At 38.9% G+C, this 102,159-nt stretch overlaps 4 protein-coding genes and 1 pseudogene across 4 annotated transcripts; all 5 read right to left on the minus strand.

Annotated features, from left to right (window-relative positions):
• Nucleotides 1–19,589: 19,589 nt before the first annotated feature.
• Nucleotides 19,590–22,937, minus strand: LOC149039134 (uncharacterized). Its single transcript, XM_089185753.1, has 5 exons — nt 22,924–22,937; nt 22,209–22,261; nt 21,537–21,746; nt 20,838–20,971; nt 19,590–20,233 (listed from the first exon to the last, which is right to left on the minus strand). The coding sequence occupies exons 1-5, from the start codon at nt 22,935–22,937 to the stop codon at nt 19,673–19,675; spliced, it is 972 nt and encodes a 323-aa protein (XP_089041879.1). The 3' UTR covers nt 19,590–19,672.
• A 3,014-nt stretch (nt 22,938–25,951) lies between these two features.
• Nucleotides 25,952–29,322, minus strand: LOC149039135 (uncharacterized). Its single transcript, XM_089185939.1, has 2 exons — nt 29,034–29,322; nt 25,952–28,880 (listed from the first exon to the last, which is right to left on the minus strand). The coding sequence occupies exon 2, from the start codon at nt 28,841–28,843 to the stop codon at nt 26,405–26,407; it is 2,439 nt and encodes an 812-aa protein (XP_089042065.1). The 5' UTR covers nt 28,844–28,880; nt 29,034–29,322; the 3' UTR covers nt 25,952–26,404.
• Nucleotides 29,323–30,307: 985 nt separating this feature from the next.
• On the minus strand, nt 30,308–52,387 carry LOC149039136 (enoyl-CoA hydratase, mitochondrial-like; annotated as a pseudogene).
• Nucleotides 52,388–87,501: 35,114 nt separating this feature from the next.
• Nucleotides 87,502–93,938, minus strand: LOC149039137 (enoyl-CoA hydratase, mitochondrial-like). The gene is made up of 7 exons (XM_089185754.1): nt 93,896–93,938; nt 92,267–92,376; nt 90,608–90,707; nt 89,690–89,794; nt 88,686–88,805; nt 88,078–88,136; nt 87,502–87,567 (listed from the first exon to the last, which is right to left on the minus strand). The coding sequence occupies exons 1-7, from the start codon at nt 93,936–93,938 to the stop codon at nt 87,502–87,504; spliced, it is 603 nt and encodes a 200-aa protein (XP_089041880.1).
• Nucleotides 93,939–95,505: 1,567 nt separating this feature from the next.
• LOC149039138 (uncharacterized) lies at nt 95,506–96,431 on the minus strand. The gene has a single exon (XM_089185964.1). It carries the CDS (start codon nt 96,055–96,057, stop codon nt 95,602–95,604), a length of 456 nt encoding a protein of 151 aa, XP_089042090.1. The 5' UTR covers nt 96,058–96,431; the 3' UTR covers nt 95,506–95,601.
• Between the last annotated feature and the right edge of the window lie 5,728 nt (nt 96,432–102,159).

A 102,159-nucleotide genomic window follows, 5' to 3' on the forward strand; every position in this document is an offset into this window, starting at 1 on the left:
ATTACTGTCCCGTTCTGTTCAGTGATGTTGCTTTGTTTCTTATGGCTTTCAGTTCGTCTTTGCACACTGACTTGAGCAGGGACGAGGTTTTCGAGAGAGATAAAGAACACACGTGAATGTTTTATATCTCCCTACATGGTGATTTTCTTTTTGCCGACGGGATGTAAATAATTCAAGTGCCAAGGGCGAAAATTCGGATCGGATGACATAGATTTTGGCTGTGTCATGATAAACTTTACATGACCCCCCCCCCCTCCCCCACATAAGACTCTGTAACAATCTTACGATCCTCCTCATTGGCAATCAATTTTCTATACCTCCCCCTTATACTGTGTTGGCCACAGTATCCAAAGTAAACTGCATGATGATAAAATGAAACACGACTGTGTTGTTATTTTAGGATTTGAGGTAACTGGTCATATCACCGGAGCATTATGCGCTGACTAAATAAGCTGTGGATTGAGATGCTATCAAGATGAGAAATGAAAATCTTATAACAGCCAATCCGATGCTAGTGATACAAAGAGGGAATGTCAACTGAGGAACCAAACCAAAAAATCAAGTCCGGAAAACTTGAGGCGTAACCCCACGTTCTACTTATTATGGAAGAGGTACTGTTAAGTACCTAATGTAACTAGAGTTTTGGACATATTAAAGGGTAACAGGACCGAGTGGAGTGCAATTGGGTCTATAATCATACGAGCGATTTACAGAATCGTACGACCGCAAAGCGGGAGTCCGATTTGTTAATCACTCGTATTACTACAGACAGAATTAGACGACAAGAAGGCCTGTTACCAATTAATCAAAACTATGACAAAAATTGAGAAAGAAACTAAACATCGGTTATAAGTTTTCACATAAACGAAAAACAACAGTTCACCCGGCGAAATGCGAGACAACAGCGCGCACATGACGCGTTCTGTCCACTCACACAGGCATAACGCGTTAGCTGTCCCTTTAACGGTTCTATTACACTGTCCAATTACAAGTATAACGCGTACACTGTCCTATTAGTGCTCAAATCGGCCGGCTGATGATAACCAATCACTTTCGAGAATTCTGCTATAGTTTTTATTCAAAACATAATAAGGATCTTTGTAGAGAACGCACGGATAGCCAAGACCAGAACGTTCCAATAACAACAGCTTCAAGTCAAATATACTCCTGTTGAGGTCTTCGTGTCTCAAAAAAAAATTCATTCTCTTACCACGATATCTTGACATGTCGCAATAGACCTTCAAAGGGTTTCCACTCTTCTCTGGGTCGATCCAATACTCCCCGTCTCCTTTGGAGTGTCCAGAATCCAGAATTTCCTTACAGGAGAAGGCCATATGAGCAGAATCCCAACCTCGTTTACCTGCATAGGAAAAGGGAAGAAGAATCATTTGGAACGAGGAAAGGATCAAACTAAGAAAAAAAAACACGCCACAGAGGTCGTATTCCATATGTAGTTCCTCTCGCGTAATTATTAGATGACTCTCGATTTTATAAATCTTTGTAGGATCCATAGCATCTTTCAATTCAAACTAAGAAAATTGGAAAACCTATCATTATAGGGAAAAGCAAGAGATTTTAAACTTCATATTCTCTCGGGAAAGGTTATACATGGATGTGCACGTGACATGAGAGAGCTCTGAAAAGCGCTAATCAGAAGTAAGAAATAGTCTAATAGTCTTGGGGGGGTATGTCATTGTTTTCAAAGGGAATGGAGAGGGGATCAGTGGTCGCTAACAGAGTTTAAAGGTGGGACTAAAGAAAATTGGCGGCCAATGAGGAAGATCGATAGAATAACTTGGAACGTTATGGAAGGATCAGGAAAACGTTATTGTGACAACCAAACTACTCCGACCCTTCATACCCCCCTTCCCCCCCCCCCCCCCCCCCCACCCACCTCCTCCAACTTTTCCATAATTGATTTTTTGGTTTGATTACTCAGTTGACATTCCTTCTTTGCATCATTAGCATCGGATTTACTGTTGTAAGATTGGCAGTTTTCATCTTGAAGGCATCTCAATTCACAGCTTATTTCGTCAGCATATAATGTCTTGGTGATACGACCAATTAGCTCAAATCCTTGAAAAACAACACAATCGTGTTTCATGTTCTCATCACTCAGTTTGTTTTGGATACTTTAATAATACAGTTTGTGTGTAGTTAATTACCCTGTCTTAAGAGGTCATCTTGACTCTTGATATCGTACAAAGGTGAATATGAAGAAGCCCTGAGAGTTATGAGAGTTGCGCTTAGAAAGTTCCTGTTGTTTTTACCTGATTTTGGGGTGATCTCATATTTTTTTCTAGGGCGAACTGCTGTGGCCAACAGGGTATAAAGGGGGAAGAATGGAAACTTACTACCAATGAGGGTCAACACAACTCCCCAGATCAATTCATTGAATATTTTAATAATGATCGAAAAGCTGGCTTCCACTGGGAAAAGACTTTATTTAATGGGTGACTTTAACCTATGTCTTTTAAAGACGGAATCATCATTATATAGTCAGGATTTCCTACTGGCCCTACAGAGTTTTTATCTCGTTCCAACTATTGACAAACCAACACGCGTACGTAATAACTCAGCCTCTCTTATTGATAATATTTTCGTTAATAATCCTGATCAAGTTCTAATTAGTGGAAACATTATTACCGATGTCTCTGATCATTTTTCTCAATTTTGTATTTTGAAATCTAAGCGAGACAAACCTGTCAAGAAAACAATTAAAAAACGCGACTTCTCTCAATTCTCCTCTGAGGAATTTAATAATGATTTGTCCGCGATCGACTGGGATGCTATTATTGCCTCAAAAACAAATAATATTGATGAACTATTCTCATCTTTCCACAGAAAATTAAATTCAGTCGTGAATAACCATGCGCTTGTTAAAATTTTATCCAAACGTAAAATTAAACAACTTGCAAAACCGTGGATAACAAAAGGAATAAGGACATCAATAAAAATAAAGAACAAGCTATATGTTAATGGAATACACAGCAAATATAAATATTATAGAAATAAAATTAGAAACCTTATTCGTTTGAGTAAAAAACGTTATTACTATGATTTCTTTGAGAAAAATACAAATAATATGAAAAAGACGTGGAAAGTAATAAATGAATTAATAAATAACCAAAGGACAAAAAGCAGAGTGTTAACGAAGCTGAAAGACCCAAGCAATAACAATCAAATAACACAAAATCCTTCCAGATTACCAAATATTCTAAATAAGCATTTTGCAAATGTTGGTAATTTACTAGCAAGTAAATTGCCAAAGAAAGATAACTATATGAGTTATCTTGGTAAATTGAAATCACCTGATTCTTCCTTCTTTTTCAAACCCATTACACCAGAAGAAGTTAAACAGGAAATATTATCCCTCCCAAATAGTAAATCCTGTGGCTTATACTCCTGCCCTACACAACTGCTTAAATCTTCTTGCAATATCATATCTCCAGTTCTTTCTCATATTTTCAATTTATCTGTTATCCTTGGTGTCTATCCTTCAAAACTTAAGATTTCTAAAATAACGCCAATATATAAAAGTGACGACGAGACCGACCCTTCAAACTATCGACAAATATCTCTTTTGTCTAATTTTAATAGGATTTTTGAAAAACTTTTGTACTACCGGATGAAGGAATTTATTGACAAAAACAACCTATTGTACTCCTCACAGTATGGCTTTCGAAAGTCACATTCCACAGAGCATGCTGTACTTGATATTGTCGAAGATATACTACGTAATATGGATAAACGGTACTTCTCATGCGGTGTCTTCATTGACCTGAAAAAGGCATTTGATACGGTCAATCATGAAATATTACTCGATAAATTGAACTTTTACGGTTTCCGTGGATTGATAAATGACTGGTTTCAATCATATTTAAAAAATAGAACACAAACAATTCAGATTGGAGAGCACTTATCAACAAAACTTATCTCCCCCTGTGGTGTCCCCCAGGGATCAGTCCTTGGACCTCTTCTATTTTTACTTTACATAAATGACATTCACCTTTGTTCTGATAAACTAAAATTTTATCTCTTTGCGGATGATACTAATATACTTTATGCTGATAAGAATCTTAAGGCGATCGAGCAAACGGTTAATGTAGAGTTGAATAACGTACATGACTGGTTAACTACAAATAGGTTGACATTGAATACAAAAAAATCAAATTTCTTAATTTTTCGTCCTCGTCAGAAAAAAATGCATTTTTCTCCACAAATAGGTATTTTAGATTGTGAGACAAACCGAAGAGTTAGTTTAGAGCAAAAAAGTTATATCAAATATCTAGGCGTTTTAATTGATCAAAATTTGTCATGGAAAAACCATGTTGACTCTGTTATCGTAAAAATAAGTAAAACAATAGGGATGATTGCAAAGCTGAGGTACTTCGTTCCCTCTACTATCCTTGTAAATATTTACAATTCATTAATTCTACCTTATATAACTTATGGACTCCTTGCCTGGGGCAATGCGTCAAATGCTTATTTAAACAAGATTTTAGTTCTTCAAAAGCGACTTTTGCGCTTAATCTATTTCACCGATCGAAGAGAGCATGCCATCCCTTTATTTGCCAAAGCAAAAATTCTGCCTGTTACGTTCCTATATTATGAAGCCGTAAGTAAACTTATGTTTGACGTGCACAACCAGAGGGCTCCCATTAATATTTTGAAACTATTTACTAAAACATCTCATATTCATACCTACAATACTCGATCATCCAAATCGCAGCTCTTTAGTACAAAGTACTCTAGACTTAACCTACAAAAAAAGGCTTTCTCGCGTGTTGGTGTCAAAATTTGGAATAAGATACCGAAAGAATTCAAAACGTTATCAAAACATTCCTTTAATAAACAAATTAAAAAGTCTTTATTTCAGATACTAGATAATGAAGATTCTTATCTTGATGTTGAAAAGATCTCCTCTAAACTTAAGGACTGCATAATTAAAACAAATTGATCCGATTGCTTTCAGTACTAATTTATTTGCTTCTATACTTTATTGAACAACTATTGATGTATTTGCCAGTTATGCTTCTTTTTATAATTTAACAATATCTAACTATTTAGTTTTTAATTTTCTTTATATATTGTAAATAATGTTTGTTGATGATTGACCCGCCTCGAATAGCAAATTTGCTATCTGCGGGTCAACATAATCTAAATTATTTTGTAAGAAAAAGAAAAATAAAGTGTGTAAAAGTGTGTAAGTGGGATTGTAAGAATGTCACAGAGCCTTATTTGGGCGGGGGGGGGGGGGGGGGGGAAGGGATCATGTAAAGTTTATCGTGACACAGCCAAAATCTGTGTCATCCGATCCGAGTTTTTGCCCATGGCACTTGAAACATTCACATCCCGTCGGAAAAAAAATATCACTGTGTTGGGAGGTATAACACATTCACGTGTTACCTTCAACTCTCTCGAAAACCTCGTCCCTGTTCAAGTCAGTGTGCAAAGACGAACTAAAACCCACAAGAAACAAAGCAACACCACTCAACAGAACGGGACAGAAATGGAAACTAACTAGAAGCCCTCTCATCCTGTAATTTGAGAAAGAAAGAAAAACAGGTTTTGATCGTGAATTTAGGGTTTTGTTAATTACACTTTGTCTGACTCAGCGAGAGAATACGAGCGCTTTTTAAACTACCAAGTCATATAAAGGTATCTTCCCTGCTAAGGATTAATTCTTGTCCGCTGGTTTGCACCAGTTACTCACCCGATAGTAAAAACTCACTCACATCCACCTTCCTTTTCTTACTTTTCCTCGACTTTTCTTCTCACGTTTATGCGGTAGTAAAGGTCTTTTGTAGATATACTTCTCACTCAAACGTATTTATGGAAGCGGCTGACTATTCAAGGTTTATGTTGTTATCAAAGTTAGAGAGCAATCTTCTTGAAACCAGTATATTCTTACCTTCAGATTCCTTCCACTTCTCTCGTATTTTTGTATTAAAAACTCTCGTATCAACTTTTCATCCAATTTTAATGAAACTTGAGACAATGATTAAAAGAAAAAAATAGAAACAGCTTAAGAACCCATACATAAATTATGCATCAGTCAACTTTGCACGAAGTACTGATCACGACTTGGGGTTAAATAAAGCGTGAAGGCATTTAACTAGAAACAAACCTAGATTCCTCGGACTGTTTTTATTATGTTGTTATCGAAGTTAGAAAGCAATCTCCTTATGAAGTTTAAATTAACCAATTTTGTCCAAATTGAATGACTTGGCTACTCCTTGAAACCAGTATATTCTGACCCACAGTTTCTCTTCACTCCTCTCGCATTTTTCTATTGAAAAAATCTTTTATTAACTTTTCATACAATTTAAATGAAACTTGAGACAATAATTAAAAGAAATAAAAGAAACAGCTTGAGAGCCCCTTACGTAAATCAAGCATTAGTCAGCTTTGCACGAAGTACTGATCACGACTAACATTTCTGATTAACATTTCTTTACATTCGAGTAAAGCGTCGGGGCGTTTAACTTTAATAGAAACAAACCTCGATTATTCGGATTTGTCTTTTTTTCCGGACCTCTTTTCTCTTGCACACAGATTTCTTTAAGTATCGATTAGTCGCATTCGGGATCGCTGCCAACTTTTTTCCCACCAAACAAAGCGAAATTCGCTTAATAAAAAAGAGCTGCAGAATGTAATTTCAACAGAGAGAGATGAAAAGTGACAGAATTCCCTCTCACCTTCTATCTCGTACATTTATGAGTCACAATTTGTAGATATATCTGTTGTACCATACATGTATTTCGGTGTTCCTGTTTTTGACTCGTGCACGTTAAAATTGGCAACGGAAGCCAATATGCTAAGAAGCATTTGTTTCTTCTGATGCACTAATTATTTCTCATCTTTTGCCCTCTAACTACCCTACTAATAGTGTTTACTTTCACTTCCAAACAATTATATTGCAGACACCTGGCAAAGTTGGTAAAAAAAATGACTAATGACCGACTTCAAAGGATACAGTGAGTTTGGTTGCCCTGACAGGGCAAGGTAAAGCAATTCTCACTTTAATTTTAATTTTTAAAGTGTTTCTCATACATCCCAACTCGAAAATGACTGCAAAAAATAATTTTTATAGGCAGGCTAGCACACACATTTGCTGCGGTTTCACGGTGAACGACCTTATCAGGTGAGAACCAAAAGTCAAGTCATTGTTTCCCCGGGGGCCAAGTGAATTTTGTTTCTCCTAGAAAGTAAGTGTATTTTGATTCACGACTCGCGACATGTTCAGCCCTCCAATCAAAAGACGTATTTAAGTTGGGAATTGCATAAATGTCACGTTCAGAGCTCTCTACAAGTCAAGAATCATATACCCATACGCTACTTTGCCTTCAAGTTTCAGTCGACTGAAATCCCAATATTAGCAACGTTATGTGCCCCTTAGAAGTAAACGTTGCCGTTGTGGCGGACCGGAGTAGGCTATGTAGGGGCTTTTTTCATACCGTGTGCATGTTTAGGAGGCTAAAATAGTCGTCATTCCATGCGAGGGGATTCTCCTATCACATCGAAGGTTTCTGTATCACAAAGTCCACTGAACTCACACGAGCGAAAATCTCGCTAACAGGTTGAGAGTAGCCATTACTTGTTTGAAGACCAGTGGTATCTATGTTCTCTCAGTGATGAAATGCCGATGCCTCGATCGCAAGCAAATTTGCTCGATTTTTCACGACAAAATATTGTAAACCAATAGTAACTAGAACTCATGTTTGTTCTATGAGTTAATTCTCGAGAGAGGATTGTTCGTTCATTTTTCTCAGTGATTTGAGACGTTGTTGATATCGAGATTTGAGTCGACTGACCCAAAGGAAAAGGAGCTTATGGGTGCTAAAAGCGTCATATAGTTCTTGACTTGTGTGAAGCTCTGAACACGATAAAAAAAAAAAAAAAATTACACATATAATAATAATAATATATATATAATGCCCGCTTATTATGTTAGTATTACGTTTGATATAAACCTCTCAATCATTGAAAATTAAATTTTCTTCGATTGTGATTGGTTACAGTATAAACACTCGTGTCATGTCTAAAAAGTGGAAAAAAACTCTCCCCCTGTCCCCGAGGGGTTGAAGGTCAAAATCTGTATGATTACTTTTTTATTGTCCGGGAGATTTCCCAGCTAGCCTCGACCTTATGTGCTAAGCATGGTTTTTCTCAATGCTTGAAATTGAAAATTGAAATTTTCTTGTGTCATAAGTGAATCTTTTTCGAACTGCAAAGTGTTCTTTCCTCTTCCTCTGGAACATGACAGGACGGATAATGCATGCACTGTAAGTACCTCCCGTTGTTCCATACAAAGCCTTAGAAAAGTTTTCTAAGGCTTTGTATGGGACAACGGGAGGTACTTACAGTCCACGCGTTTTCCGTCCTGTCATGTTTTAGTTTTCACGCGCGACGCTCGCGATCCGATCAACTAGCCAATCATGTTTAGAGTCCCTGAACTTAGCATTGAGGTTGAGGTGGTCACTGGTTCAACCTTTTATTTAGAAGGAAGCAGTTGTGAAAATTTAATCGTTATGTACCTCTCAACTCAAATACGTTTTTTGATTGGATGTTTTAGTATGTCATGCGCCGTGAATCAAAATACACTGACATTCTAGGGTGAACAAAATTCACTAAGCCCTCCCTCCCTCCAACTCTAACTTTCGACTCTCGCGTGATAAGGTTGTTCACCGTGAAACCGCGGCAAATTTGTGTGCCAGCCTGCGTACAAAAAATTATTTTTAGCAGTCATATTCGGTTTGGGACGTATGAGAAAATATTTTCAAATATCAAAATTAAAATGACTGGCCCCACGGGAAACAATGAGGATTGCTTTCCCTTGCCCCGAAATGGAAACAAAGCCAATCTTATAACCTGATGAGTGTAACGGTGCATTTGTCTTTATTTTGCTTTATTCGTTTGTAACTGTTATTCGCACAGTCAAGGGTTGCTTGGTGTACAGATAGACGCAACTAACGAACAAAGACTCTCCAGAAATCGCCGTTTGTGTCAACATTGTGACCGGAACCATCATCACATTCCATTTTGTCGAGGTCACCAACGTTATTCAAGAAGACCCTAAGGTGATACTTTGACTTTCTTAAGACGGGATACCAGTAGAGCCTGTTTTGATCTTCACCATGTCCCCACTTTCCAACATGGTACGTTCTATTTACTAGTCGACCCCAATCTTTGCAAATGCTAGCTAAGTTGGAATTGTCATCCAACGTCACTCTCACAAACGAACCACAGGCGTCCGGTTGCTCATCTATCTGACCGCTGAAGTACCGGACCACAGCTTCGCCTGAGCTGTTGGAAGCTGTGACCACGTGGAATGTGCGTCCCTGTTTCTTGCGGCAGTGGAATCTTAGCTGAGTGAAGGACAAGTGTCTTCTGAGCTCATTCATGGCACTTTTCTGCAGAACCATGTGTGACTTACCTATTCCACGGTGTGATGTCTCAACTGACACCTTAGGAGAGGGACTTCCGAACTCAACATTTGACACCAGAAGCCAACCTCCTAAAATAAAACAAACCTAAATGATCTGGTGACATCCATGTAACTAGAGTTTTGGACATATTAAATAGTAGTAATAGTGGAGTCCAATTGGGTCTGTAATCATACGAGTGATTTATAGAATCGTACGACTGCAAAGCGGGAGTCGGATTTGTTAATCACTCGTATCACTACAGACAGAATTAGACGACAAGAAGGCCTGTTACCAATTAATCAAAACTATGACAAAAATTGAGAAAGAAACTAAACACCGGTTGTACGTTTTCACAAAAACGAAAAACAACAGTTCACCCGGCGAAATGCGAGACAACAGCGCGCACATGACGCGTTCTGTCCACTCATACAGGCATGACGCGTTAACTGTCCCTTTAACGGTCCTATTACACTGTTCAATTACAAATATGACGCGTACACTGTCCTTTTAGTGCTCAAATCGGCCGGCTGATGATAACTAATCAATTTCAAGAATTCTGTAGTAGATTTGATTCAAAACATGAGAAGGATATTTGTAAAGAAAGCAAGAATAGCCAAGACCAAATATACTCCTGTTGAAGTCCTCGTGTCTCAAAAAAAAAAAAATTCATTTTCTTACCACCATATCTTGACATGTCACAATAGACCTTCAAAGGGTTTCCACTCTTCTCAGGGTCGACCCAATACTCCCCGTCTCCTTTGGAGTGTTCAGAGTCCAGAATTTCTTTACAGGAAAAGGCCGGATGGGCAGAATCCCAACCTCGTTTACCTTTGGAGTGTCCAGAGTCCAGAATTTCTTTACAGGTTATGGCCGGATGAGCAGAATCCCAACCTCGTTTACCTGCATAGGAAAAGGGAAGAATAATCATTAAAAACGAGGAGAGGATCAAAATAAGGAACAAAACACGCCACAGAGGTCTTATTCCATAAGTAGTTCCTTTCGCGTAATTGTTAGATAGCTCTTGATTTTATAAATCTTTGTAGGATCCATAGCATCTTTCAATTCAAACTAAGAAAATGGAAAACCTGTCATTATAAGGAAAAGCAAGAGATTTTAAACTTCATATTCTCTCGGGAAAGATTATACATGGATGTACACGTGACATGAGAGAGCTCTGAAAAGCGCTAATCAGAAGTAAGAAATAGGTCACCATTTTTGACTTGGCCATGGAAAGAGGAGGTGGGAGAGGTGGCAGAGTCTTGGGGGATATATCATTTTTTCCAAGGGAATGGAGAGGGGATCAGTTGTCGCTAACAGAGTTTAAAGGTGGGACTAAAGAAAATTGGCGGCCAATGAGGAAGATCGAAAGAATAATTCGGAACGTTATGGAAGGATCAGGAAAACTTTATTGTGACAACCAAAATACTCCGACCCTTCATACCCTCCCACCTCCTCTAGCTTTTCCATAATGTTAAGCACCTTACTCAACAGTACCTCTTCCATAATAAGTAGAACGTGGGTTACACCTCAGGTTTTCCGGACTTGAATTTTTGGTTAGATTACTCAGTTGACATTCCTTCTTTATATCACTAGCATCGGATTTGCTGTTGTAAGATTGGCAGTTTTCATCTCGAAGGCAACTCAATCCACAGCTTATTTCGTCAGCATATAATGTCTTGGTGATGTGACCAATTAGCTCAAATCCTTGAAAAACAACACAATCGTGTTTCATGTTCTCATCACTCAGTTTATCTTGGATACTTTCATTATATAGTTTGTGTGTAGTTAACTACCCTTTCTTAAGAGGTCATCTTGACTCTTGATATCGTACAAAGGTAAATATGAAGAAGCCCTGAGAGTTATGAGAGTTGCACGTAGAAAGTTCCTGTTGTTTTTACCCAATTTTGGGGCGATCTTATATTTTTTTCCAGGGCGAACTGCTGTGGCTAACAGAGTATAAAAGGGGAAAAATGGAAATTTACTACTAATGAGGGGGATTGTAAGAATGTCACCACAGAGCCTTATTTGGGGGCAGGGGGGGGAGGGATCAAAATCTGTGTCATCCGATCCCAGTTTTCGCCCATGGAACTTGAAACACTCACATCCCATCGGAACAAAATATCACTGTGTTGGGAGGTATAACACATTCACGTGTTACCTTCAATTCGCTCGAAAACCTCGTCCCTGCTTAAGTCAGTGTGCAAAGACGAACTGAAAGCCACAAGAAACAAAGCAACACCACTCAACAGAACGGGACAGAAATGGAAACCAACTAGAAGCCCTCTCATCCTGTAATTTGAGGAAGAAAGAAAAACAGATGACAAATGTTGCCCTTCTCCCTTCTTAGATGCAACAAATAGTTTTGATTGTGAATTTAGGATTTTGCTAAATGAATAGGAACAGCTTGAGAACCCATACATAAATTATGCATTGGTCAGTTTTGCACGAAGTACTGATCACGACTCGACTTTTCTTTCACGTTTATGCGGTAGTAAAGGTCTTTTGTATATATACTTCTCACTCAAACGTATTTATCGAAATGGCTGACTATTCAAGATTTATGTTGTTATCAAACTTAGAGAGCAATCTTCTTGAAACCAGTATATTCTTACCTTCAGTTTCCTTCCACTCCTCTCGTATTTTTGTATCGAAAAACTCTTTTTTCAACTTTTTATACAATTTTAATGAACTTTGAGACAATGATTAAAAGAAATAAATAGAAACAGCTTAAGAACCCATACATAAATTATGCATCAGTCAACTTTGCACGAAGTACTGATCACGACTTGGGGTTAGCGTTTCTTTACATTTGAGTAAAGCGTGGGGGCATTTAACTAGAAACAAACCTAGATTACTCGGATTGTTTTTATTATGTTGTTATCAAAGTTGGAAAGCAATCTTCTTCTTAAGTTTAAATTAACCAATTTTTTCCAAATTGAATGACTTGGCTACTCCTTCAAACCAGTATATTCTGACCTTCAGTTTCTTTCCACTCATCTCGTATTTTTCTATTGAAAAAATCTTTTATCAGCTTTTCATACAATTTTAATGAAACATGAGACAATAATTAAAAAAAAAAATAAAAAGAAACAGCTTGAGAACCCCTTTCGTAAATCAAGCAATAGTCAGCTTTGAACGAAGTACTGATCACGACTAACATTTCTGATTGACATTTCTTTACGTTCGAGTAAAGCGTTGGGGCGTTTAACATTAATAGAAAGAACCTCGATCATTCGGATTTTTCTTTTTTTTCCGAACCTCTTCTCTTGCATACGGATTTCTATGAGTATCGATTGGTCGCATTCGGGATCGATGGCAACTTTTTCCCACCGAACAAAGCGAAATTCGCCTAATAAAAAAGAGCTACAGGATATAATTTCAACAGAGAGAGATGAAAAGTGACAGAATTCCCTCTCACCTTCTAACTCGTACATTTATGAGTCACAATTTGTAGATATATCTGCTGTACCATACATGTATTTCTGCGTTCGTATTTTAGAGTCGTGCACGTTAAAATTGGCAACGGAAGCCAATATGCAAAGAAACATTTGTTTCTTCTGATGCACTAATTATTTTCTCATCCTTTGCCCTCTAGCTACCCTACTAATAGTGTTTACTTTCGCTTCCAGACAATTATAATGTAGACACCTGGCAAAGTTGGTAAAGTTAGAGACTAATGACCGACTCCAAGGGATACAGTGAGTTTTGTTGCCCTGGCAGGGCAAGGTAGAGGAATCCTTACTGTTTCCTGTGGTGCTCGTCACTTTAATTTTTTTTTTTTTTTTAAAGTGTTTCTCATACATCCCAATTCGAAAATGACTGAAAAAAATAATTTTTATAGGCAGGCTGGCACACACATTTGCTGCGGTTTCACGGTGAACGACCTTATCATGTGAGAGTCGAAAGTCAAGTCGTTGTTTCCCCGGGGGCCAAGTGACTTTTGTTTATCCTAGAAAGTAAGTGTATTTTGATTCACGACTTGCGACATGTTCAGCCCTCCAATCAAAAGACGTATTTAAGTTGGGCATTGCATCACCTGAGAGTCGAAAGTCAAGTCGTTGTTTCCCCGGGGGCTCAGTGAAGTTTGTTTATCCGAGAAAGTAAGTGTATTTTGATTTACGACTCGCAACATATTCAGCCCTTCAATCAAAAGACGTATTTAAGTTGGGCATTGCATAAATGTCGCGTTCAGAGTTCTCTACAAGTCAAGAATTATATTATGCTTTTAACACCCATAAGCTACTTTTCCTTCAAGTTTCAGTCGACCAAAATCCCGATATTAGCAACGTTATGTGCCCCTTGGAAGAAAACGTTTCCGTTGTGGCGGACCGGAGTAGGCTATGTTGGGGCTCTTTTCATACCGCATGCATGTTTACAATTAGGAGGCTAAAATAGTCGTCATTCCATACGAGGGGGTTCTCCTATCATATCAAAGGTTTCTGTATCAGAAAGTCCATTGAACTCACACGAGCGAAAATCTCGCTAGGAGGTTGGGACTGGCCATTGCTTGTTTGAAGACCAGTGGCATCTATGTTCTCTCAGTGATGCAATGCCGATGCCTCGATCGCCAGCAGATTTGCTCGATTGTTCATGACAAAAAATACTGTAAAACAAGTAGTAACTAGAGGTCATGTTTGTTCTATGAGTTAATTCTCGAGAGAGGATTGTTCGATCATTTTTCTAGATTTAGATTTAATCCTTACAGGCCTTCGGAAACAAAAGAATTCTAAAATCGTCAAATTCTCACCTGTACTGATCTGTAAATAACGTCTTTCTGATTTACAATTTACGTTAACAATTCAGTTGATAAAACCAAATTATTTTGTCATACTTCCCCACTGACACAGCACCACTGTTTCTCTAAAAAACTTGAACGATTTGACTTTGAAATGGATGAAATAACAAATTGTCAGATTTAAAAAAACACCTTGCCCTAATGTTTATTTATATTCACGCGGAAATCAGTATATTTACATATTCCGTGACCAAACAAAAGGGAAAGTCTATCTCTACGAACCTTAATTGTTCTTGGAAATACATAAAGCAACATAAACTACTACATAGAAAACCGTGTTTATCTCATTGACTCCTTTAGGATCCGGTGTATGTAAAACTAGAACTACATGATAAAAACAGTGGAGCACTGTCGGTAAGCCTACCACAAGGAAGAAGCGAGCGTCAGACATGTGACCTAATTAGATATTTGTGCGGGTAACGGTGCATTTCTTGTGTTCGTCTCTGTTTTCAGTCTATTCGTTTGAAGAAGTTGTTCTCATAGTCAAGGGTTGCTTGGTTTACAGACAGCTCTGAGTTAAACGCAGCTAACGAACAAAGACTTTCCAGAAATCGCCGATTGAGTTTACACTCTGAGAGGCGACATCATCACGTTCCATGTCGTTGTCGCTATTCAAGTAGACCCTAAGGTGATACTTAAATTGTCAGAAGGCAGGGAAGCTCTATAACCTCTTTTGATCTCCACCACGTCCCCACTTTCCAACATAGTACTTTCCATTTGCTAGTCCCCAATCTTTGCAAATGCTAGCTAACTTGGAATTGTCATCCAACGTCAATCTCACAAACGAAACACAGGCGTCCGGTTACTCGACCGCTGAAGTACTGGACCACAGCTTCACCTGAGCTGTTGAAAGCTGTGACCACGTGGAATGTGCGTCCCTGTTTCTTACGGCAGTGGAATCTCAGCTGAGTGAAGGACAAGTGTCTTCTGAGCTCTTTCATGGCACTTTTCTGCAGAACCATATGTGACTTACCTATTCCACGGTATGATGTCTTAACTGACACCTTAGGAGAGGGACTTCCGCACTCAACATTTGACACCAGGAGCTAACCTCCTAAAATAAAACAAACCTAAATGATCTAGTGACATCCATGTAAATAGAATTTTGGACATATTAATAATGGTAACAGGACCGAGTGGAGTCCAATTCGGTCTGAAATCATACGAGTGATTAACAAAATGGTACGATCCCAAGGTGGGAGTCCGATTTGTTAATCACGAGTATTATTAGCGACAGAATTGGAAGATAAGAAGTCCTGTCACCAATTAATCAAAACTGTGTTAAAATTTGAGAAAGAAACTAGACATCAGTTTTCATAAAACTAGACATACGTTTTCATAAAAACAAAAAAACATAAGTTAACTCGGCGAATAGCGAGACAATAGCACACACATGACGCTATCTGTCTACTCACGCAGGCATGACGCGTTAACTGTCCCTTTACGGTCCTATTACGCTGTCCGATTACAAGTATGACGCGTACACTCTCCTATTAGTGCTCAAATCGGCTGGCTGATGATAACCAATCACGTTTGTGACTTTTGTTATAGTTTTGATTAAAAACATAATACTATTAGCCAAGACCAGAACGTTCCAATAACAACTGCTCCAAGTCAAATACACTCCGATTATAGTTCTCGTTTCAAAAAAAAAATTCATTTTCTTACCAGCCTATCTTTAAATGTCACAATAGACCTTCAAAGGGTTTCCACTCTTCTCAAGGTCGTTCCAATACTCATGACCTTGTCCGTGCTTTTAAAAGTGCAAGGCTATACTGCCCAGTCCAAGTCCAAAACCTCCACCCAAATGCCGCATCTTTGGCAGAGCTCCGAAAGTTCAGTTTCCTCAATAATGGTGCAACTATTGATGGCCTTGTTAACGAGCTTCCACGTTACCTAGCGGCTGCTGACGGCACAGTTATTGAGGAAGAAGAGGGGAAGGTACAGTGGTGGGCGAGGCATGCACACACCCTTCCCAATTGGTCTGCTGTTGTCCGGAAGCTACTTCTAGTGCAGCCAAGTTCTGCTTCGGCTGAGCGAGTGTTCAGCCTCATGAATCATTTTTTCACCCATCTACAGGAGAATGCACTTGAGGAAACTGTTGAAGCTTCCGTTATGCTGCGCTACAATAACAACCAGAGAAAGAAGATCCAGTGATTCATCATAGTGAACACAAATGCGAATATGACCGTCATCAAATTTGTAGATATTTTCAAATATTGTTTTGTTTGTTAACATCGCTGAATGTTAAACAGCATGATTTTTCTTGAAGGTGAATAGCCTATATTTAAAACAGACTCCCATAAACTGATGTAGAATAAGATACACAGGTGGAGAGACTAAAATATCATCTCTGTAGAAATGTCAGCGAGTAGAAATTAATATATAAATAAGTAAATAATTCGTATAGATGTGCAAAGATTTACATTCATCAGTAGTAGAAACTGATTTTTTTGAGTTGATTAATTACTCTGTCTTAAGAGGTCATCATATGAAGAAGACCTAGGAGTTATGAGAGTTGCGCGTAGAGATTTTTAGGAGGATTTGTTGTGGCCAACAGAGTATAAAAGAAAGACCGGAGGTGTAGAAAATTGACTACCAAAGAGGGGGGTTGTAAGATTGTTACAGAGCCTTACTGAGGGAAGGGGATCATGTAAAGTTTATTGTGACACAGCCAAAACCGTTCGACGTCAGTAAGTTATTATATTGATTTGGCGAGTTTTCGCCCATGGCAATTGACACGTTTATATTCCGTCGGAAAAAAAGTATATCACAGTGTCATAACAGAGGTATAACACATTCACGTGTTACCTTTAACTCTCTCGAAAACCTCGTCCCTGCTCACGTCAGTAAGCAAAGATGAACTGAAAGCCACAAGAAACAAAGCAACTCCACTTAACAGAATGGGACAGAACTGGAAACTAACTAGATGCCCTCTCATCCTATAATTTGAGAAAGAAAGAAAAACAGATGACAAATGTCGCGTTTACCCTTTATTGATGTAACAAATAGTTCTGATTGTGAATTTGGGGTTTTGTTAATTACACTTTGTCTGACTAGGTGAAAGAATACGGAGGGCTTTTTAAACTACGTACACCAGCTCATTTAAAGGAACCTTTCCTGCTAAGGATTAAAACTTGTCCGCTGGCTTGCAAAAGTTACTCAACTCAGCGTAGAAATGACAAACGGTTCAGCTAACTGTACTTTGGTTCAGTGACTTGACACAAACAGTTCAGAGTAGTGTGAAATGGCTAAAGCTATCGGCAAATGGTTGATAGTAGGCCCCAATGGCTTCGTATCGCATCAATCTACTCACCGAAATGTGAAATGGTTAGCGTGACGACAATAGGTTTAGTACAAACCGAAATGGTTTAGTGTTACAGCAGACGGTTTTCGCTGTAACCGCCAAAAATACAAAGGTGAAATGGACAAGTCAAGCTTGAAATGGAACAGTCTATGTAGGGTCTTACGTCACAACCCTGTAGTTTTTCTAGTTTTTAGACGCCTTCTAGCTGTAGTTTCGCTGTCTTAAAAACAATGAATCGCTTTATTACGTTTCCTAGCTATGATTCTGACTGTCTAGACTTTAAATGTGCCGTTGCGCAAAATGATGCATTTTATTTGTATTTTTGTCATTCCTTTTGTTGAGTTTCAGATTCTTATTTTATCTTGAGGGAATACAATGGAGAATTCTTACCACGGTCACACGTAACCATGGTAAGAATTCTCCATTTAAGTACAGCAGTTTTCACTATAAACTATTCGTAACTATGTAGTTTTTAACTAGATAGTTTTTAAAGTTACTACTTTAGTTGTAGTTTCGTCGTCTTTAAACAAGGAATCGCGTTATCACGTTTCCTAACAATAGTTCTGACTGTCTAGACTGTAAGTGCGCTTTCGCGTAAAATGATGCATTTTATCTGTATTTTTGTCACTTATTTTATAGAGGTAGTAAAATTGAGAATTCTTATCATGGCTAGTCGTAAGGCCAGTAAGGATTAAATTAAAAACTAGAAAAATGAACGGACAAATGCTCTCTCGACAATTAGCTAAATACAACAAACATGAGTTATAGCTATTATTCGTTTACAGTATTTTGTCATGAACAATCGAGCAATTCTGCACGCGAGGCATCGGCATTGCATCACTGAGAGAACATAGATACCACTGATCTTCAAACAAGCAATGTCCAGTCTCGACCTCTTAGCGAGATTGTCGCTCGTGTGAGTTTAGTGGACCTTCTGACACAGAGACCTTCGATATGATAGGAGAACCCCCTTTGTATGGAATGACGACTATTCTAGCCTCCTAATTGTAAACTGCACGCGGTATGAAAAGAGCTCTTATATAACCTACTCCGGTCCGCCACAACGGCAAAATTTTCTTCCAAGAGGCACATGACGTTGTTGATATCGAGATTTGAGTCGACTAAAAACCTGAAGGAAAAGTAGCTTATGGGTGCTAAAAGCACAGTATCGTTCTTGACTTGTGTGAAGCTCTGAACACAATAAAAAAAAATTATATATGTATATATATATATAATGCCCGTTTATTGTGTTTGATATAAACCTATCAATCATTGAAAATTGAAATTTTATCGATAGTGATTGGTTACAGTATAAAAACTCGTATCATGTCTAAAAAGTGGAAAAAAACCCTCCCCCAATCCCTGAGGGGTTGAAGGTCAAAATCTGTATGATTACTTTTTATTTTCTTGGAGGTTTCCCATGCAACTAGCTAGCCTCGACTTCTTGTGCTAAGCATGGTTTTTCTCAATAGCTTCCCACCATATAAAACAGGTCGTTGAAATTTTCTCGAGTCAGTCGTGAATTGTTTTCGAACTGCAAAGTGTTCTTTTCTTTTCCTCTGGAATTTTTAGTATTCACGCGCGACGCTCGCGATCCGATCAACTAGCCAATCATGTTTAGAATTCTTGAACTGAACACTGAGGTTGACGTGGTCATTAGTTCAACCTTTATTTAGAAGGAAGCAGTTGTGAAAATTTAATCGTTATGTACCTCTCAACTCAAATAGGTTTTTTGATTGGATGGTTGAATATGTCACGCGCCGTGAATCAAAATACACTAACTTTCTAGGGTGAACAAAATTCACTAAGCCCCCGAAAAAACAACAACTTTAACTTTCGACTCTCGCGTGCTAAGGTCGTTCACCGTGAAACCGCAGCAAATGTGTGTGCCAGCCTATGTACCAAAAGTAATTTTTGGCAGTCATATTCGGTTTGGGATGTATGAGAAAATATTTTCAAACTGGCCCCACGGGAAACAGTGAGGATTGCTTTCCCTTGCCCCGAAATGGAAACAAAAAAAATTCTTATAACCTGATGAAGGTAACGGTGCATTTTCTTTATTTTGCTTTATTCGTATGTTACTGTTATTCGCACAGTCCTGGGTTGCCTGGTATACAGACAGCTCTGAGTTAAACGCAACTAACGAACAAATACTCTCCAGAAATCGCCGATTGTGTTAACGGTCTGAGAGGCAACATCATCGCATTGCATTACGTTGAGGTCACCAACGTTATTCAAGTGGACCCTAAGGTGATACGCATTTACTTTGAATGCGGGATACCAGTATAGCCTGTTTTGATCTTCACCATGTCCCCACTTTCCAACTAAGTACTCTCCACTTACTAGTCCCCAATCTTTGCAAATGTCAGCTAACTTGGAATTGTCATCCCACTTCAATCTCACAAACGAACCACAGGCATCCGGTTGCTCATCTGTCTGACCGCTGAAGTACTGGACCACAGCTTCACCTGAGCTGTTGGAAGCTGTGACCACGTGGAATGTGCGTCCCTGTTTCTTGTGGCAGTGGAATCTCAGCTGAGTGAAGGACAAGTGTCTTCTGAGCTCTTTCATGGCACTTTTCTGCAGAACCATGTGTGACTTACCTACCCCACGGTATGATGTCTCAACTGACACCTTAGAAGAGGGGCTGCCGAACTCAACATTTGACACCAGAAGCCAACCTCCTAAAATAAAAGAAGCCTAAATGATCTGGTGACATCTATGTAAATAGAACTTTGGACATATTAATAGTGGCAACAGAACCGAGCGGAGTCCAATTCGGTCTGAAATCATACGAGTGATTAACAAAATCGTAGGACCGCAAAGCGGGAGACCGAATTGTTAATCACGAGTATCATTAGAGACAGAATTGGACGACCAGAAGTCCTGTTACCAATTAATCAAACTGTGTAAAAATTTGAGAAAGAAACTAGACATCAGTTTTCATAAAACTAGACATTCCTTTTTTATAAAAACAAAAAAACAACAGTTAACTCGGCGAAATGCGAGACAACAGCGCACACATGACGCTATCTGTCTACTCAGCCAGGCATGACGTGTTAACTGTCCTATTACATTGTCCAATTACAAGCATGACACGTACACTTTCCTATTAGTGCTCAAATCGGCCGTCTGGTGATAACAAATCACGTTCGAGAATTTTGCCATTGTTTTGATTAAAAACATAATACGAATAGCCAAGACCAGAACGTTCCAATAACAACTGCACCAAGTCAAACATACTCCGGTTGAAGTCCTCGTGTCTCAAAAAAAAATCCATTCTCTTACCACCATATCTTGACATGTCACAATAGACCTTCAAAGGGTTTCCACTCTTCTCAGGGTCGATCCAATACTCCCCGTCTCCTTTGGAGTATCCAGAGTCCAGAATTTCCTTACAGGAGAAGGCCGGATGAGCAGAATCCCAGCCTCGTTTATCTACATCGGAAGAGGGAAGAATAATCATTTGGAACGATGAGAGGATCAAAGTAAGAAACAAAACACGCCACAGAGGTCTTATTCCATAAGTAATTCCTTTCGCGTAATTATTAGATAGCTCATGATTTTGGAAATCTTTGTAGGATCCATAGCATCTTTCAATTCAAACTAAGAAAATGGAAAACCTATCATTATAAGGAAAAGCAAGAGATTTTAAACTTCATATTCTCTCAGGAAAGGTTATACATGCCATGTTATACATACGCTGACCAGAAGTTAGAAATAGGTCACTACTTTTCGCTTGGAAAGAGGGGGTGGGAGGGGTGGGAAGGGGTATCTCATGGTTTTCAAAGGAAACGGAGGGGGGATCAGTCGTCGCTAACAGAGTTTAAAGGTGGGACTAAAGAAAATTGGCGGCCAATGTGGTAGATCGATAGAATAATTCGGAACGTTATGGAAGGATCAGGAAAACTTTATTGTGACAACCAAAATACTCCGACCCTTCATACCCCCCTCCCACCTCCACTAGCTTTTTCATAATTTTAAGCACTTTACTCAACAGTACCTCTTCCATAATAAGTAGAACGTGGGTTACGCCTCAGGTTTTCCGGACTTGATTTTTCGGTTTGGTTACTCAGTTGACATTCCTTCTTTGCATCATTAGCATCGGATTTGCTGTTGTAAGATTGGCATTTTTCATCTTGAAGGCATGCGAATCCACAGTTTATTTCGTCAGTGTATAATGTCTTGGTGATATGACCAATTAGCTCAAATCCTGGAAAAAAACACAATCGTGTTTTATCTTATCATCACACAGTTTACTTTGGATACTTTCATAAAACAGTTTGTGTTGTAGTTTACCTTATCTTAAGAGGTCATCTTGATTCTTGATAGTGCACAAAGGTAAATATGAAGTAGCCCTAGTAGTTATGAGAGTTGAGCGTAGAAAGTCTCTGCTGTTTTTACCCGATTTTGAGGCAATCTCATATTTTTTTTAATGGGGGGATCTGTTGTTGCAGAGTATAAAAGGGGAAGTGTAGAAAATTGTCTGCCAATGAGGAGGATCGTAAGATTATTCCAGAGCCTTATTGGGGGCGGGGGGAGGGAATGTAAAGTTTATCATGACACAGCCAAAATGTGTCATCCGATCCGACTTTTCGCCCATGACACTTGAAATATTCACATCCCGTCGGAAAAAAATCTCTATGTCGGGAGGTATAAAACATTCACATGTTACCTTCGGTTCTCTCGAAAACCTCGTCCCTGCTCAAGTCAGTTCTAGCAGACGAACTGAAAGCCACAAGATACAAAGCAATACCACTCAACAGAACGCGACAGAAATGGAAACCAACTAGATGCCCTCTCATCCTGTAATTTAAGAAAGAAACAAAAACAGATGACAAATGTCGCCTTTTTCCCTTTTTTGATGCAAGAAATATTTTTGTGACCTTAGGGTTTTGTTAATTACAATTTTTCCGTCTGACTTGGCGATAGAATGCGAGGGCTTTTTAAACTACCAAGTTATATAAAACTATCTTTCCTGCTAAGGACTAAAACTTGTCCGCTGGCTTGCACAAGTTACTCACCCGATAGTAAGTAAATACATCGAGTTTCTCACTCACACTCACCTTCCTTTTCTTACTTTTCCTCGACTTTTCTTTTCACGTTTATGCGGTAGTAAAGGTCTTAAAGTTTAAATTAACCAATTTCTCCAAATTGAATGACTAGGTTACTCCTTGAAACCAGTATATTCTTACCTTCAGTTTCCTTCCACTCCTCTCGTATTTTTGTATTAAAAAACTCTAAGATCAACTTTTCATACAATTTTAATGAAGCTTGAGACAATAATTAAAAGAAATAAATAGAAACAGCTCGAGAACCGATACATAAATTATGCATCAGTCAACTTTGCACGAAGTACTGATCACGACTTGGGGTTAGCGTTTCTTTACATTGAGTAAAGCATGGGGGCATTTAACTTTAATGGAAGCAAACCTAGATTATTCGGATTTTTTGGTTAGCCGGATTTCTTTTCTTCTGTACCCGGTTTTTTATGAGTATCAATTAGTCGCATTCAGGATACAAACAACTTTTTCCCACCAGAAAAGCTAAATTCGCCCAATGAAAAAGAGCTACAGGATGTAATTTCAAGGTTAAAAGTTTTCTTCAGAGATGAAACTGACAAAATTCCTTCTCATGTTCTAACTCGTACATTTATGAGTCACAGTGTGTTGGTATATCTGTTGTACTATACATGTTTTTGTGTGTTCCTGTTTTGCACCCGTGTTAGTTAAATCTAATTACCGAAGCCAATATGCTAAGAAATATATATTTCTTTCGATACTCTAATTATTTCCTCACCTTTTGCACTCTAGCTACCCTACTTATGGTGTTTACTTTCGCTTACAGACAGTTCTAATACAGACACCTGGCAGTGTTGATAAATTAAGCGACTAACTGATTCCAAAGGAAACAATGAGTTTTGTTTCCACTGCGGGTCAAGGTAAAGCAATTCTCACTGTTTCCCGTGGGGCCAGTCACTTTGATTTTAATTTTCAAAAGTGTTTTGTTATACCTCCCAACTGGAAAATGACTAAAAAATTATTTTGTTTTCGCAGGCTGGCACTCACATTTGCTGCAGTTTCACAGTGCACGACCTTATCACGTGAGAGTCGAAAGTTTAAGTTCTTGTTTTCCTCAGGGCTAAGTGAATTTTGTTCACTTAGAAAGTTGGTGTGTTTTGATTCCCGGCCCGCGATATGTTCTCCTCAAATCAGAAAACTTATTTGAGTTGGGAGGTACATAACGATTAAATTTTCACAACTGCTTTCTTCTTAACATAAGGTCGATCTAGTGCTAAGGAAATTGACCACGTCAACCTCAAGATCAAGTTCAAGGATCTAAACATGATTGGCTAGTCGGTCGAATCACGTGCGTCGCGCGTGAATACAAACATTCTAGTGGAAGAAGAAAAGAACGCTTTGCTGTTCGGAAAAAATTCACGAAAAGTCAAAAAAATTTCAACGCAATATTTGATGTGGCGGAAAAATATTAAGAAAAACCATGCCTAGCACGAAAGGTCGAAGCTAGCTGGGAATCGTGGACTAAAAAAAGTAATTATACAGACATTGACCTTTCTGGCTTGTTCTTGTGCCTTACAGCAAATAAATCCTTTTCTTCCAAGAATTTGATTCAAACGAAAGAAAAGTGAACAGTGAGGAAACAAGTCGAAAAACTTCACGCTTGGAAATTTTGACCTCAAATTGGGCCAAACTCTTTCGGCCGCGCAGGGTCTGGGCCCATGTACACAAACAAATCAAAATGGCGTCCCAAAGTGAGCCTGACCAAGAAGAACTTTTTAATGGGATCAAAGGAGCATTAAAGCGGCAGAAATCGAAATTCGAACGCCAGATTTCAAATGTTCACAAGTTGAAAGATCTAGATGAGACATTTAACGCACTAGAGAAACTGGCCGAAGCTGTTGTGAAAGGAAAATATGGTCCCCTTCGCTATCGACACGAGCATGAAATCAGTCATGTATATCCAATGTTGGAACGAACAATGATAAGAGCTAAGAATGGAATTAATACACGCCTTACTCCACGGATGAGTAAAATCCATCCTTGGGTGATCTGTTTCGATGTTCCGATGCCGCAGGAAGTGTTCAGTCTATTAAACAAAGGGATCGTAAATCGCACAAGTTATGGTGTAGATGTTTCGGAGAAACCCGGTTCAGTGACAATAACATTCACAAATATGAGAAGACTGTGTGCTTTGTTCAATAAATTTGAGGACTGCGAAGCATTTACAAAGGAGCTAGGAGCTGGAAAAGGGGTGGTAAAACTTATTGTTGACGACAGGAAGAATGGAATTATGAGATACAAGTTTAAAGAGGAAATTTTACAATTTAATTTCCATTACGGGTACTGGAATGCATTTGGCATCATTCAGCATTGAAACAGGAGCAGTTTGTTTTTCCAGTATTGATTGGATGCAGTGGTACATTCTTAAATTGTAATCGAGTCGAGACAACAACATATATGTAATAGATGTTATATTTATGATTTTATACACTTCTAACACAATTGTGGGTACATTAATTGTCTTATATGTTATTGTTGCAATGCCCTCAGTGGAATTAAAATATAGAAAAGGGGAACAGTCTCTGGCAGACCCCTAACAATAAAAATTATTCTCTTAAGGAAACTATTAAGCAGATTTACTAACAACACTGTACATTTAGAATATTCGTTACATTTAGAATATTTTTGACATTTATTATAGTTATAATTACATTTATATTCTTAATTAATTTAAATTTAAATCTGTATTTGTAATTGTATTGTGTTTAGCTGAAAAACCCTTTCTAGGGAGCATCAATAAAAGTATGTATGTATGTATGTGTGTGTGTGTGTGTGTGTGTGTGTCTGTGTGTCTGTGTGTCTGTCTGTCTGTCTGTCTGTCTGTCTGTGTGTCTGTCTGTCTGTGTGTCTGTCTGTGTGTCTGTTTGTGTGTCTGTCTGTGTGTCTGTCTGTCTGTCTGTCTGTCTGTCTGTCTGTGTGTCTGTCTGTCTGTCTGTCTGTCTGTCTGTCTGTCTGTCTGTCTGTCTGTCTGTCTGTCTGTCTGTCTGTCTGTCTGTCTGTCTGTCTGTCTGTCTGTCTGTCTGTCTGTCTGTCTGTCTGTCTGTCTGTCTGTCTGTCTGTCTGTCTGTCTGTCTGTCTGTCTGTCTGTCTGTCTGTCTGTCTGTATGTCTGTATGTATGTATGTCTGTATGTATGTATGTATGTATGTATGTATGTATGTATGTATGTATGTATGTATGTATGTATGTATGTATGTATGTATGTATGTATGTATGTATGTATGTATGTATGTATGTATGTATGTATGTATGTATGTATGTATGTATGTATGTATGTATGTATGTATGTATGTATGTATGTATGTATGTATGTATGTATGTATGTATGTATGTATGTATGTATGTATGTATGTATGTATGTATGTATGTATGTATGTATTAAAATAAAATTTCTTTCCCGGTTATTAAAATAGGTTCACGCTCTCAGAATTTGTTATTATTATGAAAATAATTGAGGTAGCCGGAGAGTGTCTGACACATGATCCCAATTCTGTTATTTCTTTGGTACAATGTTTTGACTCCGATTTATAGTTAGTCGGAGACACGGTGGCCTAGTGGTTAGCGCGCTGGACTCCAGATCCAGAGGTCCGGGTTCGAGCCCTGGCCAGGTCATTGTGTTGTGTTCTTGGGCAAGACACTTTACTCCATAGTGCTTCTCTCCACCCAGGAGTATAAATGGGTACCAGCAAACTGTCAGGGAAACCTGACAATAGTTGCTTCATGCTACGGAAACTGGGATAAGCTCTGGCAGTCATGGGCCACTAGGCTTGTAAGACTAAGCCACGACCAAGTTAAGACAAGTACTTCAAACACTCTCTAGTAGGCTTTCCCTCTGCAACAGACTTCTTGATCTCATCCATGAATTTATGACCACAAAAGAAACATTTGTCGTCGTGTTCACCTTTGGAAAACCCACAGGAGCAAAAGTGTTGTGCATCTGTGGTAATGCGATTGGGGATGAGGCTGTCTCTTGATTGATGATATGTCAAGAGAGATGGCTGGCGGAGAGGGAGCCAAAGTTTACTGATGTAATCATGCCTGAATACCTGATTCCAGCGGTCTTTATAAAGGCTGTTTCTTGCATAGCTGGCAATTTGAACATGCTTGGCTTCCCTCCCTTGCATGGTGTTCACTCCTAATCCAGTTTCATATTTCTCAAATACCCACTGGGTGTGAACTGGGACCAAATGTCCAATGCTCCAAACTGTCCCTGATACAGTGCCTGTGAAGAGTGTGACTGCTGTGAAGTAATCCCGAGCTAAGACCTTGAGTTCATCAATGGCTGGCTGAGTAATGTGGTACATTGAAAAAATGGAGGCACAATCTCTGAGCTTCATTGCAATGAAAACAATGAACAAAAGTTTCATAAGCAATTTGGGATCATCTGAATCCCCCCTGATGGCATTCACAAGGTACATAAACCCATGCAAAATAAGTCTTGAGTCCTTTCCAGTCAGTCTGTAAGAAAAGTCTTTGTCCTTAGACCTATCTTCCAGCATCCACTTTCCTAGCTGCTTTTTCAAACGTCCAGCTTTTACATCACACTCTAGTGCCTTCATGTACCTTGACATTGCACATGCTGGGGATAGGTCTGATAGGCTGGAGATCTTCTGTGGGAGGTTACTTGAAGAAATTGCTAGGTTTAATAGCATTGTGTGTAAATGCTGTACCCCATTGTTTTTAAGGTGAAGGGGCTCTACAACCTCTTTATCACACAACTTTCCAATCAGTGGCTGAAATTCCTGCCTTGATTTATTACTGGCAATAAATTTGGTGATTTTTGTTCTTTTTGTTGAGGCTGCAAGGCTGGAGGGAAGCTTTGCCTTAAAACTTTCTACCTGTTTGGCAATGTTTAATCTATCTTTGTATGGCCATGGTTTCCACTTGCAATCATTCATTAGCCCAAATTTTCCATTCAGTGTAACACAGTCCTCTTTTGATACATTTGCAAAGCTGGAAAAACAAGTGGCAGCATTGTTAAGTTCCCCATTAAGGAAAGCCAGAAATTTCATGTCTGAGGGAACCAGTTCAAAAGTGAAGGTTACTTGCTTCTCTGACACTGTATATGTTTTCTTCTCAATTGCTTCAATCTTGGAGGTTAATTGCAGAGTAAATTGCTCTACACATGGGTGGTCTTCTTTGCAGTTGGCACCAAATAAAAGAAAATTGTCATTTGGGCTAGCCACTCTTGGCCCAACATTTAAGAAACTCACCAACCAGGACATTGACTCATCCCACTTCCCAAAGGGTGCTCCATCCCCCCCAATTGCCACTTTAAAGGATCCTTCTTTGTGACCAAACCAATTAAGTTTGTCATTGTCCTTTCTAAATTCATTTGTTTCAAAGTAAAATTGACTAAGCATAATTAGCATTGTCTCTAAGTCTCTGTAGACCCCATCAACTCGTTGATCCCTGGGTAAGGTAGTGCACAGTGTTTCTCTCACTGACAAGGTCTCTCCAACATTGATTTCTTCAATTTTGTGCATGAGAGCACTGTAAGCAAGTGGCCTTGGAATGGGAACTCCAAAGCCAAATTTGATTCTCTCCCTTGAAAGATAACCTTTCATGGTTCTTTTCCCAGTATGTCTCATAACCATTGCTGATCTCCCCTGCTGGTATTTTACTTTTCCAATGATCCCCCCTGCATACAGTAGAGATAAGGAACGGATGAAATTTTCATTGCTTTCCTCGTACTCCTTCGCTTGAGCATTTATTTTCATCGCAGCTGCCCTTTTAAGCTTTTTAGAAGAATCGAAATATTTAGAAATATCAGCCATTTTGCCATATTTGAGAACAGTGGAAAACATTCCATCAAGAGCAGGAGTTCTATCTTCCACGGAACCTCCGTTCACCTCTGAAGCAGCAATCAGGGTCTCTAATTGCCTTCTGTGGGCACTTCGTCTCGGTAAATTTAATTTACCCTCTCCAGTGAGTTCAGTTGGGCTTTTTTTCCTACTTGTAGAAGTGTTTTGCAAGATTTCAAATGCTGTCGCACGGCTTTGAGTTGGCGGGGTCACCTCAAGCTCAAGCTGATCCACACATTCTCGTATTTTCTCGCCATTTTTTTGTAGGCGCTCTAACTTTTTTCTCAGAGCAGAGAGCTCTTTACTCTTTGACAGATACTCTTTTCGAAGGGTAGCCCTTTCTCTAGCTAGTTCAGCTACAGGGAATCGTTTCTTCTGCGAAAATGCAAGCGATCTCCGAGGGGTTCTTCTCTTCTTACTTCCCATTGCCCGATCGCCACGGTCATGGGCCACAGGCTATTTCCTTTCAATTAAAATTGAGTATTTTTGTTACAAATTTTTACACATATAAAAGCAAAATTATGACCGCTCAACTCGAAATTATAAACGATCAATATCTCTTCTGTGGTTCTACCGTTTCCTTTTTGAGCAAAACGAGTGCTTTAACATTATTTACCTCCGTTTTTGAAGTCGACTGAAGACTTATATTTGTAACTGCGATCGTTCTTTGGAGCCCTGTGTTCACTACGAATGCAAAAATCAAGAAATATGGACAAAGTCGATGAATCAGATATCAAACTAAAGCTTGAAAGGAATAGATTTTATTTTTTAGCGCCAAACGTTTGTTTTCGTTACAAGTCTCCCGCAAACAGGCAAAATAGATGACTCCCCGGGTCCCTCTGAGTCGCCATGAAAATGGCCGAGCGAAATTTGGCCTTAAAAGGACTGGAATCTAGTGGACATTTCCTTGGCCCAATTTGAGGTCAAAATTTCCAAGCGTGCTTGGTTTGCCTCGGATTAATTTTCCAGAAAGTTTACTGAAGAGCCGTCATTTCAGCGTCACTTAGTATTCCTGGCTCGAGTCTTAATTAACACATCGAACTGGCCAGAACTTAAATCTATACTCGCCCCAGTCCCAATGTATACCCCACGGTATCCATTCAACAGATGAGCGAACGAACGAAAAATGACTATGATTTTACTTTATTTATTTTAATTTGTTCTATCAATTTCGCTAGTTAAGTTTTTTTTTGGTAAAAATTCATGCTAAGTGTTTTCATTGCCCTTGACACAATTTTACATAAGCTTTCACTATTCTGTCACCTGCCTTAACATTCCCACACAACAATCCAAAGTTCTCGCAGACTACAACTTTCCATAAAAAACAGATAATAATTCGGCTTTTCGTTTCCCTAAAAAAGCTGTCATCCCTTCCTTTCGATCGTCCTGCGAAATGAAAGAAAAAGAGAAAATTTTCCTTAGGGAAAGTTTCATCGCAAGTCTTTACAAGTTCACTATACTGTTATTCATCACCATGGTAACAATTGAATAGACGGGGTAAGTTTCTAGAGAAACTGTGGTGCTGCGGCGGGTGGGGTATCACAAATATCATTTTTATCAAAAGCGTTGATAATGCAAAGTGGCCACCATAGAGAATTTCTAAAGCTGACGTTCCTAGCCTTAGCCGTTCGTCAGAGCGAATAGAGGAATTGTGGGTGGTGTGTAGTTTACATGCAGAAAGATGGAGCTGCGCTTTTGGTAAGAACATAGGAACATTTTCACGTTTTAAACTGAACTTACTTCGGTTGCGCAGAAGACGTGAAGAATTCGGTGGATTGCTCTAAATCAGAGAGAGTAGGTGATATGTTTTCGGGAAATGGTTGAGTGGCTTTACCACTTTGTATTGCAATTGCCGTCTTCTTTCAAGTGTAAACGCCGATCAATATTAATTTACTGTTGAAAATGTTGAGTGAAACATTCTTCTCTCAAAATGCAGTCCTTCTCGTAGCCTAATAAATAAAAGAGGAAAAAAAGGATTTCAGACGCCTGAACAAAAAGACATTTGGGAAATTCAACGGTCTAAGGAACTCTCACAATAGTCTCGCAATAGAACAGTCAAATAGAAAAGATAATTGTTTTGAGATTAACTACTAAACCAACGAGAAACGACTAGCGATGGACAAGATTAACGCCGATTGCAGTAGACATAAAATCCTTCGATTCATCAAAATATAAATCATAGCAAGAAACAGCCAATGGGACGGTTACAACTGCCAGGGTAATACCTGTGTTGACAGCTTCTTTGGCGATCTGTACAGCGATCTTCGACAAGGATGATGTTTTAGAAGCTGTCTTGATAGCTTCATTTACGAGCTCTTCTGCGGGGAAGACTTTACTAACCAGGCCTTATAAAAAATAGGAAAATTGTCTAATTCTGTAATTTGAATTTGAATCTGGGTAAAGAAACATCTCAAGAATGAGCGTGCAACAGTTTTATCACCGGAGGCATGCCCCAAGTTCACAGTTTAGTCCTTTAACCTAACTGAACAATTTGAGGTAACGCGGCCTCAACTGCGACTTTTTTAATAAAGTATATAAAGCAAATGTACTTGAATCAAAACGAAGAGAAAGGTTGGCGCAAATAACTTTTGCCGAGAGCTTTTAATAAGAGAGGAGAGTACTGAAGACATGCAAGTTCACGTAAACTCTAAAAAACGTCTTAGGAAATTTGCGGACATCTTCGGAAGTGAACGGTTCCTTCGCGGAAATGCTAACAGATAGAAGGGAAAAATCTACGCCTTTAACTCAAATTTTGCAGGCTTACACAAGTGTTTAGCATAAAACAGTGTGTCTCTGTTGCAGTCCTTGATAATGTGGAAGTACTGTACACATTTCTCAATAATTTGTGTGAGAATTTCCTCGTGCCACCGGGAAGACTTACGATGCTAAGTACCTCCCTCCTTGACCCTTTAACCCCCAAGATCTGATTGTTAATTCTCCCCTCTAGCTGCTACACATTTCCTTTTTTTGTTGTTAGATCAATAACAACTTTGAACTGATAAGTTTTAATATTCTCGCTATCCGTTTGCTGGTTGATGTATGAATATTACAAGGAGAAGTTGCATGTTGATTAATTTTGTAAGGTAAAGAGGTAATGATGAACAACTGGTCAAAATTAGGAGCTAAGTTGAAAGGAACATGGACCTGATTTCTGTGCATCTTCTGCTGAAATAGGATCTCCTGTTAGTATCATTTCCATAGCCAGGGACTTCCCAACAGCTCTTGGAAGTCGCTGTGTACGACCGGCACCTAAAAAAATGAAAGAAATCTTCGGGTTAGTTGCAGCTTTAAGCTCAAACTTAAGCTTGACACAGTTAACCCTTTAACTCCCAGATCGTTTGTAATTCTACTTATTGTCAACCATACAATTCTTATAATTTTAGTTTAAAGAATTTAATATTGGATCAACTAATTATCCCCAAATTGAAATTTGTCTTTATTCTCACCACTTATCTGGTTAATATTGTATTGACAGTGTAAAGAGAAATTCTGTCTTGGTCACTCATGGGAGTTAAAGGGTTAAAGAAAATAAAAGCAGAGCACAATTAAAAAAATTTAGGAGAAGTAAGGAATAAGTCACCATTCTTCGCTTGGAAAAAGGGAGTGGGAGGGGTAGGAGGGTCTTACGGGGGGGGGGGGGGTGGGGGGTATCCTGGTTTTCAAAGGGAACGGAGATGGGATCGGTCGTCGCTGACAGACTTTTAAGGTGGATCCTAAATTGAAAATTGATTTGAAAATTGGCTGACTCGATTAATTGTGACAACCGAAATGCTGTGACCTTTCCTTTCCCCTTTTCTCCCCTTCTACCCAAGTGGTAAAAATATGACTTGTTCCTAAGGTTAAGCACCTTACTCAACAGTACTTCTTCCATAATAATTATAACGTGGGTTACGCCTCAGATTTTCCGGGACTTAATTTTTTAGTTCGGTTACTCAGCTGACATTACTACTTTGCATCACTAACATCGGATTTGCTGTTGTAAGATTGGCATTTTTATCTTGAAGGCATCTCAATCCACAGCTTATTTTATCAGTGTATAATGTCTTGGCGATATGACTAATTAGCTCAAATCCCAGAAAAACAACACAATCGTGTTTCATTTTATTATTATACAGTTTACTCATAATACAGTTTGTGTGTAGTTGTTCACCCTGTCTTAAGAGGTTATCTTGATTCTTTATATCGTGCACAGGTGAATATGAAGAAGCCCTAAGAGTTATGAGAGTTGCGCGTAGAAAGTTTCCGTTGTTTTTACCCGATTTTGGGACAATCCCATGTTTTTGTTTAGGAGGATTTGTTGTGGCCAACAGAGTATAAAAAGAGACCGGAAGTGTAGAAAATTGACTGCCAAAGAGGGGGATCGTAAGATTGTTACAGTCCCTTATGAAATACAGCAACACCACTCAACAGAATGGGTCAGAACTGGACACCAACTAGATGCCCTCTCATCCTGTAATTTGAGAAAGAAAGAAAAACTGATGACAAATTTCGCGCTTTCCCTTTTTTGATGCAACAAATAGTTTTGATTGCGAATTAAGGGTTTTGTTAATTACACTTTGTCTCGGCGAAAGAATACGGAGGGCTTTTTAAATTAGCAGTTCATATAAAAGAATCTTACCTGCTAAGGATTAAAACTTGTCCGCTGGCTTGCAAAAATTACTCAACTCAGTGTAGAAATGAGAAACGGTTCAGCTAGCTGTAATTTGGTTCAGTGACTTGACACAAACGGTTCAGAGTAGTGTGAAATGGCCAAAGCTATCAGCAAATGGTTAATAGTAGGCCGCAATGGCTTAGTAATGCATCAATCTACTCACCGGAAAGTGAAATGGTTTAGCGTGACGACAAAATGTTTAGTACAAACCAAATTGGTTTAGTATTACAGCAGTTGGTTTACGCCGTAACCGCCAAAATACAAAAGTGAAATGAACAAGTCAAGCTTGAAATGGAACAGTCTATGTGGGGTCTTACGTCACAACCCTATAGTTTTTATTGTTTTTAGGCGCCCTTTAGTTGTAGTTTTGCCGTCTTAAAACAATGAATCGCTTTATTACCTTTTCTAGCTATGATTCTGACTGTCTAGACTTTAAATTTGCTGTTGCGTAAAATGATGCATTTTATCTGTGTTTTTGTCATTCTTTTTGTTTCATATTCTTATTTTATCTTGAGGGAGTACAATGGAGAATTCTTACCATGGTCACACATAGCCATGGTAAGAATTCTCCATTTAAAGTAGAGCAGTTTTCACTGTAAACTATTTATAAACATGTAGTTTTAAACTATAAAATTTTTTTGAAGTTTTTAAGCGCCCTTTAGTTGTAGTTTGGCCGTCTTAAAGCAATGAATCACTTTATCACGTTTCCTAGCAATAGTTCTGACTGTCTAGACTGTAAGTATACTGTCGCGTAAAATGATGCATTTTATCTGTATTTTTGTCATTCCTTTTATTTCAGATTCTTATTTTATTTTGAGGTAGTAAAATAGAGAATTCTTACCATGGTTAGGCTTAAGGCCGGTAAGAATCAAATTAAAAACTAGAAAAATGAACGGAAAATCCTCTCTCGACAATTGGCTAAATAAAGCAAACATGAATTATAGCTACTATTCGTTTACAGTATTTTGTCACGAACAATCGAGCAAATCTGTACGCGTGGCATCGGCATTGTATTACTGAGAGAACATACTAGATACCACTGGTCTTTAAATATGCAATGTCCAGTCTCACCTCTTCGCGAGATTGTTGCTCGTATAAGTTCAGTGGACCTCCCGACACAGAGACCTTCGATATGGTAGGACAACCCCCTCTGAATGGAGTGACGACTAATTTAGCCTTCTAATTGTAAACTGCATGCGGTTTGAAAAGAGCCCTTAAACAACCTACTTTGGTCCGCCACAACGGCAACGTTTTCTTCCAAGGAGCACATGACGTTGCTGCTATCGAGATTTGAGTCGACCGAAAACCCGAAGGAAATGGTATTTCTGACGAATGAGTCTACGAATAAGGCAGAATTAAATATTTTGTCGGCACGAGATACGACAAGGCCTGAGGCCTTAGGCCCGAGGCCTTAGGCCCGAGCATCATGGGCAATGATGTAGTGGTATATAAGGGGAAGTATAGCACGTGGTGTCCATCTAGGCCTCAGGACCAACCGTTCACCTCTGGCTGATGACAAATTTATTTTAGTATGAAAACATATTTTCTTTAACTGTAATGCCTCGTAGGATGGGCTGCCAACTGCTCTGAGTCTGGGCCATGGTTCCTACCCAGATTTCCTGTCATGTTTTTTCCCCAAAGGGGTTTTTTTCTGGCAGGTTTTTTCTGGCCTCTGTCTAACCGTAGTTATGTCGTTGTAAGCGGTTGCCCATCTCTGTTAATCCAGACTTGGTGAAGTTTGCATGTTAGTAATGTATACCTACTTTTTAATGTGTAAGGAATTGACTGTATATCAGGATTGTATATGGTATATCAGTTGCGAATATATGTATTTATGCATGCCTCGGGCTATATATGCCTCGGGTTGGTTCTCGGCAAGCTTCCCTAAATAAACTTATTCGATGTACACCACTGTGTTATTTGTTATGTACTGGAGACAAAATAAGGAACTTATGGGTGCTAAAAGCATAATATGGTTCTTGACTTGTGTGAAGCTCTGAACACAATAAAAAAAAAAAATTATATATATATATATATATATATATATATATATATATATATATATCATGCCCAGTTATTATGTTTGATATAAACCTCTCAATCATTGAAAATTAAAATTTCTTCGATTGTGATTGGTTATAGTATAAAATCTCGTGTCATGTCTAAAAAGTGGGAAAAAAACCCTCCCCCAATCCCTGAAGGGTTGAAGGTCAAAATCTGCATGTTTACTTTTTTATTGTCCAGGAGATTTCCCAGTTAGCCTCGGCCTCTTGTGCTAAGCATTGTTTTTCTCAGTGGCTTCCCGCTATATCAAACAGGTCGTTGAAATTTTCTTGTGTCAGTAGTAAGTTTTTTTCGAACTGCAAAGTGTTCTTTCCTCTTCCTCCGGAATTTTTAGTATTCACGCGCGACGCTCGTGATCCGATCAACTAGCCAATCATGTTTAGAGTCCTTCAACTTAACGTTGAGGTTGACGTGGTCACTAGTTCAACCTTTTATTTAGAAGGAAGCAGTTGTGAAAATTTAATTGTTATGTACCTCTCAAGAGAGAGAACGCACGAATAGCCAAGACCAGAACGTTCCGATAACAACTGCTCCAAGTCAAATATACTCCTGTCTCAAAAAAAAATTCATTCTCTTACCACCATATCTTGACATGTCACAATAGACCTTCAAAGGGTTTCCATTCTTCTCTGGGTCGATCCAATACTCCCCGTCTCCTTTGGAGTGTCCAGAGTCCAGAATTTCTTTACAGAAGAAGGCCGGATGAGCAGAATCCTAACCCCGTTTCTCAGTATAGGAAAAGGGAAGAATAATCAATTGTAACGAGGAGAGGATCAAACTAAGAAACAAAACACGCCACAGAAGTCATATTCCATATGTAGTTCCTCTGGCGTAATTGTGAGATAGCTCTCGATTTTATAAATCTTTGTAGGATCCATAGCATCTTTTAATTCAAACTAAGAAAATGGAAAACCAATCATTATAAGGAAAAACAAGAGATTTTAAACTTCATATTCTCTCGGGAAAGATTATACATGGATGCACACGTGACATGAGAGAGCTCTGAAAAGCGATAATCAGAAGTAAGAAAAAGGTCACCATTTTTGACTTGTAAAGAGGGGGTGGGAGGGGTGGCAGAGTCTTGGGGGGATATTATTGTTTTCAAAGGGAATGGAGAGGGGATCAGTGGTCGCTAACAGAGTTTAAAGGCGGGACTAAAGAAAATTGGCGGCCAATGAGGAAGATCGATAGAATAATTCGGAACGTTATGGAAGGATCAGGAAAACTTTATTGTGACAACCAAAATACTCCGACCCTTAAAACCCCCCCTCCCACCTCCACTAACTTTTCCATAATGTTAAGCACCTCTTCCATAATAAGTAGAACGTGTGTTACGCCTCAGGTTTTCCGGACTTGATTTTTTGGTTCGGTTACTCAGTTGACATTTCTTCTTTGCATCACCAACATCGGATTTGCTGTTGTAAGATTGGCAGTTTTCATCTTGAAGGCATCTCAATCCACAGCTTATTTCGTCAGCGTATAATGTCTTGGTGATGTGACCAATTAGCTCAAATCCTTGAAAAGCAACACAATCGTGTTTCATGTTCTCATCAGACAGTTTATTTTGGATACTTTAATAATACAGTTTGTGTGTAGTTAATAACCCTGTCTTAAGAGGTCACCTTGATTCTTGATATCGTTCAAAGGTGAATATGAAGAAGCCCTGAGAGTTATGAGAGTTGCGTGCAGAAAGTTCCTGTTGTTTTTACCCGATTTTGGGGCGATCTCATATTTTTTTTGAGGGCGAACTGCTATGGCAACAGAGTGTAAAGGGGGAAGAATGGAAATTTACTACCAATGAGGGGGATTGTAAGAATGTCACAGAGCCTTATTTGTGGGGTGTGGGGGGGGGGGGGGGGGGAGGGATCATGTAAAGTTTATCGTGACACAGCCAAAATCTGTGTCATCCGATCCCAGTTTTCGCCCATGGCACTTGAAACACTCACATCCCATCGGAACAAAATATCACTGTGTTGGGAGGTATAACACATTCACCTGTTACCTTCAATTCGCTCGGAAACCTCGACCCTACTCAAGTCAGTGTGCAAAGACGAACTGAAAGCCACAAGAAACAAAGCAACACCACTCAACAGAATGGGACAGAAATGGAAACCAATTAGAAGCCCACTCATCCTGTAATATGAGAAAGAAAGAAAAACAGATGACAAATGTTGCCCTTCTCCCTTCTTAGATACAACAAATAGTTTTGACTGTGAATTTAGGGTTTTTTTTAAATACACTTTATATGACTCAGCGAAAGAATACGAGCGCTTTTTAAACTACTAAGTCATATAAAGGAATTTTCCCTGCTAAGGATTAATTCTTGTCCGCTGGCTTGCACAAGTTACTCACCCGATAGTAAGTAAAAACATCGAGTTTCTCACTCACACTCACCTTCCTTTTCTTACTTTTCCTCGACTTTCCTTCTCACGTTTATGCAGTAGTAAAGGTCTTTTGTATATATACTTCTCACTCAAACGTATTTATCGAAGCAGCTGACCATTCAAGATTTATGTTGTTATCAAAGTTAGAGCGCAATCTTCTTCTGAAGTTTAAATTAATCAATTTTCTCCAAATTGAATGACTTCCTTACTCCTTGAAACCAGTATATTCTGACCTTCAGTTTCTTTCCACTCCTCTCGTGTGAAAAATCAACTTTTCATACAATTTTAATGAAACTTGAGACAATAATTAAAAAAAAATAAGTAGGAACAGCTTGAGAACCCCTTTCGTAAATCAAACATTTGCACGAAGTACTGATCACGACTAACATTTCTGATTAACATTTCTTTACATTCGAGTAAAGCGTGGGGGCGTTTAACTTTAATAGAAACAAACCTCGATCATTCGGATTTTTCTTTCTTTTCCGGACCTCTTTTCTCATCGCGTAAAAGGCCTATTGTTCTCGGGACATTTACTTGCAGTAGCAAAAAAAATTATAGATCCGTAATGTTAGCGGCGAAAGATATTCTGGAGAGCTTTGATTGGTCAAAGTCATTTTCAAAAGCTCAGGAATAGTCCTTACATGATCTCAATCTTCCCCTTTTTAAGCTTAAATTAAGGATTGACCCTTCTACTTCAAAAACCCGCTCTTGGGTTTCTCAATTTTTGCCTCTGGAAATTGAAAAACCGAGTTTTATGAACACTGCTGAGCTAGTTTCGGCCCTTTCTTCTCTAATTATGGGCTTTTCAAGGCGCGAGTGCATTCAAATCTCCCGCTTCAGTGCTGATGAATAATTAATGATGTCCAGGCATTCTACGCGATGCTTGCACAAGGATTTCTATGAGTATCGATTAGTCGCATTCGGGATCGATGACAACTTTTTCCCACCAAACAAAGTGAAATTCGCCTAATAAAAAAGAGCTGCAGGATGTAATTTCAACAGAGAGAGATGAAAAGTGACAGAATTCCCTCTCACCTTCTAACTCGTACATTTATGAGTCACAATTTGTAGATATATCTGCTGTACCATACATGTATTTCTGTGTTCCTATTTTGGACTCGTGCACGTTAAAATTGGCAAGGGAAGCCAATATGCTAAGAAACATTTGTTTCTTCTGATGCCCTAATTATTTCTCATCTTTTGCCCTCTAGCTACCCTACTAATAGTGCTTACTTTCGCTTCCAGGCAATTATAATGTAGACACCTGCCAAAGTTGGTAAAATAAGAGACTAATGACCGACTCCAAAGGATACAGTGAGTTTTGTTGCCCTGACAGGGCAAGGTAAAGCAATCTTCACTGTTTGCCGTGGGGCCAGTCACTTTAATTTTCATTTTTTAAAGTGTTTCTCATACATCCCAACTCGAAAATGACTGCAAAAAATAATTTTTATTGGCAGGCTGGCACACACATTTGCTGCGGTTTCACGGTGAACGACTTTATCAGTGAGAGTCGAATTTTGAATTTTGTTTCCCCTAGAAAGTAAGTGTATTTTGATTCACGACTCGCGACATGTTCAGCCCTACGATCAAAAGACGTATTTAGGTTGGGAATTGCACAAATTTCACGTTCAGAGCTCTCTACAAGTCAAGAATTATATTATGCTTTTAGCATCCATAAGCTACTTTTCCTTCAAGTTTCAGTCAACTGAAATCTTAATATTAGCAACGTTATGTACCCCTTAGAAGTAAACGTTGCCGTTGTGGCGGACCGGAGTAGGCTAGGTAGGGCTCCTTTCATACCGCGTGCATGTTTACAATTAGTAGGCTACAATAGTCTTCATTCCATACGTGGGGTTCTCCTATCACATCGAAGGTTTCTGTATCACAAAGTCCACTAAAACTCACACGAGCGACAACCTCGCTAAGAGGTTGAGAGTAGCCATTACTTGTTTGAAGACCAGTGGTATCTATGTTCTCTCAGTGATGCAATGCCGATGCCTCGATCGCAAGCAGATTTGCTCGATTTTTCATGACAAAATACTGTAAACCAATAGTAAATAGAACTCATGTTTGTACTATGAGTTAATTCTCGAGAGAGGATTGTTCGTTCATTTTTCTCAGCGATTTGAGACGTTGCTGATATCGAGATTTGAGTCGACTGAAAACCCAAAGGAAAAGGAGCTTATGGGTGCTAAAAGCGTAATATAGTTCTTGACTTGTGTGAAGCTCTGAACACGATAAAAAAAATTGTACATATAATAATATATTTATATAAAATGCCCGGTTATTATGTTATTATTACGTTTGACATAAACCTCTCAATCATTGAAAATTAAAATTTCTTCGATTGTGATTGGTTACAGTATAAAAACTCGTGTCATGTCTAAAAAGTGGAAAAAAACCCTCCCCCAATCCCTCAGGGGTTGAAGGTCAAAATCTGTATGATTAATTTTTTATTGTTCGGGAGATTTCCCAGATAGCCTCGACCTCTTGTGCTAAGCATGTTTTTTCTCAATGGCTTGAGATTGAACATTGAAATTTTCTTGTGTCAGAAGTGAATCTTTTTCGAACTGCAAAGTGTTCTTTCCTCTTCCTCTGGAATTTTTAATATTCACGCGCGACGCTCGCGATCCGATCAACTAGCCAATCACGTTTAGAGTCCTTCAACTTAACATTGAGGTTGACGTGGTCACTGGTTCAACCTTTTATTTTGAAGGAAGCAGTTGTGAAAATTTAATCGTTATGCACCTCTCAACTCAAATACGTTTTTTGATTGGATGGTTTAGTATGTCACGCGCCGTGAATCAAAATACACTGACATTCTAGGGTGAACAAAATTCACTAAGCCCCCGAGGAGACAACAACTTTAACTTTCGACTCTCTTGTGATAAGGTTGTTCACCGCGAAACCGCGGTAAATGTGTGTGCCAGCCTGCGTACAAAAAGTGATTTTTGACAGTCAAATTCGGTTTGGGACGTATGAGAAAATATTTTCAAACTGGCCCCACGGGAAACAAGGAGGATTGCTTTCCCTTGCCCCGAACGGAAACAAAAACAATCTTATAACCTGATGAGTGTAACGGTGCATTTGTCTTTATTTGTCTTTATTTGTTTGTTACTGTTATTCGCACAGTCAAGGGTTGCTTGGTCTACAGATAGACGCAACTAACGAACAAAGACTCTCCAGAAATCGCCGTTTGTGTCATCATTGGGACCGGAGCCATCATCACATTCCATTTTTTTGAGGTCGTCAACGTTATGCAGTTGGACCCTAAGGTGATACTTATTTTTTTTCAAGACGGGATACTTGTATAGTCTCTCTTGACCTTCACCATGTCCCCACTTTCCAACAAAGTACTCTTCGCTTACTAGTCGACCCCAATCTTTGCAAATGCCAGCTAACTCGGAATTGTCATCACACGTCACTCTCACAAACGAACCACAGGCGTCCGGTTGCTCATCTGTCTGACCGCTGAAGTACCGGACCACATCTTCACCTGAGCTGTTAAAAGCTGTGACCACGTGGAATGTGCGTCCGTGTTTCTTGCGGCAGTGGAATCTCAGCTGAGTGAAGGACAAGTGTCTTCTGAGCTCTTTCATGGCACTCTTCTGCAGAACCATGTGTGACTTACCTATTCCACGGTATGATATCTCAACTGACACCTTAGGAGAGGGACTTCCGAGCTCAACATTTGACACCAGAAGCCAACCTCCTAAAATAAAACAAACCTAAATCATCTGGTGACATCCATGAACCTAGAATTTTGGACATATTAAATGGTAACAGGACCGAGTGGAGTCCAATTCGGTTTGTAATTATACGAGGGCTTTACAGAATCGTACGACCGCAAAGCGGGAGTCCGATTTGTTAATCACTCGTATCATTTCAGACAGAATTAGACGACAAGAACGCCTGTTACCAATTATTCAAAACTATGACAAAAATTGAGAAAGAAACTGGACATCGGTTATATGTTTTCATAAAAACGAAAAACAACAGTTTACTCGGTGAAATGCAAGACAACAGCGCGCACATGACGCGTTCTGTCCACTCACACAGGCATGACGCGTTAACTGTCCCTTTAACGGTCCTATTACACTGTCCAATTCCAAATATGACGCGTACACTGTCCTATTATTGCACAAAGCAGCCGGCTGATGATAACCAATCATTTTTGAGAATTCTGCTATACTTTTGATTCAAAACATAAGAAGGATCTTTGTTGAGAAAGCACGAATAGCCAAGACCAGAACGTTCCAATAGAAAATGCTCCAAGTCAAATATACTCCTGTTGAAGTCCTCGTGTCTCAAAAAAAAAAAATTCATTCTCTTACCACCAGATCTTGACATGTCACAATAGACCTTCAAAGGGTTTCCACTCTTCTCTGGGTCGATCCAATACTCCCCGTCTCCTTTGGAGTGTCCAGAGTCCATAATTTCCTTACAGGAGAGGGCCGGATGAGCAGAATCCCAACCTCGTTTATCTGCATAGCAAAAGGGAGGAATGATCATTTAAAACGAGAAGAGAATCAAACTAAGAAACAAAACACGCCACAGAGGTCTTATTCCATAAGAAGTTCCTTTCGCGTAATTATTAGGTAGCTCTTGATTTTGGAAATTTAAATTTAAATTAAGAAAACGGACAACCTATCATTATATGGAAAAGCAAGAGATTTTTAACTTCATATTCTCTCGGGAAAGGTTATACATGGATGTACACGTGACATGACAGAGCTCTGAAAAGCGCTTATTAGAAGTAAGAAATAGGTCACCATTTTTGACTTGGAAAGAGGGGGTGGGAGGGGTGGCAGGGTCTTAGGAGGGAATATCATTGTTTTCAAAGGGAATGGAGAGGGGATCAGTCGTCTCTAACAGAGTTTAAAGGTGGGACTAAAGAAAATTGACTGCCAATGAGGAAGATCGATAGAATAGTTCGGAACGTTATGGAAGGATCAGGAAAACTTTATTGTGACAACCGAACTACTCCGACCTTTCATACTCCCCCCCCCCCCCCCCCTCCCACCTCCACTAACTTTTCCATAATGTTAAGCACTTTACTCAACAGAACCTCTTCTATGATAATAAGTAAGTAGAACGTGGGTTACGCCTCAGGTTTTCCGGACTTGATTTTTTGGTGTGATTACTCAGTTGACATTCCTTCTTTGCATCATTAACGTGGGATTTGCTGTTGTAAGATTGGCAGTTTTTATCTTGAAGGCATCTCAATCCACAGCTTATTTCGTCAGCATATAATTTCTTGGTGATGTGACCAATTAGCTCAAATCCTTGAAAAACAACACAATGGTGTTTCATGTTCTCATCACTTAGTTTATTTTGGATACTTTAATAATACAGTTTGTGTGTAGTTAATTACCCTGTCTTAAGAAGTCATCTTGATTCTTGATATCGTACAAAGGTAAAATTGTAGAAGCCCTGAGAGATATGAGAGTTGCGCGTTGAAAGTTCCCGTTGTTTTTACCCGATTTTGGGGCGATCTTATATTTTTTTTCTAGGGCGAACTGCTGTGGCCAACAAAGTATAAAGGGGGAAGAATGGAAATTTACTACAGGATTGTAAGAATGTCACAGAGCCTTATTTAGGGGGGGGGGAGGGGAGGGATCATGTAAAGTTTATATTGACACAGCCAAAATCTGTGTCATCCGATCCCAGTTTTCGCCCATGGCAGTTGAAACATTCACATCCCGTCGGAAAAAAATATTCCTGTGTTGGGAGGTATAACACACTCACGTGTTACCTTCAACTCTCTCGAAAACCTCGTCCCTGCTCAAGTCAGTGTGTAAAGACGAACTGAAAGTCACAAGAAACAAAGCAACACCACTCAACAGAACGGGACAGAACTGGAAACCAACTAGAAGCCCTCTCATCCTGTAATTTGAGAAAGAAAGAAAAACAGATGACAAATGTTGCTCTTCTCCCTTCTTAGATGCAACAAATAGTTTTGATTGTGAATTTAGGGTTTTGTCAATTACACTTTGTATGACTCAGGGAAAGAATACGAGCGCTTTTTAAACTACCAAATCATACAAAGGAATCTCCCCTGCTAAGGATTAATTCTTGTCCGCTGGCTTGCACGAGTTACTCACCCGATAGTAAGTAAATACATCGAGTTTCTCACTCACACTCACTTTCCTTTTCTTACTTTTCCTCGACTTTTCTTCTCAGGTTTATGCGGTAGTAAAGGTCTTTTGTATATATACTTCTCACTCAAACATATTTATCGAAGCGGCTGACTATTCAAGATTTATGTTGTTGTCAAAGTTAGAGAGCAATCTTCTTCTGAAGTTTAAATTAACCAATTTTCTCCAAATTGAATGACTTGGTTACTCCTTGAAACCAATATATTCTTACGTTCAGTTTCTTTCCACTCCTCTCGTATTTTTGCATTGAAAAACTCTTTTATAAACTTTTCATACAATTTTAATGAACCTTGGGTAACAATGAAATTTACAGAAATGAATAGGAACAGCTTGAGAACCCATACATAAATTATGCATGGGTCAGTTTTGCACGAAGTACTGATCACGACTCGACTTTTCTTTCACGTTTATGCGGTAGTAAAGGTCTTTTGTATATATACTTCTCACTCAAACGTATTTATCGAAGTGGCTGACTATTCAAGATTTATGTTGTTATCAAAGTTAGAGAGCAATCTTCTTGAAACCAGTATATTCTTACCTTCAGTTTCCTTCCACTCCTCTCGTATTTTTGTATCGAAAAACTCTTTTATCAACTTTTCATACAATTTTAATGAACTTTGAGACAATGATTAAAAGAAATAAGTAGAAACAGCTTAAGAACCCATACATAAATTATGCATCAGTCAACTTTGCACGAAGTACTGATCACGGCTTGGGGTTAGCGTTTCTTTACATTTGAGTAAAGCGTGAGGGCATTTAGCTAGAAACAAACCCAGATTACTCGGAGTGTTTTTATTATGTTGTTATCAAAGTTGGAAAGCAATCTTCTTCTTAAGTTTAAATTAACCAATTTTTTCCAAATTGAATGACTTGGTTCCACCGTGAAACCAGTATATTCTGACCTTCAGTTTCTTTCCACTCCTCTCCTATTTTTCTATTGAAAAAATCTTTTATCAGCTTTTCATACAATTTTAATGAAACTTGAGACAATAATTAAAAAAAAAATAAAAAGAAACAGCTTGAGAACCCCTTTCGTAAATCAAGCAATAGTCAGCTTTGAACGAAGTACTGATCACGACCAACATTTCTGATTAACATTTCTTTACATTCGAGTAAAGCGTGGGGGCGTTTAACATTAATAGAAACAACCTCGATCATTCGGATTTTTCTTTTTTTTCCGAACCTCTTTTCTCTTCCACAAGTATTTCTATGAGTATCGATTGGTGGCATTCGGGATCGATTACAACTTTTTCCCACCAAACAAAGCGAAATTCGCCTAATAAAAAAGAGCTACAGGATGCAATTTCAACAGAGAGAGACGAAAAGTGACAGATTTCCTTCTCACCTTCTAACTCGTACATTTATGAGTCACAATTTGTAGATATATCTGCTGTACCATACATGTATTTCTGCGTTCCTATTTTTGACTCGTGCACGTTAAAATTGGCAACGGAAGCCAATATGCTAAGACACATTTGTTTCTTCTGATGCACTAATTATTTTCTCATCCTTTGCCCTCTAGCTACCCTACTAATAGTATTTACTTTCGCTTCCAGACAATTAAATGTAGACACCTGGCAAAGTTGGTAAAGTAAGTGACTAATGACCGACTCCGAGGGATACCGTGAGTTTTGTTGCCATGGCAGGGCAAGGTAGAGGAATCCTCACTGTTTCCTGTGGTGCTCGTCACCTTAATTTTTATTTTTTTAAAGTGTTTCTCATACATCCCAACTCGAAAATGACTGCAAAAAATAATTTTTATAGGCAGGCTGGCGCACACATTTGCTGCGGTTTCACGGTGAACGACCTTATCACGTGAGAGTCGAAAGTCAAGTCGTTGTTTCCCCGGGGGCCAAGTGAGTTTTGTTTATCCTAGAAAGTAAGTGTATTTTGATTCACGACTTGCGACATGTTCAGCCCTCCAATCAAAAGACGTATTTAAGTTGGGCATTGCATCACCTGAGAGTCGAAAGTCAAGTCGTTGTTTCCCCGGGGGCTCAGTGAAGTTTGTTTATCCGAGAAAGTAAGTGTATTTTTATTCACGACTCGCAACATGTTCAGCCCTTCAATCAAAAGACGTATTTAAGTTGGGCATTGCATAAATGTCGCGTTCAGAGCTCTCTACAAGTCAAGAATTATATTATGCTTTTAGCACCCATAAGCTACTTTTCCTTCAAGTTTCAGTCGACCGAGATCCCGATATTAGCAACGTTATGTGCCCCTTGGAAGAAAACGTTTCCGTTGTGGTGGACCGGAGTAGGCTATGTTGGGGCTCTTTTCATACCGCATGCATGTTTACAATTAGGAGGCTAAAATAGTCGTCATTCTATGCGAGGGGGTTCTCCTATCATATCGAAGGTTTCTGTATCAAAAAGTCCTCTGAACTCACACGAGCGAAAATCTCGCTAGGAGGTTGGGACTGGCCGTTGCTTGTTTGAAGACCAGTGGCATCTATGTTCTCTCAGTGATGCAATGCCGATGCCTCGATCGCGAGCAGATTTGCTCGATTTTTCATGACAAAATACTGTAAAACAAGTAGTAACTAGAGGTCATGTTTGTTCTATGAGTTAACTTTCGAGAGAGGATTGTTCGATCATTTTTCTAGGTTTAGATGTAATCCTTATAGGCCTTCGGAAACAAAAGAATTCTAAAACTAATCTGAATGCATCCCCTTACGGAATAAGATTGATAGAAAAATTGATCCGTCAGTTAAATCGTCAAATTCTCACCTGTACTGATCTGTAAATAACGTCTTTCTGATTTACAATTTACGTTAACAATTCAGTTGATAAAACCAAATTATTTTGTCATACTCCCCCACCGACACAGCACCACTGTTTCTCTAAAAACTTACCCCCTTTATACTTCAGACAAAGTTCCTCGTGCTCTCAAAAACTTGAACGATTTGACTTTGAAATGGATGAAATAACAAATTGTAAGATTTAAAAAAACACCTTGCCCTAACATTTATTTATATTCACGCGGAAATCAGTATATTTACATATTCCGTGACCAAACAAAAGGGAAAGTCTATCTCTTCGAACCTTAATTGTTCTTGGAAATACATAAAGCAACATAAACTACTTCATAGAAAACCGTGTTTATCTCATTGACTCCTTTAGGATCCGGTGTATGTAAAACATGATAAAAACAGTGGAGCACTGTCGGTAAGCCTAAGGAAGAAGCGAGCGTCAGACATGTGACCTAATTAGATATTTGTGCGCTAAAACGGCTTTACAATCCACAGCTGAGGGTAACGGTGCATTTCTTGTGTTCGTCTCTGTTTTCAGTCTATTCGTTTGAAGAAGTTATTCTCACAGTCAAGGGTTGCTTGGTTTACAGATAGCTCTGAGTTAAACGCGGCTAACGAACAAAGACAGAAATTGCCGATTGAGTTTACACTCTGAGAGGCGACATCATCACATTCCATATCGTTGTCGCTATTCAAGTAGACCCTAAGGTGGTACTTAAATTGTCAGAAGGCAGGGAAGCTGTATAACCTCTTTTGATCTCCACCACGTCCCCACTTTCCAACATAGTACTTTCCATTTGCTAGTCCCCAATCTTTGCAAATGCTAGCTAACTTGGAATTGTCATCCAACGTCAATTTCACAAACGAAACACAGGCGTCCGGTTGCTCGACCGCTGAAGTACTGGACCACAGCTTCACCTGAGCTGTTGAAAGCTGCGACCACGTAGAATGTGCGTCCCTGTTTCTTACGGCAGTGGAATCTCAGCTGAGTGAAGGACAAGTATCTTCTGAGCTCTTTCATGGCACTTTTCTGCAGAACCATATGTGACTTACCTATTCCACGGTATGATGTCTCAACTGACACCTTTGGAGAGGGACTTCCGCACTCAACATTTGACACCAGGAGCTAACCTCCTAAAATAAAACAAACCTAAATGATCTGGTGACATCCATGTAAATAGAATTTTGGACATATTAATAATGGTAACAGGACTGAGTGGAGTCCAATTCGGTCTGAAATCATACGAGTGATTAGCAAAATCGTACGATCCCAAAGTGGGAGTCCGATTTGTTAATCACGTGTATCATTAGAGACAGAATTGGACGACAAGAAGTCCTGTTACCAATTAATCAAAACTGTGTTAAAATTTGAGAAAGAAACTAGACATCAGTTTTCATAAAACTAGACATACGTTTTCATAAAAACAAAAAAAACATAAGTTAACTCGGCGAAATGCGAGACAACAGCACACATCTCAATCCACAGCTTATTTCGTCAGCGCATAATGCCTCGGTGATATGACCAGTTACCTCAAATCCTAAAATAACAACACAGTCGTGTTTCATTTTATCATCATGCAGTTTACTTTGGATACTGTGGCCAACACAGTATAAGGGGGGAGGTAGAGAAAATTGATTGCCAATGAGGATGATCGTAAGATTGTTACAAAGCCTTATGGGGGAGAGGGGGGGATCATGTAAAGTTTATCATGACACAGCCAAAATCTATGTCATCCGATCCGAGTTTTCGCCCATGGCACTTGAATTATTTACATCCCGTCGGCAAAAAGAAAATCACCATGTAGGGAGATATAAAACATTCACGTGTTTTCTTTATCTCACTCGAACACCTCGTCCCTGCTCAAGTCAGTGTGCAAAGACGAACTGAAAGCCACAAGAAACAAAGCAACATCACTCAACAGAACGGGACAGTAATGGAAACTAACTAGAAGCCCTCTCATCCTGTAATTTGAGAAAGAAAGAAAAGCAGATGACGGATTTCGTCCTTTTGCCTTAAGCTTCTTAGACGCAGCAAATAGTTTTATGAGTTAAGGATTCTGTCCATTACACTTTGTCTGAGTAGGCGAAAGAATGCGAGGGCTTTTTAAACAACCAAGTCATATAAAGGAATCATCCCTGCGAAGAATGAAAACTTGTCCGCTGGCTTGCACAAGTTACTCACCCGATAGTAAGTAAATACATCGAGTTTCTCAATCAAACTTACCTTCTGTTGATTACTTTTCCTCGACTTTTCTTCTCACGTTTATGCGGTAGTAAAGGTCTTTTGTATATATACTTCTCACTCAAACGTATTTATTGAAGCGGCTGACTATTCAAGATTTATGTTGTTATCAAAGTTAGAGAGCAATCTTCTTGAAACCAGTATATTCTTACCTTCAGATTCCTTCCACTCCTCTCGTATTTTTGTATTGAAAAACTCTTTTATCAACTTTTCATACAATTTTAATGAACCTTGAGACAATGATTAAAATAAATAAATAGAAACAGCTTAAGAACCCACACATCAATTATGCATCAGTCAACTTTGCATGAAGTACTGATCACGACTTGGGGTTAGCGTTTCTTTACATTCGAGTAAAGCGTGGGGGAATTAAACTAGAAACAAACCTAGATTACTCGGATTGTTTTTATTATCCGGATTTCTTTTCTCCTGTACCCAGTTTTTTATGAGTATCAATCAGTAGCATTCAGGATACATAGTAACTTTTTCCCACCAAACAAAGCTAAATTCGCCTAGTGAAAACTGAAAGAACTACAAGATGAAATTTCAAGGTTAAAAGTTTTCTTCAGTGATGAAACTGACAGGATTCCTTCTCACGTTCTAACTCGTACATTTATGACTCACAGTGTGTTGGTATATCTGTTGTACCATACATGTTTTTGTGTGTTCCTGACTCCGGTGAATGCGTTGTTGTACACTTGGAAAATGCCAATGAATAAAAGGAAAACAAGCTGTTTGCAGTGCGTTAACCGAGCGATTAATGCCGGAAAATGATTTGTTTACCTGCATTTACCGCGAAGGAAAACTATCATATAATGGAACGAATACTGGGATTCACCGATGCGAAAACGCACAGAAAACGTTGCATTTTCCGTACGGCAAAACATGAGTAAACGTTTGAAAAATGCCGCGTTTTCCGTGAATTCAATCTAAGTCTTCCGTACGGTGAACGCTAGCTTTTTTGCCGTGATATTTTTACAGCTGTCTTGATAGCTTCATCTACGAGCTCTTCTGTGGGGAAGACTTACTAACCAGGCTTAAGGAAAAATGAAAATTTTTAAGTCTGTAATTTGAATTTAGATCTAAGAGAAGAAAATTCTCGAGAATGAGTGCGCAATGTCCCACCTGACAAAGCCGACGCCAATAATTCTCAGAAGTTTATGCAGTTTTATCACAGGAGTGCATGCCCCAAGTTCATACTTTTATTAACCCTTAAACCTAACTGACAACGCGGCCTTAACTGCGACTTTTTGAAAAAGTATACAGAGCAAATGTACTTGAATCAAAACGAAGAGAAAGGTTGGCGCGAATAGCTTTTGCCGAGAGCTATTAGTAAGAGAGGAGAGTACTGAAGAAATGCAAGTTTACGTAAACTATGAAAAACGTCTTCGGAGGTGTCCGGACATCTTCGGAAGTGACCGGTTTAGTTCGTTCGCGGAAATGCTAACAAACATAGGGAAAAAATCTTCGCCTTGACTCGAATTTTCCAGGTTTATACAAGTGTTTAGCAGAGCACTGACTTAGCATTAACAATTAACAAGTTTTTAGCATAAAACAGTGTGTCTCCGTTGCAGTCCTTGATGATGTGGAAGTACTGTACACATTTCTCAATAATTTGTGTGAGAATTTCCTTGTACCACCGGGAAGACTTGCGATGCTAACTACCTTCCTCCTTGACCCTTTAACCCCCAAGATCTGATTGTTAATTCTCCCCTCTAGCTGCTACACATTTCCTTTTTAATTAGTTACGAGAATTTGACGTTAGATCAATAACAACTTTGAACTGATAAATTAAATATTCTCATTACCCGATTGCTGGATGATGTATGTTTATTACAAGGAGAAGTTGCATGTTGATCGATTTTGTAAGGTAAAGAGGTAATGATGAACAGCTGGTCGAAAATAGGAGCTAAGTTGAAAGGGGCATGAACCTGATTTCTGTGCATCTTCTGCTGAAATAGGATCTCCTGTTAGTACCATTTCCATAGCCAGAGACTTCCCAACAGCTCTTGGAAGTCGCTGTGTACCACCGGCACCTAAAAAAATGAAAGAAATCTTCGAGTTAGTTGCAGCTTTAAGCACAAACTTAAGCTTGACACAGTTAACCCTTTAACTCCCAGATCAAATTTGTAATTTTACTTATTGTCAACCATACAATTCTTATAATTTTAGTTTAAAGAATTTAATATTGGATCAACTAATTATCCCCAAATTGAAATTTTTCTTTATTCTCACCACTTATCTGGTTAATATTGTATTTGATAGCGTAAAGAGAAATTCTGTCTTGGTCACTCATGGGAATTAAAGGGTTAAAGAACATAAAAGCAGCAATATAAGAGAGTCTAGAATAAAAAAAAATATCCATTTCATAAAAAAACCATCTTACTCCTATGATCTTTACTGATTACGAGTCTTTACTTCCCCAAATCACATCACTTTTTTTTAAGTTAAAGCAAATTTTCACTCTGACCCCAAAGAGTGACTAGCATCTAGTTTCTCCTTACAATATCACCCCTGAATCACACATTAAGGTCATGAGAATAAAGGAAATGATCATCAATCAAACAAGCTCTTGATTGTTAAACAAATTCTCCTTATCAGCACATTAGGAAACGTATGGAGAAAAGTATGGAGAACTTGCAGACTGATGTTTGGGTGTAAAGGGGCTAATGACTAATATTCTTAAGAAGTATAGAAAAATCTTGGAAAGGAGAAGACATCATTTTCATTTTCTTCATCTGCTATCCTGTAGCTTATTTCTGCTCTCTAATATTTTAATCAAGGTCAATAAAATATATTTTCTTATTGTGCAAACTGATAAAGTTGTTTCTATGGCTGATTTATATGGGTGCCACACCTGGATGAGTTCCAAGCAAAACCTCTGGTTGGCCAAACTTAGCTTTGTTTCCAGCATAAATGATATCACACATCATGGCTCACTTACATCCTCCTCCAAGCTGTGAAGAAAGTATTGTACAACATACTTTAATTAAGCAACAACAAAAAAGACAAACTTTGTTTGCCACCCTTAATAAAACAATGACAGCTACAAGAAAATCTCTTGAGTATTGGACAATCTGAGCACTGAGCTGGTGATTTGCACCAATAACTGAGACTACTAGCATCTCATTCAAAATAATATTTTGGACATATTTATAATGGTAACAGGACCGAGTGGAGTCTAATTTGGACTGTAATCATACGAATGATGAAAAAAATCGTAGGACCGCAAAGCGGAAGTCCGATTTGTTAATCACGAGTATGATTTCAGCAAAATTGGACGACAAGAAGGCCTGTTATCAATTAATCAAAACTATGACGAAATTTGGGAAAGAAGCTAGACATTGGTCATACGTTTTCAGAAAAGGCAAAACCAACAGTTTACTCGGCGAAATGCGAGACAACAGCGCGCGCATGACAAGTTCTGTCCCCTCATACAGGCATGACGTGTTAAAGGTCCCTTAAACTGACCTATTACACTGTCCAATTACAAGTATAACGCGTATACTGTCTTGTTGTGCTCAAATCGGCCGGCTGGTGATAACCAATCGCGTTCGAGAATTTTGTTACAGTTTCGATTAAAAAACATAACAAGGATCTTTGTAGAAAAAGCACGAATAGTCAAGACCAGAATGTTCCAATAGAAAGTGCTCCAAGTCAAACATACTCCGGTTTAAGTCCTTCTGTCTCTGAAAAAAGACTTATTCACTTACCACCATATCTTGACAAGTCACAATAGATCCTCAAAGGGTTTCCACTCTTCTCGGGGTCGATCTAATACTCCCAGTTTCCTTTGGAGTGTCTTGAGTCCAGAATTTCCTTACAGGAGAAGGCCGGATGAGCAGAATCCCAGCCTCGTTTTTCTACATCGGAAGAGGGAAGAATAATCATTTGGAACGAGGAGAGGATCAAACTTAGAAACAAAACAACCCACCCAGGTCTTATTCCAAATGTAGTTCCTTTCGCGTGATCATTAGATAGCTTTTGATTTTGGAAATATTTGTAGGATCCATAGCATCCTTCACTCTCAATTTAAGAGAATGGAAAAGTTATAAGGAAAGGCAAGAGATCATAAACTCTATATTCTCTGAAAAGCGCTGAGGAGAAGTAAGGAACAGGTCACCATTTTTCGCTTAGAAAAAGGGGGTGGGAGGGGTAGGAGGGTCTTACCGGGGATGGGGGGTATCCTGGTTTTCAAAGGGAACGGATAGGGGATCAGTCGTCGCTGACAGACCTTAAAGGTTGGACCTAAATTGAAAATTGATTTGAAAATTGACTGACTCGATTTATTGTGAGAACCAAAATACTGTGACCTTTCCTTCCCCCTCTTCTCCCCTTCTACCCAGGCGATAAAAATATGACTTGTTCCTAAGGTTGAGCACCTTACTCAACAATACCTCTTCCATAATAAGTAGAACGTGGGTTACGCCTCAAGTTTTCCAGACTTGATTTTTTAGTTAGGTTACTTAAGGTGTTGTAAGATTGGCATTTTTCATCTTGAAGGCATCTCAATCCACGGCTTATTTCTTCAGCGTATAATGTCTTGGTGATATGACCAATTAGCTCAAATCCTAGAAAAACAAAACAATCGTGTTTCATTTTATTATCATACAGTTTACTTTGGATACTTTCATAATACAGTATATGTGTAGTTGTTCACCCTGTCTTAAGAAGTCATCTTGATTCTTGATATCGTGCACAGGTGAATATGAAGAAGCCCTAAGAGTTATGAGAGTTGTGCGTAGAGAGTTCCCGTTGTTTTTACCCGATTTTGGGGCAATCCCATGTTTTTTTCAGGAGGATTTGTTGTAGCCAACAGAGTATGAAGAGAGACAGGAAGTGTAGAAAATTGACTGCCAAAGAGGGGGATCGTAAGATTGTTACAGAGCCCTATGGGGGGAGGGATCATGTAAAGTTTATCGTGACACAGCCAAAATCCTTCGACATCAGTAAGTTATATTATATTGATCTGGCGAGTTTTCGCCCATGGCAATTGACGCGTTCATTGACGCGTCGGAAAAAAAATATCACGGTGTTATGACAGAGGTATAACACATTCACGTGTTACCTTCAACTCTCTCGAAAACCTCTTCCCTGCTCAAGTAAGTGTGCAAAGCCGAACTGAAAGCCACGAGAAACAAAGCAACACCACTCAACAGAACGGGACAGAACTGGAAACCAACTAGAAGCCCTCTCATCCTGTAATTTGAGAAAGAAAGAAAAACAGATGACAGATGTCGCGCTTTCCCTTTTTTGATGCAACAAATAGTTTTGACTGCGAATTTAGGGTTCTAAATACCCTTGGTCTGACTTGTTTAAACTACCAGCTCATATAAAGGAACCTTCCCTGCTAAGGATTAAAACTTGTCCGCTGGCTTGCAAAAGTTACTCAACTCAGTGTCGAAATGATAAACGGTTCAGCTAGCTGTACTTTGGTTCAGTGACTTGACACAACCGAGAGTAGTGTGAAATAGCTAAAGCTATCGGCAAATGGTTGATAGTAGGCCGCAATGGCTTAGTAACGCATCAACCTACTCAAAGGAAAGACATGGTTTAGCATGACGACAAAAGGTTTAGTACAAACTGAAACCGAAATGGTACGCCACAACCGCCAAAAATACAAAAGTGAAATGGATAAGTCAAGGTTGAAATGGAACAGTCTATGTGGGGTCTTACGTCACAATCCTATAGTTTTTATAGTTTTTAGGTGCCCTTTAGTTGTAGTTTCGTCGTCTTGGAACAATGAATCACTTTATTACGTTTCCTAGCCTTGATTCTGACTGTCTAGACTTTGAATGTGCTGTTGCGCAAAATGATGCATTTTATCTGTATTTTTGTCATTCCTTTTATTTCAGATTCTTATTTTATCTTGAGGGAGAACAGTGGAGAATTCTTACCATGGTCACACGTAACCATGGTAAGAATTCTCCGTTTAAAGTAAACCAGTTTTCACTATAAACAATTTATAACCATATAGTTTTAAACTATAAATTTTTTTTGAAATTTTTAGGCGCCCTTTAGTTGTAGTTTCGTCTTCTTAAAGCAATGAATCACTTTATCACGTTTCCTAACAATAGTTCTGACTGTCTAGACTGTAGGTGTGCTGTCGCGCAAAATGATGCATTTTATCTGTATTTTTGTCATTCCTTTTATTTCAGATTCTTATTTTGTCTTGAGGTAGTCAAATAGAGAATTCTTCCCATGGTTAGGCGTAAGGTCGGTAAGGATTAAATTAAAAACTAGAAAAATTAACGGACAATCCTCTCTCCACAATCAGCTAAATACAACAAACATGAGTCATATTATTCGTTTACATTATTTTTTCATGAACAATCGAGCAAATCTGCACGCGAGGCATCGGCATTGTATCTCTGAGAGAACATAGATACCACTGGTTTTGAAAAATGCAATGTCCAGTCTCAACCTCTTAGAGAGATTTTTGCTCGTGTGAGTTCAGTGGACTTCCTGACGTAGAGACCTTCGATATGGTAGGACAACCCCCTCTGTATGGAATGACGATTATTTTAGTCTAAGAGAGCCCTTACATAACCTACACTGGTCCGCCACAACAGCAACGTTTTCTTCCAAGGGACACATGACGTTACTGATATCGAGATTTGAGTCGACTGAAAATCCGAAGGAAAAGGAGCTTATGGGTACTAAAAGCATAATATAGTTTTTGACTTGTGTGAAGCTCTGAACAATGAACACGATAAAAAAATTTATATATATATATATATATATATATATATATATATATATATATATATTATGAGAGGGAAAAAGGGACGCAACTAAATGTAGTTGCGTCCCTTTTTCCCTCTCATAATATTTATTCTGCTCTGCTTCAACGTATTGAGTACTGTTCCACGCGAAAATCGACTTGCAGACTTCCTATATATATATATATATATATATATATATTGCCCGGTTAATATGTTTGATGTAAACCTCCCAATCATTGAAAACTAAAATTCTTTCGATTGTGATTGATTACAGTATAAAAACGCATGTCATGTCTAAAAAGTGGAAAAAAAACCCTTCCCCAATCCCCGAGGGGTTGAAGGTCAAAATCTGTATGATTACTTTTTTACTGTCCGGGAGATTTCCCAGCTAGCCTCGACCTCTTATGCTAGGCATGGTTTTTCTCAAAGGCTTTCCACCATATCAAACAGGTCGTTGAAATTTTCTTGTGTCAGTAGTGATTTTTTTTCGAACTGCAAAGTATACTTTCCTCTTCCTCTGGAATTTTTAGTATTCACGTGCGACGCTCGCGATCCCATCAACTAGCCAATCATGTTTACAGTCCTTCAACTTAACGTTAAGGTTGACGTGGTCATTAGTTAAACCTTTTATTTAAGCAGTTGTGAAAATTTAATCGTTATGTATCTCTCAACTCAAATAGGTTTTTTGATTGGACGGTTGAATATGTCACGCGCCGTGAATCAAAATACACTGACTTTCTAGGGTGAACAAAATTCTCTGAGCCCCCGAGGAGACAACAACTTTAACTTTCGACTCTCGCGCGATAAGGTTGTTCACCGTGAAACCGCGGCAAATGTGTGTGCCAGCCACGTACAAAAAGTGATTTTTGCAGTCATATTCGGTTTGGGATGTATGAGAAAATATTTTCAAAAATTAAAATTAAAATAAATGGCCCCACGGGAAACAGTGAGGATTGCTTTCCCTTGCCCCGAAATGGAAACAAAAACAATCTTATAACCTGATGAGTGTAACGGTGCATTTCTCTTTATTTTGCTTTATTCGTCTGTTACTGTTATTCGCACAGTCAAGGGTTGCTTGATGTACATATAGACGAAACTAACGAACAAAGACTCTCCAGAAATCGCCGTTTGTGTCGTTAGTGTAACGGAAGACATCATCACATTCCAATTTTCTGAGGTCATCAACGTTATACAGTTGGACCCTAAGGTGATACTTGTTTTTTCTCAAGACGGGATACGAGTATAGCCTCTCTTGATCTTCACCATGTCCCCACTTTCCAACCCGGACCTCTCCACTTACTAGTTGACCCCAATCTTTGCAAATGCCAGCTAACTGGGAATTGTCATCCAACGTCAATCTCACAAACGAACCACAGGCGTCCGGTTGCTCATCTGTCTGACCGCTGAAGTACCGGACCACAGCTTCGCCTGAGCTGTTGGAAGCTGTGACCACGTGGAATGTGCGTCCCTGTTTCTTACGGCAGTGGAATCTCAGCTGAGTGAAGGACAAGTGTCTTCTGAGCTCTTTCATGGCACTTTTCTGCAGAACCATGTGTGACTTACCTATTCCACGGTATGATGTCTCGACTGACACCTTAGGAGAGGGACTTCCGAACTCAACATTTGACACCAGAAGCCAACCTCCTAAAATAAAACAAACCTAAATGATCTGGTGACATCCATGAAACTAGAATTTTGGACATATTAAATGGTAACAGGACCGAGTGGAGTCCAATTGGGTCTGTAATCATACGAGTGATTTACAGAATCGTACGACCGCAAAGCGGGAGTCCGATTTGTTAATCACTCGTATCATTACAGACAGAATTAGAAGACAAGAAGGCCTGTTACCAATTAATTAAAACTATGACAAAATTTGAGAAGAAACTGGACATCGGTTATACGTTTTCATAAAAACGAAAAACAACAGTTTACTGGGCGAAATGCGAGACAACAGCGCGCACATAACGCGTTCTGTCCTCTCACACAGGCATGACGCGTTAACTTTCCCTTCAACGGTCCTATTATACCGTCCAATCACAAGTATGACGCGTACACTGTCCTATTAGTGCTCAAATCGGCCTGCTGATGATAACCATTCATTTTCGAGAATTCTGCTATACTTTTGATTCAAAACATAAGAAGGATCTTTGTTGAGAAAGCAAGAATAGCCAAGACCAGAACGTTCAAATAGAAAATTCTCCAAGTCAAATATACTCCTGTTGAGGTCCTTGTGTTTCAAAAAAAAAATTCATTCTCTTACCACCAGATCTTAACATGTCAAAATAGACCTTCAAAGGGTTTCCACTCTTCTCAGGGTCGATCCAATACTCCCCGTCTCCTTTGGACTGTCCAGAGTCCAGAATTTCTTTACAGGAAAAGGCCGGATGAGCAGAATCCCAACCTCGTTTACCTTTGAAGTGTCCAGAGTCCAGAATTTCTTTACAGGAGAAGGCCGGATGAGCAGACTCCCAACCTCGTTTACCTGCATAGGAAAGGGGAAGAATAATCATTTGAAACGAGGAGAGGATCAAACTAAGAAACAAAACAGGCCACAGAGGTCTTATTCCATAAGTAATTCCTTTCGCGTAATTATTCGATAGCTTTTGATTTTGGAAAATTAAATCTAAATTAAGAAAATGGACAACCTATCATTATAACGAAAAGCAAGAGATTTTTAACTTCATATTCTCTCGGGAAAGATTATATGTGGATGTACACGTGACATGACAGAGCTCTGAAAAGCGCTTATCAGAAGTAAGAAATAGGTCACCATTTTTGACTTGGAAAGAGGGGGTGGGAGGGGTGGCAGGGTCTTGAGGGGGAATATCATTATTTTCAAAGGGAATGGAGAGGGGAGCAGTGGTCGCTAACAGAGTTTAAAGGTGGGATTAAAGAAAATTGACTGCCAATTAGGAAGATCGATAGAATAATTCGGAACGTTATGGAAGGATCAGGAAAACTTTATTGTGACAACCAAAATACTCCGACCCTTCATACCCCCCCCCCCCTACCCCCACCTCCACTAACTTTTCCATAATGTCAAGCACTTCACTCAGCAGTACCTCTTCCATAATAAGTAGAACGTGGGTTACACCTCAGGTTTTCCGGACTTGAATTTTTGGTTTGATTACTCAGTTGACATTCCTTCTTTGCATCATTAGCATCGGACTTGCTGTTGTAAGATTGGCAGTTTTCATCTTGAAGGCATCTCAATCCACAGCTTATTTCGTCAGCATATAATGTCTTGGTGATGTGACCAATTAGCTCAAATCCTTGAAAAACAACACAATCGTGTTTCATGTTCTCATCACTCAATTTATTTTGGATACTTAAATAACACAGTTTGTGTGTAGTTAATTACCCTGTCTTATGAGGTCATCTTGATTCTTGATATCGTTCAAAGGCGAATATGAAGAAGCCCTGAGAGTTATAAGAGTTGCGCGTAGAAAGTTCCTGTTGTTTTTACCCGATTTTGGGGCGATCTCATATTTTTTTCGGGGGCGAACTGCTGTGGCCAACAAAGTATAAAGGGGGAATAATGGAGATTTACTACCAATGAGGGGATTGTAAGAATGTCACAGAGCCTTATTTGGAAGGGGGGGGGGGGGTTTCGCCCTTAGCACTTGAAACATTCACATCCCGTCGACACATTCATGTGTTACCTTCAACTCTCTCGAAAACCGCGTCCCTGCTTAAGTCAGTGTGCAAAGACGAACTGAAAGCCACAAGAATCAAAGCAACACCACTCAACAGAACGGGACAGAAATGGAAACCAACTAGAAGCCCTCTCATCCTGTAATTTGAGAAAGAAAGAAAAACAGATGACAAATGTTGCTCTTCGCCCTTCTCAGATGCAACAAATAGTTTTGATTGTGAATTTAGGGTTTTGTTAATTACACTTTGTCTGACTCAGCGAAAGAATACGAGCCCTTTTTAAACTCCCAAGTCATATAAAGGAATCTTCCCTGTTAAGGATTAATTCTTGTCCGCTGACTTGCACAAGTTACTCACCCGATAGTAAGTAAATACATCGAGTTTCTCACTCACACTCACCTCAGTTCCTTTTCTTACTTTTCCTCGACTTTCCTTCTCACGTTTATGCGGTAGTAAAGGTCTTTTGTATATATACTTCTCACTCAAACGTATTTCGCGAAGCGGCTGACTATTCAAGATTTATGTTGTTGTCAAAGTTAGAGAGCAATTTTCTTATGAAGTTTAAATTAACCAATCTTCTCCAAATTGAATGACTTGGTTACTCCTTGAAACCAGTATATTCTTACCTTCAGTTTCTTTCCACTTCTCTTTTTTGTATTGAAAAACTCTTTTATCAACTTTTCATACAATTTTAATGAACCTTGGGTAACAATGAAAATTATAGAAATGAATAGAAACAGCTTGAAAACCCATACATAAATTATGCATTGGTTAGTTTTGCACGAAGTACTGATCACGACTCGTTTTACCGATTCTTTACATTCTAGTAAAACGTGGGGGCGTTTGACTTTAATAGCATGACAGGACGGATAATGCATGCACTGTAAGTACCTCCCGTTGTTCCATAGAAAGCCTTAGAAAAGTTTTCTAAGGCTTTGTATGGGACAACGGGAGGTACTTACAGTCCACGCGTTTTTCCGTCCTGTCATGGAAAAACCGCGATTATTCGGATTCTTTTTATTATCCGAACTTGTTTTGTCCTGCACCCTTTATGAGTATCAATAAGTCGCATTTGGAATCCATAACAACTTTTTCCCACGAAACAAAGCTAAATCCGCCTAATGGAAAAGAGCTGCAGGGTGTAATTTCAACTTAAAAAGTTTTTTCAGAAATGAAAACTGACATAATTTCTTCCTAAGTTCTGACTCGTACATTTATATACATTTAAATAGCCACAATTTGTAGGTATATCTGCCGTACCATTCCGTGCACGTTAAATCTGATAACCGAAGCTAATATGCTAAGAAACATTTAATTCTTTAGATGCTCTGATTATTCTCTTATCTTTTGCACTCTAGCTACCCCACTAATAGTGTTTACTTTCGCTTCCAGACAATTCTAATACAGACATCTGGCAAAGTTGGTAAAACAAGTGACTATTGACTGACTCTATGGGAAACAATGAGTTTTGTTTCCATTGCGGGGCAATCCTCATTGTTTCCCGTGAGGCCAGTCATTTTAATCTTTAAAGTATTTTCTCATACCTCCCAACTCGAATATAACTGCCAAAATTTACTTTTTGTACGCAGGCTGGCACACACATTATCACGTGAGAGTTGAAATTTTTAATTTGTTGTTCTCCCGGGTGGGTTAGTGGTTCTTTACATTCGAGTAAAACGTGGGGGCGTTTGACTTTAATTGAGAATAACCTCGATTATTCGGATTCTTTTTAATATCCGGACTTCTTTTGTCTTGCACCCTTTATGAGTATCAATAAGTCGCATTTGGGATCCATAACAACTTTTCCCCACCAAACAAAGCTCAATTTGCCTAATGAAAAACAGCTGCAGGATGTAATGGGATGTAACAGAGAGAGATGAAAACTGACAGAATTGCCTCTCAGGTTGTAACTCCTACATTTATGAGTCACAATTTGTAGATATATCTGCCGTACCATAAATGTAGTTATGTGTTCCTTTTTCGGACCCGCGCACGGATCCAAAAATCTGATAACCGAAGCCAATATGCTAAGAAATATTTATTTCTTCGATGCTCTAACTATTTTCTCATCTTTTACACTCTAGCTACCCTGCTAATATTATTTACTTTCGCATCCAGACAATTCTAATACAGACATCTGGCAAAGTTGGTAAAATAAGTGACTAATGACTGACTCCAAGGGTAATAAATAACATACATTTCCACACAAAAATGACTGCAAAAAAATTATTTTTTGTACGCAGGCTGCCGCACACATTTGCTGCGGTTTCACGGTGAACGACCTTATCGCGTGCGAGTTGAAATTCAAGTCGTTGTTTTCCCAGGGGCTAGTGAATTTTGTTTACCCTTAAAAGTTGGTGCATTTTGATTCACGGCTCGTGACATGTTCAACCCTCCAATCGAAAAAAACGTATTTGAGTCGGGCATTGCGTATATATACCGCGCTCAAGAGCTTTAGACAAGTCAAGAATTACATTATGCTTTCAGCACCCATAAACTACTTTTCCTTCAAGTTTCAGTGGACTGAAATCCCAATATTAGCAACGTTATGTGCCCCTTGGAAGAAAACGTTGCCGTTGTGGCGGAGTAGGTTATGTAGGGGCTTTTTTCATACCGCATGCTTGTTTACAGCTAGGAGGCTAAAATAACCGTTATTCCATACAGATGGGGTTCTCCTATCATATCGAAGGTCTCTGTGTCAGAAAGTCAACTGAACCCACACGAGCGACAATCTCACTAAGAGGTTGAGACTGGCCATTGCTTCTTTAAAGACCATTGGTATCTATGTTCTCTCAGTGATGCTCCAAATTGCACGAGAAAAATCATGTGATTACGTGTTAATAACGTACATGGAAAAATACGAGATGGCTCATCATAATTAAGCATAAGCAAAGCGCGCGCATCAAGTGCATGCAAAAATAATTTATTCAAACCGTGCGTTCGGTCAAAACAACCGCGTACGATCAAAACAATAATATGCAATAATATCTTTACAACTTTAAGGCGCAAAAAAGTCCGGCTAAACAGTTCAAGGAATTGTTCAGTCTGTGTCCGGATCACTTTCGATAAAATGGAATCGTCGTTTCCGAGGTTTAACCATGTTTGTTTTTAATTTCGGCGTTGGATTGCTCGAGCAAAGTGTTAAGCTGGGTCGGCTCGTAATTTTCGATTTCCTTAGCAATTCTCTTCTCTGAACACCACTTTTTCAAAACTGACAACCAAATAGCAGTGCTTTTTACAGCGTTTTCGTTGTTTGAGCTGTTTTTCAGCTGCGGTGGCGAAAGAAAACCTACTTAAAACGCCGACATCCAAGGCTCACATTTGATTGGCTATCTGAGAATTTCTTTGATTATTGACCAATCAGAATGTCCGATTCGTTACTTTCTTTGCACTAAATTAACCCTCTTCTACATTGAATTAACTCTCTTCTGCACTGAATTACCTGAAAACTGCATTTATCTTAACCAATCAGAAATGAGTGATTTTTCCATGTATATTATTAATGATAAAATACTGTAAACAAATAATAACCACAACTCATGTCTGTTCTATGAGTTAATTCTCGAGTGAGGATTGTTCATTCATTTTTCTAGTTTTTTATTTAATCCTTACAGGCCTTCGGAAATGAAAGAGTTCTAAAATTAATCTAAATGCATCCCCTTACGTGATAAGATTGAGAGATAAATTGATCCGTTAGTTGAATCGAGAAATTCTCACCTGCACTGATCTGGTAATAACGTCTTTCCGATTTTCGAGATCTCGAGGATGTAAAACATAGTCTGAGTCACTCAATTCATAGAAATATGTTCCATCGCTTTTTGGTTCGATGTTGATCGACATACAATCATCCTCTAAATAACACTTTAATTCACAATCCCCTGACGATTCTGTCACATGTACGCTGATTACGTGATCGACAACCAAGGCGCTTCCTTCATGTATAGGAAACAAAATTGAAGATGGTGTGCCTTTGAAGCCTAATTGTTTTAATAATGTTATATTTTAGAGTGTTACTTTAAACATTTTATGGTAAATGAAACATTTCTTGGTCTACATTCGTCATTCTAGCTCATCAACTGTCCTGTGCTTACAAACCTGAATTTCCTTGAATGATATCCCCAATCTCTGATTTATGATTAAAATACCCGAGAATTACGCAGAATTGTTTTATACTTCGGAATCTTTGACTTTAACATCCCTCGTCTCATTCGATCACTTAACACGGACAATTGAGCTTTATCTAATTAGCTGAAAACGGCGATGAAGGAGACGACAGTATAAAGAGAATACGGAGACTTTGAGAAATTCTTGAAGCCTAACTCAAGCTTTCACGAAGGACTTTCAAACTATAGTCAGTACTGATCACTTTTTCGTTGCTGTCAAGAATACAGATTTTTAGAGTGGTCGGAGTTTTGATATTTGTGACTATAGTTAGTTTACGTAAACTTTTTCATTTACAGAACCACGCAACACTAAACTGATTCATAAAATGTCAGATTTGTCTAACACATGAAAGCTTAAACTGACATAAAGTGTGATCTACAGTGTCGGAAAACTAGTCTCATGCAGTAACATCATTACTCATTCGAGGTTTTATAGGTTATAGAGGGACTCATGAGAGGATCATGTTCTCCTGTAAATGAGAGAACCAAGGGTGGAATGATGCTCTTCATCCTCTCTTAAGGAAACATAGACAAAAAATCTTAAACGAATGGCTTACCACTTCCTTGAGAGACTTCGAACGAGCCAAGCGCTTTAAAGAAAGGAAAAGTACAATCGGGAATACTCGTTCTGACATGCAAAAATGTTTGTAAAGCTGTCGGGAAAAAAGTCATAAAACTTGCCGCGGCACTTTAACCCTTTAACCCCTAAGAGTGACTAGCATCTAATTTCTCTTTACAATATCACCGCTGAATGACACATTAATGTCATGAGAATAAAGGAAATGATCAGCAACTAAAGAAACTCTTGATTGTTAGACAAATTTTCTATGTCACAACCTTAGTAAATGTTCAGAGAACATTATGGAGAATAAGTATACTGATCTTAGGGTGTAAAGGGTTAAGAAATTGTGGCAAGCTCTAAGGTGATAACGAACAGACCGCATAACTTGGCTTGGAGTTTTAACGGATCAAACTAACTAAGAAGAGTCGCAAGTACAGATCAAGTTGTGCAACCTTTAGTTTGTTATAATCCTCATTTCTAAAGAGGGAAAACAAGCGGCGTGACCAAACAAAAGAGAAAGGCTTACTCCTCTAACCTCAATTGTTCTTGGAAATAAGTAAAGCTGCATAAACTTCTGCATAGAAAATCGCGTTTATCTCATTGACTCCCTTCGGCTGTGGTGTATGTAAAACTATAAGTACACGATAAAACAGTGGAGTACTATTGGTGAGTCACAAAGAAGGGGCGAATGTCAGACATGTGACCTAATTAGATATTTGTACGCTTAAACGTCTTTATAACCTGCAGCTGGTCACGGTGACGGTGCATTTCTCGTGTTCGTCTTTGTTTTGATTATTCGTTTGTTAAAGTTATTCGCACAATCAAGGGTTGCATAGGGTACACACAGCTCTGAGTCACACGCAACTAACGAAGAAAGACTCTTCTGAAATCGCCGATTGAGTTAACAGTCTGAGAGGCGATATCATCGCATTCCATGTCGTTGAGGTCACCAACGTTATTCAAGTGGACCTTAAGATGATACTTGGTTGTCCAAAGGCGGGAAACCGCTATAACCTAACTTGGAATTGTCATCCTTCTTCAATCTCACAAACGAACCATAGGCGTCCGGTTGCTCATCTGTCTGACCGCTGAAGTACTGGACCACAGCTTCACCTGAGCTGTTGGAAACTGTGACCATGTGGAACATGCGTCCCTGTTTCTTGTGGCAGTGGAAGTCAGTCTCAGCTGAGTGAAGAACAAGTGTCTTCTGAGCTCTTTCAAGGCACGTTCTGCAGAACCATGTGTGACCTACCTATTCCACGGTATGATGACACAACTGACACCTTAGGAGAGGGGCTTCCGAACTTAACATTTGACACTAGAAGCCAACCTCCTAAAATAAAGCGAACCTGAGTGATCTGGTAACATTCATGTAACTAGAATTATTTACATATGAATAATGGTAACCTGACCAAGTGGAGTCCAATTTGGTCTGTAATCATACGAATAATTACCAAAATCGTACGACCGCGAAGCGGTAGTCCGATTTTTTTAATCACGAGTATGATTACAGACAGAATTGGACGACAAGAAGGAAACTTACCAATTAATCAAAACAATGACAAAATTTAAGAAGAAACTAGATATCAGTTATACGTTTTCATAAAAACGAAAAACAAAAGTTTACTCGGCGAAATGCGAGACAACAGCGCTCGCACATGACGCGTTCTGTCCCCTCATACGGCATGACGTGTTAACTGTCCCGTTAACGGTCCTATTACACTGTCAAATTCCAAGCATGACGCGCATGCTGTCTTGTTGTGTTCAAATCTGCAGGCTCTTGATAACCATTTATAATAAATAATAATGATATTATGATAGATAATTTTTTTACAGTTTCGATTAAAAAACATAACAAGGATCTTCGTAGAGAAAGGACAAATAGCCAAGACCAGAACGTTCCAATAGAAACTGTTCCAAGTCAAATATACTCCGGTTAAAGTCCTCGTGTCTCAAATAAAAAGACTTATTCACTTACCACCATATCTTGACATGTCACAATAGACCCTCAAAGGGTTTCCACTCTTCTCTGGGTCGATCCAATACTCCCCGCCTCCTTTGGAGTGTCCAGAGTCCAGACTTTCTTTACAAGAGAAGGCCGGATGAGCAGAATCCCAGCCTCGTTTATCTACATCTGAAGAGGGAAGAATAATCATTTGGAACTAGGAGAGGATCAAATTTAGAAACAAAACACCCCACATAGGTCTTATTCCAAAAGAATTTTTTTTTTTTTTGCATGATCATTTGATAGCTTTTGAATTTGGAAATATTTGTAGGATCCATATCATCCTTCAATCTCAAATTAAGAAAATGGAAAAGTTATAAGGAAAGGCAAGAGATCATAAACTTTATATTCTCTGAAAAGCGCTAAGCAGAAGTAAGGAAAAGGTCACCATTTTTCGCTTGGAAAAAGGGTGGGAGGGGTGAGCGGGTCTTGCAGGGGGGGAGTGGGGTCTCCTGGTTTTCAAAGGGAGCGGAGATAGGATCAGTCTTCGCTGACGGAGTTTAAAGGTGGGACCAAAGAAAATTAACTGACTCGATTTATTGTAACAGCTGTAACGATAGGATTTTTAGTGATTTTTAGTTATCGAGTTCTTTCATGCTTACGCTTAAAAATACAATATTCAACGTAGAAAGCTTAGTTCAGCAAAGCGTAAACGCTACCAGTTCTCCCTCAGCCACCCGTAAACAGTTGTTATTAGTGTTAAACTGTAACAGCCACCTGTCATGTCCTTTTGTGTAACTGTTATCCACCGGAACTCTTTAAAAGTAATTAATGTTGTAGAAGGCGAAATTCCTACTTAGCCAATAGTGTATTAGATTACATGATTATTTAGATTATTCATGGCATTACGTTACCCATGTACGTTAGGCTTAAATAGGACTGTTCTGTAAAGCTTAGCGGTGAGAAAGAAGAGAGGAGAAGAAAAGAGAAGAAGAGAAGAACGGGGTTGAACCAGCCCTGGCCAGGTCCGTTCTGGTCAAAATTATAGTAGAGCTTGCAGAATAAATCTACGTTGGAGCCAACCCTGTTGTTATTAGTCATTCTCTCAAGGATAGTCAGCAGCCGTAATAGATTCCGGTTACCTTCCCGCAGCCAGCGAGTGCCCTCAAGGAAAGCCTTTACCCAGAAGAGTTTTTAAGAGTTGTCCCCGTCCGTCCGTTCATTTGTGAAGGCAAAACCCTGTTTTCACACAGCCAAAATGCTTTCCCTTTTTCGATGCAACAAATAGTTTTGATTGTGAATTTAGAGTTTTATTAATTACACTTAGTCTGACTGGGCGAAAGAATGCCAGCGCTTTCTAAACTACCAGCTAATATAAAGGAACCTTCCCTGCTAAGGATTAAAACTTGTCCGCTGGCTTGCACACGTTACTCCACTCTGTGTCGAAATCACTAACGGTTCAGCTAACTGTACTTTGGTTCAGTGACTTGACACAAACGGTTCAGAGTAGTGTGAAATGGCTAAAGCTAGCGGCAACTGGTTAATAGTAGGTCGCTTATTATCGCATCCATCTACTCACCGTAAAGTGAAATGGTTTAGCGTGACGACTAAAGGTTTAGTACAAACCGAAATGGTCTAGTGTTACAGCAGTTGGTTGTGGGGTCTCACGTCACAACCCTAAACTTTTTAGGCGCCCTTTAGCTGTAGTTTCGTCCTCTTAAAATAATGGATCGCTTTATTACGTTTCCTAGCTATGATTCTGACTGTCTAGACTTTAAATGTGCTGTTGCGCAAAATGATGCATTTTATCATTATTTTTGTCATTCCTTTTGTTCAGTTTCAGATTCTTATTTTATCTTGAGGGAGTACAATGGAGAATTCTTACCATGGTCACACGTAACCATGGTAAGAATTCTCCATTTAAAGTACAGCAGTTTTCACTATAAACTATTTATAACCATGTAGTTTTAAACTATAAAATTTTTTAAAGTTTTTAGGCGCCCTTTAGTTGTAGTTTCGTCGTCTTAAAGCAATGAATTACTTTATCACGTTTCTTAGCAATAGTTCTGACTGTCTAGACTGTAAGTGCGCGTAAAATGATGCTTTTTATCTGTATTTTTGTCATTCCTTTTATTTAAGATTTTTATTTTATCTTGAGGTAGTAAAATGGAGAATTCTTCCCATGGTTAGGCGTAAAGCCGGTAAGGATTAAATTAAAAACTAAAAAAATGAACGGACATTCCTCTCTCGACAATTAACTAAATACAACAAACATGAGTCATATTATTCGTTTACAGTATTTTGTCATGAACAATCGAGCAAATCTGCACGCAAGGCATAGGCATTGTATCACTGAGAGAACATAGATACCACTGGTCTTTAAATATGCAATGTCCAGTCTCAACCTCTTAGCGAGATTGTTGATCGTCTGAGTTCAGTGGACTTCCTGACCAGACCTTCGATATGGTAGGACAACCCCCTGTGTTTGGAATGACGATTATTTTAGCCTCCTAATTGTAAACTGCATGCGGTATGAAAAGAGTCCTTACATAACCTACCCTGGTCCGCCACAACGGCAACGTTTTCTTCCAAGGGACACATGACGTTGCTGATATAGAGATTTGAGTCGACTGAAAACCCGAAGGAAAAGGAGCTTATGGGTGCTAAGAGCATAATATAGTTCTTGACTTGTGTGAAGCTCTGAACATATATATATATATATATATATATATATATATATATAATTCCCGGTTAAAATGTTTGATATAAACCTCTCAATCATTGAAAATTGAAATTGCTTCGATTGTGATTAGTTACAGTATAAAAACACGTGTCATGTCTAAAGAGTGAAAAAAAAAACCCCTCCAATCCCCGAGGGGTTGAAAGTAGGTCAAAATCTGTATGATTATTTTTTATTGTCCGGGAGATTTCCCAGCTAGGCTCGACCTCTCGTGCTAAGCATGGTTTTTCTCAATGGCTTCCCGCTATATCAAACAGGTCGTTCAAACTTTCTTGTATCAGTAGTGAATTTTTTCCGAACTGCAAAGTGTTCTTTCCTCTTCCTCTGGAATTTTTAGTATTCACACGAGACGCTCACGATCCGATCAACTAGCCAATCATGTTTAGAGTCCTTCAACTTAACATTGAGGTTGACGTGGTCACTAGTTCAACCTTTTATTTAGAAGGAAGCAGATGAGAAAATTTAATCGTTATGTACCTCTCAACTCAAATAGGTTTTTTGATTGCATGGTTGAATGTGTCACGCGCCGTGAATCAAAATACACAAACTTTCTAGGATGAACAAAATTCCCCGAGGAGACAACAACTTTAACTTTCGACTCTCGCGCGTAAGGTTGTTCACCGTGAAACCGCGGCAAATGTGTGTGCCAGCCTACATACAAAAAGTGAGTTTTAGCAGTTATACTCGGTTTGGGATGTATGAGAAAATATTTTCAAAAATAAAAATTAAAATGACTGGCCCCACGGGAAACAAGGAGGATTGCTTTCCCTTGCCCCGAAATGGAAACAAAAAACATTCTTATAACCTGATGAGTGTAACGGTGCATTTTTTTATTTTGCTTTATTCGTTTGTTACTGTTATTGGTACAGTCAAGGGTCGCTTGGTGTACATATAGACGCAACTAACGAACAAAGACTCTCCAGAAATCGCCGTTTTTGTCAACATGGTGACCGTGGCTATCATCACATTCCATTTTTCTGAGGTCGTAAACGTTATGCAGTTGGACCCTAAGGTGATACTTTGACTTTCTTAAGACGGGATACGAGAATAGCCTGTTTTGATCCTCACCATGTCCCCACTTTCCACTTCCTAGTTGACCCCAATCTTTGCAAATGCCAGCTAACTCGGAATTGTCATCCCGCGTCAATCTCACAAACGAACCACAGGCGTCCGGTTGCTCATCTGTCTGACCGCTAAAGTACTGGACCACAGCTTCACCTGAGCTGTTGGAAGCTGTGACCACGTGGAATGTGCGTCCCTGTTTCTTGCGGCAGTGGAATCTCAGCTGAGTGAAGGACAAGTGTCTTCTGAGCTCTTTCATGGCACTCTTCTGCAGAACCATGTGTGACTTACCTATTCCACGGTATGATATCTCAACTGACACCTTAGGAGAGGGACTTCCGAACTCAACATTAAACACCAGAAGCCAACCTCCTAAAATAAAACAAACCTAAATTATCTGGTGACATCCATGAAACTAGAATTTTGGACATATTAAATGGTAACAGGACCGAGTGGAGTTCAATTGGGTCTGTAATCATACGAGTGCTTTACAGAATCGTACGACTGCAAAGCGGGAGTCCGATTTGTTAATCACTCGTATCATTACAGACAGAATTAGACGACAAGAAGGCCTGTTACCAATTATTCAAAACTATGACAAAATTTGAGAAGAAAATGGACATCGGTTATACGTTTTCATAAAAACGAAAAACAACATATCCTTTAACCCTTTAACGGTCCTATTATACCGTCCAATTACAAATATGACGCGTACACTGTCCTATTAGTGCTCAAAGCGGCCGGCTGATGATAACCAATCATTTTTGAGAATTCTGCTATACTTTGATTCAAAACATAAGAAGGATCTTTGTTGAGAAAGCACGAATAGCCAAGACCAGAACGTTCCCATAGAAAATGCTCCATGTCAAACATACTCCGGTTGAACTCCTCGTGTCTCAAAAAAAAAATCCATTCTCTTACCACCATATCTTGACATGTCACAATAGACCTTCAAAGGGTTTCCACTCTTCTCTGGGTCGATCCAATACTCCCCGTCTCCTTTGGAGTGTCCAGAGTCCAGAATTTCCTTACAGGAAAGGGCCGGATGAGCAGAATCCCAACCTCGTTTATCTGCATAGCAAAAGGAAGAATGATCATTTAAAAACGAGAAGAGGATCAAACTAAGAAACAAAACACGCCACAGAGGTCTTATTCCATAAGTAGTTCCTTTCGCGTAATTATTAGATAGCTCTTGATTTTGGAAATTTAAATTTAAATTAAGAAAATGGACAACCTATCATTATTAGGAAAAGCAAAGAGAGATTTTTAACTTCATATTCTCTCGGGAAAGGTTATACATGGATGTACACATGACATGACAGAGCTCTAAAAAGCGCTTATCAGAAGTAAGAAATAGGTCACCATTTTTGACTTGGAAAGAGGGGGTGGGAGGGGTGGCAGAGTCTTAGCGGTGAATATCATTGTTTTCAAAGGGAATGGAGAGGGGATCAGTGGTCGCTAACAGAGTTTAAAGGTGGGACTAAAGAAAATTGACTGCCAATGAGGAAAATCGATAGAATAATTCGGCGCGTTATGGAAGGATCAGGAAACTTTATTGTGACAACCAAAATACTCCGACCCTTCATACCCCCCCCCCCCTCCCACCTCCACTAACTTTTCCATAATGTTAAGCACCTTACTCAACAGTACCTCTTCTATGATAATAAGTAGAACGTGGATTACGCCTCAAGTTTTCCGGACTTGATTTTTTGGTTTGATTACTCAGTTGACATTTCCTTCTTTGCATCATTAACATCGGATTTGCTGTTGTAAGATTGGCAGTTTTTATCTTGAAGGCATCTCAATCCACAGCTTATTTCGTCAGCATATAATGTCTTGGTGATGTGACCAATTAGCTCAAATCCTTGAAAAACAACACAATCGTGTTTCATGTTCTCATCACTTAGTTTATTTTGGATACTTTAATAATACAGTTTATGTGTGACTTCTTAAGAAGTCATCTTGATTCTTGATATCGTACAAAGGTAAAATTGAAGAAGCCCTGAGAGATATGAGAGTTGCGCGTAGAAAGTTCCCGTTGTTTTCACCCGATTTTGGGGCGATCTTATATTTTTTTTAGGGCGAACTGCTGTGGCCAACAAAGTATAAAGGGGGAAGAATGGAAATTTACTACAGGATTGCAAGAATGTCACAGAGCCTTATTTAGAGGGGGGGAGGGATCATGTAAAATTTATATTGACACAGCCAAAATCTGTGTCATCCGATCCGAGTTTTCGCTCATGGCAGTTGAAACATTCACATCCCGTCGGAAAAAAAATATCACTGTGTTGGGAGGTATAACACATTCACGTGTTACCTTCAACTCTCTCGAAAACCGCGTCCCTGCTCAAGCCAGTGTGTAAAGACGAACTGAAAGCCACAAGAAACAAAGCAACACCGCTCAACAGAACGGGACAGAAATGGAAACCAACTAGATGTCCTGTCATCCTGTAATTTGAGAAAGAAAGAAAAACAGATGACAAATGTTGCCCTTCTCCCTTCTTAGATACAACAAATAGTTTTGATTGTGAATTTAGGGTTTTGCTTATTACACTTTGTCTGACTCAGCGAAAGAATACGAGCGCTATTTTAAACTACCAAGTCACACAAAGGAATCTTTCCTGTTAAGGATTAATTCTTGTCCGCTGGCTTGCACAAGTTACTCACCCGATAGTAAGTAAATACATCGAGTTTCTCACTCACATTCACCTCAGTTCCTTTTCTTACTTTTCCTCGACTTTTCTTCTCACGTTTATGCGGTAGTAAAGGTCTTTTGTATATATACTTCTCACTCAAACGTATTTGTCGAAGTGGCGACTATTCAAGATTTATGCTGTTATCAAAGTTAGAGAGCAGTCTTCTTCTGAAGTTTAAATTAACCAATTTTCTCCAAATTGAATGACTTGGTTACTCCTTGCACAAGTTACTCACCCGATAGTAAGTAAATACATCGAGTTTCTCACTCACACTCACCTTCCGTTTCTTACTTTTCCTCGACTTTTCTTCTCACGTTTATGCGGTAGTAAAGGTCTTTTGTATTTATACTTCTCACTCAAACGTATTTATCGAAGTGGCTGACTATTCAAGATTTATGTTGTTATCAAACTTAGAGAGCAATCTACATTATACAATTTTAATGAAACTTGAGACAATGATTAAAAGAAAAAAATAGAAACAGCTTAAGAACCCATACATAAAGTATGCATCAGTCAACTTTGCACGAAGTACTGATCACGACTTGGGGTTAGCGTTTCTTTACATTTTAGTAAAGCGTGGGGGCATTTTATTAGAAACAAACCTAGATTACTCGAATTGTTTTTATTATTCGGATTTCTTTTCTCGATTAGTCGCATTCAGGATACAGAGCAACTTTTTCCCATCAAACAAAGCTAAATTCGCCTAATGAAAACTGAAAGAACCACAGGATTTAATTTCAAGGTTAAAAGTTTTCCTTTAGTGATGAAACTGACAGGACTCCTTCTCACCTTCTAACTCGTACATTTATGACTCACAATGTGTTGGTCTATCTGTTGTACCATACATGTTTTTGTGTGTTCCTGTTTTGCACCTGTGTTAGTTAAATCTGATAACCGAAGCCAATATGCTAAGAAACATATTTCTTTCGATGCTCCAATTATTTTCTCATCTTTTGCGCTCTAGCTAATACCCTGCTAATATTGTTTACTCTCGCTTCCAGACAGTTCTAATACAGACACCTGGCAATGTTGATAAATTAAGCGACTAACTGACTGTAGGGGAAACAATGAGTTTTGTTTTCATTGCGGGTCAAAGGAAAGCAATTCTCACTGTTTCCCGTGGGGCCACTCACTTTGATTTTAATTTTTAAAAGTGTTTTGTCATACCTCCCAACTCGAAAATGACTGCTAAAATATTATTTTTTTACACAGGCTGGCACTCACATTTGCTGCAGTTTCACGGTGCACGACCTTATCCCGTGAGAGTCGAAAGTTCAAGTTGTTGTTTACCAAGGGGCTTTTTGTTCCCCTAGAAAGTTGGTGTATTTTGATTCACAGCGACTTGTTCTCCTCCCATCAGAAACCCCTTTGAGTTGAGAGGTTCATAACGACTTACAACTGCTATCTTAATTAAAGGTTGAATCAGTGCCAAGGAAATTGACCACGTCAACCTCAACGTTAAGTTCAAGGATCTAAACATGATTGGCTAGTTGGTCGGATCACTTGCGTCAAGCGTGAATACAAACATTCTAGAGAAAGTATAATAGTACGCTTAGTTTGCACTTCGCAAAAAAATTCACGAAAACCATGAAAATCATGCCCTGCACAAAAGGTCGAGGCTAGCTGGGAAACCTCCTGGACCGAAAAAGAAAAAACAATTATCATATAGACATTGACCCCTTAAGGCAATTTAAACAAGGTGCCTTGCAGCAAATAAAATCCATTTCTTCCAAGAATTTGATTCAAATCAAAGGAAAGTGAACAGAGAGGAAACAAGTCGAAAACTTGGTTTGTCTTGGATTAATTTTCCAGAAAGTTTACTGAAGAGCCGTCATCTTGGGGGTCATTTAGTTTTCGTGACTCGAGTCTTAATTAACATATCGAACTGTGCAGAACTTAAATCTATACTCGCCCCCGTCCCAATGTATACCCCAGGGTATCAGTTCAACAGATGAGCGCACGAACGAAAAATGACTATGACTTTACTTTATTTATTTTATTTTTTCTATCAATTTCGCCAGTTAAGTTTCTTTTTTGGTGAAAATTCATGCTGAGTGTTTTCATTTCCCTTCACACAATTTTATATAAGCTTTCATCGTTCTTTCACCTGCCCTAACACTCCCACAAAACAATCCAAAGTTCTCGCAAGCTACAACTTTCCGAAAAATAACTGATACTAATTGTCCATAAATTCGGCTTTCCGTTTTTCGACAAAAGCTGTCATCCCTTCCTTTCGATCGTCCTGCGAAATTAAAGAAAAGGAGAAATTTTTCCTTCGGGAAAGTTTCATCGCAAGTCCTTACAAATTCATTACACTGTTATTCATCACCATGGTAACAATCGAACAGATGGGGTAAGTTTCTAGAGAAACTGTGGTGTTGCGGCGGATGGGGTATCACAAATATTATTTACATCAAAAGCGTTGATAAAGTAAAAATGGCCACCATAGAGAGTTTCTAAAGCTGACGTTCCTAGCGTTAGCCCTTTCGTTAGAGCGAATAGAGGAATTGTGGGTGGCGTGTAGTTTACATGCAGAAAGATGAAGCTACGCTTTTAGCGGGAACATAAGAACATTTCAACATTTTAATCCAAACTTTCTTCGGTTGCGCTGAAGACGTGAAGTATTCAGTGTATTGCTCTAAATCAGAGAGAGTAGGTGATATGTTTTCGGGAAATGGTTAAGTGGGTTTACCACTTTGTATTGCAATTGGCGTCTTCTTTCAAGTGTAAACGCCGATCAATATTAACTTACTGTTGAAAATGTTGAGTGAAAAATTCTTTTCTCAAAATGCAGTCCTTCTGCCAGTGACATCTCGTAGCCTAAACAAAAAGATATTTGGGAAATTCAACCATCTACGGAACTTTCAAAGGGAATGCAACGACCATAAATTGTTCTTGCATGCATTTCTTGTAGACTGTTAAACTTTTGGACTCAAGCAGGTCAGTCATGATGATTTATATCCCGAGGCAACAAAACCCTACGAGAGATCAAGTTCCTCTCTGTTTAACTTGCGCAAAAATCTACCTAATTTTCTCAGTTTGCTTCAATTAAGATGATGACTTAGAAACAATCAATTTTACTCTTGTTAATGTAAGTACGTCATGATATTTTGGGCTATTTCGGTCACCGGAAAAAAAATGGTTTCGCAGTAGAACAGCCACATAGGATGGGTAACTGTTTTGAAGTTGACTGGTAAACCAACAAGAAACGTCTAGCGATGGACAAGATCAACACCGACTGGAGTTGACATAAAATCTTTCGAATAATCGAGGCATAACTCATGACAGGAAACAGTCAATCGGACGGTTACAACTGCCAGGGCAATACCTGTGTTGACAGCTTCTTTGGCGATCTGTACAGCGATCTTCGACAAGGATGATATTTGAGCAGCTGTCTTGATAGCTTCATCTACGAGCTCTTCTGCGGGGAAGACTTTACTAACCAGGCCTAAGAAAAAATGAAAGTTTTTAAGTCTGTAATTTGAATTTAGATCTAGGTGAAGAAAAATCTCGAGAACGAGTGCGCAATGCCCCACCTGATAAGCCGACGCTAATAATTCTCAGAAGTTTATGCAGTTCTATCACAGGAGTGCATGCCCCAAGTTCATACTTTTATTAACCCTTAAACCTAACTGAGAACGCGGCCTTAACTGCGACTTTTTGAAAGTTCATTCTTTTATTAAGCCTTAAACCTAACTGAACAACTTGAGGTAACGCAGACTTAACTGCGACTTTTTGAAAAAGTATACAGAGCAAATGTACTTGAATCAAAACGATGAGAAAGGTTGGCGCAAATAACTTTTGCCGAGAGTATTTAATAAGAGAGGAGAGTACTGAAGACATGCAAGTTTACGTAAACTCTAAAAAACGTCTTCGGAAGTCTGCGGACATCTTCGGAAGTGAACAGTTCCTTCGCGGAAATGCTAACAAACAGAAGGGAAAAATTTACGCCTTTAACTCAAATTTTGCAGGCTTACACAAGCGTTTAGCATAAAACAGTGTGTCTCCGTTGCAGTCCTTGATGATGTGGAAGTACTGTACACATTTCTCAATAATTTGTGTGAGAATTTCCTTGTGCCACCGGGAAGACTTACGATGCTAAGTACCTTCCTCCTTGACCCTTTAACCCCCAAGATCTGATTGTTAATTCTCCCCTCTAGCTGCTACACATTTCCTTTTTAATTACTTACGAGAATTTGACGTTAGATCAATAACAACTTTGAACTGATAAGTTGAATATTCTCATTACTCGTTTGCTGGATGATGTATGTTTATTACAGGGAGAAGTTGCATGTTGATCGATTTTGTAAGGTAAAGAGGTAATGATGAACAACTGGTCAAAAATAGGAGCTAAGTTGAAAGGAACATGGAACTGATTTCTGTGCATCTTCTGCTGAAATAGGATCTCCTGTTAGTACCATTTCCATAGCCAGAGACTTCCCAACAGCTCTTGGAAGTCGCTGTGTACCACCGGCACCTAAAAAAATGAAAGCAATCTTCGAGTTTGTTGCAGCTTTTTAGCACAAACTTAAATTTAAACTTGACACAGTTAACCCTTCCACTCCCAGATCAAATTTGTAATTCTACTTATTGTCAACCATACAATTCTTATAACTTTAGTTTAAAGAATTTATTGTTGGATCTACTAATTATCCCCAAATTGAAATTTTTCTTTATTCTCACCACTTATCTGGTTAATATTGTATTGATAGTGTAAAGAGAAATTCTGTCTTGGTCACTCATGGGAGTTAAAGGGTTAAAGAACATAAAAGCAGCAATATAAGAGAGTCTAGAATTAAAAAAATATCCATTTCATAAAAAACCTTCTTACTCCTATGATCTTTCCTGATTACAAGTCTTTACTTCCCCAAATCACATCACTTTTTTTTAAGTTATAGCAAATTTTAACTCTGACCCCAAAGAGTGATTAGCATCTAGTTTCTCCTTACAATATCACCCCTGAATCACACATTAAAGTCATGAGAATAAAGGAAAGGCTCTTGATTGTTAAACAAATTCTCCTTGTAAGCACATTAGGAAACGTATGGAGAAAAGTATGGAGAACTTGCAGACTGATGTTTGGGTGTAAAGGGCTAATGACTAATACTCTTAAGAATTATAAAATAAAATCTTGGAAAGGAGAAGACATTATTTTCATTTTCTTCATCTGCTATCCTGTAGCTTACGTCTACTCTCTAATTGTTTAATCAAGGTCAGTGGAATATATTTTCTTACAGTGCAAACTCATAAAGTTGTTTCTATGGGTGATTTACAGGTGTGCCACACCTGGAATAGTTCCAAGCAAAATATCTGGTTGACCAAACTTAGCTTGACAAAATTGTAGGACCGCAAAGCGGGAGTCCGATTTGTTAATCACCAGTTTGATTTTAGACATAATTGGGCGACAAGAAGGCCTGTTACCAATTAATCAAAACTATGACGAAATTTGGGAAAGAAACTAGACATTGGTTATACGTTTTCAGAATAACCAAAAACAACAGTTTACTCGGCGAAATGTGAGACAACAGCGCGCGCACATGACGCGTTCTGTCCCCTCATACAGGCATGACATGTTAAAGGTCCATTTCACTGTCCTATTACACTGTCCAATTACAAGTGTGACGCGTATACTGTCTTGCTGTGCTCAAATCGGCCGGCTGGTGATAACCAATCGCGTTGGAGAATTTTGTTACAGTTTCGATTAAAAAAACATAATAAGGATCTTGGTAGAGAAAGCACGAGACCAGAATGTTCCAATAGAAACTGCTAGAAAAAAAACTCATTCTCTTATAACCATATCTTGACAAATCACAATAGACCCTCAAAGGGTTTCCACTCTTCTCGGGGTCGATCCAATACTCCCTGTCTCCTTTGGAGTGTCCAGAGTCCAGAATTTCCTTACAGGAGAAGGCGGGATGAGCAGAAATATAAACTTTATATTCTCTTAAAAGCGCTTAGTAGAAGTAAGGAATACGTCACCATTTTTCGCTAGGAAAAAGGGGGTAGGAGGGGTAGGAGGGTCTTGCGGGGGGAGGGGGGTATCCTGGTTTTCAATGGGAACAGAGAGGGGATCAGTCGTCGCTGACGGAGTTTAAAGGTGGGACTAAAGAAAATTGGCTAACTCGATTTATTGTGACAACCAAAATGCTCCGACTTTTCCCACCCCCTCTTCTCCCCCTCTGCCCAGGTGATAAAAATATGACTTGTTCCTAAAGTTAAGCACCTTAATTAACGATACTTCTTCCATAATAAGTAGAACTTGGGTTATGCCTCAAGTTTTCTGGACTTGATTTTTTAGTTTGGTTACTCAGTTGACATTCCTTCTTTGCATCATTAGCATCGGATTTGCTGTTGTAAGATTGGCATTTTTCATCTTGAAGGCATCTCAATCCACAGGTCATTTCGTCAGCGTATAATGTCTTAGTGATATGACCAATTAGCTCAAATCCTGGAAAAACAACATAATCGTGTTTCATTTTCTTATTATACAATTTACTTTGGATACTAATTCATAATACGGTTTGTGTGTAGTTGTTTACCCTGTTTTAAGAGGTCATCATATGAAGAAGCCCTAGGAGTTATGGGAGTCGCGCATAGAGATTTTTAGGAGGATTTGTTGTGGCTAACAGAGTATAAAGAGAGTCAACACCTCAGTGTGCAAAGACGAACTAAAACCCACAAGAAATGCAGCAACACCACTCAACAGAACGGGACAGAACTTGAAACTAACTAGATGCCCTCTCATCCTGAAATTTGAGAAAGAAAGAAAAACAGATGACAAATGTCGCGCTTTCCCTTTATCGATGTAACAAATAGTTCTGATTGTGAATTTAGGGTTTTGCTAATTACACTTTGTCTGATTCGGCGAAAGAATACGGAGGGCTTCTCAAACTACCAGCTCATATAAAGGAACCTTCCCTGCTAAGGATTAAAACTTGGCTTGCAAAAGTTACTCAACTCAGTGTCGAAATGACAAACGGTTCAGCTAACTGTACTTTGGTTCAGTGACTTGACACAAACAGTTCAGAGTAGTGTGAAATGGCTCAAGCTATCGGCAAATGGTTGATAGAAGGCCGCAATGGCTCAGTATCGCATCAACCTACTCACCGTAAAGTGAAATGGTTTAGCGTGACGACAATAAGTTTAGTAGAAACCGAAATGGTTTAGTGTTACAGCAGTTGGTTTTCGCCGTAACCGCCAAAAATACAAAAGTGAAATGGACAAGTGAAGCTTGAAATGGAACAGTCTATGTGGGGTCCTACGTCACAACCCTATAGTTTTTATAGCTTTTAGAGGCTTTCTAGCCGTAGTTTCGCCGTCTTAAAACAATGAATCGCTTTATTACGTTTCCTAGCTATGGTTCTAACTGTCTAGACTGTAAGTGCGCTGTCGCGTAAAATGATGCATTTTATCTGTATTTTTGTCATTTATTTTATCGAGGTAGTAAAATTGAGAATTCCTACCATGGCTAGGCGTAAGGCCAGTAAGGATTAAATTAAAAACTAGAAAAATTAACGGACAAATCCTCTCTCGACAATTAGCAGAATACAACAAACATGAGTTATAGCTATTATTCGTTTACAGTATTTTGTCATGAACAATCGAGCAAATCTGCACGCGAGGCATCGGCATTGCATCACTGAGAGAACATAGATACCACTGATCTTTAAACAAGCAATGTCCAGTCTCGACCTCTTAGCGAGATTGTCGCTCGTGTGAGTTTTAGTGGACCTTCTGACACAGAGACCTTCGATATGATAGGAGAACCCCCTCTGTATGGAATGACGACTATTCTAGCCTCCTAATTGTAAACTGCATGCGTATGAAAAGAGCTCTTATTTAACCTACTCCGGTCCGCCACAACGACAACGTTTTCTTCCAAGAGGCACATGACGTTGCTGGTATCGAGATTTGAGTCGACTGAAAACCTGGAGGAAAAGGAGCTTATGGGTACTAAAAGCATAGTATCGTTTTTAACTTGTGTGAAGCTCTGAACACAATAAAAAAAAGTATATAAATATATATATATATAATACCCGGTTATTGTTTGATATAAACCTCTCAATCATTGAAAATTAAAATTTCTTCGATAGTGATTGGCTACAGTATAAAAACTCGTGTCATGTCTAAAAAGTGGAAAAAAATCCTCCCCCCAATCCCTGAGGGGTTGAAGGTCAATATCTGTATGATTACTTTTTTATTGTCTGGGAGGTTTCCCATGCAGCTAGCTAGCCTCGACTTCTTGTGCGAAGCATAGTTTTTCTCAATAGCTTCCCACCATATCAAACAGGTCATTGAATTTTTCTCGAGTCAGTCGTGAATTATTTTCGAACTGCAAAGTGTTCTTTTCTCTTGCTCTGGAATTTTTAGTATTCACGCGCGACGCTCGCGATCCGATCAACTAGCCAATCATGTTTAGAATTCTTGAACTTAACACTGAGGTTGACGTGGTCACTAGTTCAACCTTTATTTAGAAGGAAGCAGTTGTGAAAATTTAATAGTTATGTACATCTCAACTCAAATACGTTTTTTGATTGGATGGTTGAATATGTCACGCGCCGTGAATCAAAATACACTAACTTTCTAGGGTGAACAAACTTCCCTAAGCCCCCGAAAAAACAACAACTTTAACTTTCGACTCTCGCGTGCTAAGGTCGTTTACCGTGAAACCGCAGCAAATGTGGGTGCCTGCCTACGTACCAAAAGTAATTTTTGGCATTCATATTCGAGTTGGGATGCATGAGAAAATATTTTCAAACTGGCCTCACCGGAAACAGTGAGGATTGCTTTCCCTTGCCCCGAAATGGAAACAAAAAAAATTCTTATAACTTGATGAAGGTAACGGTGCATTTGTCTTTATTTTGCTTTATTCGTTTTTACTGTTATTCGCACAGTCCAGGGTTGCTTGGTGTACAGACAGCTCTGAGTTAAACGCAACTAACGAACAAATACTCTCCAGAAATCGCCGATTGTGTCGACGGTCTGATAGACGACATCATCGCATTGCATTACGTTGAGGTCACCAACGTTATTCAAGTGGACCCTAAGGTGATACGCATCTACTTTGAATGCGGGATACCAGTATAGCCTGTTTTGATCTTCACCATGTCCCCACTTTCCAACTAAGTACTCTCCACTTACTAGTCCCCAATCTTTGCAAATGTCAGCTAACTTGGAATTGTCATCCCACTTCAATCTCACAAACGAACCACAGGCATCCGGTTGCTCGTCTGTCTGACCGCTAAAGTACTGGACCACAGCTTCACCTGAGCTGTTGGAAGTGGTGACCACGTGGAATGTGCGTCCCTGTTTCTTGTGGCAGTGGAAACTCAGCTGAGTGAAGGACAAGTGTCTTCTGAGCTCTTTCATGGCACTTTTCTGCAGAACCATGTGTGACTTACCTATCCCACGGTATGATGTCTCAACTGACACCTTAGAAGAGGGGCTGCCGAACTCAACATTTGACACCAGAAGCCAACCTCCTAAAATAAAACAAACCTAAATGATCTGGTTACATCTATGTAAATAGAATTTTGGACATATTAATAGTGGTAACAGAACCGAGCGGAGTCCAATTCGGTCTGAAATCATGCGAGTGATTATCAAAATCGTAGGACCGCAAAGCGGGAGACCGAATTGTTAATCACGAGTATCATTACTGACAGAATTGGACGACAGTCCAAAGTCCTGTTACCAATTAATCAAAACTGTGTTAAAATTTGAGAAAGAAACTAGACATCAGTTTTCATAAAACTAGACATACGTTTTCATAAAAACAAAAAAAACAACATTTAACTCGGCGAAATGCGAGACAACAGCGCACACATGACGCTATCCGTCTACTCAGGCAGGCATGACGTGTTAACTGTCTTCTTAACTGTCCCATTACATTGTCCAATTACAAGCATGACACGTACACTGTCCTTTTATTGCTCAAATCGGCCGTCTGGTGATAACAAATCACGTTCGAGAATTTTGCCATTGTTTTGATTAAAAACATAATACGAATAGCCAAGACCAGAACGTTCCAATAACAGCTGCACCAAGATAAACATACTCCGGTTGAAGTCCTCGTGTCTCAAAAAAAAATCCATTCTCTTACCACCATATCTTGACATGTCACAATAGACCTTCAAAGGGTTTCCACTCTTCTCTGGGTCGATCCAATACTCCCCGTCTCCTTTGGAGTGTCCAGAGTCCAGAATTTCCTTACAGGAGAAAGCCGGATGAGCAGAATCCCAACCTCGTTTGCCTGCATCGGAAAAGGGAAGAATAATCATTTGGAACGATGAGAGGATCAAACTAAGTAACAAAACGCGCCACAGAGGTCTTATTCCATAAGTTGTTACTTTTGCGTAATTATTAGATAGCTCTTGATTTTGGAAATCTTTGTAGGATCCATAGCATCTTTCAATTCAAACTAAGAAAATGGAAAACCTATCATTATAAGGAAAAGCAAGAGATTTTAAACTTCATATTCTCTCAGGAAAGGTTATACATGCTATGTTATACATACGCTGACCAGAAGTAAGAAATAGGTCACCACTTTTCGCTTGGAAAGAGGGGGTGGAAGGGGTGGGAGGGGGCATCTCATGGTTTTCAAAGGAAACGGAGAGGGAATCAGTCGTCGCGAACAGAGTTTAAAGGTAGGACTAAAGAAAATTGGCGGCCAATGAGGAAGATCGATAGAATCATTCGGAACGTTATGGAAGGATCAGAAAAACTTTATTGTGACAACCAAAACACTTCGACCCTTCATACCCCCCCTCCCACCTCCACTAACTTTTCCATGATGTTAAGCACCTTACTCAACAGTACCTCTTCCATAATAAGTTGAACGTGGGTTACGCCTCAGGTTTTCTGGATTTGATTTTTCGGTTTGATTACTCAGTTGACATTCCTTCTTTGCATCATTAGCATCGGATTTGCTGTTGTAAGATTGACATTTTTCATCTTGAAGGCATCTCAATCCACAGCTTATTTCGTCAGCGTATAATGTCTTGGTGATATGACCAATTAGCTCAAATCCTAGAAAAAAACACGATCGTGTTTTAATTATCATCACACAGTTTACTTTGGATACTTTCATGATACAGTTTGTGTGTAGTTGTTTACCCTGTCTTAAGAGGTCTTATTGTTTTTTTAGAGGGCACGGTAACGAATCTTGCAATCTGATTGGTTCTTTACCCGGTCAGTATTTTCCTATCTCTGCCCACGGGCCACGGTAACGCTTTCGTGAGTCGCCGAGTACATCCCAACTTTCGTTGTCATTTTTCATAAATATACCTCGTTTTCCGGCTGGGCAGTATTTTTAAGCAAACACTTCGGTCACTACCTCAAGCCGATAAATAACTTATGAATCCTCTCTTTTCTCTCTATCAAATCACTTTGGTTGACAGAAAAATATTGGTTTCAGAATGAAACAATAGTTTCATTACGTTGGTTGACAAGCGGCCTAAAAACCGTCTGGAATTAATTTTAATCGTTCACAAAAAGTACCCAGAAAGTTGAAACGTGAGGTATTTGGTTACAGTTAAACTGAACGATGGAACTTTCATTCATTTAATATCTGAATTTTCTCGAGCAATTTGTTCATAGTGAAAGAGCGAGCGAAGTTTTAATTTAAGTTCTACAACAAATATACGCTCCTGGTGAGTCTTTCCAATTCCGTTCAATTTGGACATTTGTACCTTAAATTGCACAACAGAAATTGAAGGAATTTTTTGAGAAAAGGTCGCATTACATCCCCTTGTGTCTCGTTGGAGTGTGCCGTTCGAATTTAGTTTTTGTGAAGGAAAGATCAGAGTTAAACACGCCATTACAGCATACAAACGAGCAAACTCTCACAACTTCAAAATAAAAAAATTGAATTTACTCACAATTACTTTCCTCGCCGTTTACTTAATGAACAGAGGTAAATCTTCGTACATGAATGAATGGTCGATGAGAGTGAATAATACTTTCCGTTAGATCATTAACTGATTTTGAAGAAAACATTGTCGTGACAGTCCTTGCCAAACTAAGTTCTGTTAGTTTTCAAATGTTCCTACGCTTTTTTTTTTCTTGCGCGCTCTCTAATTGACAGGTGTCAGATTGTGACAGATACTTGTAAAAATAATGTTTCAAAGTTTGTTTGGAAGCCTTTTAAATCACCTTTATCGTTACGGAAATGAAAATGTTTCGCTGAGGCATCTCTCTTAAATTTGCATCACCTCTGTTTTAACTACCATTTACTCACTCAAAAATTGTTCAGTTTATGGAAGATCTTGCCGTATTTACGGCCATAAATCCTTCGGGTTCTTTCGGAAAGAATTTCGTCAAGTTTAAAAACAATAAATATGTTATTTACCGGCTAAGGGTCGGTACGGCCTCGGGCAGTATTTTCAAGACCTCGGTCACAGTTTTTCACCATACGGACTTCCCAGCCGGCAAATAACATATATATCTTGATTCTTGATAGTGCACAAAGGTAAATATGAAGTAGCCCTAGGAGTTATGAGAGTTGAGCGTAGAAAGTTTCTGTTGTTTTTACCCGATTTTGGGGCAATCTCGTATTTTTTTATGGGGGATCTGTTGTGGCAGAGTATAAAAAGGGGAAGTATAGAGAATTGACTGCCAATGAGGAGGGTCGTAAGATTGTTCCAGAGCCTTATGGGGGAGGGGGAGGGAATGTAAAGTTTATCATGACACAGCCAAAATGTGTCATCCGATCCGAATTTTCTCCCATGACACTTGAAATATTCACATCCCGTCGGAAAAAAAAAATCTCTATGTTGGGAGGTATAAAACATTCATATGTTACCTTCAACTCTCTCGAAAACCTCGTTCCTGCTCAAGTCAGTGCGAGCAGACGAACTGAAAGCCACAAGAAACAAAGCAACACCACTCAACAGAACGGGACAGAAATGGAAACCAACTAGAAGCCCTCTCATTCTGTAATTTAAGAAAGAAAGAAAAACAGATGACAAATGTCGCCTTTTTCCCTTTTTTGATGCAAGAAATATTTGTGACTTTAGGGTTTTGTTAATTACAATTTTGCCGTCTGACCTGGAGATAGAATGCGAGGAATTTTTTAAACTACCAAGTTATATAAAACTATCTCTCCTGCTAAGGATTAATTCTTGTCCGCTGGCTTGCACAAGTTACTCACCCGATAGTAAGTAAATACATCGAGTTTCTCACTCACACTCACCTTCCTTTTCTTACTTTTCCTCGACTTTTCTTCTCACGTTTATGCGGTAGTAAAGGTCTTTTGTATTTATACTTTTTACTCAAACGTATTTATCGAAGCGGCTGACTATTCAAGATTTATGTTGTTGTCAAAGTTGAAGAGCAATCTTCTTTTGAAGTTTAAATTAACCAATTTCTCCAAATTAAATGACTTGATTACTCCTTGAAACCAGTATATTCTTACCTTCAGTTTCTTTCCACTTCTCTCGAATTTTTTCTATTGAAAAACTCTATTATCAACTTTTCATACAATTTTAATGAAGCTTGAGACAATAATTAAAAGAAATAAATAGAAACAGCTCGAGAACCCATACATAAATTATGCATCAGTCAGCTTTGCACGAAGTACTGATCACGACTTGGGGTCAGCGTTTCTTTACATTGAGTAAAGCATGGGGGCATTTAACTTTAATAGAAGCAAACCTAAATTATTCGGATTTTTTTGGTTATCCGGATTTCTTTTCTTCTGTACCCGGTTTTTTATGAGTATCAATTAGTCGTATTCAGGATACAAAACAACTTTTTCCAACCAGAAAAGCTAAATTCGCCCAGTGAAAAAGAGCTACAGGATGTAATTTCAAGGTTAAAAGTTTTCTTCAGTGATGAAACTGACAGGATTCCTCCTCACATTCTAACTTTAACATTTATGAGTCACAGTATGTTGGTATATCTGTTGTACCATACATATTTTTGTGTGTTCCTGTTTTGCACCCGTGTTAGTTAAATCTAATAACCGAAGCCAATATGCTAAGAAATATATATTTCTTCCGATGCTCTAATTATTTTTTCACCTTTTGCACTCTAGCTACCCTACTAATGGTGTTTACTTTCGCTTGCAGACAGTTCTAATACAGACACCTGGCAATGTTGATAAATTAAGCGACTAACTGATTCCAAAGGAAACAATGAGTTTTGTTTCCACTGCGGGTCAAGGTAAAGCAATTCTCACTGTTTCCCGTGGGGCCAGTCACTTTGGTTTTAATTTTCAAAAGTGTTTTGTTATACCTCCCAACTGGAAAATGACTAAAAAATAATTTTGTTTTCGCAGGCTGGCACTCACATTTGCTGCAGTTTCACAGTGCACGACCTTATCACGTGAGAGTCGAAAGTTTAAGTTCTTGTTTCCCTCAGGGCTAAGTGAATTTTGTTCACTTAGAAAGTTGGTGTATTTTGATTCCCGGCCCGCGATATGTTCTCCTTAAATCAGAAAACTTATTTGAGTTGGGAGGTACATAACGATTAAATTTTCACAACTGCTTTCTTCTTAATATAAGGTCGATCTAGTGCTAAGGAAATTGACCACGTCAACCTCAAGATCAAGTTCAAGGATCTAAACATGATTGGCTAGTTGGTCGAATCACGTGCGTCGCGCGTGAATACAAACATTCCAGTGGAAGAAGAAAAGAACGCTTTGCTGTTCGGAAAAAATTCACGAAAAGTCAAAAAAATTTCAACGCAATATTTGATGTGGCGGAAAAATATTAAGAAAAACCATGCCTAGCACGAAAGGTCGAAGCTAGCTGGGAATCGTGGACGAAAAAAAAGTAATTATACAGACATTGACCTTTCTGGCTTGTTCTTGTGCTTTACAGCAAATAAATCCTTTTCTTCCAAGAATTTGATTCAAACGAAAGAAAAGTGAACAGTGAGGAAACAAGTCGAAAAACTTGGTTTGCCTCGGATTAATTTTCCAGAAAGTTTACTGAAGGGCCGTCATTTACAGCGTCACTTAGTATTCCTGGCTCGAGTCTTAATTAACACATCGAACTGACCAGAACTTAAATCTATACTCGCCCCAGTCCCAATGTATACCCCACGGTATCCATTCAACAGATGAGCGAACGAACGAAAAATGACTATGATTTTACTTTATTTATTTTAATTTTTTCTATCAATTTCGCTAGTTGAGTTTTTTTTTTTGGTAAAAATTCATGCTAAGTGTTTTTGTTCACACAATTTTACATAAGCTTTCATTATTCTTTCACCTGCCTTAACATTCCCACACAACAATCGAAAGTTCTCGCAGGCTACGACTTTTCGAAAAAAACAGATACTAATTGTCCGTGAATTCGGCTTTTCGTTTCCCTACAAAAGCTGTCATCCCTTCCTTTCGATCGTCCTGCGAAATGAAAGAAAAGAAGAAAATTTTCCTTAGGGAAAGTTTCATCGCAAGTCTTTACAAGTTCACTATACTGTTATTCATCACCATGGTAACACTTGAATAGACGGGGTAAGTTTCTAGAAAAACTGTGGTGCTGCGGTGGGTGGGGTATCACAAAGATAAATTTTATCAAAAGCGTTGATAATGCAAAGTGGCCACCAAAGAGAGTTTCTAGAGCTGACGTTCCTAGCCTTAGCCGTTCGTCAGAGCGAATAGAGGAATTGTGGGTGGTGTGTAGTTTACATGCAGAAAGATGGAGCTGCACTTTTGGTAAGAACATAGGAACATTTTCATGTTTTTTAAATTGAACTTACTTCGGTAGCGCAGAAGACGTGAAGAATTCAGTGGATTGCTCTAAATCAGAGAGAGTAGGTGATATGTTTTCGGGAAATGGTTGAGTGGCTTTACCACTTTGTATTGCAATTGCCGTCTTCTTTCAAGTGTAAACGCCTATCAATATTAACTTACCGTTGAGTGAAACATTCTTTTCTCAAAATGCAGTCTTTCTGCCAGTGACATCTCGTAGCCTAATAGATAAAAGAGAAAAAAGAGGATTTCAGACGCCTAAACAAAAGACATTTTGGAAATTCAACCATCTACGGGACTTTCAAAGGGAATGTAACGACAATAAATTGTGTTTGCATGCATTCCTTGTAAACTGTTGAACTTTTGGACTCAAGCAGGTCTGTCAAGCTGGTCAGATTTATATCCCGAGGCAACAAAACCCTACGCGAGATCAAGTTCTTCTCTGCTTAACTTGGGCAAAAATCTACCTCATTTTCTCAGTTTATTTCAATTAAGATGATGGCTTAGAAACAATCAATTTGACTCTTGTGAATGGAAGTATGTCATGATGTTTGAGGCTATTTCGGTCACCAGAAAAAAGATGGTTTCGCAGTGGAACAGTCAAATAGGATAGATAACTGCTTTGAAGTTGACTGGTAAACCAACAAGAAACGTCTAGCGATGGACAAGATCAACACCGACTGCAATTGACATAAAATCTCTCGAATAATCGAAGTATAACTCATGACAGGAAACAGCCAATCGGAAGGTTACAACTGTCAGGGCAATACCTGTGTTGACAGCTGCTTTGGCGATCTGTACGGCAATCTTCGACAAGGATGATATTTTTGCAGCTGTCTTGATAGCTTCATCTACGAGCTCTTCTGCGGGGAAGACTTTACTAACCAGGCCTAAGAAAAAATAAAAGTTTTTAAGTCTGCAATTTGAATTTAGATCTAAGTCAAGAAAAATCTCGAGAATGAGTGCGCAATGCCCCACCTGACAAAGCCCACGACAATAATTCTCAGAAGTTTATGCAGTTGTATCACAGGAGTGCATACCCCAAGTTCACACTTTTATTAACCCTTAAACCTAACTGAGCAACTTGAGGTAACGCGGCCTTAACTGCGACTTTTTGAAAAAGTATACAGAGCAAATGTACTTGAATCAAAACGAAGAGGAAGTTTAGCGCGAATAACTCTTGCCAAGAGCTATTACTAAGAGAGGAGGGTACTGAACACATGCAAGTTTACGTAAACTCTAAAAAACGTCTTCGGAGGTGTGCGGACATCTTTGGAAGTGACCCGTTCAGTTCGTTCGCGGAAATGCTAACAAACAGAGGGAAAAAAATCTACGCCTTTGACTCGAATTTTCCAGGTTTATGCAAGTGTTCAGCAGAGCACTGACTTAGCATAAAACAGTGTTTCTCCGTTGCAGTCCTTGATGATGTGGAAGTACTGTACACATTTCTCAGTAATTTGTGTGAGAATTTCCTTGTGCCACTGGGAAGGCTCACGATGCTAAGTACCTCCCTCCTTGATCTTTTAACCCCCAAGATCTGATTGTTAATTCTCCCCTCTAGCTGCTACACATTTCCTTTTTAATAAGTTACGAGAGTTTGATGTTAGATCAATAACAACTTTGAACTGATAAGTTTAAATATTCTCATTACCCGTTTGCTGGATGATGTATGTTTATTACAAGAAGAAGTTGCATGTTGATCGATTTTGTAAGGTAAAGAGGTAATGATGAACAACTGGTCAAAAATAGGAGCTAAGTTGGAAGGAGCATGGACCTGATTTCTGTGCATCTTCTGCTGAAATAGGATCTCCTGTTAGTATCATTTCCATAGCCAGGGACTTCCCAACAGCTCTTGGAAGTCGCTGTGTACCACCGGCACCTAAAAAAATGAAAGCAATCTTAGAGTTAGTTGCAACTTTAAGCACAAACTTAAGCTTGACACAGTTAACCCTTTAACTCCCAGATCAAATTTGTAATTCTACTTATTGTCAACCATACAATTCTTACAACTTTAGTTTAAAGAATTTAATATTGGATCAACTAATTATCCCCAAATTGAAATTTTTCTTTATTCTCACCACTTATTTGGTTAATATTGTATTGATAGTGTAAAGAGAAATTCTGTCTTGGTCACTCATGGAAGTTAAAGGGTTAAAGAAAATAAAAGCAGCAATATAAGAGAGTCTAGAATAAAAAAAATACCCATTTCATGAAAAGCCATCTTACTCCTATGATCTTTCCTGATTACAAGTCTTTACTTCACTAAATCATATCACTGTTTCTTTAGGTTAAAGCAAATTTTAACTCTTTGACCCCAAAGAGTGACTAGCATCTAGTTTCTCCTTACAATATCACCCCTGAATCACACATTAAAGTCATGAGAATAAAGGAAATGATCATCAATCAAACAAGCTCTTGATTGTTAAACAAATTCTCCTTGTAAGCACAAAAGGAAATGTATGGAGAACTTGCAGACTGATGTTTGGGTGTAAAGGGCTAATGACTAATACTCTTAAGAAGTATAAAATAAAATCTTGGAAAGGAGAAGACATCATTTTCATTTTTTTCATCTGCTATCCTGTAGCTTATTTCTGCTCTCTGATATTTTAATCAAGGTCAGTGGAATATATTATATTTTCTTATTGTGCAAACAGATAAAGTTGTTTCTGTGGGTAATTTATGTGTGCCATACCTGGAATAGTTCCAAGCAAAATCTCTGGTTGACCAAACTTAGCTTTGTTTCCTGCATAAATGATATCACACATGATGGCTAACTCACATCCTCCTTCAAGCTGTGAAGAAAGTATTGTACAACATACTTCAATCGAGCAACAACGAAAAAAGACAAACTTTTTTTGCCACCCTTAATAACACAATGACAGCTACAAGGAAATCTCTTGATTATTGGACAATCTGGGCACTGAGCTGGTGATTTGCACCGATAACTTAGACTACTGGCATCTTATTCATAATAATATTTTGGACATATTAATAATGGTAACAGGACCGAGTGGAGTCTAATTTGGACTGTAACCATACGAGTGATTAACAAAATCGTAGGACCGCAAAGCGGGAGTCCGATTTGTTAATCACGAGTATGATTTCAGACAGAATTGGACAACAAGAAGGCCTGTTACCAATTAATCAAAACTATGACAAAATTTGGGAAAGAAACTAGACATTGGTCATACGTTTTCAGAAAAAACCAAAAACAACAGTTTACTCGGCGAAATGCGAGACAACAGTGCGCGCACGTGACGCGTTCTGTCCCCTCATACAGGCATGACGTGTTAACTGTCCCTTTAACTGTCCTATTACACTGTCCAATTACAAGTATGACGCGTATACTATCTTGTTGTGCTAAAATCGGCCGGCTGGTGATAACCAATCAAGTTCGAGATGAGCACAGTTTCGATTAAAAAACACAATAAGGATCTTTGTAGAGAAAGCACGAATACCCAAGACCAGAATGTTCCAATAGAAACTGCTCCAAGTCAAATATACTCTGGTTAAAGTCCTGGTGTCTCTAAAAAAAACTTATTCACTTACCACTATATCTTGACATGTCACAATAGACCCTCAAAGGGTTTCAACTCTTCTCGGGGTCGATCCAATACTCCCCGTCTCCTTTGGAGTGTCCAGAGCGCAAAATTTTCTTACAGAAGAAGGCCGGATGAGCAGAATCCCAGCCTCGTTTATTTACATCGAGGGGGGGGGGGGGGGGGGGAAGAATAATCATTTGGAACGATGAGAGGATCAAACTTAGAAACAAAACACCTCACATAGGTCTTATTCCAAAAGTAGTTCCTTTCGCGTGATCATTAGATAGCTTTTGATTTTGGAAATATTTGTAGGATACATAGCATCCTTCTATCTCAAATTAAAAAAATGGAAAAGTTATAAGGAAAGGCAAGAGATCATAGACTTTATATTCTCTGAAAAGCGCTTAGGAGAAGTAAGGAATGGGTCACCATTCTTCGCTTGGAAAAAGGGAGCGGGAGGGGTAGGAAAGTCTTACGGGGGGGGTGGGGGGTATCCTGGTTTTCAAAGGGAACGGAGATGGGATCGGTGGTCGCTGACAGACTTTTAAGGTGGAACCTAAATTGAAAATTGATTTGAAAATTGGCTGACTCGATTAATTGTGAGAACCGAAATGCTGTGACCTTTCCTTCCCCCTCTTCTACCCTTCTACCCAGGTGTAAAAATATGATTTGTTCCTAAAGTTAAGCACCTTACTCAACAGTACTTCTTCGATCCATAATAATTAGAACGTGGGTTTCGCCTCAGGTTTTCCGGGACTTGATTTTTTAGTTCGGTTACTCAGCTGACATTACTTCTTTGCATCACTAACATCGGATTTGCTGTTGTAAGATTGGCATTTTTTATCTTGAAGGCAGCTCAATCCACAGCTTATTTCGTCAGCGTATAATGTCTTGGTGATACGACCAACTGGCTCTAATCCTAGAAAAACAGCACAATCGTGTTTCATTTTATTATTATACAATTTACTTTGGATACTATCATAATACAGTTTGTGTGTAGTTGTTCACCCTGTCTTAAGAGGTTATCTTGATTCTTGATATCGTGTACAGGTGAATATGAAGAAGCCCTAAGAGTTATGAGAGTTGCGTGTAGAAAGTTTCAGTTGTTTTTACCCGATTTTGGGACAATCCCATGTTTTTGTTTGGGAGGATTTGTTGTGGCCAACAGAGTATAAAAGAGACCGGAAGTGTAGAAAATTGACTGCCAAAGAGGGGGATCGTAAGATTGTTACAGTCCCTTATGAAATACAGCAACACCACTCAACAGAATGGGTCAGAACTGGAAACTAACTAGATGCCCTCTCATCCTGTAATTTGAGAAAGAAAGAAAAACAGATGACAAATTTCGCGCTTTCAATTTTTTGATGCAACAAATAGTTTTGATTGCGAATTTAGGGTTTTGTTAATTACACTTTGTCTGACTCGGCGAAAGAATACGGAGGGCTTTTTAAATTACCAGTTCATATAAAGGAACCTTACCTGCTAAGGATTAAAACTTGTCCGCTGGCTTGCAAAAGTTACTCAACTCAGTGTAGAAATGAGAAACGGTTCAGCTAGCTGTAATTTGGTTCGGTGATTTGACACAAACGGTTCAGAGTAGTGTGAAATGGCCAAAGCTATCGGCAAATGGTTAATAGTAGGCCGCAATGGCTTAGTAACGCATCAATCTACTCACAGGAAAGTGAAATGGTTTAGCGCGACGACAAAAGGTTTAGTACAAACCAAATTGGTTTAGTGTTACAGCAGTTGGTTTACGCCGTAACCGCTAAAATACAAAAGTGAAATGAACAAGTCAAGCTTGAAATGGAACAGTCTATGTGGGGTCTTACGTCATAACCCTATAGTTTTTATAGTTTTTAGGCGCCCTTTAGTTGTAGTTTCGCCGTCTTAAAACAATGAATCGCTTTATTACCTTTTCTAGCTATGATTCTGACTGTCTAGACTTTAAATTTGCTGTTGCGTAAAATGATGCATTTTATCAGTATTTTTGTCATTCTTTTTGTTTCAGATTCTTATTTTATCTTGAGGGAGTAAAATGGAGAATTCTTACCGTGGTTAGGCGTAAGGCCGGTAAGAATTAAATTAAAAACTAGAAAAATGAACGGAAAATCCTCTCTCGACAATTGGCTAAATACAACAAACATGAATCATAGCTACTATTCGTTTACAGTATTTTGTCACGAACAATCGAGCAAATCTGTACGCGTGGCATCGGCATTGTATTACTGAGAGAACATACTAGATACCACTGGTCTTTAAATATGCAATGTCCAGTCTCAACCTCTCAGCGAGATTGTTGCTCGTATAAGTTCAGTGGACCTCCCGACACAGAGACCTTCGATATGGTAGGACAACACCCTCTATATGGAATGACGATTATTTTAGCCTCCAAATTGTAAACTGCATGCGGTATAAAAAAGAGCCCTTACACAACCTACTCTGGTCCGCCACAACGGCAACGTTTTCTTCCAAGGGGCACATGACGTTGCTGCTATCGAGATTTGAGTCGACCGAAAACCTGAAGGAAATGGTATTTCTGACGAATGAGTCTACGAATAAGGCAGAATTAAATATTTTGTCGGCACGAGATACGACAAGGCCTGGGGCCTTAGGCCCGAGCATCATGGGTAATAATGCAGTGGTATATAAGGGGAAGTATAGCACGTGGTGTCTATCTAGGCCCCAGAACCAACCGTTCACCTCTGGCTGATGACAAATTTATTTTAGTATGAAAACATATATTTTATTTAACTGTAAGGCCTCGTAGGATGGGCTGCCAAATGCTCTGAGTTTGGGCCATGGTTCCTACCCAGATTTCCTGTCATGTTTTTTCCCCAAAGGGGTTTTTTTCTGGCAGGTTTTTTCTGGCCTCTGTCTAACCGTAGTTATGTCCTTGTAAGCGGTTGCCCATCTCTGTTAATCCAGACTTGGTGAAGTTTGCATGTTAGTAATGTATACCTAATTTTTAATGTGTAAGGAATTGACTGTATATCAGGATTGTATATGGTATATCAGTTGCGAATATATGTATTTATGGATGCCTCGGGCTATATATGCCTCGGGTTGGTTCTCGGCTAGCTTCCCTAAATAAACTTATTTGATGTATACCATTGTGTTATTTGTTATTTAGTGGAGACAAAATAAGGAGCTTATGGGTGCTAAAAGCGTAATACGGTTCTTGACTTGTGTGGAGCTCTGAACACAATAAAATAAATTTATATATATACATCATGCCCAGTTATTATGTTTGATATAAGCCTCTCAATCACTGAAAATTAAAATTTCTTCGATTGTGATTGGTTATAGTATAAAAACTCGTGTCATGTCTAAAAAGTGGGAAAAAACCCTCCCCCAATCCCTGAAGGGTTGAAGGTCAAAATCTGCATGTTTACTTTTTTATTGTCCGGGAGATTTCCCAGTTAGCCTCGGCCTCTTGTGCTAAGCATTGTTTTTCTCAGTGGCCTCCCGCCATATCAAACAGGTCGTTGAAATTTTCTTGTGTCAGTAGTGAGTTTTTTTCGAACTGCAAAGTGTTCTTTCCTCTTCCTCCGGAATTTTTAGTATTCACGCGCGACGCTCGCGATCCGATCAACTAGCCAATCATGTTTAGGGTCCTTCAACTTAACGTTGAGGTTGACATGGTCACTAGTTCAACCTTTTATTTAGAAGGAAGCAGTAGTGAAAATTTAATCGTTATGTACCTCTCAACTTAAATACGTTTTTTGATTGGATGGTTGAATATGTCACGCGCCGTGAATCAAAATACACTAACTTTCTAGAGTGAACAAAATTCACTAAGCCCCCGAGGAGACAACAACTTTAACTTGCGACTCTCGCGTGATAAGGTCGTTCACCGTCAAACCGCGGCAAGTGTGTTTGCCAGCCTACGTACAAAAAGTAATTTTTGGCAGTCATATTCGGTTTGGGATGTATGAGAAAATATTTTCAAAAATAAAAATTAAAATGACAGGCCCCACGGGAAACAATGACTCAGGATTACTTTCCCTAGCCCCGAAATGAAAACAAAAACATTCTTACAACCTGATGAGTGTAACGGTGCATTTTTCTTTATTTTAATTTGCTTTATTCGTTTGTGACTGTTATTCAAACAGTCAAGGGTTGCTTGGTTTACAGATGGACGCAACTAACGAACAAAGACTCTCCAGAAATCGCCTTTTGTGTCAACATTGCGACCGGAGCTATCATCACATTCCATTTTTTTGAGGTCGCCAACGTTATGCAAGTGGACTTTAAGGTGATACCATCCCCTTTTTAAGACGGGATACCAGTATAGCCTCCTTTGATCTTGACCATGTCCCCACTTTCCAACAAAGTACTCTCCACTTGCAAGTTGACCCCACTCTTTGCAAATGTCAGCTAACTGGGAATTGTCATCCAACGTCAATCTCACAAACGAACCACAGGCGTCCGGTTGCTCATCTGTCTGACCGCTGAAGTAACGGACCACAGTTTCACCTGAGCTGTTGGAAGCTGTGACCACGTGGAATGTGCGTCCCTCTTTCTTGCGACAATGGAATCTCAGCTGAGTGAAGGACAAGTGTCTTCTGAGCTCTTTCATGGCACTTTTCTGCAGAACCATGTGTGACTTACCTATTCCACGGTATGATGTCTCAACTGACACCCTAGGAGAGGGACTTCCGAACTCAACATTTGACACCAGAATCCAACCTCCTAAAATAAAACGAACCTAAATGATCTAATGACATCCATATAACTAGAATTTTGGACATATCAAATGATAAAAGGACCGAGTGGAGTCCAATTCGGTCTGTAATCATACGAGTGATTTAAAGAATCGTACGAACGCAAAGCGGGAGTCCGACTTGTTAATCATTCGTATCATTATGAACAGAATTTGACGACAAGAATTGTTACCAATTAATCACTCACTCACATGTACTCGGCGACACGTTTTTGACTTTTGTTATAGTTTTGATTAAAAACGTAATAGTATTAGCCAAGACCAGAACGTTCCAATAACAACTGCTCCAAGTCAAATATACTCCTGTTGAAGTCCTCGTGTCTCAAAAAAAAATTCATTCTCTTACCACCATATCTTGACATATCACAATAGACCTTCAAAGGGTTTCCACTCTCCTCTGGGTCGATCCAATACTCCCCGTCTCCTTTGGAGTGTCCAGAGTCCAGAATTTCTTTACAGGAGAAGGCCGGATGAGCAGAATCCCAGCCTCGTTTATCTACATCGGAAGAGGGAAGAATAATCATTTGGAACGATGAGAGGATCAAACTTAGAAACAAAACACGCCGCAGAGGTCATATTCCATGTGTAGTTCCTCTGGCGTAATTATTAGATAGCTCTTGATTTTATAAATCTTTGTAGGATCCATAGCATCTTTCAATTCAAACTAAGAAAATGGAAAACCAATCATTATAAGGAAAAACAAGAGATTTTAAACTTCATATTCTCTCGGTAAAAATTATACATGGATGTACACGTGACATGAGAGAGCTCTGAAAAGCGCTAATCAGAAGTAAGAAATAGGTCACCATTTTTGACTTGTAAAGAGGGGGTGGGAGGGGTGGCAGAGTCTTGGGGGGATATTATTGTTTTCAAAGGGAATGGAGAGGGGATCAGTGGTCGCTAACAGAGTTTAAAGGTGGGACTAAAGAAAATTGGCGGCCAATGTGGAAGATCGATAGAATAATTCGGAGCGTTATGTAAGGATCAGGAAAACTTTATTGTGACAACCAAAATACTCCGACCCTTAATACCCCCCCTCCCACTTCCACTAACTTTTCCATAATGTTAAGCACTTTACTCAACAGTACCTCTTCCATAATAAGTAGAACGTGGGTTTCGCCTCAGGTTTTCCGGACTTGATTTTTTGGTTTGATTACTCAGTTGACATTCCTTCTTTGCATCATTAACTTGGGATTTGCTGTTGTAAGATTGACATTTTTCATCTCGAAGGCATCTCAATCCACAGCTTATTTCGTCAGCATATAATGTCGTGGTGATATGACCAATTAGCTCAAATCCTTGAAAAGCATTACAATCGTGTTTCATGTTCTCATCACTCAGTTTATTTTGGATACTTTCATAATACAGTTTGTGTGTAGTTAATTACCCTGTCTTAAGAGGTCATCTTGATTCTTAATATCGTTCAAAGGTGAATATGAAGAAGCCCTGAGAGTTATGAGAGTTGCGCGTAGAAAGTTCCTGTTGTTTTTACCCGATTTTGGGGCGATCTCATATTTTTTTAAGGGCGAACTGCTATGGCAACAGAATATAAAGGGGGAAGAATGAAGATTTACTACCAGTGAGGGGGATTGTAAGAATATCAAAGAACCTTATTTGGTGGGGAGGGGGGAGGGATCATGTTAAGTTTATCGTGACACAGCCAAAATCTGTGTCATCCGATCCGAGTTTTCGCCCATGGCATTTGAAACATTCACATCCCGTCGGAAAAAAATATCACTGTTGGGAGGTATAACACAATCACGTGTTACCTTCATCTCTCTCGAAAACCTCGTCCCTGATCAAGTCAGTGTGCAAAGACGAACTGAAAGCCACAAGAAACAAAGCAACACCACTCAACAGAACGGGACAGAAATGGAAACCAACTAGAAGCCCTCTCATCCTATAATTTGAGAAAGAAAGAAAAACAGATGATAAATGTTGCCTTTCTCCCTTCTTAGATGCAACAAATAGTTTTGGTTGTGAATTTAGGGTTTTGCTAATTATACTTTGTCTGACTCAGCGAAAGAATACGAGCGCTGTTTTAAACTACCAAGTCATACAAAGGAATCTTTCCTGTTAAGGATTAATTCTTGTCCGCTGGCTTACACAAGTTACTCACCCGATAGTAAGTAAATACATCGAGCTTCTCACTCACATTCACCTTCCTTTTCTTACTTTTCCTCGACTTTTCTTCTCACGTTTATGCAGTAGTCAAGGTCTTTTGTATTTATACTTCTCACTCAAACGTATTTATCGAAGTGGCTGACTATTCAAGATTTATGTTGTTATCAAAGTTAGAGAGCAATCTTCTTCTGAAGTTTAAATTAACCAATTTTCTCCAAACTGAATGACTTGGTTACTCCTTGCACAAGTTACTCACCCGATAGTAAGTAAATACATCGAGTTTCTCACTCACACTCACCTTCCTTTTCTTACTTTTCCTCGACTTTTCTTCTTACGTTTATGCGGTAGTAAAGGTCTTTTGTATATATACTTCTCACTCAAACGTATTTATCGAAGTGGCTGACTATTCAAGATTTATGTTGTTATCAAAGTTAGAGAGCAATCTTCTTGAAACCAGTATATTCTTACCTTCAGTTTCCTTCCACTCCTCTCGTATTTTTGTATCGAAAAACTCTTTTATCAACTTTTCATACAATTTTAATGAAACTTGAGACAATGATTAAAAGAAAAAAATAGAAACAGCTTAAGAACCCATACATAAATTATGCATCAGTCAACTTTGCACGAAGTACTGATCACGACTTGGGGTTAGCGTTTCTTTACATTTGAGTAAAGCGTGGGGGCATTTAATTAGAAACAAACCTAGATTACTCGGATTGTTTTTATTATCCGGATTTCTTTTCTCAATTAGTCGCATTCAGGATACAGAGCAACTTTTTCCCATCAAACAAAGCTAAATTCGCCTAATGAAAACTGAAAGAACCACAGGATGTAATTTCAAGGTTAAAAGTTTTCTTCAGTGATGAAATTGACAGGATTCCTTCCCACGTTCAAACTCGTACATTTATGACTCATAATGTGTTGGTATATCTGTTGTACCATACATGTTTTTGTGTGTTCCTGTTTTGCACCCGTGTTAGTTAAATCTGTTAACCGAAGCCAATATGCTAAGAAACATATTTCTTTCGATGCTCCAATTATTTTCTCATCTTTTGCACTCTAGCTAATACCCTGCTAATATTGTTTGCTCTCGCTTCCAGACAATTCTAATACAGACACCTGGCAATGTTGATAAATTAAGCGACTAACTGACTGTAGGGGAAACAATGAGTTTTGTTTTCATTGCGGGTCAAAGGAAAGCAATTCTCACTGTTTCCCGTGGGGCCAGTCACTTTGATTTTAATTTTTAGAAGTGTTTTGTCATACCTCCCAACTCGAAAATGACTGCTAAAATATTATTTTTTTTACACAGGCTGGCACTCACATTTGCTGCAGTTTCACGGTGCACGACCTTATCCCGTGAGAGTCGAAAGTTCAAGTTGTTGTTTACCAAGGGGCTTTTTGTTCACCCTAGAAAGTTGGTGTATTTTGATTCACAGCGACTTGTTCTCCTCCAATCAGAAACCCCTTTGAGTTGAGAGGTACATAACGATTAAATTTTAACAACTGCTATCTTAATTAAAGGTTGAATCAGTGCTAAGGAAATTGACCACGTCAACCTCAACGTTAAGTTCAAGGATCTAAACATGATTGGCTAGTTGGTCGAATCACGTGCGTCAAGCGTGAATACAAACATTCCAGGGAAAGTGGAATAGTACGCTTAGTTTGCACTTCGCAAAAAAATTCACGAAAACCATGAAAATCATGCCCTGCACAAAAGGTCGAGGCTAGCTGAGAAACCTCTGGTACCGAAAAAGAAAAAACAATTATCATATAGACATTAACCCTTAGGGCAATTTAAACAAGGTGCCTTACAGCAGATAAAATCCTTTTCTTCCAAGAATTTGATTCAAAACGAAAGGAAAGTGAACAGAGAGGAAACAAGTCGAAAACTTGGTTTGTCTTGGATTAATTTTCCAGAAAGTTTACTGAAGAGCCGTCATCTTGGGCGTCATTTAGTTGTCGTGGCTCGAGTCTTAATTAAAATATCGAACTGTGCAGAACTTAAATCTATACTCGCCCCCGTCCCAATGTATACCCCAGGGTATCCGTTCAACAGATGAGCGCTATCAATTTCGCCAGTTAAGTTTTTTTTTTGGTGAAAATTCATGCTGAGTGTTTTCATTGCCCTTCACACAATTTTATGTAAGCTTTCATCATTCTTTCACCTGCACTAACACTCCCACAAAACAATCCAAAGTTCTCGCAAGCTACGACTTTTCGAAAAATAACAGATACTAATTGTCCATAAATTCGGCTTTTCGTTTTTCGACAAAAGCTGTCATCCCTTCCTTTTGATCGTCCTGCGAAATTAAAGAAAAGGAGAAATTTTTCCTTCGGGAAAGTTTCATCGCAAGTCCTTACAAATTCATTACACTGTTATTCATCACCATGGTAACAATCGAACAGACGGGGTAAGTTTCTAGAGAAACTGTAGTGTTGCGGCGGGTGGGGTATCACAAATATTATTTACATCAAAAGCGTTGATAATGCAAAAATGGCCACCATAGAGAGTTTCTAAAGCTGACGTTCCTAGCGTTAGCCTTTCGTCAGAGCGAATAGAGGAATTGTGGGTTGTGTGTAGTTTACATGCAGAAAGATGGAGCTACGCTTTTCGCGGGAACATAAGAACATTTTAATATTTTAATCCAAACTTTCTTCGGTTGCGCAGAAGACGTGAAGTATTCAGTGGATTGCTCTAGATCAGAGAGAGTAGGTGATATGTTTTCAAGAAATGGTTAAGTGGGTTTACCACTTTGTATTGCAATTGGCGTCTTCTTTCAAGTGTAAACGCCGATCAATATTAACTCACTGTTGAAAATGTTGAGTGAAACATTCTTTTCTCAAAATGCAGTCCTTCTGCTAGTGACATCTCGTAGCCTAAACAAAAAGACATTTGGGAAATTCAACCATCTACGGAACTTTCAAAGGGCATGTTCTTGCATGCATTTCTTGTAAACTGTTACACTTTTAGACTCAAGCAGGTCAGTCATGATGATTTATATCCCGAGGCAACAAAACCCTACGCGAGATCAAGTTCTTCTCTGCTTAACTTGCGCAAAAATCTAAGTCATTTTCTCAGTTTGATTCAATTAAGATGATGACTTAGAAACAATCAATTTTACTCTTGTTAATGGAAGTACGTCATGATGTTTTGGGCTATTTCGGTCACCAGAAAAAAGATAGTTTCGCAGTAGAACAGTCAAATCGGATAGGTAACTGTTTTGAAGTTGACTGGTAAATCAACAAGAAACGTCTAGCGATGGACAAGATCAACACCGACTGCAGTTGACGTAAAATCTTTCGAATAATCGAGGTATAACTCATGACAGGAAACAGTCAATCGGACGGTTACAACTGCTAGGGCAACACCTGTGTTGACAGCTTCTTTGGCGATCTGTACGGCAATCTTCGACAAGGATGATATTTTTGCAGCTTTCTTGATAGCTTCATCTACGAGCTCTTCTGCGGGGAAGAAAAAAAAAATTTCCATTTAATAAAAAGCCATCTTACTCCTATGATCTTTCCTGGTTACGAGTCTTTACTTCGCCAAATTACATCACTTTTTTTTTTTAAGTTAGAGCTTAAGTTTAAAGTTTAAAGTTTAAATCTTTGACCCCCAAGAGTGATTAGCATCTAGTTTCTCCTTACAATATCACCCCTGAATCAAACATTGAGGTCATGAGAATAAAGGAAATGATCATCAATCAAACAAGCTTTTGATTGTTAAACAAATTCTCCTTGTCAGCACATTAGGAAACGTATGGAGAAAAGTATGGAGAACTTGCAGACTGATGTACGGGTGTAAAGGGCTAATGACTAATACTCTTAAGAAGTATAAAAAAATCTTGGAAA

This window comes from Pocillopora damicornis, chromosome 10 (genome assembly GCF_964200805.1).
Source record: "Pocillopora damicornis chromosome 10, jaPocDami1.2, whole genome shotgun sequence".
NCBI classification, from domain to species: domain Eukaryota; kingdom Metazoa; phylum Cnidaria; class Anthozoa; order Scleractinia; family Pocilloporidae; genus Pocillopora; species Pocillopora damicornis.

Bases quoted from the DNA above. Each gene is read 5' to 3' on its own strand.
- LOC149039137 (XM_089185754.1), bottom strand. From the start codon at position 93,938: ATGTGCCCCTTGGAAGAAAACGTTGCCGTTGTGGCGGACCAGA. The intron at 90,708-92,266 runs GTTAGTGATGCA...CTTTCTTCACAG, and splicing joins CTTACAACAGCAAATCCGAT to CTTGAAGGAGGATGTGAGTT. The intron at 88,806-89,689 runs GTCCATGCTCCT...ATTTTTTCTTAG, and splicing joins AGAAGATGCACAGAAATCAG to GCCTGGTTAGTAAAGTCTTC.
- LOC149039135 (XM_089185939.1), bottom strand. From the start codon at position 28,843: ATGGGAAGTAAGAAGAGAAGAACCCCTCGGAGATCGCTTGCATTTTCG.
- LOC149039138 (XM_089185964.1), bottom strand. From the start codon at position 96,057: ATGGTTCTGCAGAAAAGTGCCATGAAAGAGCTCAGAAGACACTTGTCC.
- LOC149039134 (XM_089185753.1), bottom strand. The intron at 21,747-22,208 runs GTAACATGTGAA...GTTTTTTTCCAG, and splicing joins GGTTTTCGAGAGAACCGAAG to GATTTGAGCTAATTGGTCAT. The intron at 20,972-21,536 runs GTACTGTTGAGT...CTTCCGATGTAG, and splicing joins TTCTACTTATTATGGAAGAG to ATAAACGAGGCTGGGATTCT.